The sequence below is a fragment of the Dasypus novemcinctus genome, chromosome 2 (genome assembly GCF_030445035.2).
Source record: "Dasypus novemcinctus isolate mDasNov1 chromosome 2, mDasNov1.1.hap2, whole genome shotgun sequence".
Lineage (NCBI taxonomy): Eukaryota > Metazoa > Chordata > Mammalia > Cingulata > Dasypodidae > Dasypus > Dasypus novemcinctus.
In genome coordinates this window covers 56,808,977-56,938,218 of record NC_080674.1, presented here as the reverse complement: position 1 = coordinate 56,938,218, position 129,242 = coordinate 56,808,977, and the positions used below count along the sequence as shown (strand labels likewise).

At 40.9% G+C, this 129,242-nt stretch overlaps 3 long non-coding RNA genes across 6 annotated transcripts; 2 read left to right on the top strand and 1 right to left on the bottom strand.

Annotated features, from left to right (window-relative positions):
• Positions 1-12,147: 12,147 nt before the first annotated feature.
• On the bottom strand, positions 12,148-15,490 carry LOC139436510 (uncharacterized). The gene is made up of 2 exons (XR_011645770.1): positions 15,386-15,490; positions 12,148-13,253 (listed from the first exon to the last, which is right to left on the bottom strand). It is a non-coding gene; the product is annotated as an uncharacterized lncRNA (long non-coding RNA).
• A 25-nt stretch (positions 15,491-15,515) lies between these two features.
• On the top strand, positions 15,516-69,270 carry LOC131280703 (uncharacterized). Of its 4 annotated transcripts, none has more exons than XR_011645768.1 (5): positions 15,516-15,625; positions 16,208-16,409; positions 60,700-60,816; positions 68,026-68,106; positions 68,486-69,270. It is a non-coding gene; the product is annotated as an uncharacterized lncRNA (long non-coding RNA). The 4 variants fall into 4 exon arrangements; XR_011645769.1 differs by lacking the exon at positions 15,516-15,625 and adding an exon at positions 15,729-15,836; XR_011645767.1 differs by lacking the exon at positions 15,516-15,625 and adding an exon at positions 15,815-15,923.
• Positions 69,271-108,637: 39,367 nt separating this feature from the next.
• Positions 108,638-122,636, top strand: LOC131280702 (uncharacterized). The gene is made up of 3 exons (XR_009188415.1): positions 108,638-108,733; positions 118,907-119,689; positions 122,326-122,636. It is a non-coding gene; the product is annotated as an uncharacterized lncRNA (long non-coding RNA).
• The last annotated feature ends 6,606 nt before the right edge of the window (positions 122,637-129,242 follow it).

The following is a 129,242-nucleotide window of genomic DNA, read 5'->3' as shown; positions in this document are numbered from 1 at the left end:
ATAGAATATCAGTAAGTCCACTCTAATCCATACTCTATTCCTCCATCCTGTAGACCATGGGATGGTTATGTCCACTCCACCTTTCTCGAGAGGGGGCTTAGGGACCTGAATGATATTCCATAGGATTTCTTAGAGAGTTTTCAGCTGGAGGAAGACCTACTTGACCACTGCTCTTTTGCATACTTTTTATTCAGGTTCCCTTACTAGCTACCTGGGATCACTACCCAAATAAACTACTTTCCCACATTCTTGCCTCAGAGGAAGTGCCTCAGGGGGAGTCTAAATAAAGACACTTTCCCATAATTTTCCATGATTATGTTACCCATGAGGTTATGAATCAATAAATAGAATCTGTCTGCTGCCCCTGCTCTTCAAATGAGTGAAGCTGCAGAGGTTAGAAACTAAACAGAGTTCTGTGATTGAGTCCGAAGCTCTGTGGAACTTTTGAACCAGGCAAGATTGGAATTATACATCCTGCCAGGAAAGGGAGCTAATGCTTTGTAGAAAGGCTCAAGGTAAAGAGGTAAAAGTGCAAGCTCAGTAAACAAGGGACTATAGTTATTAATGCAATTATAAAAATGTTCTTTCATGAATTATAACAAATGCACCACACTAATGTGAGTAATAATAGGGTGGTATATGGAACTCTATTTTTTTTTCACAATTTTTCTGTAAACCTACAACTTCTCTAATAAAAAAAAGTGCGAGCTTAGAGCAGTAGGCTGAGAAATACACGGTGGAATAGAACGAGCACGTGTTTCAGACAGACCCAATGAGATAGGGAGGAGGAATGTGCAGTGGGTGAAAGAACACGCTCCCAGACCCAGAGTCACAGAAGTCTTCAGGGGAGAGGTGAGGAAGGAAACACTGATGCCCAGGCACAGGGGAGTCCCAAACCTGGATTGGGGTGGGACAGCTTGACGGTGTCTGGGCAGCGTACTGTCCTGCAGCCTTAGCTTGCAACTCAAGCCCAATATTTAGAACTTGTCTGGTGTTTTGGCTGCTTTATATTCATTTTTCAGTAAAAGTGTGTGTGTGTGTGTATGTGTGTCTGTCTGTCTCAAAGTGTACTCTTTTGCAAATCCATCAACTCAAAGCCTTAGTGCATCCTTAGTGACTGGGTCTGATGGTCTCCCAGAGCCAGGGGGACTGTAATAGAGAGGGGGTGGGGGGGTGGGGGACAGGCTGGTGCACAGACAGAAAAGCATGAGGAGTTACACTGTGAACTCATTCGAGGGCAGAGCCTGGTAGCCCCAGGCTCCTCCCTGCTCCAGGGCCCCTGGGAGGTTTGTTGATTGAAATGGAAGCCCCTCATTGAGCAAGGGTAGTGGTTTGACCACCTTCCCATTACTGGTCATTAAAGATTCTGATGATAACTTATTCTACTTTGTTGCCACCACACTGCCCTGCATAGACTTACACATATATATTTGTTAGTGTGGAGCATTTCATTTCCCAGCAGTCTAGGGCATTCCTAGACACTACTGAATTTGTAGAAATCTTCATTCACATTTGAGCCTATCTTATCTTCAGTACTATGATAACTTTGAGGTGTCCCTTGGAGAGTTTGGACTTTGTGACTGCTCCAGAGATTAGCCAAGCAGACAATTTTAATAGCCTCCTGTGGATGTCATAAATGGGGCATCGTTCGCACTTTTTCACCACTCCTGCTACAGAGATAAGCCACGTCCCTGTCTCAAAGTTCAGCGTTTCTGGAAATGCTCGGCTCACCTTGTTTCATCTTCTGGAATCATCTTCAGCAGGGAATTTATTCTAGGCTCAAATAAGCACTTATGCCAGTCTGGCACCGCAGTTGCTTAAACCAAAAAAAATCTGGAAAACCTCAAGCAGGTGACATTGGATGGTTTTCTCTTTTGTATACATTGAATTTTAATTGTTCTCTAAGGTCAACAGGCATGACATTGAAATACTTCAGTGGATGCTCATTGACCTGAGCTATCCAACTTGTATTCAGCAAGTACAAAATCTATTTCAGATGAGTCTCTGCTCCCATTCTGCCCCGTCAGCAAGGAAGAAAGGGGACAATTATTTGGTGATAATTACTCTGACGGCAGTAATCTCTGGCAGCTGCTGGAGAAGAGACATAATTGCCTCCTACCACCCCCTAACCTTTTAGAATAGAGCTCTGAAAGCTTGATAAGAGGGGTTGAAGATGTGTGAACAGCCTCGAAATAACTTTCTGTCCACTTCCATCACCCAGGCTTTAATTAAATACAATTCATACCTCTTCAGAGACTTGAGACGTGTGTTAAAGAGCCTTATGAAGGAATGGGCCATACAAATGCTATACATTGTTATGCATTATCTCCTTGCTGGTATCCAAGTCAGGAGGCTTTCAAGGCTGCTGCCCTAGGAGTCTGCTTTTTCCTTGGAGTGGGGTGGGGGGTGGAGGGTGGGAGTAGAAGAGTTGGAGAAGAATTGAATTTTCCTTTGGAATTTTGGGGAAAGGATTTTGAAGTGGAAGATATGTGAATAAATATGGAAGATAAAACTCAGAGAAGTACCACTGTTTGGCAAGTAGAAGCCTTAAAATATTGCTCCCCATTTAAATGGACTCCTCAGAAAACAAGAACCACATTGGGATTTTCTGAAAGAAAATTTTCCATCTTTTTCAGCTTTCTGTGACACTTAGCTGCCTTCCTCTCTGGAGGATGCTAATTCAGTGGAATATTGTGATTTTGAGGACCGTTTTCTGAGAGGCAGGGCAAAATGGGGGCAAAGAAGTACAGGTGGAGGCAGGGCAGCAGGCTATTGCTGACAGATTGAGCCAATCCACTTTCACATGATAGATAAATACGCCCATTTTTGTACATTGCACACAGACTTTGGGTACATTTTAAATCATCTGATAAAAGTGCTCTAGTTTGGAAGCTCTGCTCAATTTAAACACTTCCATCAGATATTCTAATCATAATTGTCAGACAGCTGTGGAAATTCAGAATCTTAAGAACACACTTGAATTTATTTAATAAAAGGCAGAGACATGCTTTTGCTGTGAATCCCTCTCCGTTTTTCTCTGTCCCCACCTCAAGCCTGAGTCTTCAGGCCTTTGCTGGTCATGATTCCTGGAGAAGTGGTAAGGCACGCCTCTCACTTCCCTCCTCTTCCCCTGTCCCGTGCCTCTGTTTCACCAACGTCCTACAACCTGTAATCATTGCAATTTCCAGCACATCCATGCTCGTATACGGCTGCTGGTTGAAGCTTCATGAGTGTAGCTGTAGAGAAGAATTAAAAACAAAACACGTTGACCATCTCACAGGACTTGGGAGTCCTAAAGCATAATCATAGACTTCTCATAGGGGTTGGGCAGAGCTGCAGGTAAATTGGGTATGCGTGGATGTTTCCTGCTTCAGAAGTTAACACGGAGGTGGGGACAGCTCATTCTTCTGAGTTGGTGTGCAGGAGGTCTCTGAACAGAGGCACTAGTCAGTAATGCTGCAAAAAAGCACTGCCCCTTTGTAGTTGTATCATGGATGTGACAGAACAAAGCTGCCTCCCCCAGATAGTAACTTGGTGCAGCAATCTCTTTGGTTTCTTGTGTTGTGAAACTCCCCTTCTCAAACTGCCATGTGTGGCTGCCCTGCAGGTTGTTAAAAAGCACATTCTGTTCCAATAGATCTGGAGTGGGCCCTGGGACTCCATGTTGGGAACAAGCGAAGTTTCTGGCCCAATGGTCACAGCTTGAGTAGCTCTACGATATGCAGTTTTGGGTGAGTGTGCTGAATGGGGAAAAGTGGGTGGCTGGGGATCCAGGTTAAGCCTTTCTATGGTCCATCCTTGTTGACAACGAGCCCCAAGTAGATCACTCCATGGTCCTGTTCACCTTTAGTCCACACACCTCTTAGAGTCTGGTTAACCAATGGGTTAAGGGCTGCCCTGTCTGTGTTTCTCTCTTTTCCCTTTAAGGGATAAGTGACTTACAAATGATAATTGTCCTTTCCCCCAAAGATTCAGAGTCTATATCCACATATGACAATTGGCTAGTAGAATCAACTTGTATCAGCTCCAAGTTTAAATATAAGAAAGCAGGTTTACTTATTTACCTCACACCCATGGTTTAAGAGGAAAACATGCTGAATTTTCCTTTCTCTTCACTCTCTCTCAGCAGCAGAGCGTATAGGGCCCAGATCCTAGGTCTGTGGAGGAAGGACTCTCCCAACCAACCCTCTTCCTATTTCCTCCCAGGCAGGCTACCTTCCTTCGACTCTTTCCCCAAGCCTGTTTCAGGTTAGGAGAGGTTCCACAGGACTGCTGTGGGGATGGAGAAGGAAAGTTGGTAAATCTCCAGGCTGCCTCCAGAGCTTGTGGTCTGTGGTAATTGGGAGGGGAAATGCAGGGCGGCTTCAGGGGTTAGGGAGGGAACCTCGGGCTGTGCTTTCATTTCTTGCAAGACTAGGAGGGTGATCACCTCGGTTGGAGGCCAGTGGGGAGGAGAAGGAGAAGTCCTGAACTGAGACCTCTGTGAGTGGGTTTGGGGGAGATCCATAGGGTGGGACACCACTCAGTGAGGGACAGCACAACGGGTGGGGCCATACATTGGCCAGTAGTAGAGTCAATATTTGACCTTATCCCGCCCCTAAAATCCTGCCCTACCCAACCCAGCAGGTACTAGTGGGGTCTATTGAAACTTAAGATAGGGGACCAGGGGTGCAGGCAGCCTGAGGTCCAGGTATCAAAATTGGTTTTGTTTATAGTTTACACGTTGTTTTAAAATCCACCAATTTGGTTAACACACATGCTGGTAGGTGAGAGACTGTTTTTGCAGAAAACAAATTGAATGCTTTTTTAGACTTCCTTTTTCACTCTTTGCAGAATTGAATTTCTAAATGCTACCTGGCCAGTGGCTAGTTACAATAGTACCTTTCAGGTGTGCAAGAAGCCAGTCGTGGTGTTGATGGCATGGCCCTCGAAGCCAGAGCCCAGAGGGTCTCCATAGGATGTTTTAGTAAAGACCATAAAGGGCAGCTCAGCTTCTTTGTGGTCAAACCACAAAATGCTAAGCTTTCTTAAAGTCCGGGAATCTCCGAGGGTGTAGGTCCACCCTGTGAAAGAATGCCGAGCTCTGTAAAATCTTAAAGGGAAGACCCAAATCCCTGTGGGGCGTAGACACATTTATCCACATAAGGAAATGTGGGCGTGATTCCATATAATGAAAACTCCTCAGTGTTTTCATTATATGAAATCAGGGTTTATAGGTGTAGGAGTTATAGATGCCAGGATGTGGCTCAAACTTTACTGTGCACAGGAATTGCCCAAGCCTCTCTAAAATGCAGATTCTGTTTTTGTAGGTCTGGAGAGGGGCCTAAGATTCTGCATCTTTCAAGCTCCCAGGAAATGCTGAGAATGCAGAGGATCCTGGACCAGGCTTTGAGTAGCAAGGATCTGTAGTTGTATGCCTTTTCCCTTCTCCAGGCCTGAGGTCCCTTTCTTTACAATAGTTTTATTTGGGGGGAGGCAGAATGGACAGGAAGAAGGAAACATGAGCAAACTTCTCAAAGAAGATCTCCAGGAGCTTCTACTGCACCATATTTTTGCATGTGAAAAGGTCTGTGAGAATATTAGCAAAGACGTGGCAGTGATTTAGAGTCATATAAGCTTTGAAAGGGTTAGGAACCGAATTGAGAGTTCTGATATAGACCCTCATATTTATAGTCATATGATATTTGACAAGGCCACCAAATCCACTCAACTGGGAGAGAATGGCCTCTTCAACAAATGTTGCCTGGAGAACTGGATATCCACATGTAAAAGAATGAAAGAGGATTACTAACTCATACCTTATACAAAAATCAACTCAAGATGGATAAAAGATCTAAATATAAGAGCCAAGACCATAAAGACCTTGAAAAGCAATTAGGGAAGCATCTACAGGACCTTGTAATCGGAAATGACTTCATGACCTTTACACCAAAAGTAAGAGAAACAAAATAACAAATAGATAAATGGGACTTCCTCAAAATTAAAGTCTTTTGCACCTCAAAGGAGTTTGTCAAGAAAGTGAAAAGACAACCTATCTAATGGGAGAAAATATTTGGTAACCATATATCTGATAGGAGACTAATATCCTGCATATATAAAGAACTCCTATATCTCAAAAATAAAAAGACAACCCATTTAAAAAATGGGAAAGAGATTTAAACAGACACTTCTCCAAAGAAGAAATACAAATGGCTAAAAAGCACATGAAAAAATGCTCAAAATCACTAGCGGTTAGGGAAATGCAAATCAAAACTACAATGAGATACCATCTTACTCCCATGAGACTGGCAGTTATCCAAAAAACAGAAGACTACCAGTGCTAGAGAGGATGTGGAGGAATGAGAACACTTATCCACTGCTGGTGGCAAAGTAGAAGGATCCAACCATTCTGGAGGACAGTTTGGCAGTTCCTCAAAAAACTAGCTATAGATTTGTCATGATATTCAGCAATTCCACTGCTGGGTATATACCCAGTAGAACTGAAACAAGGGTACAAACTGATATATGCACACCGATGTTCATAGCAGCACTATTCACTATTGCCAAAAGTTGGAATCAACCCAAATGCCCATCAGCAGATCAATGGATAAATAAAATGTGGTATAAACATACAATGGAATACTACTCAGCTATAAGAAGGAATACAGTACAAACACATGTGATAACATGGATGAACATTGAAGACCTTATGTTGAGTGAAGCAAGCCAGGCATTGAAGGACAAATACTACATGACCTCACTGATATGAAATAAGAAATAAATCAGAGCTAGAGACTGGATGATAGGCTTAAAGGAAGTTGAGGGGAGAGGAAGATTGTGAATTGACACCTACATGGATGAAATCTATGATAAGCTAGAGGTAAGGTATAAAATGGGGGCATAAGGATAACTTTGGGTGGGACTTTGTGGGCTTGAGCGGGGCTAGGAATGGGAGAACGGGTCAGATGGTCCAAGAAATTGGGGGAAGGGTGGGGGGGGTACATTTGAATATAGGAGATTGTCAGGTAAGTGGTTGAAACTGTAATGCTGAGAAAACTCTTTAGAAAATATAATAAGGAAGGTTACCTGTTTAAGATGCTTAAGGCACAGGGCAGGCTTCTGGGAGCATGTGAGTGCTCATTTTGTAGTAGTGGGTTATATCATTAGATGGAGACCCATACAATGAGTGTGAAGGTATACCCACATCCTGGGGAGGTCTGATGTTCTCAAGCAGAGGGAATTGTGTCTCTCAAGAGAATTGGTGACTCCCAATGGGTTAGGGTAGTTGAGTATGTCAAGCCTTCAATATTGTTGCAAGTATCTGTGAATATGGTCCTTCAAGTAATGAAGATTGATTGTGACGGTGGGCCCTGAGGGGAGGAGGAGAGAGGTATTGAATAGATGGAATCAGTATAACTGTGGGGCAATGGAAGTTTCCATAAGATCATGCAGTGATGGATATAGAATATGTTAAATTACACCAAAAATGTATAAAGGTCTATACACTAAAATGTAATCCATAATGTAAAACCTAAGATAACTAAAAATTTAGAAAATTGTATAGTCTAAAATATAAACCATAATGTAAACCAAAATGGAACCATAATTGAAAGCTATGTTTCAATATCTGTACATCAGCTGCAGCAAATATAATATGAACATGTAAAAAGATCATTGCTGGGGAAGGGACAAAGGGTTTGATGTTGGATATGTGGGAGTACTGTATATTGATATGTGATCTAAAACTTTTGTGAAGACAAACTTAATAATTAGAAAGAAAAAAAGAGAAAGGATGTAGACACTGAGGAAGAAATTAAATAAATTGCCTTGCCAGTGTACATACAGGGCAACAACTATTGCAGTGATGAAAGGCAAAATGTCAAAAACAAAGATTTTTCATTGTTTCATTTTTTGATACACCAGTTTATTTTTACTTTATTTCATTTTTTCTAAATTAGTATGTATTCTATATTTAACCTTTAAACCCATCGCTATATTCCATTTTACTATTAATGGAACTTGGCAATATATTAGGCTTCATTTTTTAATAAGTTTTGGACCACAGAGAGGTTCAGCCATGACAAGGGAGGAACACTGGTGTGGGGTGATGGGGGACACATGGTTGGGAGGGAGTTCTCCAGGGCATGTATACAGAGTACATAAAAATTTTCGGATATTTTCATTGTAGTTACAGTTAAAAACGACAACCGAGGGAGTGCTGAGTTCCCAGCCAGGGGAGTTCTATCACATTTCCCAATGGAACAGCAACATTCCCCACATGCAAGGGCAAAGACCAATAAAGAAGGATGGTCCAACAATGAGCCCTTGCTACTGATGATTATGCTTATGAGCCTATGTGTCTGAAATATGAACTAGGCCTAGAGCTGCAGGGTGCCTAAGAGTTACCTCCTGAGAGCCTCCATGTTGCTCAAATGTGGCCACTCTCTAAGCCAAACTTGGCATGTAAATGCATTACCTTCCCCCTAGCATGGGACATGACTCCCGGGGATGAGCCTCCCTGGGACTAAGGGATTACTACCAAGTACCAGCTGATGATGTAACTAGAAAAAGACTTGAATAAAAGGGTCAACTCAGACTAGCAGAATATCTCAGCCTACATGAATATTAGGTGTTAAAAACTGCTTTTTGACTTTGAATAAAAGGGAGAAATGGAAAGGACAAATGAGTTTATATGGCTATGAGTCTCCAAAAGAGTCGGGAGGTCATCAGAGGAGAATTGCATCCATCATCCATGGGGAATCTAAGTACCCTCTTGATATAGAGGTGGAGTGGACATAATCATCCCAGGGTCTACAGGATGGAGGAATAGAATATGGATTAGAGTGGACTTACTGATATTCTACTATGGAACTATTGTGATTAGTAATGGAAGAAATTGTAGCATTGATGTGGAGAAAGTGGCCCTGGTAGCTGCTGAGGGTAAGGAGAGAGAAGAAGAGATATGATGTGGGGGCATTTTCAGGACTTGGAGTTGTCCTGGGTGGTACTGCAGGGACAGATGCTGGACATCGTATGTCCTGCAATGGTCCACTGGGTGGACTGGGGGAGAGTGTAAACTACAATGTAAACCATTATCCATGTGATGCAGCAGTGCTCCAAAATGTATTCACCAAATGCAATGAATGTGCCATGATGATAAAAGAAGTTGTTGATGAGGGAGGAGTGAGGGGGTATATGGGGACCTCTTATATTTTTTGAATGTAACATTAAAAAAAAATGAAGAGAGAGAGAAAAGCTTAATGGGTTTCTTTAATTCATGATTTCTTAGAGACTTGGCTAATGTGCATTGTGATGCTCACAAGGGAATTTTATCAAGTTTACTCGACCAAAGAATACTTTTTTTGTGAGGACAGTCTTAAGGGAATAATGTTCACTGAGACTGGCAGTTTCAGACATTGACATGGATGGCCTCATGACAGAGGCAACCCTTTCCTAATGTATATGTAAATGTGAAATTGTTCCCATTCTGGATAAAATAAGAGTAATTACGAAATAAGCTGAATTTTAACAATAAATAAATGGAAGATCTGTGCAAATGACTTGGGAGGGAAAGAACTGATGCATATGAATGAGGAAGGAGTTAATAAAATGGAAATGCTTGAGACCAACAGGTTGATATATGGGGCAGGATGGAGCTACCTCAGAAATTCTTGAAAGTAGGGCACAGTTAGGTTGATGGCTTGCTGCTTGAGGCTAGCATGTTTGGGGTGTGAAGAAACTCAGAAAATAGGACGTGGGCAAATTCCAGGATTAGGTGAATAATTGTCATTCCTTTGGATCCAAACTAGTGTCTGAAGCCCTTTGTGATTTGGGGGGATTTCTCCACCTGATGAGGCAGAGCCTTCTTTCAAAGAAGCTGAACATGGCAGACACGTTTGCTCACCTGACTTTGCAGCTAGGTTCCAAATATGTGACCTGGACTTCATCAATTAGAAGTGCCATTCCTAGACTTTGAATCAGAGCAAAAATGGGCACTGGGTAGAGGCCATTCTGGTGACGGTGGAACAGCAGTGACACTATGTTTAGTTTCTAGAGACAATTGGGACTGTAATGCTACTGCCAGCACTCAGTGTCCAAAGCTGACCATGCCTAGTAGCTATGATGACAACTTTGCGGCCTGATTTGGGGATTGCACTTATCAGTAAACCCTCTGAGCCATGTTCTGCATCCTCTCAGGAACTCTGCTCCATACTTTTCTGTTCATAGGAGTGAGAATTGTTTTCTGTTGCTTGCAGCTTAGAATCCTGGCATACGCTGGAGATAAATGGAATCTCCTGACTCAGCCTCAGGTAGCTGGAGAGAGGAATTTCAGTCTGAAATACTAAGATGGGCTTTGAGGTTTAGGAAGGAAAGTCTGTGTGGCCCCAGGATCAAGGTCAAAGGCACTCTGGGAGCCATGGGGAGCCAGTTCAAGTGTCAAGGGAAGTGAAGACATTAATTTTTGCTGAATGAGCACTCAAAGTGGCAGCTAATGTTCTTATCTACGTTTTTTCTCATAATAATCTTATGAAGTAGACAATGTGATATTCATTTATGGAAGGGAAGATGAGTCTCAGGAATTATAGTCAATTCTCTAAAATTGTAAGTGTTGGAGCCAGCATTCCAACCAAGGTCTGTCTGACTCTAACTATCACTATATCAGGCTGTCTCTCAAGACAGGGTCTGATCCAAACTATTTGTTGAGCACCTGCCATGTGTCAGACATGGTGATAATTGTGGGGGACACCTGCCTTCAGGGAGGTTAAAATCTTAGACAGGAGATAAAAACAAATATGTAATTACAAACTATGAAGGTATATAATGAGACAATATAGGGATCTGAGTGTGTGCAGGGGAAATGGTTTCTGAGAAGTGATGTCCTTTGAGCTGAGGTTTGAGGGCTGGATAAGAGTTAATTAGGCTGAATGGGAGACAGGCAGAAGGGCTTTCCTAGCAGGGAGAACTATGTAGAAAAATAGACATATCCCATATATGTGATTTCCCCCTGTGTAGCAAACTTACATTGTGGGGAAGCGGATTTGGCTCAACTGATAGAGCATCCACCTACCACATGGGTCCAGGGTTCAACACCAGGGCCTCCTGACCCATGTGATGAGCTGGCCCATGCCAGTGCTGATGCGCACAAGGAGTGCCGTGCCACGCAGGGGTGTGCCCCTCCACAGCAGCACCGTGCTTTTTGCTGGCTCCTGCAGACAGCAAGGGAAGAGAGGGTGGGGAAGGTGGTCACCCAGTTTTGCATGGGTTTTGGACAGGTAGAGTCAGACGAAACAGGCGGCTGGGTTCTCTTTCTGTGGCCAAAGCCCATTTTTTCTCTTCTAGTCTCTCTCAGTCCCTGTCAAGGGACATGCAGCAGAATGAGACTGGACATAGAGTACTATATATATTTTACATAAAATATTTTTTGGTAAAAATCTAAGCATTACATCCATATGGAAGTTTCTAAAGAGCCCAAACTATCCATCTCTGTCTATTAAAATCCTGTGTGAAATCTCTACTACCTCTACCTGCATATCAGAGGGAGATGGAGACAGAAACCTTCACTATTTACAAAGCCTTTAACCTGCAGATCAAAAGAAACATTTGCTCCTGCAGATTCCAAGAAGCCATAGACTCCCTCAACCCCCTCCCACGACCTCACTCGGACCCTCAACCCCCCTCCCACTAACCATCATTTCCCCACCTAGGAAAGTTCTATATAAATTCAAGTCCTGCCTTTCCAGGAGTGGGCTGAAGTCTCTCTTCGGATCCCCACCATGCTGGTGGGGGAACTGAAGTGTGTTTTTCAGACCCCCTCCATTGGGAGAGCATCTCAATAAATACATTTTCTGCCTGTGGTTAAAAAAAAAATCCTATGTGACTATTAAGGCCCAGCTTAAAAGCCACCTCCTCCAGGAAGTCTTCCCTAAATCATGCTAGACAGAAGTGAGGGCTCATCCCTTTCACTGCCCAATACCCTGCATGATCACCATTCTTATGGCATAGACCATGTTCTGTTCTGTGTGGTAGTTATTTGAGCACACGTTTTATTTTCCCAGCTTCATTGCTCATGGAATGAGTACAGAAACTATGTACCACATGGTGTTGTAATGCCCACAGTGTTTTGTACATAGGAGTTGCCCTCTGAAAGAATTTACAAGCAAAATAATGGCAACTGAAAATCGATTTTTATTGAAAGCCCTCTTTTTTCATCATTTTAAGTGCAGAGCATTTTAAGTGCAGTGCATTTTAAGTGCAGAGCACATTATAGAGGGAGAGAAAAAATAACTGAAAAGACAGGGTTTAGTACCTATGCCTTTGTTCTATGTGAGGAATGGTCAAGGAGCAGAGCACCTTATTCAAGCCTTCAAAGGGACCACTGTGATATAATGTGGAGAAGGAAAGCTGGATTCAATCCTAGTCCTGCCACTTGCTCACTGTGCAATCTTAGGCAAGTCACTCAGCCTCTCTGAACTTTGGATTTCTCATTTGTAACACGTAGGGAATGCCTTCTCTAACTTGGGAGATGGAAGAGAGGGTTAAACAAAATTACGCAGCCGGCGTCCACCTCGTCACCTCCAGGATTACCTCCATGGGATCCCTAAGGGAGTTGGGTGGATGATGCTACGTCCTGTCTCCCAGCGCAGTGCTCCATGCATTCCATCTTCTCGGTGCAGGAGGAGCAGCACCTCTTCCTGAGAGAGGAGACGTCAGCGAGCCGAGGGCTCACGCTCGGTACAGTGCACAGTAGTTTCTAGGCGGAGGTCGCCTTCTTTGCCTCTGGCTCATGATGTCCATTTGTGAGTTAACAGACAGGGCCAATTGTACATTTCCCAGGCACTTCCACAGCAATCAATCGGTGTCATAAATTACTTGCCATCTCAAAGTGGAGCCTTCCCTGCCTGGGATGAGGTGACTAATCCCCTTGAAACGGACTGTACCACAGCCTTAGCGCCTCTGGAGACGGAACTTGTTAGGAAGGGCCACAGTCAGACCCGGTGTGTTTGGGGCACCCTGGTCACCCCTTGGGAAATGCCCGCTTTGCTTGGGTGGCAAATGGTTTCTATGGTGGTTCTGAGAAGGAGCCTCCGGGGAGCTCTCCCCCAGGCAGACAATCTGCTCTAAGCCCTGATCCAGGGTTCTCACCCTCTCCCAGTGGGACTGGGGATCAGGAATCCAGGCATGCCAAGAAGAGTTCAGCTGGCCAGGCTGGGGGCCCAGTTCAGCTCAGGAGGAGGGCTGGGTAGGTCCTTGCTTACGGAGCAGACACATTTAAGCTGTGGGAGAGAAGAGAAGAGCAACCCCAAGGTTTGGCTTTCATTGGTTAGGGTCAGTCTGGCCTCATGGCCTTAAGGGGGTTTCCGCAGCACTGTTGTTTCCATTGCCCTGGCAACCCGAGAAGAAATACACTACACCCAGTGCAGGTGCAGATGTGCAGAGCAGGCCCATTTCCTACAAATACCCAGAGATGAGAGACTTCAGGGCTCTTCTTGGCCAGCTGAAAGTTTCAATAAGTGAGAGCGACATGTGGAAACTCTGCATTCAGGGGCCTTTGACTACAGGGGCTGTGGGCTCCCTGTCAGTGCAGGAAGGGTCGCTGGGATCCCTCGCCTGTCACTGCTCAGCTTTCCTGCCTCTGGCAGCTACAGCCCCAGCTGTTACATCCTGGACTCTGTTGAGGAAGCTCGGCGCTGGCTGGGCCCAGGGCATGCAGCTCCACCCTGAGGAACTGCCGGGGCAGCCAGGGAGGGTGGCAGGGGTCCCGCGCTCTGGTGCCTGGCCTGGCTTAGCTCGTGGGGCCCCTACTCTTCTATGCTCACAGGAGGGGTTCTCTCCTGTAAAGGGCTCGCAATGAAGGGTTCTGAGGGGGTAGATAAAGGTTCCCACTGACAGAGCCTCTTTGGGGTCCTGGATTCCTCATCCATGAAGTCGAGATAGTGATACCTACCTCAAAGACTTGTGAGGAAAAGTTTCTGTGAAAGAGCCTAAGGCAACCTCTGGCACCTAATAAGTACTCAGTAAGTGGTAGCCTTTGCCCCTTTCTTAAGAGCCAGAAGTCAAGTGGCTTCTATTTCTGATGTGGTCACATGTCAACGACCTCTGGGTCTACTCCTTTACCTGAAGTTTCAGGACCAGGGGCATCCAGCAAGCTCAGTCCATCAGTAAATCCTCTAGCTCTCTCTTCTCACCATATCCAGACACCGTCCTCTCCTGCCACCTCCACTGTTACCACCTGATCCCATCACCATCATCTCTCTCCTGGATTTCTGCAGCTGCCTCAGAACTTGGCTCCCTGCTTCTGTCTGTACGCCATTCAACCTCTTATCAACCATCAGCCAAAAAGATCCTTCTAATAGTCTGGCAACTCTCTGCTCTTATTTTTCATTCTTTGACCCCCACTCCCCCCTCACTCATGCTTCTCCAGCCACACTAGCCCCCTTGCTGCTCTTTGTACATGCCTAGTGCACTCCCACCCCAGGACACTTGCACCTGCTTTCTGCCCAGGCGTTCTTCCCTTGGTTCATCCTTTGTTCCCTTTAACTCTTTGCTCAGATGTGTTGAGCACACTACAGGGGCAGTGGCCTAGGTGTAGGGTTTGGGATGAGGCCCATGCAAACTCTTTTAGGAAAGTATAGGGGACTCCTATTGAGGGCTTTTTGTTTTTTTTTGGGGGGGGGCTCTATTTTTATTTGTTGACAATGGGCTGTGGGAGGAAGGGATAAGGACATAGAGGCTATTTGAACAGGCAGGAAGATGGAAAGGGAAATAATTGAAATAATTTCCACCAACAAGCCCCCCACGGGTATGAAAATTGGTAACTGACCTTAGGGAGGTAAATTAAAGGCGCCCGCTGGGAAAGGAAAATGTCTCCAATTAGGACACCATCGCAAGGTTTGGCAGCTTCAGGTTAGATGCCAGTTGCCCACTGGTGAACTCTGGATCCTTTGTCTCCTCCCCCATGTTTTTCTTTAAAGTGTGCTGTAGAAATAAGGCTAAGAGTCCCTTTCAAGTAATGTGAGAAAACTGTGAGGACAGGGAAAAAGGGAGAACTTGGCCAATGGGAAGAAAGTTGCAGATTTTCATCGTCTCCAACTAAGTAGACTCAGCGTTGCATCTGGAATGGTGTGTGCTGAACGGACATAATGTGCAACCCTTCTGAAAAACATCTGACAGGAATCAGCCTCTCCACAAAATGGGAAAAGCAGCCCCCACCCAATTACTAAGAGGCTGCCTAAGAGGAAAGAAAAAGTTTGCACAGCTAACACAACACAGGGCTTGCCAAAATCATCCTGTCCTAATTCTCTTGTCAGCAGAGCCACTTTGCCCAAGAGCCAGGAACTCGTGGCCTGCTCGCTTGACTGTGCCTGCCGCTTCCACTGCGCCCCCAGGACCCCAGCCCAGAGCTCACCCTTCTCTCCATGTTTTCATTTACGGGGTATTCTTCAGGGCTCGAAGCCTCCGGAATTCCGTTAAGAGCACAATGCTGCACACTGAGGATGTGAATGGCCACAAGCGTCAGATTGCTTATCTCGCGCAGTGTAACACCCAGCAGCTGCTGGTGTTTAATGAGGAGGCGGCCCCGGCCTCGAAGAATCGTCCTGTGTGTGCTGTGCTTTGTTTGTGCACTTTGCAGCTGATTTAAGAGCAAGTAAGAAACAAAACCGATCTGATGTCTTTACTCCAGAGATCATCCCACATCCTTCCTAGGGCAGGAAGAGCAGGTGACTGGGCCGCCGGACATTTGGCTTGCTGGAGGCTTTCCTGCGTTGGCTCGCTCACTGGGATTTTCATGAAAAGACAATGACCTTTACAGAAAACAATGACCTTTGCAGAGTTCTCTAAAACCTGGCAACTCAACAGTGAGCTCGGATCCAAAGACTCTCTCTTGCTGTCTCTCAACAGAATTGGACAACTGGAAAGAAAGGAATTTTTTTTTAATCACCCAGGTTTTTGGCAAACCTTAGGGGCCCTTTCCCCCACCCTGTAATTAAGGCAGAAGTAAACAGTTAGAGAATACCAAGTTGCAGCTCGCTGCAGTAATACGTGCCCTGGTGGAGCTGCTCAGCCAGCCCAGACCTGTGCCTTGAGACAGCAGGCTCCCTGGGGAGTACTCTAATGTGTCCCCAGATCTGACACATCAAGATTAAGACTTGAAGATCTGGAACTGACTGACAAGGAAGGGTGAGTCATCACTATTTGAAAAACTAAAAATATTCCTCCTTCTTTGCAGGTCGCCTTCTCCTCCCCAACTTGGAAACCCTTCTTGTTCTTGGAGGGCGGATCCCGGATGGTACTGCCTCACCTGGAGGAGGCCAGCGGGCCCATGAAACCCGAAGGACTCCCTGCTTCCCGCTGAGCACGGCAGTATCGAAAGGGGGCTGGGATTGGGCATCATTCTGTCATGCCTCTGCCACTCTTCAGCCCTAGACAAGGTGCTTACCTTCTCTTTTTTTTAAAAAAATATTTACTTTTTAAATTTTTTCTCTCCCCTTTTCCCCACCCCAGTTGTCTGTTCTCTGTGTCTATTTGCTGCTTGTTCCTCTTTGTCCGCTTCTGTTGTTGTCAGTGACATGAGAATCTGTGTTTCTTTTGGTTGCGTCATCTTGTTGTGTCAGCTCTCCGTGTGGGTGGCACCATTCTTGGGCAGGCTGCACTTTCTTTCGCACTGGGTGGCTCTCCTTACAGGGCGCACTCCTTGCACGTGGGGCTCCCCTACGTGGGGGACACCCCTGTGTGGCACTGCATTCCTTGTGTGCATCAGCACTGTGCATGGGCCAGCTCCACACAGGAAAAGGAGGCCCGGGGTTTGAACCGCAGACCTCCCATGTGGTAGACGGATTCTCTAACCACTGAGCCAAGTCCGCTTCCCCTTACCTTCTCTTAAGCATCCATTTTCTTATCGCTAAAAATAGGAAAGCAGTGGTACCTCATTTATAGGGTGACCTTATGCGGCGTAAATGAAATGATATAAAGTGCTTGGCACAGCCTCGCGCACATAAGAACCACTCAGCTGTTGACAGAAGTGACCATTCCTCAAATACCCAGCTGGCTCCTCACCATAAAACCAGAGGTTCCTGGTGGCCCTGTCATGGGTCCCATAATGCAAAGAACAGAGCTGGCCACCTCCTGATGCTGCTAACAGCCTTCCCCAGTTTAGAAGCCTGCTGTCGCCCTACTGCCCAGAGCTCACTTCTTTCTGACCTGCTTCACCACCGCCTAGCTCCTTTTATGACTCCTGAACAGGTCTCAGCTTTAAACCTGAGCTGCAGGGTTCTTTGGCTTTTCTCCTCTTCCCACCTTCTGCCTCTGATCATCTCAGTTGGCTAGTGGTTGTGGTTTCCTTCCCCATCTCTCCTTCTAGAATCTCCTTCCATGCTGTTCCATCCCCTTTGGGCAGATGACTTGTTTGCATGGCCTGTCTGGTTTTGGTGGTCACTTTCTCCCCAAGCCACAGCCTTTGAGATCTCCCATCACAGTCCTGAGTGCTTGTAGCTAGGCTGAGGACACATCATGCCCAATACCAACACTTTTTGGTGCCACTCCCCAGGCCAGGGCCCTGGGTCCCCATTGTTTAGAGTTTGGCTCTTGGGACTCTTGTCTGTTTGATGTCATATGTTCACACATCGCATGTATGGACATATTTCTGTGCAAGCTTTTCCTAGATGCTTCCTTTGTGTGTGTATCACACCGGAAATTATAAACAGCTTGAGGGCAAAAATGCATATTGGTAGCACACAGTTGGGTCTTAGTAATGCTTGATGAGTAAATCTTCCACCACAGAGCATCTTCATTGACTGTCTTCTGTCTCCCAGAAATGAGGGTTGATATGTCTGGTCCTCCACATGTCACTGACCTTCTGAGTATGGAGAGTCATTCCAGGGCAGAGGCAGCTTCAGACAATGACTGAATCTTTGGAAAAACTTCTTTAATAGATGAGAGAAATTGATTCAACTAGGGGAGACCATTTCCTTTCAAGGAAAATGGGAAGATAAGATGGAGACTAATGTTGATAAAATAATTACAATAAGTCTTCCCATGCATGATTTACTGAATCCTCATTCTGTGAAGTGAGCAGGAGTTATTAACCTAATTTTACAGATGTGGAAATGGATTTTGATGGTTAAGTTCATGTGTCAACTTGGCTAGGTTATGATATCCCGTTGTTTGGTCAAGCAAGCACTGGACTGATTATTACTGTGAAGATATTTCATGGATATTTCAGAGTTCCCAACTTGCAGCCTGCCTTACAAAATTTTGACTTTTCCATCTCCATAGTCACATGAGCCAATTCCTATAATGAATCTCATAATATTTGCATTATATATTATCTGTTGATCTATCTATCATCTATCTTCTTTCTCTCTCTCTCTCTTTTTCTTTCTCTCTCTCGTCAGTTCTGTGTCCTTGGAGAATCCTGACTAAACCTCAGGGTTTAAGAAGGTCACACACAGTAGGAAGCGGCAGAACTGGGATTCATATCTAGGTCTTGTTTCTCAATTTCCGTGTTCTTTTTACTTTACCAAATGCTGTCCCTGATTGAAATTACTTATTATCAGTAATATCTGATAATAAGTGTTCACTAGGACCTCTGGTTCACTCCAGCTCAATGTTTTGCCAAGCCATAAATTCAGGATTAACTTGTTAAAGTCTTAATGCCTTTGCTTTATTTCATGATGCCTCTTCCACACACATGTGCATGCATGCATGGACACACATATACACTGCAATGCCTGGAATTGGTAAGAAATTTATGTTTTGAACAGAGTTATTCAGGTATAACTGACATGCAATAAAATGCACATATTTAAAGTGTAAACTTTTTGGTATATCGATATGCCCATGAAAATATCAGCACAATCAAAATAGTGAGCACATTCATTATCCCAAAATCTTTCCTTATTGCCTTTTGTAATCTCTCCCTCTTCCCTTTGCTTCTCCTCTCTAAGCAACCACTGATATGCTTTCTTTTTCTATGGATTAGATTGTATTTTCTGTAATTTTGTACAAATGAAATCATATAGTATCTATTCATTTTTGTCTAGCTTCTTTCACTCAGCATAATTATTTTGAGACTCATGCATGTTGTGGCATGTAACAATAGTTCCTTTCATTTTATTGCCGAGTATTAGACCATTGTATGATATACTACAATTTCTTTATCCATTCACCTGTTGATGATACACATTTTACCTAATGGATATTTGTGTTACCTCCAGTTTTGGCTATTAAAAAATTTCTATGAACATTTGTGGACAAATCTTATATGGACGTATTTCCCCTTTTCTCTTGGGTAAATCCTTAGGAATAGAATGGATCAAATAGTAGGTGTATGTGTAAATTTTTTTTTATTAGAGAATTATGGGTTGATGTAAACATGTATAAAATACAAGGTTCCCAAATACCACCTTATTATTAACACTGTGTTAGTGTGGTACATTTGTTATAATTGATCACAGTACATACTAAAAATTGTACTATTAACTGCAGTCATGATTTGCTGTGTTCAGGGTTCTCTATGTTGTACAGTCTCATGGATTATTTTAAAATTTTTATTCTAGTAATATGTATCTATATCTATATCTAATATATATATACAACCTACTATTTTCCCTTTAAACATATTCAAGTATATATTTCAGTGCTGTTAATTATGTTCACGGTGTAGTACTATCATCACCACTATATGTTACAAAACATTTCCATCATTCCCAACAGAAAACTCTGTATAATTTAAGCATTAACTCCCTATCCCCTATTCCCACCTGTCCCCTGGTAATCTACATTCTAGATTCAGATGTTCTGGGTTTGCTTATTCTAATTATTTCTTATCAGTAAGATCATGCAATATTTATCCTTTTGTGTGTGGCTGATTTCATGCAACGTAATGTCTTCAAGTCATACATGTTGTTGAATGCATTGGAATGCCATTCCTTTTTACAGCAGAATAGTATTCTATTGTATGTATACCACATTTTGTTTATCATTCACCAGTTGATGCTTACTTCCATATTTTGGGAATTGTGAATAATGCTACTAGGAACTTAGGTGTGCAAATATCTGTTCAAGTCCCTGCTTTCAATCCTTTGGGGGTATATACCTAGAAGTGGGATTGCCAGGTCATATGGTAAGCCTGTACTTAACTATCTGAGGAACTGCCAAACTGTTTTCCACAGTGGCTGCACTATTTTACAGTTCCACCAACAATGAATGAGTGTTCCTACTTCTCCACATCCTGTCCAACACTTGTAATTTTCCATGTTTAAAAAGTAGACATTCTAGAGGGTGTTGGTTTTGATTGGTTTTTCCCTGATGGCTAATGATGTTGAGCATCTTTTCATGTGCATTTTGGCCCTTTGTATGTCTTCTTTGGAGAAATGTCTATTCAAGTCTTTTGCCCATTTTAAAATTGTTTGACTTTTTGTTGTTGAATTATAGGATTTCTTTATAAATGCTGGATATTAAATCCTTATTGAATATGTGGTTTCCAAATATTTTCTCCCATATTGTAGATTGTCATTTTACTTTCATGATAAAATCCTTTGATACACAAAAGTTTTCATTTCGATGAGGTCCCATTTATCAATTTTTTTCTTTTGTTGCTTGGATTTTGGGTGTAAAGCCTAAGAAAGCTCTACTTAACACAAAATTGTTAAGATGCTTCCCTACATTTTCTTCTAGGAGTTTTATAGTTCTGATTCTTATATTTAGGTCTTTGATCCAGTTTGAGTTGATATCTAACGGTAATAGATATCCAGTTTTCCCAGCACCATTTGTTGAAAAGAATATTCTTTTGCAATTCAGTGATCTTCACTCCCTTGCCAAAAAGCAGTTGGCCCATAAAAGTATGGGGTGATTTCTCAACTGTCAATTCAATTCCATTGGTCTATGTATGCCTCCTTATGCCAGTATCATGTCATTTCAATTACTGTGGCTTTGTAATATGTTTTAAGATTGAGAAATTTGAGTCCTTCAACTTCATTCCTTTTCAGGGCCCCTTACCCTTCCATATACATTTTATGATTGGCTTTTTCATTTCTGTAAAAAAAGCATTTAGAAGTTTGATTGGGATGGTGTTGAATCTGTAAATCACTTTGGGTAGAATTGACATCTTAAAAATATTTAGCCTTACAATCCCTAAACACAGAATGTCCTTCTATTTATTTAGGTCTTATTTGATTTTTTTAGCAATGTCTTGTAGTTTTCTGTGTACAAGAACTCTATCTATATTCTTGGTTACATTTATCCTAGATATCTGATTCTTTTAGTTGTTATTGTAAGTGGAATTTTTCTTGATTTATTTGTCAGTTTTTTCATTGCCTATGTATAGAAATGTTACTGATTTTGGGGTGTTGATCTTGTATCCCTCCACTTGGCTAACTCTAGAAGCTTTGTGGATTTTTCAGGATTTTCTGTATATAGAACAATGTCATCTGCAAATAGGGAACATTTTACTACTCCCTTTCCAATTTGCATGTCTTTTATTTCTTTTTCTTACCTAATTACAATGGCTAGAACTTATGGTACCATGTTAAATAACAGTGGTGACAGTAGGCATCCTTGCTTTGTTCCTGATCTTACAAGGAAAGCTTTCAGTCATCCATCAAGTATGATGTTAGCGGATGGTTTTTCATGAATTCTGTTGAGGAATTTACTTCTGTTCCTAGTTGTCTGAGTGTTTTTTTAATCAAGAGGGGGTGCTAATTTTGTCAAATGACTTTTGCACATCAATTAAGATGATTGTGTGCATTTGTCCCCTTAATTCTGTTAATGTGGTGTACACAAATTGATTTTCTTATGTTGGACCAACCTTGCATACCTGGGGTAAATCCTACTTGATCATGGTGTATAATTCTTGTAATGTGCTATTGGATTTGGTTTGCTAATACGGTATTGAAAATTTTTGCATCTATAGTCATAAGAGATATTGGTCTATATTTTTCTTGTGGTATCTTCATGTGGCTTTGGTTTAAGGGTGATGATGGCCTCAGAGAAGTATTCCCTCCTCCTTAATTTTTTGGAGGCGTTTGAGCAGGATTGGTGTTAGTTTTTGGAATGTTTGGTAAAATTCATGAGTGAGGCCATCTGGTCCTGGCTTTTCCTTGCTGTGAGCTTTTTTCCATCTGGTTGCATCACTATCTTTTTGGTGAGCTTCTTCTCCGTATGTGGGACTGCGTGTCTCCATGCTGTGTGGGGGCCTATACCTCACTGTGCATGTCTGGAACACCTATTTTCTTTTTTTATGAGGAGGTCCCAGGGGTCGAACCCAGGTCTTCCATATGGTAAACGGGAGCTCAATTGCTTGAGCTACACCACTTCCATGATTTTTTTAAATAAATTTTTTATTTTTAAAGGAGTTTTAGATTACATAAATGTTACATAAAAAATATAAGGGAGTCCCATATGCCCCTCTCTCTCCCCCTCCCACACATTCCCTCATTACCAATGTCTTCATTAGCGTGATACATTTGTTACAATTGATGAAACCTTATTGAAGCATTGCTACTAATCATCGACTACAGTTTACATTATAGTTTACACTTTGTCCCACACGATTTTGTAAGTTATGACAAAATATACAATGACCTGTATCCATCACTGAAATGTCATGCAGGACAAATCTAATGTCTTGAAAATGCCCCATATTACACCTGTTCTTCCCTCTCCCATCCCTCAGAACCTCTGGTGGCCACAGCCTTTATATCAATGATAAGAGTTCTTCCATTGTTAGAATAGTAGTAAGTCTATAGTAGAATAATAATAAATCTACTTTAGTCCATTGTGCTCTCCCCAATCTTGAGGATTTTGGGATAGTGATGCCCATTCTGCTTCTATTTGAGAGAGGACTTAGATCCCATGGGGCAGATGAATGAAGCTATCTTGCTTGCAGTTGCAGACACTCTCTGTTCCTTGGGATAGGCATTGTCCATCATCTCCTTGTTAGTTGTCCTGTTAGAGTCCAATGAACTAGAGAGTAGGGGTTGGAACTCTGCTCACCTGGCACATGGACAGACCAAAGATTTAAGTCTCTGGGACATATACTTATCAAGTATAGTGCTAATTATGTGTTCAAATAAAAGAGGCAGAAGAACCATGTGTAGAGAACCTATATATGAGTCTAACTTTGTTCTACTGGGAAACATAAATTCCTAAGTAATACCCACTGTCAGGATGCCAAATTCCTGAGCTGTCTGCCCTGCTTATGGTTTCTGTATATCTCTAGAGCCCTCAGGAGTCCTGCTATTTGAGGCACTATTTACTGTGGCCATCAATGCAATCCTGCTGAGGCTTGCATAAGCATATCCTCTAGAATGACTTCCTGACTCACTTTGAAATCTCAGCTATAAAAACTCATTTTTATTTACTATTTTCCCTTTTTGGTCAAGGTTTTTTTTTCCAGATGCATTGCTAGTTGGTGCTTGGAAATAATCCTTCTGTGCCATAGAGGCTCATCCCTGGGAGTCATGTCACATGCTGGGGGGAATGTAGTGTGGTTATATGCTGAGATTAGCTTAGAGAGAGGCCACTTTTGAGCAACATGGAGGCCTTCAGCAGGTAACTCTTAGGCAGTGTATAATACTAGACTAAGTTTCAATTTCACAAGAAATGGTTCATAAGTAAAATCATCAGTGTCAAAAGCCTGGCATAACAGTCTCTCTTCCTTGTCTAGACATTGCCCTTGTACTCAGGTGATTCTTGCTCTCATATTAGAGAATGTAGCAAAACTCCCCAGGATGGGAATTCAATATTCTTTTAGTTATTGTATGGATTTCCACACACTGAGACAATGTCCCATGAACACTTGAACATATTCATATTTTTTAGAAGACTTCCTATGCATCCCCCACATCCCTGACACCCTGCACCACTGATCCTCCCCTGCCACTGCTGTGACCCTACTGTGATCCAAAACCTTTTCAAAGGTGAAGTCAACAAAATAACCAAATAAAATTAATAAGAAAATTAAATAATAATTTTTAAAATATCAATAAAATCTTTTAAAAATAATTTTAAAAATAAAACAAATTTTTAGATATTGTGTCTTTCATTACTGGAAGATCTGTTGTCTTATATGTACAGTGGCATTTTCTTCCATATATTCCTGTGTCTTATTTTTTTCATTTTATCTTCAAAGGAGCTTTCAGATACAGAGAAGTCACATAGATAATACATGATTCCCATATACCCAATGCCCTCTCCACTTTTCCCCTCTCCCTTATTAATAGCATTTTACATGTGGATGGTACATTTGTTAAAATTGATGTATAAATATTGAAACATTGCTACTAACCATGGTCAATGGTTTACATTTTGGATCATACACTTTCATAGGTTTTGACAAATTTTGAAATGGCCTATATCTATTATCACAAGATTGTGCTGATTCAATCTCTTTACCCATTATTGGCTTGTTGAGATCTTCTATGTCTTCTTTTTTTTTTTTTAATAGTTTTTATTGTCCTTTAAAAAAAAAATAGATCACACAAAATGATAAATCAAAAAACACAAGAGGTTCCCATATACCCCATTCCCCACCTCCCACCCCCACTCCTTCCACATCAACATTCCCTTTCATCAGTAAGGCACATTCATTGCATTTGGTGAATACACCCTGGAGCACTGCCACACCACATGGACCATAGTTTACATTGTGGTTCACACTCTCCTCCAGCCCATCCAGTGGGTTATGGCAGGATATACAGTGTCCTGCATCTGTCCCTGCAATATCATTCAGGACAACTCCAAGTCCCGAAAATGCCCCATATCACACCTCTTCCTCCCTCTCCTTGCCCCCAGAATCTCCCGTGCCACTGTCTCCACATCAGTGATACAATTTCTTCCATTGCTAGAGTCACAACAGTTCTGTAGTAGAATACCAGCAAGTCCACTCCAATCCATATTATATTCCTCCATCCTGTTGACCTGGGATAGTGATGTCCACTCCACCTCCTCTAAATCAAGAGGGGGCTTAGATCCCACATGACTTATGGAGGGGATTTTCCTGCTTGCAGTTGTAGACACTCTCAGTTCCCTGGTGTGGTGGTTGACCATTCTCACCTCCCCAACAGCTGACCTGGGTAAGTCCAACGACCTGGAGAGTACATGTTGCAACTCTGCTAAGGCTCAGGGCCGAACTGGCACATGGACAGTCCAGAGAATCAAGTCTCCTGAGCAAGCACAAACCACAGCACCAATCACAGATAAAAAAAAGTGACACAAGAGGCATGTATATTGAGGTCACATCTGAGTCCAACTGCATCACAATCAGGAGTGCAAATTCCAAAGTAGGGCCCACTGGAAAGGCAATGAACTCCAGAGCCACCTGTCCTGACTGTAGAGCCCATGTGTCTCCATAGCCCTCAGGAGCAACAGTACCTGGGGGTTGTATCTACTTTGACTGTCTCTGGGATCCTACTGAGACATGCATAAGTGAGACCACTCTGATGACCTCCTGACTCATTTTGAAGTCTCTTAGCCATATAAACTCATTTGTTTTTACCATTTCCCCTCTTTTATTCAAAGTGTTTTTCTAGTTGCATCACCAGTTGGTGATGGTAGTAATCCCTCAGCACCAGGGAGGCTCATTCCTGGGAGTTACATCTCACACTGGGGGGCAGGTAATGCATTTACATGTTGAGTTTGGCTTAGAGAGTAGCCACATTTGAGCAACATGGAGGCTCTCAAAAGTAACTCTTAGGCACCCTGCAGCTCTAGGCCTAGTTGAGATTTCAAGCACACAGGCTTATAAGCATAGTCATCAGTATCAAGGGCCCATCATTGGACCATCCTTCTTCACTGGTCTTTGTCCTTGCACTTGGGGGATTGGTGCTGTTCCATTGGGGAATGCATCCCCAGAATGGGAATTCAGCCTCCCTCAGTTGTCATGTGTAACATCCAAACATATCTATATACCCTATATGCATGCCCTGGAGAAATCCCTCCCACCCATGCATCCCCCATCAATGACACCCCACACCAGTTCTCCTCCCCTGCCAAAGTTGAACCCCTCTGTGATCCAAAACTTCTTAAAAAATGAAGCCTAATATATTGTCAAATTCAATTAGTAGAAAAATGAAATAGTGTTAAAGGTTTAAAGACTAGAAATAGAATACATAATAATTTAGAAAAACTAAAATAAAGTCAAAATAAATTGTATTAAAAAATGAAAAATTTCATAAAACTTTGATAAAACTTTAGATCACAGTAAAGTCACATATACAATATAGGGGACTCGCATATACCCAATATCAAACCCTTTTCCCCCTTCCCCAGCAATGATCTTTTTACATGTGGATGTTATATTTGCTACAGCTGATGTACAGATATTGAAACATAGCTAACAACCATGGTTCCATTATGGCTTACATTATGGTTTATATTTTAGACTGTATACTTTTCTAAAATTTTGGTTACATTATGGTTTACATTATGGTTTACATTTTAGACTATATATTTTTATAAATTTTTGGTGAAATTTAACATGGCTTATATCCATTGTTGCATGATCTTGTGGAATACTTCCATTGCCCCTCAGTTATCCCCACTTCTATCTATTCTATTCCTCTCTCCCTCTCCCCTCAGGGCCCACAGTGCAAAGCAAGTTTCACTGCTTGAAGGACAAGATTCATAGACATTTACAACAATGCTGAAGGCTTGACACTTTATTCTGTCCTCCCTCATTGGGAGGCACCCATGCTCTCGAGAGACACCCTCTCTTCTGTTTGAGAACATCAGTTCACCCCAGGATGAGGGTACAATACTTTCCCGCTCATTGTGTGTGTCTCTACCCACTGATATAACACAATATGACAATATGAGCACTCGCATACTCCCTAGAAGTCTGCCCCAGGTGTACCCTATGCCAGAAGCCCCCCATCCAAACACCTTAAACAAATAACCCTTCCTTAATATATTTTCTAAAGAGTTTTCTTGACATTATAGTTTCAACCAAGTACCTGACAATTTCCCATGTTCACCTGTTCACCCTAAAGCCTCTCCTCAATTCCATGGACCATCTGACGCATCCTCCCAACCCTAATTCCCCTCATGCCTGCAAAGCCCCACCCAATAGTATTCCTATGCCCCCATCTTATTCTTTCAGTGCATAATTACTTATCTCCACGTTACCACAGATTTCTCTCATGTAGGCATCAGCTCACAACCTTTCTCTCCCTGACTATTTCCTATAAGCCTATCATCCAGTCTCTAGCTCTCTGTGACAGCTTGATTCGCTTATTTCATATCAGAGAGGTCATGTATTATTTTTCCTTCAATGCCTGGCTTGCTTCACTCAACATAAGTTCCTCAAGATTCATCCATGTTAGCCCATGTGTTAGTACTGTATTCCTTCTTACAGCTGAGTAGTATTCCATTTTATGTATGTATCACATTTTACTTATCCATTCTTCTGCTGATGGGCATTTGGGTTGATTCCAACTTTTGGCAGTACTGAAGAATGCTGCTATGAGCACTGGTGTGCATATATCAGTTCATGTCTTTGTTTACAGTTCTTCTGGCATATACCCAGCAGTGGAATTGCTGGGCCATATGACAAATCTATAGTCAGTTTTTTTAAGGAACTGCCAAACTGTCCTCCAGAATGGTTGGATCTTTCTACATTTCCACCAGCAGTGGATGAGGGTTCCCATTTGCTCCACATTCTCTCCAACACGTGTAGTCCTCTTTTTTTAATGTCTGCCAGTCTAATGGGTGTAAAATGGTATTTCATTATAGTTTTGATTTGCTTTTCCCTAATAGCTAGTGATGTTGAGCATCTTTTCATGTTCCTTTTAGCCATTTGTATTTCCTCTTTGGAGAAGCATCCCGTTTAAATCTCTTGCCCATGTTTTGAATGGGTTGTTTGTCTTTTTATTTTTGAGATACAGGATTTCTTTATATATGTTGGATATTAGGCTTCTATCAGATATATGGTTACCAAATATTTTCACCCATTGGGTAGGCTGTCTTTTCATTTTATTGATAAACTTCTTTAATGTGCAAAAGGTTCTAATTTTGAGGATGTCCTATTTATTTATTTTTTCTTTGCTGCTCATGCTTTGGGTGTGAAGTTCATGAAGTCATTTTCTATCACAAGGTCCTGTAGATGCTTCCATACATTGTCTTCCAAGGTCTTTATGGTCTTGGCTCTTATATTTAGATCTTTGATCTGTCTTGAGTTGATTTTTGTATAAGGTGTGAGGTGGTAATCCTCTCTCATTCTTTTGCATATGGATGTCCAGTTCTCTAAGCACCATTTGTTGAAGAGACCATTCTCTCCCAGTTGAGTGGGCTTTGTGGCCTTGTCGAATATCAGATGACCATATATGCAAGGATCTATATCTGAACTCTCAATTCATTTCCATTGGCCAGTGTGTCTGTCCTTGTGCCAATACCATGCTGTTTTCACCACTATAGCTTTGTAGTATGTTTTAAAGTCAGGTAGTGTTATTCCTCCAATTTTCTTTTTCTTTTTCAATATGTCTTTGGCTATTTGGACCTCTTTCTCTTCCAAATAAATTTCATAGTTTTTTTTTTAGTTCAGTAAAAAATGCTGTGTTGATTTTTATTGGGATTGCATTATATCTGTAGATCAGTTTGAGTATGATAGACATCTTAATGATATTTAGTCTTCTTATCCATGAAAAGGGAATATTCTTCCATTTATTTAAGTCTTCTTTGACTTCCTTTAACAGTGCTGTGTAGTTTTCTGTGTATGTCTTTTACATCTTTAGTTAAATTTATTCTTAGGTATTTGATTTTTTAATTTACTATTGTAAATGATATTTTTTTCTTGATTTCCTCCTTGGATTATTCATTATTGGTGTACAGAAATGCTACTGATTTTTGCACATTGATCTTATACCCTGCGACTTTACTGAACTCATTTATAAGTTCAACAAGTTTTGTCATAGATTTCTCAGGGCTTTCTATATACAGGATCATGTCATTTGCCAACAGAGAAATTTTGACTTCTTCTGTTCTAATTTGGATGCTTTTTATTTTTTTTATTTTTTTTTTTATTTTTTAGATATCTATTTTTAAAAATTTACTTCTCTCCCCTTCCCCACCATTGTCTGCTCTCTGTATCCATTCACTGAGTGTTCTTCTGTGTCCACTTGAATTATCCGGCATCACTGGGAAGCTGCATCTCTTTTTTCTTGTGTCATCTTGCTCAGTCAGCTCTTTGTGTGTGTGGTGCCACTCCTGGGTGGGCTGTGCTTTTTTCACACAGGGTGGCTCTCCTTCTGGGGCACACTCCTTGTGTATAGGGCATCCTTACATGGGGGCACCCCTGCATGGAATGGCACTCTTTGCATGCAGCAGCACGGTGCATGGGCCAGTTTACTACATGGGTTAGGAGGCCCTGGGGATTGAACCCTGGACCCTTCATATGGTAGACAGATTCTTTATCAGTTGAACCACATCTGCTTCCCTGGATGCCTTTTTTTCTGTTTCTTGCCTCAGTGCTTGAGCAAGTACTTCTAACACAATGTTAAATAGGAGGGGTGATAGTGGGCATCCTTGTCTCATTCCTCATCTTAGAGGGAAGGATTTTAGGATTTCACCATTGTAAATGATATTAGCTGTGGGTTTTTCATATATACCCTTGATCATGTTCAGAAATTTTCTTCTGTTCTTATCTTTTGCAATGTTTTTATCAGGAAATGGTGCTGTATTTTGTTAAACGCTTTTTCTGCACTATAGATATGATCCTGTGATTTTTTTTTTCTTTCGATCTGTTTATGTGGTGTATTACATTGATTGATTTTCTTATGTTGAACCATCCTTGCATACCAGGGATGAAACCCACTTGGTCATGTTGTATAATTCATTTGATGTGTTGTTGAATATGTTTAGCAAGTATTTTATTGAGAATTTTAGCACCTAGTTTCATTAGAGAGATTGGTCTTTCCTTTCTTGTGGTGTCTTGGTTTGGCTTTGGTATTAGGGTAATGTTGGCATCATAGAATGAGTTAGGCAATGTTCCTTCTATTTCAATTTTTTGGAAGAGTTTAAGCAAGATTGGTGTTAGTTCTTTCTGGGATGTTTTGTAGAATTGACCTGTGAATTCATCTGGCCCAGGGCTCTTCTTAGTTGGGAGGTTTTTAATGACACTTTCTAACTCTTTACTTGTGATTGGTTTGTTGAGATCATCAATTTCTTCTCTCATCAATGTAGGCTGCTTATGTGTTTCTAGGAATTTGTCCATTTCCTCTAAATTGTCCTTCTTGTTGGCATATAGTTCTTCAAAGTATCCTCTTATGATAATCTTTATTTCTGTGGGGTTAGTGGTCATATTCCCTTTCTTGATTCTAATTTTGTGTATTTGCATCTTCTCTCTTTTTTCCTTTGTTAGTCTACCTAAGGGTTTGTCAATTTTACTGATCTTCTCAAAGAACCAGCTCTTGGTTTTGTTTATTTTTTTCTAGTGCTTTCTTATTTTCTGTTTCATTTAATTCTGCTCTGATCTTTGTTATTTCTTTGTTTCTTCTTCCTTTGGTGTTAGTTTGTTGTTGTTTTTTTTTTTACTAATTCCTCCAAGTGTGCAGTTAGGTCTTTGATTTTAGCTCTTTCTTCTGTTTTGATGTATGAATTTATGGCTCTCAATTTTCCTCTCAGTACAGCTTTTTGCTGCATTCCATAAGTTTTGATATGCTGTTTTGTTATTTTCATTAGTATCAAGGTAGTTATTGATTTCTTTGGAGATTTCCTCCTTGACCCATTGTTTGTCTAAGAGTGTGTTGCTTAACTTTCATATCTTGCTGCCTAATCTGGATCTCTGGTCCTTGCAGATTTCCAGTTTCATTCTGCTGTGGTCAGAGAAATCATTCTGTATGATTTCAATCTTTCTGAAATCATTGAGACTTTCTCTGTGGCCTAGCATGTGGTCTATCTTGGAGCAAGATCCATGTGCACTTGAGAAGAATGTATATCCTGCTGTATTTGGGTGTAGTGTTCTGTATATGTCTATTAGGTCCAGATCCTCTAATATATTATTCAAAGCCTTTGTTTCTTTTTTGATTCTCTGTCAAGATGTTCTGTCTAATGGTGATAATAGTGTGTTAAAGTCCCCCACTATAAATGTTGAGGCATTTATTCCTCCATTTAATTTTTTCAGTGTTTCCCTCACATATTTTGTGGAGCCCTGATTAGGTGTATTGTGCTCTCCTGCCCGGCCAGCGGGTGTACGGAGACCACAAGGACAACAGGGTACCCGAGAGAGGGAGTGGGCAGATGGCGGGGAAGAACCACTCACAGCCGCACCACGGTGTGTCGTCTTCTTCCATTTTTTCTTTTTGTACAGTGCAAGCTTATATAGCGTCTTAAGCATTCGTGTTGCAAGGGGATTGGTCAGGGCTGGAACAAGACCTTATATGGCTTGGAAAGGGCTCTGGGGGAAAAAGGGGCGGGGAGAGGGCAGGAAGCAGGGGGAAACAGTGCTGAATCATGCCGCCCACCATTTTTTCTACTGGTGTGGGGCGGTCCGCAAAATGGCGGGCGCGCCCCCAACAGTGCATAAATATTTATGATTGTTCTTTCTTCTTGAAAGACTACTCCTTGTACTAATATGTAATGTCCATCTTTGTCTCTCACAATAGTTTTGCTTTTAAAGTCTATTTTGTCTGATATTAGTACAGCTACTCCTGCCCCTTTTTGGTTATTGTTTGCTGTACAATTGCTTTACAGCCATTCACTTTCAGCCTCCTTGAATCCTGGGTCTAAGGTGGGTTTCTTGTAGACAGCATATAGATGGCATATTTCCTTATCCATTCTGTCAATCTGTGTCTCTTGACAGGTGAGTTTAATCCATTAACATTCAGTGTTGTTACTCTCAAGGAATTACTTACATTAGCCATATTTTCTTTGGATTTGTGTATGTCATATGTTGTTTTTATTCTCTTTTTGTCTTTTTGTTTGTTCTTATACTCTTCTCCAACTCTGTCTCTCCTGTTTTTTTCTTTCCTCCTGCAGAACTCCCTTTAGTATTTCTTGAAGGGCAGGTTTCTTATTGGCATACTCTATTTGTTTCTGTTTATCTGCAAATATTTTGAACTCTTCATCATTTTTTAATGCCAGTTTTGCTGGATAGAATATTCTTGACTGGAAATTTTTTTTTCTTTTAGCACCTCGACTATGTCATACCACTGCCTTCTTGCCTCCATGGTTTCAGATGAGAAATCAACACTTAATCTTATTGAGCTTCCCTTCATGTGATGGTTCCCTTTTCTCTTACTGCCTTCAGTATTTTCTCTTTGTCTTGAACATTGAATAATTTGACAAGTATATGTCTTGGGGGTAAGCCTGTTGGGATTTATACTGTTAGGGATGCACTGCACTTCCTGGACTTGTACATCCATGTCATTCAATAGTTTTGGGAAGTTTTCAGCCGTTATTTCCTCCAACATCCCTTCTGTCCTCTTTCCCTTCTTTTCTCCTTCTGGGATGCCTATAATGCATATATTTGTACATTTTGTGTTGCCATTCAAATTCTTAAGTCCCTGCTGGATTTTTTCTATCTTTTTATCTATCAATTCTGCTATCTGCTTGATTTCAGATGTACTGTCTTCCACATTACTAATTATTTCCTCTGCTACTTCAAATCTGCTGCTATTTGCTGAGAGTGTATTTTTTATTTCTGAATGGTGCCATTCATTACCTTCATATCTGTTATCTTTTTGTGTATGTTTATAATTTCTTCATTACACTCTCCAAGTGTTTTCTTAATATCCTTAATCTATTCCGTCACTTCATTAAGTTGGTCCATTGTATTTGATTGGAGAGCTTTGATTAGTTGTTCAATGTTCTGCTTCTCTTCCTGGTTTTTAATTTATTCATTGGACTGGGCCATGTCTTCCTGATTATTGGTATGGTTTGTATTTTTTTGTTGCTGTCTGGTCATCATTTTATCTTGGTGGGTTCGTTCAGTTGATTAGCTTCTCCCTCTAGTCTCAGGTTTTTTTTAGGTGCTGTTTGTGTGTATGTGTGTATGTTAATTTTCTCTTTGACACTTTGTTCTCCTTATTCTATTACTTTGTTTTTATCTAAGTTATCTTGAAAGAAAAGATTAGGGACAGAGAAAGCAAATGAGGTAAGAAAAGAAAAAGTATAATGGTAGTATTGGTAGTAAATGTTAGCAGAAGAACCATATAAGACGTAGGAGAATAAATATTTTTTCTTTTTGTTCACAGGAGATGATTTTGCATCATTATTTTAATTCTGATTTGTGCATTTACTTTAGAGGTCCCTGGTCTATTTATTCTTTCTGTAAGATTCTATTTTTCCAGATGCTCCTTAAACGAAGATTCATTCCTCGTTCTTGCATCCTGCTTTTCTCCTTGTACTACTGCAGCCTTTCTTCTCTTTCCCTTTCTCTCACAGCTTCATTCTCTACTTCTGATCCTGTACAGGTTGTGCTCTCACATTCTGAGCAGCTCCTGGCCCTGGGAGGAGAGAGCCAGAGACCAGGAAAAGTGAGAGGGCCAGGACGCTGGAGGGCGAGCAGCCGGACATCCTCCCTAGCAGAAGAGGAAAGAGCGAATGGGTCAGGCAGGAACCTGGCCCCAGGAAGGGAGGGGAGGGAGAAAGGGGTCGAGCAAGTGCATGAGGGAGTGAGTGAGGGTAGAGAATAAATATTAAACTCATGTAAGCAGTGTATTGTTATAGGAATAAGAAAGTGGAGTACCTACTATGAAATGGGAAACTGAATATGGAGAAGAATATAGTATGAATTAAAAGGCTAGCATGATCAGGAGAGAGGGAAAGAGAAGAGAAAGGATAAGAAGATAAAGAGTTAATGAAAGATAGAAAATAGAATAGAAATATTAGAAATAAAGTCAGAAAAATTGGGGCTAAACAAAGAGAGGGAATGTAAGAGCAACAACAGAAGGTGGAATGTAGAAAGATGTAGGAAGGGAAAGAGATAGTGTTGGTAGCCAAAATCAGAAAAGAGGAGGTTGAGAATAAGGAAGCACAGCAAACAATAAAAAAGCCAGTAACACCTAATCGAAAAAAGGAAAAAGTAAGAAAAAAAAAGGGTGAGGGGATAAAGAAGGCAAGACAGGATAACAAGAAAAAAACAAAAAACACAGGTCCTCAAGCAAAGAGTCAACCAAACAATAAAAAAACAAAACAAAACCAGACTCCCCTCTTAAGTTATTATTTAGGGAAAATAAGAGACCCAAGGGAAGCTAATACAAGGATGTTACGGGCTAATATCCCAGTTGCTCACTACTCTAAGAAGAGCTGTGAACTGAACCAGAGATCTTGCACATTTAAGATTGAAACTCCTCCACTGAGCCAAACCCTCCTTCAGGGTCAACCTGCCCCTCAAAGAAAGTCCCCTTCCAGAGGCAGGATAGAATCTTTGCAATTGAATAAACTGATTAGGAATCTGCCCTTCCCTCTTTATCCCTTTCTCACTTCCCTCTCTCCCAGGGCAGCAGGAAGTCTGTGTGAGAGCTCCCCTCTGAAATTCACTTTGCCGGGAATCCATATGCTTGTGGAAGCCTACCAAGCACTTCCTACTGTCCCACTCCCTTAGGTGTGTTGCGCAGGATTAGTAATTGCCTGGCTCCACTTTTTCCCAGACATGACCCACAGAGGTTAGGTAAGTCGTGCTGCCTTAGCAGATTTGTCTCTCCCCTCTTCCTGGTTTCTTCTCAAGCTAGCTAGTATGCTCCTCAAAAGGGGAGTCCAGGCAATTGAACCTGCATTCATAGGACCCCTCTTCACCCATCACCAGAACCCTCCCATTCTCAGAATTTTTCTCCTTTGGCTATGTGACTGATGAGATTTGGGGAAAGCCAAGGCTTCTTGTCCTGGGGGATGGGCAGAAATCCATGGTTTTACTTTGAATTATCACTCTTCTTGTCGGCTCTCTCAGGATAGATGTCCAGCAGCCTCCTGCTTTGTGGGTTCCCAAAAAGCTTACTCAGGCAGGATTTGGTCCCCACTCAACCGTTTTTCGTAGGGGTGATGATGTTGGTGCTCTTACTCTGACGTCATCTTGCCCCATGCTCTTCTATGTCTTCTTGAATTAGAGTATGTAGTTCTTTTGTTTCTATTAATTTTTCCATTTCATCTAGCTAATATAATTTGGTTGGCATACAGTTGTTCATATTTGCTCTTCTTTTTCTAGTCCTTCCAATGTGAGGTTTGGTCTCTGATTTGAGATCTTTGTTCTTTATTAATACTGGGATTTAGAACTGTAAATTTCCCCTTCGGCACTGCTTTTGCAGTATCTCATACATTTTGGTATGTTGTGTTTTCATTTTCATTCTCCTCCAGATATTTCCTCATTTCTCTTGTGAATGTCTATTTAACCCATTGCATTTTAAAGAGTACTTTAATTTCCACATATTTGTGGATTTTCTATTTATCTCTTTGTTGTTGATTTTTAGCTTCATTTCATTGTGGTCAGAGAAGATATATTTTTATGATCTCACATATTTTTATTTATTGAGTCATGTTTTTTGACCTAATATATGGTCTATCCTAGAGAATGATCATGTACACTAGAGAAGAATGTGTATTCATTCATTTATTTATTTATTTATTTATTTAAATTACATTATGAAAAATATGAGGTCCCATTCAACCCCACCACCCCCGCCCCCCACTCCCCCCACAGCAACACTCTCTCCCATCATCATGACACATCCATTACACCTGGTAAGTTCATCTCTGAGCATCACTGCACCCCATAGTCAATGGTCCACATCATAGCCCAGACTCTCTCACGTTCCATCCAGTGGGCCCTGGGGGGATCTATAATGTCCCGTAATTGTCCGTGAAGCACTATCCAGGACAACTCCACGTCCCGAAAACGCCTCCACATCTCATCTCTTCCTCCCGTTCCCCACACCCAGCAGCCACCATGGCTACCGTTCCCACACCCATTCCACATTTTCTCTGTGGACATTGGATTGGTTGTGTCCATTGCACATCTATGTCAAGTGAGGGCTTAGATTCCATATGGGTACTGGATGCACTCCTCCCACTTCCAGTTGTAGACACTCTAGGCTCCATGTTGTGGTGGTTGACCTTCTTCAACTCCATATTAGCTGAGTGGAGTAAGTCCAGTAAATCAAAGTGTAGGAGCTGAAGTCTGTTGAGGCTCTGGGCCTGGGTGTCATATTATCAGTCCAGAGATTCAAGTCCCCTACATATATCTTAAACCCAGCACCGACTACAATTCCAATAAAGTAGCATGCAAGTCTTGTGAAAAGAGATCCCCTCTGAGTCCAATTCCATCACGCAGAAACACCAGCTCCAAAGAAGGGCTATCTGTCATGGCAGTGAACCCCTTCTGCCATGACCATAGAACCCGTGGGTCTCTTTATCCCTCAAAAGAACCAATACCTGGGGTTGTATCTACCTTATCTGTCTCTTAGACTCTGTTCAGTTGTACATAGGGGTATTCCTTCTGACAACCTCCAGACTCTTTTTTAGAGACTCACAGCCTTATAATCTCATTTCTCCTTTCCATTTCCCCCTTACATTAGGTCAAACAGCTTCCCGAAGTCATGTCATTATATGTAGACAGGTATATTCTGCTGTTCCGCATTGAATCTTTAATTCAAGGTCATTTTCTAGTTGCTTCTTCAGCTGGTATGTGGTAGTGATCCCTCGGTGCCAGGGAGGCTCATCCCCGGGTGTCATATCCCACGCTGGGGGGAATGCATCGCATCTACACGCTGAGTTTGACTGTGAAAGTGGCCACATTTGAGTAACATGCAGGCTGTCAGGAGGAAACCCCCAGGCACAATGCTACTCTAGGCCTTGTTCTTATTGCAGGTGTATAGGCTCAAAAGTGTAACCATTAGTATCACGAGCCCACTGTTGGGCCCTCCTTCCTTCCTGGTTCTTGCCGTTGCACCTGGAGGATTGCCGCTGCTCTCCCAGGGCCCACAACAGTGACCCCCCGGCCAGGAGCCCAGTACCCCCCCAGCTGTTGTTTTTGTTTCCACTATGAGTATATATAGACATTACCATATACCCTGGGCATATGCCCTGTATAACTCCCTGTCAACCATATATATCCTGTCAATAACATCCCATATCAGTATTCCTCCGCTGCCATTGTTGAACCACTCTGTGATCCAAAACTTCCCGTAAAGTGAATCCCAACATAATGTCAGCTTCAGAAGAGTCTTAGATCACCGAAATTCATATATACAATATACAGTATTTCCCCAGATCCACCATAAAACCTTTTCCCTTGCACAGCAATAATCTTTTAACTTATTCATATCATATTTCCTGAAACTGATGTACAGATTCCAACACTATAGTTTTCAAACAAGGTGACATTTGTGCTTACTCCATATTTTAGGCTGTACAGTTTTCTAAATTTTTTAGTTATCCTATGTTTTGTCTTATGGTTTTCATTATTAGTCTGTCGTCCTCTATATGTTTTTGGTGTAATATTAGGTGTTTTATATTCATCCTCGTGTACTCTCACATAACTCCTCTTTTTCCCCCTTATTTACCTTTTTTCCATCCATTCCACGTCCATTTTCCCCTCCCCTTAGGGCCCACAACGCCTGCCAATCTAATACCCTGGGAGCCGTCCTTTCTCACGAGAGATACAGTTCTCTCTATTCAACGGCATTAGTCTTCCCCAGGATATGGGTCCACCCCACCCAATGGTAGAATCCACCTTGGCAAAATGAACCTTCAGCTATTCCCTCCGGAGTCCGTCACGCATCAGACCATACCCCCTGAGCGTCCTAACCAGGTAACCCTCCTACTTATACTTTGATATGTTTTACTCAACATTTAGTTCTCAACAAACTTCTGACACTCTCCCATATTCGTATGTTGCCCCTCCCTCCCACCTATTTCTTGGACAATATTACCCCTCTTCCCATCCCCAGCCCCCCTCAAACCCAGAAAACCCCACCCGAAGGTAACCCCTTGCCCCCATTTTGTCCCTTCTTTGTGCTCATACTTACCGCCAGCTCATCACAGATTCCACCCCTGCAGACATTAACTCACATCCTTCCTCCACCCCCCGATTTCCTGTAAGCCACTTTTCCAGACTCTAGCTCTCTGAGGCAGTTAACTTATTTCATATCATTGAGGTCATATAGTATTTGTCCTTCAATGCCTGAGTTGCTTCACTCAACATAAGATTCTCAAGGTTCATCCATGTTATCACGTGCGACTGTAGTGTATTAGTTCTTACAGCTGAGTAGTATTCCATTGTGTGTATATACCACATTTTATTGATCCACTCATCTGTTGATGGACATTTGGATTGATTCCAACTTTTGGCGATAGTGAACAATGCTGCTATGAACATTGGTGTACATATATCGGTTTGTGTCCTTGTTTTCAGATCTGATGGGTATATACCCAGCAGTGGTATTGCTGGGTCATATGGCAAATCTATGGATAATTTTTTGAGAAACCACCAAACTGTCCTCCAGAATGGTTGGATCCTTCTGCATTCCCACCAGCAATGGATGAGTGTTCCCCTTTCTTCACATCCTCTCCAGCATTTGTATTCTACTGTTTTTTTCATGGCTGCCAATCTTATGGGAGTAAGATGGTATCTCATTGTAGTTTTGATTTGCATTTCCCTGATTGCTAGAGATTTGGAGCATTTTTTCATGTGCTTTCTAGCCATTTGTATTTCTTCTTTGGAGAAGTGTCTGTTTAAGTCTTTTTCCCATTTTTTAAATGGGTTGTTTATCTTTTTGTTTTCAAGATATATGAGTCCTTTATATATGCAAGTTATAAGTCTCTTATCAGATATATGGTTGCCAAATATGTTCTCCCATTGTGTGGGTTCCCTTTTTACTTTCTTGACAAACTCCTTTGAGGTGCAGAAGGCTTTAATTTTGAGGTAGTCCCATTTATCTATTTGTTCTTTTGCTGCTCGTGCTTTTGGTGTGATATTCATGAAGCCATTTCCTATTACAGGTCCTGTAGATGTTTCCCTACACTGCTTTCTAAGGTCTTTATGGTCTTGGCTCTTATATTTAGGTCTTTGATCCATCTTGAGTTGATCTTTGTATAAGGTGTGAGATGGTAATCCTCTTTCATTCTTCTACATATGGCTATCCAGTTCTCCAGGCACCATTTGTTGAATAGGCCATTCTCTCCCAGTTGAGAGGGTTTGGTGGCTTTATCAAATATTATATGGCTATATACATGAGGTTCTATATCTGAACTTTCAGTTCGATTCCATTGGTCTGTGTGTCTCTCCTTATGCCAGTACCATGCTGTTTTCACTACTGTAGCTTTGTAGTATGTTTTGAAGTCAGGAAGTGTGATTCCTCCTATTTCGTTTTTCTTTTTCAATATGTCTTTGGCTATTCGGGGCCTCTTTCTATTCCAAATAAATTTCATAGTTTTTCTAGTTCCTTAAAGAAGGCTGTGTTGATTTTTATTGGGATTGCATTGAATGTGTAGATCAGTTTTGGTAGGATAGACATCTTAATAATATTCAGTCTTCCTATCCATGAACAGGGAATATTCTTCCATTTATTTAGGTCTTCTTTGATTTCCTTGAACAATCTTGTATAGTTCTCGATGTATAAGTTTTTTACCTCTTTAGTTAAATTTATTCCTAAGTATTTGATTTTTTTATTTACTATTGTGAATGGTATTTGTTTCTTGATTTCCTCCTGATCTTGCTCATTATTGGTGTATAGAAATGCTACTGATTTTTGCGCATTGATCTTATAACTTGCGACTTTACTAAACTCATTTATGAGTTCTAGGAGCTTTGTTGTAGATCTCTCAGGGTTTTCTATATATAGGATCATGTCATCTGCAAATAATGAAATTTTGACTTCTTCCCTTCCAATTTGAATGCCTTTTATATCTGGTTCTTGTCTCAGTGCTCGAGCAAGTACTTCCAAGACAATGTTAAATAGGAGCGGAGACAATGGGCATCCTTGTCTTGTTCCTGAGTTTAGAGGGAAGGATTTCAGGATTTCGCCATTATAAACAATGTTGGCTTTCGGTTTTTCATATATACTCTTTATCATGTTCAAAAAGTTTCCTTGTATTCCGATCTTTTGGAGTGTTTTTATCAGGAAGGGGTGCTGTATTTTGTCAAATGCCTTTTCTGCATCTATAGATATAATCATGTGGTTTTTTTCTCTCAATCTGTTTATATGGTGTATTACATTGATTGATTTTCTTATGTTGAACCATCCTTGCATATCTGGAATAAATCCTACTTGGTCATGGTGTATAATTTGTTTAATGTGTTGTTGAATACGATTAGCAAGTATTTTGTTAAGTATTTTTGCGTCTAGGTTCATTAGAGAAATTGGTCTGTAATTTTCCTTTCTTGTGGTGTCTTTGTTTGGCTTTGGTACTAGGGTAATGTTGGCATCATAGAAGGAATTAGGCAGTGTTCCTTCTGTTTCGATTTTTTGGAATAGTTTCAACAGGATTGGTGTTAGTTCTTTCCGGAATGTTTTGTAGAATTCACCTGTGAAGCCGTCTGGCCCTGGGCTCTTCTTAGTTGGGAGATTTTTAATGACTGATTCTATCTCTTTGCTTGTGATTGGCTTGTTAAGATCATCAATTTCTTCTTTCATCAGTATGGGCTGCTTATGTGTTTCTAGTAATTTGTCCATTTCCTCTAAATTGTCATTTTTGTTGGAATATAGTTTTTCAAAGTATCCTCTTATGATAGTCTTTATTTCTGTGGGGTCAGTGGTGATATCACCTTTCTCATTTCTTATTTTGTGTATTTGCATCTTTTCTCTTTTTTTCTTTGTTAGTCTTGCTAAAGGTTTGTCAATTTTGTTGATCTTCTCAAAAAACCAGTTCTTGGTCTTGTTTATTTTTTCAAGTGCTTTCTTATTTTCTATTTCATTTAGTTCTGCTCTTATCTTTGTTATTTCCTTCCTTCTTCTTCCTGTTGGGTTACTTTGTTGTTGTTTTTCTAATTCCGTCAAAAGTGCAGTTGGTTCTCCAATTTTTGCTCTTTCTTCTTTTTTGATATATGAATTTATGGCTATAAATTTCCCTCTCAGTACCGCTTTTGCTGCATCCCATAAATTTTGGTATGTTGTGTTATCATTATCATTTGTTTCAAGGTAGTCATTGATTTCTTTTGAGATTTTCTCTTTGACCCACTGTTTTTCTAAGAGTGTGCTGTTTAATTTCCAAATTGTCGTGTGGAGTCTGGGTCTCTGTCCCTTGCAAATTTCCAGCTTCACTCCACTGTGGTCAGAGATATTGTTTTGTATGATTTCGATCTTTCTGAATTCATTAAGCCTTTCTTTGTGGCCTAGCTTGTGGTCAATCTTGGAGAATGTTCCATGTGCGCTTGAGAAAAATGTATATCCTGCTGTGTTTGGGTGTAATGATCTATATATGTCTATTAGATCCAGCTCTTCTAATATACTGTTCAAATGTTTTGTTTCTTTAGTGATTCTCTTTTGAGATGTTCTGTCCAGAGTTGATAGTGGTGTATTAAAATCCCCCACTATAATTGTAGATGCATCTATTCTTTCACTTAGTTTTTCCAGCGTTTGCCTCACATATTTAGAGGCGCCCTTGTTAGGAGCATAAATATTTATGATTGTTCAATCTTCTTGACAGATTGTCCCTTTCACTAAAATATAGTATCCTTCTTTGTCTCTCACAATTGTTTCGCATTTAAAGTCTATTTTGTCTGATATTAATATAGCTACTCCTGCCTTTTTTTGGTTGTTGTTTGCTTGTATGATTGTTTTCCAGCCATTCACTTTCAACCTCCATGAGTCTCTGGGTCTAAGATGTGTCTCTTGTAGACAGCATATAGATGGGTCGTATTTCCTTATCCAGTGTCCCAGTCTGAATCTTTTGATAGGTGAGTTTAGTCCGTTGACATTCAGTGTTATTAAGTTTAGAGAGTTATTTATGGTAGCCATATTTTGGTTGGATTTGTGTTTGTTATATTTTGTTTGTATTATTTTATTTTCCCCTTCTCTTTTTGTTTTTCTTGTTGCTTTTACACTCTCCTCCATCTCTGACTGTCCTGTTTTTTCCTTTCTTCCTGCAGAACTCCCTTAAGAATTTCTTGAAGGGGAGGTTTCTTGTTGATATACTCTTTCAGTTTCTGTTTATCTGTGAATATTTTGAACTCTCCATCATTTTTGAATGCTAGTTTAGCTGGATAGAGTATTCTTGGTTGGAAATTTTTTTCCTTTAGTACCTTGACTATATCATACCACTGCCTTCTTGCCTCCATCGTTTCAGATGAGAAATCAGCACTTAATCTTATGGAGTTTCCCTTGTATGTGATGGTTTTGTTTTCTCTTGCTGCTTTTAGAATTTTTTCTTTGTCTTGAGCATTGGATAATTTGACAAGTATATGTCTTGGGGTGGGCCTGTTGGGGTTTATGACCAGTGGAGTGTGCTCTGCTTCTTGGATATGTACATCTGTCTCTTTCAGTAGATTTGGGAAGTTTTCATTCATTATTTCCTGCAACAGTCCTTCTGACCCCTTTCCCTTCTCTTCTCCTTCTGGAATGCCTATAATACGTATGTTTGAGCGTTTTGCGTTATCATTCAGGTCCCTAAGTCCTATCTGGATTTTTTCTACCTTTTTATTGACCACTTCTACTATCTGTTTGATTTCCAATGCACTGTCTTCCACATCACTAATTCTCTGCTCTGCCTCTTCTAGTCTGCTGATATTTGCTGCAAGTGTATTTTTGATTTCTTGAATTGTGGTGTTCATTTCCATCATATCTGTTATTTTTTTGCGCATGTCTGCAATTTCCCCTCCAAGTGTTGTCTTCATGCTGTTAACCTCTTTCATTACTTCATCAAATTTGTCGGTGATAAATGATCTGAGATCTTTCATTGCTTGTGTGAAGTCCTGCCCCCCTTCCTGATTGGATTCAGCCATGTTTTCCTGATTACTGGTTTGGTTTGTAGATTTTTGTTGCTGTCTTGTCAACATTTTTTCTTGACGGGTTTAATCAGTTCCTTAGCTTCTTTGTCTAGTCTTGGAGATTAATTAGCTGTTGTTTTTGCGTAAGTGTTATATCTTCTCTTTGTCACTTTGTTCTTCTTATTCCAATTTCTTATTGCTAGTTAAGCTCACTTTAAAGGAAAGTATTAGTGCTGGGGAAAGGCAATTGTGTAGGGGAGGAAAAAGTGTGAAGTAGTATTGGTGATATATGTTAACAAAGCAACAATATGAGTTCTGGGAGGATGGAGGTTAGATCATGTAAATTGTGTAGAGTTATAGTAGTAGGAAAGTACCTATAATGAGGTAGACGACTGAATATGGGAGGAATGTGGTACGTACTAAGAGGCTATTGTTTCCGTGAGAGAGGGAAAGAGAAAAGAAAGGTAATAGTTTCAGGGACGAATACCAGATGGAAAACTAAACAAAGGTATTAGAAATTAAGAGTTAGATACTTTGCGGATCAAAGAAAGGGAGATGGAATATAGGAGAGATAGCAGATGGTGGAGGATATCAAGTTGTAGGGGAAAGGGGATAGTGTAGATAGGCTAAATCTATTTACAGAAAAATGAGGCAGTGGAGGGTGAGGAAACCCAGCAAATGTGAGGTATTTCCTGTAGGACCTATTGTATTGTTAAGATAAAATAGTATAAGAAGAATATTGGGGACAGGAAAGAGAGGATTAAAAAACAACAACAACAACAACAAAAATAAAATAAAATAAAAAATTAAAAAAAACAAAAAAAAAACAAAAAAAAACAAAAAACAAAGAACAGAAACCCCGCCGCCAGGCTCGGCTGGGCTCGGCTGGGCTCGGCTGGGCTCCGGTCCCCTGCCCTCCGCGGCTCGGCTGGGCTCGGCTTTCCCGCCCGCCGCCCGCCACGGCGCAGCGCGGCTCGGCTCTCCCGCCCAGCGCGGCGCGGCTGGGCTCGGCCAAGCTCGTCTGGGCTCGGCTCCCTCGCCCGCCGCGGCTCGGCTGGGCTCGGCTGGGCCCGGCTGGGCTCGGCTTCCCTGCCCGCCACCCTCCGCGGCGCAGCGCGACTCGGCTCTCCCGCTCGCCGCCCTCCGCGGCACGGCTGGGCTCAACTGAGCTCGGCTGGGCTCGGCCCCCTCGCCCTCGCGGCTCAGCTGGGCTCGGCCCGGCTCGGCTTCCCCGCCCGCCGCCCGCCGCGGCGCGGCTAGGCTCGGGTGGGCTCGGCTCCCTTGCCCGCCGCCCGCCGCGGCACAACGCGGCTCGGCTCTCCCGCCCGCCGCCCGCCGCCCGCCGCAGCTCGGCTGGGCTCGGCTCCCTTGCCCGCCGCCCGCCGCGGCACAGCGCGGCTCGGCTCTCCCGCCCGCCGCCCGCCACCCGCCGCCCGCCGCAGCTCGGCTGGGCTCGGCTCCCTTGCCCGCCGCCCGCCGCGGCACAGCGCGGCTCGGCTCTCCCGCCCGCCACCCACCGCGGCCCAGCTAGGCTGGGCTCGGCTCCCTTGCCCGCCGCCCGCCTCAGCGCAGCGCAGCTCGGCTCTCCCGCCCGCTGCCCACCGTGGCGTGGCTCGGATCCCCCGCCCGCTGCCCACCGCAGCCCAGCTAGGCTACCCTGGCCGCCGCCCGCCGGGGCTCGGCACAGTGCTAGCTGCCTTGGCTCTGCCTACCCAAGGAGGGAATCCTCCACACGTAGCTGGGATCTCCGTGTATTTCACGGATGGATCCTCTCTGTTACCTTCCCCCCAAATCGATGTCTAAACACCTTGGGACCAGGAAAAATCCCGAAACAGCCCCGTCCCAAGGAGTCTCCGACGCCTCCCAGCCGATTCCCTCCAGGAGCTAGTAACCGGGAAGTTCACTCAGCCGCCATCTTGCCTCTGTCAGAATGTGTATTCTGTTGTCGTTGGGTGAAGTGTTCTATATTTGTCTGTTAGGTCTAATTGGTTTAGAGTATTGATCAAGTTTTGTATTTCCTTACTGATCTTCTGTCTAAATGTTCTTTGCATTATTGAAAGTGGTGTGTTAAAGTTTCTTTCTTTTAATGTAGAACTGTCTATTCCTCCCTTCAAATCTGTCAATATTTGCTTCATTAATTTTGGGGCTCTGCTGTTAGGTTCATATATATTTATAATTGTTACATCTTCTTTTTGAATTGATCCCTTTTTTCAGTATATATTGACTATCTTTGCCCCTTAACAGTTTTTAACTTAAAGTTTTCTGATATTACAATAACTACCTCAGCTCTCTTTGGTTACCACTTGCAAGGTATGTACTTTTATCCATTCTTTCACTTTCAGCTTACTTTTGTCTTTGAAATTAATGTGAGTCTCTTTAAAACAGCATATAGGGGTCATGCTTTTTAAAAAAAATCTATTCTGCCAATGTCTTCCTTTTGACTGGAGAGCTAATCTGTTTACATTTAATATAACTACTGATGATGTAGGACTTTCTTCTGCCATTTTGTCTTTGTAAGTCTTATACCTTTTTTGTCCCTCAATTCTTTCATTAATGCCTATTTTCATATTTATTGGATTTTTGTGTGTTTACCATATTGAGTCCTTTCTCATTTCTTTCCATATATTTTTTATATATTCTTTTTTTGTTAAATTTTAAAATCATAGATATATAACAAACATATTTGATTTGATACCAACTTGATTAAATATAACACACATACATTATTCATATACCCATCCATCCCCGCACCTTTTCTATAGTTGTTACAATTTTATCTTTGTGCATTGTAAGTCCAAGACCATAGATATATCATTACTTTTTATGCATTTGTGCTCAAGCACCTGTAGGAAATAAGAAGTGAAGTTACATACAAAAAAACACAATAGTATTGGCATTTATAATTACCCATATGGTTACCTTTATCAGAAGTCTTTATTTCTTTATGCCATTTTAAACCCTGTGTGGTGTTTTTTTCTTTCAGACTGAAGAACTCCTTTTAGCATTGTTTATAGGGTAAGTTTAGTGGTAATTAACTACCTCCATTTTGTTTTCTTTCCCCCATTTTTTAAAGAAAGCTCACCAGATATAAAATTCTTGGTTTACAATTGCACTCTCTCAGCTCTTAAAGTATTTCAATCCATTACCTCCTTTCCTCTATGTCTTCATGGTTTCTGATGAGAAATTCACACTTAATCTAATTGGGACTCCCTTGGACATAACATGTTGCCTTTCTCTTGCAATTTTCAAAACTCTCTCCATGTACTTTGCATTAGACAATTTGACCAGTATATGTCAGGGCATATTTCTCTTCAAGCTTATCCTGTTTGGTCTTCTCTAGGCTTCTTGGATGTGCATATTCATTTCTTCTGCTTTGTTTAGAAGTTTTCTGTCATTCTTTCTTTGAACATTCTTTCTTCCCCTTTCTCTCTTTTCCTTCTGGGACTCCCATAGTATATATATTGGTGCACAGGTCACTTGGGATATTATTGCTTTTGATAATTCTTTTTTCTTTTTGCCTCTTAGCTTGACTCATTTCATGGTTTTGTCTTCGAGTTCACTTATTCTATCTTCTGCCAGTGGCAATCTTGTTGAAACCTGCCAGGGATTTTTTTCATTTTTGGTTACTGAAAGTCTGATCTTTAACACCAGTGGTTCTTTCTGGTTCCTTATAAAATTTCTATCTACTGAGATTCTCATACTGTTAATTCATTGCTTTCCTGATATCCTTTAATTATTTTTCTGTCTTTTACTTCATCTCCTTGAGCATATTGAAGATGATTCTTTTTAAAAATCTTTGTCCGGTGTATCCACAGTCTAATCTTCAGTGATGTTTTCTGGATTTTTATCCTTTTCCTTTGGATGGGCCATCATTTCCAATTTCTTTGTCTTGTAATCTTTTGTTGCACCCTATACATTTTAGTACTTTAAAATGTTAACACTGGGATTTATTTCATGATATGTCTGTTTCTTAAGTTTGTAACTAGCTAGTAATAAGATAGGAGTTGTCTTGAGTGTCAAGAGGTAACAAAACCAAACAAACCTATATGCAAAAACACCTTTAACAGTCTTTGCATATTGATTTTGCATTGGTCAGTACTCTACTTCAGAATTCAGCCCTCCTATGAAGAAGGTCATCCCAAGGCAAATGCAAAATGAGGGTCCTCCCTGCCTTTTCTGGGCCTATTCTTTGTCCTGGGCTTGGTCATGCTAGTAACCTTTTTTTACGGGATTTTGTATGTCTCCTTCTATTCCTCAGGAGACAGACTTTCTCCCTCTCATGGGTGTTGCACTGTAGGACTTAAAGCAGGTACGCCTTTGCTCTAGGCCATCTGACTCAATTGCTTCTTATTCTGCTTTCACTGTCTCAAGTTGCCTTTTCTAGAGGGCAAATTTTGGGAAGGGGGATTGCTAGAGTGTACTTTTCCAAGTTAGTCTTTTCCAGCTAGACAAAAAAGGGAGCCACAAAGGCAAGGCTGCTCCAGATTGCCCTGAGAGGGAGCCAGGAAGAGCACCATGAGCTTCTCCCATGGCTCCCTAAAGCTCTGGTTTCTTGGCTCTATTTGTTGGCACCTAACCATTAAATAGAGCCATTCAACTGTTCTCTGAAGTTATGAGGAAACATACTATCTTTAAGTCTCCTCTTTGTCTGGTGCAGGTTCAAAGAATAGCCATCCTCATAGCTGAACCCCTAGTGATTTGAAGTATCTAATCAAAATCAGTGATCAGCGACTGGACTCTTCACCCCCAGATCTTGGGGATCCTAGATTGTTATGCACCACCCTGGCCCCAGCTCACTGCACCAGTGGCTAGATTTGAGTGCCTCACTGCTGCCAGCTACAAGACTGGGGAGAGGGTGATGGTTGCTGCTGCATGGAGGTGCACTTCACCTGTATTTACCACAGTTTACTAGCTTCTTACTCTTGCTCTTCTCTGGAAGCCGCACAGTGTTCTATTGGGCTCCAGAGTTCTGCAATCATTGAGTCAGGTAGTTCCTGCCTATCGAACAGTTGCTCTGGTAGAGAGACTAATTTCTGGAGTTTCCTATGCTGCCATCTTTGATCAATCTTTGGTATGTATAATATTAAAAGAAATTGCCAAAGTATTTTCCAGATTGGTTGTACCAATTCACAGTCCCACCAGCAGTGTATGAGAGTTCTAATTGCTCTATTCCCTTGCCAACATTTGGTATGGCCAGTCTTTCTAACTTTAGCATACTAATAGGTGTGTATTGGTACATGATTCACATTTATTAGGGGTTGCAGTGAGGATATTTAAGCGAATGTTCTGTGCAGCAATACCATTCATTCCTTGTACAGTCATAGGCCTCAAAGTTCAGATAGTATCTGAAGACAAACTGTCATGAAATTTAATCCTTGGTGCACAATTGGTTTCATCTGGCTCAGAAGATTAAGGATATTTCAAGCAATAGCAGCCTGATGATTTTGTGCAGACCACCTAACTCTCTTTCCATTTCTGCTACTATAGCTAAATAATTCCATGGTTTCATTATTTCGCCTACACAGTGACAATAATGACTCCCAATCAATGTTATATTTAGTTCTTATTTCTCATAAAACAAACATACGGTTGACAACTCTATTAAATTTGCCCCATCTTCATAACAATGAGGATAGTAAAGATGGTACTCACTACCTATAGGATCCTCAAAAGGGGACCCACAGGAGAAATTTGTCTCTGATCTTATTTATAAGAATATATTTGTTTTTCTTGAACAAATAGTTTGTTCTCACCTAGTGGGTGCTGGGAATTATGGTGTTCCTTTCTTCATACTTGTAGTAAAAAACTTAGAGCCAAATTAATTTTCCCCCCATACTGTTTATCATACTCTATGCTATATATTTCGCAAACAAACTCATGCTGGGCTCTAGTTAACTTTCCTATTTTATTTTCTGTTTTCTTTTCTTTCCTTATTAGTTGTAAAAGGATTTCTAAGTTAAATGACTATTTTTTAAAAACTTAGGTGTATACTCAGAATTCAAAAACATAAATGAAATCTTACTCCTGCCTCCAAACTACCTGATTCCCTTCCCCAGGGGCAAATGCTGTTATTGTTTATTATGTGTCTTTCTAGAGATAATGTATGTGAATAAAAGTATATAAATGTGTGTGTGCAGCACATATTTGTAACTGGTTTATAGAATGAGTTGGACTTGGTGGGGTATAAACAGAAGAAAATTTTATTCCTACTCATCACTCAATTCTTTAAATCTACACTGCTGTTTCTTTGCCTGCCCGTGGATGAATTATCTGGCAGAACTGTTAGCTTTTCTAGTCACTTTCAGATATTAACAGGTAGTCTTACTTTCTCTTAAGAAGTCCAGACAAATGTAGAATGAAAATACCAGTCTCTTCCCAATAAAAGCATCTCCCATTATCTAGCTGGGTCTGACTATAGCTCGAGAGCGCAAAAGGGCCCGGTCTGCTTCCTCCCCATCTGCTAGCTTGCTTTTCTGTTTCTCCTCTACACTCACTGTGTTATCACTGGCTCTTCTAGGGTTTGAGGGCTGGTGGGAGGAAGAAAGGAGAGGCAATAGGGAGAAAAGTTCTTATTTTAATGGGAAAATCACACTGCACATTGAGAAAACAGAATACTTAGTGCATGACCCAAACCCTTTGCTTCTGTGCACCCATCTTCCAACTCTTGTGTGCTTAGCTTCAAATTGCTTGCGCCTACATCTTTAGAGAAACTGTTCAGGGGCTGCTGGAGCCTCTTAGCTGATAGGAACAGAGTTCTGGCCATGCCTGAGAGCCTGGGAGTTTATTTATACCCTCACCTCCCCATAGCCAATGTTTGTCAGGACAGGAGAATGAAGCCTTGCTCCCATGCTGCAAAATGGGGCAAACTCGGAGAAGTTGTTTATGCTCCAGAGCTCTCTGCAGGATCAGATCGAGGCTGGAACTTTGCCTGAAACCTCAGTCTGGCTTGGTTTCTTCTCTTCCCTTTACCTCTCTTACCAGAGTCTCTGAGAGAACTTCCTTAATATATATATTTTTTAAAGATTTTATTTTATTTATTTATTCCACCCCCAACTGCCACTTGCACTCGCTGTCTGCTCTCTGTGTCCATTTGCTGTGCATTCTTTTATGTCTGCTTGTATTCTCTTGTTGTCTTCTCTTTAGGAGGCACCAGGAACTGATCCTGGGACCTTCTGATGTGGGAGAGGGGCACTCAATCACTTGAGCCACATCAGCTTCCTGGACTGTTGTGTCTCTCATTGTCTTTCCTCTGTGCTTCTTTTTTGTTACATCATCTTGTGTCAGCTTGCCATGCAAGCCAGCTTGCCACACAGGCCAGCTTGCCTTCCCAGGAGATCCCAGGAACCAAACCCAGGACCTCCCATATGGTAGACAGGAGTCCAATCGCTTAAGTCACATCCACTTTTCAGCCTTTATAAATTACTTGCACATGAATTCTCATCTCAGGATCTTCTTATGGGAAACCTAACATAAGACAGTGAGTGTGCAATACTGACTCTCTTTATGGGCACTGTTAAAGTTCCCCAGAGATCCCTCATTAAGGCCTCCAAAGCCAGTTCTCCTCACATGGTAGGGGCCTCCCAGGATAGGGCTACTTCCAACTCTCCAGCTCCTGGCTTCCAGGGTCCACTTCCATGGACTGTATCTGTTGGGGTCCTGAACTCTAGCTATAAAAGAACTAAACGGCAGTGTACTTACAACATCACACACCTTCCCTTATCCTTCACCTAACAAATTTTTGCTATTTATTTCATGTATATGTGCCCAGGATTATAATATTTTTATTCTGTTAGGTAAATAAAATCTCCATATTTGTTCTAGCTGTTTTCCCTCAGTTAAATGGATTAAATCCATGTCAGCAGTTATTTTGATGAGGCTTTTTGTATTCTTCTCTTGGTAGGATAATACTTGTTTTTAGTAGCTTTCTCAAATTAAAAAATGGTCACTAAGTTCTTATCTTCTGAAATGTTCATCTGAAGATTTAATGTTTCTTTGGTGGGGAATAAAATTCTGGGTCATACTTTCTTTCCTTAAGGACTTTAGTGGCATTACTTCACTTTTTCTAGCTTTTAGTTCCCTCTGCAAGCCCCATAAATGACTGATATTTTTCTCAAGATACTGAAAGGATTCTTTTTTATTTTTTAATCTTTTAAGTATAACAATGCTTCTGTAATATTTTTTCCCTAGGGATAAGCTGTGTCTTTAAACATGTCAATTTAGATCATTTATTTTTTACTGTTTTACATGTATATATAAATATAAAAATGAAAACCCTTGAAGAATCAACATTATTATCCAACATTTTTGGCTCCTTGTTCTTATTTGAGTTCTTTTGTTCAGGGATGTCAATTTCACTCATATTTTCTTTCATTAGTTTCTTACATATTTATAATCTTTTTCTTTAACCTTTGTAGGGTTTTTATTGTTTGAGTACTTTCATTTTTAACATTTTTATTAGAGAAATTGTGAGCTTACAAAACAATCATGCATAATGTGTAGAATTCCCATACATCCTCCTCCTTCAACACTTACATTGTTGTGGAATATTTGTTACAGATTATGAAAAAACATGGTCAGATTATGATCACTAACTATGGTCCATAGTGTATACTTGGTATGTTTTTCATGTATCCTGTTATTAACACTATGTATTAGTATTGTACATTTGTTATAGTTCATGAGAGAACACTTATATTTGTACTGTTTACCACAGTCCATTTTCCACCACATGGTTCACTGTGTTATATAAGCATTGTACATTCTATTCAAAGTATACACTCAGTGGCTCTCACTTTTATTACAGTTGTGCAGTCATCACCTTAGTAAATGTTTGAATGTTTTCCTTAGTTCAAAAGAAAATAATCCCATAGTCCCCCTATTATTGACTCTTAGTGCTGATATAGTAGCATTTTTTAAATTGATGCAAGAATATTATGATATTGCTGCTAACTATAATCCATAAATTACATTAATTGCATTTCCCCCATGCATCACTATATTCTTATCACCTTGTAATAATAATGAACATTTGTTCTACTTCACAGAAGAACATTCTTGCATTTGTGCTATTTACCACAATCCTCACCAACCACTAAATTTATTAAGTTATTCAGTCCTTAGATTATTCTCTACCTTTCTTTCAATTGACATTTAAATCCCTAGACTACCCCTGCCAGCCACAATCCCATTTATAAACCAGTTAGTTATACTCACTATAATGTGTTACCATTAATTCCATCCATTTCCACACACTTATAGTCAATCTAATTGAAAATTCTACATACATTAAGCATCAGTACCCCTTCTTAGTTTTCATCCTACGACCTAGTAACCTATAGTCTAGGTTTTAACTCCCGTGTTTATTCTTCGTATTTAGTTCATATTGGCTAGACCATACAATATTGTCCTTTTGTGTCTGGCTTATTTCACTTCCCATCCATGAACATGGAATGTTCTTTCATTTATTTGGGTCTTCTTTGATTTCTTTTAGCAATGCATTGTAGTTTTCTGAATTCAAGTGTTTTACATCTTTGGCTAAGTTTATTCCTAATTAATCTTGAATCTTGCCACTGTGATTAATTTGTTTATAAGCTCTGGTAGCTTTGTTGTTGATTTTTCAGGACTTTTAGGTATAGGATCATATCATCTGTGAATAGCAAAGTTTTACTTCTTCCTTTCCAATTAGGACAAATTTTATTTCTTTTTTTGCCTGATTGCTCTATCCAGAGCCTCTATCACTATATTGAAAAAAGGTAATGATAGTGGGCAATTTTGTCTTATTCCCATTCTCTAGGGGGAAGCTTTCAATCTTTTAACATTGAATACAATGTTAACTGTGGGTTTTCATATATGCCCTTTACCATGTTGAGAAAGTACCCTTCAATTCCTATTTTTGAAGTATTTTTTATCAGGAAAGGATGCTATATTTTGTTAAATGCCTTTTCTGTATCAATTGATGCAGAAAAGTGAGATGTCATGTGATTTTTCTTCTTTAATTTATAAATGTGATGCTTTATACTGATTGATTTTCTTATGTTGAACCACCCTTGCAAGCTTGGTATAAAACCCACTTGATCATGATGAATAATTCTTTAAATGTGTTGTTGGGTTTGATTAGCAAGTACTTTGTTGAGGATTTTTGCATCTATATTCACTAGGAAAATGGGTGTGTAATTTTCTATTTTCATAGTATCTTTATTTGCCTTTTGTATTAGGGTGATATTGGCTTCATAGAAGGAGTTTGGCAGTGATCCTTCCTGTTCAAATTTTTTCAGAGTTTGAATAAGATTGGTATTATATCTTCTTTGAATGCTTGGTATTAATAAAATTCACCTGTGATGCCATCTGGCCCAGAACTTATCATTCTTGGGAGTTGTTTGAAGATTATTTCAATCTCTTTACTTCTGATTGGTTTGTTGAAGTCTTCTCTTTCTTCTAGGGTTAGTGTAGGTTGTTCATGTGTTTCTAGGAATTTGTCCATTTTATCAAAATTGTCTAGTTTGTTGAAATATAGTTGCTTTATAGATCTTCTTACAATTTCTTTTATTGTTGAGGGTCAGTAGTAATGCCCCTATTTCCATTTCTGATTGTATTTGCATATTCCCTTTTTTTTCCTTTGTGAGTCTAGCTAAGGGTTTGTCAATTTTTTTGATCTAAATGAACCAACTTTTGGTTTTGCTGATTCTCTGTTTTTTTCTTTTGTTGTTATTGTTGTTGTTCTCCATTTCATTTATTTATTCTCTGATCTTTATTATTTCATTCCTTATACTTACTTTGGGAATACTTTGCTGTTCTTTTTCTAGTTCCTCCAGCTGTACAGTTGTATAACTAGCTGTATAGTTAGGTCATTGATTTTAGCTCTTTCTTTTTTTAAATGTAAGTATTGAGTGATATAAATTTCCCTCTCAGCATTGCCTTTGCTGTATCCAACAGATTCTGATATGTTGTGTCCTTGTTTTCATTTGTCTCAAGATATTTACTGATTTCCCTTGCAATTTCTTCTTTGACTCACTGATTATTTAAGAGTGTGTTGTTTAATCTCCATATATTTGTGAATTTTCCCTTTTTCTGCCTGTTGTTGACTTCCATGTTGATCAGAGAATGTGCTTTGTACAATTTTGATATTTTTAAATTTATTGAGAACTTTTTTGTGACCCAACATATGATCTACCCTGAAGAAAGATCCATGAACACTTGAAAAGAATGTATATCCTGCTATTTTTTCTGTTTTTGTTTGTTTGTTTGTTTGTTTGTTTTTTGGGGGGCTATGTTCTGTAGATATCATTTAAGTTCAGTTTATTTATCATCTTATTCAAGCTTTGTTCTTTATTGCTCCTCTGCCCACATGTTGCACCCAGGGATGATAGTGGTGTTTTGAAGTCTCCAACTATTATTGTAGAGACATCTAATTCTCCCTCTTTTGTCAATGTCTGGCTTGCATATTTCTCCATTAAGTTTTGCCAATGTTTGCCTCAGGTTTGCATCCTGGTTAGGTGCATATATATTTATGATTGCTATTTCTTCCTAGTGAATTGCCCCTTTTATTAATATATAATGTCCTTCCTTGTCTCTAATAACAACAGCTTTGCTTTTAAAGTCTATTTCTTCTGATATGAGTATAACTACTCCATTTCTTTTTTTTTTTTTTTTGGTTGCTGTGTGCATGGAATATTTTTGTTCCAGCTTTTCATTTAAAATCTATTTGTATCCTTGAGTCTAAGATGAATCTCTTGTAGGCAGCATATAGGACCCATATTTTCTTATCCATTCCACCAGTCTGTGTCTTTTGATTTGGTAATTTAACACATTAATATTCAATGTTATTACTTAAAGACAATTCTTACTCCATCCATTTTGAGCTTTGGCTTTTATCTGTCATATCTTATTTTCACCATTCTTTTTATACTTTGTAACTGATATTATCTTCATTTCTAGAATCTCATCCAAGTCTCTCTTGACTGTCTTTTCTTTTCAGGCTTTTATGTTTTCTACAAAGCCAGTCTCTTGGTTCTAAACTTTCTCAGTTTCTATGTATCTGTGACTATTCTAATTCTCCCTCATTTTTGAAAGTCAATCTTGCCAGATATAAGATTCTTCACTGGCAGTTTTTCTCTTGCAGTATCTTAAATATATCATACCACTGCCTTCCTGCCTCCATGGTTTCTGATGAGAAATCAGCACTTAATCTTATTGGGCATCACTTGTATGTGATAAATTGCTTTTCTCTTGCTGATTTCAGGATTCTTGATTTATCTTTGGCATTTGACATTCTGATTGGTATGTGTCTCAGAGTAGGTATATTCAGATTTATTCAGATGGGAATATGTTGTGCTTCTTGGACGCAGATATCTATGTCCTTCAATGGGGTTGAGAAATTTTCTACCATTATTTCCTCGAATATTCCTTCTTCCCCTTTCCCCTTCTCTGCTCCTTCTGGGACAGCCATGACATGTATATTTGCACATCTCTGGATGTCATTTAGTTCCCTGAGATGCTGTTCAATTTTCCATTCTTTCTTTATCTGTTCTTTTGTATGCTTGGAAATTATGCCTTCAAGCCCCCTGATCCTTTCTTCTGCCTCTTCAAATCTACTGTCATATGCCTCCAGGTTATTTTTTTATTTCATTTATTGTGACTTTCATTCCCATAAGGTCTCCTATTTTTTTAGTTATACTTTTAAATTCTTCTCTGTGCTCACCCATTGTCTTCTTAATATCCTTAATCTCTTTAGCCATTTTATTGAATTTATTAAGGAGATTTGTTTGAACATCTATTATTTATTGTCTCAACTCCTTTATGACATCTAGAGGTCTAGTTTTTTTCCTTTGATTGGGCCATATCTTCCTGTTTCTTTTTATGGATTGAATTTTTTGTTGATTTCTCAGCATCTGATTTATTTGATGTATTTAACCTGGCCTTAGCTTCTTTCTTTGTCTAGGGCTTTCTATTTGATTGGTTTTGTGCTACATTCCCTGTTTGATACTTGGTACAAATTAATTTGGAACTTTATAGTGGTACCTATTTAGCCAATCTGAATTTTTTCATCAGTTTCTTGAACTTTCTCCCTTGCTGGATGCAGAATGGGAGGCAAGGGTGTGGTTGGTACTGTAAGCCATGGAGGCTGAAGCTGCCTGAGTTGCCCCAGTAACAGATGAAGCTTCTCTCACCTCTCTCCCCTGAAGGGTGCGGGTGGAACTTCAGTCATGTGCAGTAATCCAAGATGTGTAGGCACAGACCTTCTGTAGTTGCCTTTAGAGACTGATGAAGCTCTATCTCCCTCCTCCCTTGCCTGGGATGGGGTGGAGCTGCAGATGTGGACAATAAACTAAGTCATGCAGGTCAAAACTGACAGCAGTTACTGGATAGACTGGCGAAATATCTGCTCCACTCCTCTGCAGTCAGGGTCAGGATGGAGCCACAATGGTGCAACAATCCTGACCGAAAGCAACTGCAATTGCCCAGGAGGTTGAAGGAGTACTGCCCCTCCTCCTCCCTGTCAGGAATGTGGGCAGAATCACAAGTATGCCAAAAATCCACTCCATGCAGACTGTAAGCAACTGCAGTTGCCTGGAGAGAATGAGAGAATACCACCGCCCCTCCTATCCTATTGAAGGGTATGGGGTCAGGGATGGAGCCATATGTGTCCAACAATCTAGTCTGTGCAGGCTGAAAGTGCCTGCAGTAGCCCAGAAATGCTGAGGAAATGCCACCCCCTCAAACATTGTCCTACTGGGAACAGGGATGTAGCCACATAAGTGCCCAATAGTTTAGTCTATGCAGGCAGAAAGCCACTATGGCTGCCCAGTGAGATAGACGCAGGTCTTCTCAGGTTCCTCTTTGCTGGAGGCAGGCTTAGAGCCCAGGCTGTGACAGCAATCTGACTTGGGTGGAAAGAAGCTGGTCCCTACCATCACTGTGATTTTCTACTAGTCCTGCTTCCCCTCATGCTGAGGGCAGAGTTAAAATGGAGGCTACCAGACTCTTTCTGACTTGGACAGGTTCAAACGTTAGCTCTTCTTTGGACTGGACTTTAGCCAGCCAAATTTACTAATCAGTAGCTGAAGTCAGGACTTGACCATGTCTTCCTTCCCTGATTTTGGGAAATGGCGCTTCCCACTCCAGCCAGGGAATAGTTCCTGAGGCTTGTGGTGCCAGCAGGGGATGGGCACCAGCCTCTGCAATCTGGAGTGCTCTACTCCCAAAGTTTCACTGCAGATGGGCAGTCTCCTCCTTCTGTTCTTTGAAGGATGTTACAAGATGCTCTTTTGGTCTCCTGGGCTTCCAAAGCAGGTTATTTACATAGCTCTGGCTGATTACTAACTGCACTGTAGGACAAGTGATTCTTGGAGTACCTTGTTCTGCTGCCATCTTCAGTTGCCTCACTTTTAAAAACAGATAAATAATTACATCACAGTGTTATTGTGGGGATTAAATGGAAAAAAAAATGCAAAGGTCTAGCTAAGAATTTTTCCTCTAGTATCTGCTTAATAAATGTTTCTTTTTCACTTTAGTTTTTACTAATTAAATCGAGGGAGAGGTTTAAACAATTTTACTATAACAACATGTAAGAGACTTTGTCTTAAATACTACTTAATTTAACCATCACATCTAACTAAAACCCCTATCACAGAATGATGTTAGAAAATATTTAAGACTTACTGTATTCTAAATTCACTACATATATTATCTCATTTAATCCTTCAATAACTATATGAGTTACCCATTTTACAGTTGAAATAGAGCCTCAAGTAACTTCTTGTTCAAGGTAAAAAGTGGTAAGTCCATACTTTGGTCCAAAGTCTAACTCCTTTATCCATGTCTTAATCACTAAGGATTATTGTTTATGCAATGTGATCCTTCTTCTTGCTAAGAACTATAGCAGAAGCAAAGAGTGTGAAGCACTACATTTGGCCCTGGGAAGCTCACAAGATACTCACAAAGAACAGTTTCATAAAAACACAAGATTGTTTATCATTCTATGTCCAAATGCCTAGAACTTAAAGTAAGGACTAAGACAGAATGAGATTGGCATATTCAGAGGACAGTTTCTTTCCTGGGAATTAGAGCCTTTAACTAGAATTGTTTATCCTTTTTCCTCTACTCTCAGGTTGCTGTTAAAAGTAACTGAATTCTAAATCACTGATTAATGGGTTTTCTTAGAAGGTAGGTATCAATGTGTGTGTGTGAACTCTGCAAAGAAATGATTGGTGCTTCATGCCCACCTTGGAGGAGGCAGGTGGGGAAGTTGGCAGAAGGGAAAGTTAGACCAAAAATGAGGACTCCAACCAAAGGAGTAGGCCATGCTATGCCATTTATGAAAGTATTTTTTAATTTGGAAATGAGGGCAAGTATTGTCTGGTTGAGTTGTTAAGCAAATTCTTCTAAGTACCCAGAGATTTCATGTTGTACTTCAAAGGAACTACAGAAAAGCACCACACTATTTTAATTCATTGTTTAGCATGAGCAGTCTTAAAAGATTAAATTACTCTAGAAATGAATTTTGTACTTTGACAGTTTTTTGGTGCACATAGCATATACAAACAAAGCCAAAATGAAAAGTGTGGAATCTTAAGAACTGTGTTGTTTGGGTTTCTTCAGACTAAACAAAAAGTTCCAAGTATGGCCAGAGAAAAAAGATTTTCTAACCCTCCCATCCCCTATCCCACCTCCCTATCTGAGAACTAAATTTGCAATAGGGCGGAAGAGTGTTGGATCAAGGACCTGTTTCTATTCATGGTATGTCTCTTGGCTTTGGGCAAAGTGTGAGAACTCAACCATATCATGGAGCAGGTTTGTTGGAATTCAGACAGGGAGTGTTTCCTCTAGATTACGATTGATTCTTTGCACACAAAATATTTTTCTAGGCAAGTAGTTCTATAATTTATTAGCTTCAAGGACCTACAAAGTAAAAGGGAGATGGACTTTCGTTGGGCGAAAGTAAAGAGGAGTTTTTTAGAAGGTTGAGGCCACAGATACTTGGGGAAATTTCACTTGCCATCATCATTCTTCTATCAATGCAGTATTAAACCTCTGTGAACCAGCCCCATTTTGACCCATTCATTTCCACCTCAGAGTCTTTATCTCCTATAAATCATTGCACTAGTGTTAATGTATAATCATAAATGCTGGGTCTTCTTGCCGTTACCACATTTTTTATGTGCGCTTATTTTTCAATTTCAGGACAACTGAGATCCTAGGCTTTAGTTTACTGCTTTTTCTTTAGGCACCCCAGAGAACCAATGAAACTCTTTATTTCAGATGCCCTGACTTCATGGCCATTATGATCCCTTTTCTCATGTAGGTCTAGAAACACCATGCTCTCTGCATGTGAAGACGGCTCCTTGTCTCTGCTGTGGGGGCCAGTTTCCCTCACTGGTCTTGAGTTCCCTTGGCTGTGAGAATCTGCTGCAGTCAAACGCTCTACATTCAGGCTTCCTGGCAATGCCTTTTCTGGTTCACAGCTTGACTTGGCCACAGAATTACTAAATTTATAACAAGCAGGCTGGACAGGGAAGGCTTTGGGGAATATTACCTTTCTGACTGATTTACTCTTACCTCCCTTTCTTATTTCTACTCTTTCTCCTTCTTCTTTGCTTCTTCTCCTCTTCCCTTTTCTTCTATTCTCTTTCTCCTCTAGGTATTAACTAAGCATCTTTGGGTGCTAAGGAAGACCCAAAGATAAATAAGACAAAGTTCCTGCTATCGAGGTGCTTCATATAAAGAAGATGTATAGATGACAAATAATATTACAATATACGCCAAAAATAGAGGTACCATCCATGTGTTCCCTGTTTCTTGTCCCCTACATCCACTTAGCCAGTGTGTCATGTCAGACTTTAAAACTCTCCTATGTACCTGCTCTTTCCCCCTTGTTGCTCTGTTTCCTCTCTTGGAGACAAGATCTAACCTTATGGTTTCAACCATCACCTGTATGCCAGTACCTCCCAAGTCTCCAGCTCCCACTCCCACTCCCCTCTACTTGGCTGCAGGTCCATGGAGTTAGAACCTGGCTCAGTATTGGGACATAGGGGAGGGACATCAATGTGACTGAAGGAAGACCAGAAGATGGTATAAGGAGGTGCCCTTTCAGCTGGTTTTCTTTGGCTTTCTAGTGATGTAATTGTAGGAATTGCAATGTCACGTATCTTTACTGGTTCACAAATATAGTGATTAGTATGCAGACTTGGGATTAGATTCCAGAACTCTGGAAGATACTTTGTCATAAAAGCTTTCTTCCTAATCTATGCCCTCCTTGGTAAACCTCAGTGCCCTCAGGAGGAGCAGATCCCTCTTTTTGTGGAGTGTGGGTGCTGGCAGGATTGCTTGGGCTTTGGCCATGGTCATGGTTATTGGATGGCAGGTCACAGTGCCCCCATTCTGTAGTCCAGAGGGGAAAGCTGTGGCGCCTCCTATTCTGTTTCACTCCTGCCAACTTCCTGGAAAGACAAACAGCCCCACAGCATGCTCCATTCTGTGGTGGAGGCAGCTTTCTGGGCTGGGAAAGACACTACTCCTCAGATGATATGTTAAGAATCCCTAATGCCAAAGCCTTTCATTTGTTTGGAGTGATTACTTGAGGTCTAACACATAGACAGAATGCTGTAACTAGGTTTGTTTGTTTGTTTTTATCCTTCAGTATTCAGTAAATACAAAGACTTAGTTAATGGCCTTTAAAAATTTCCTGAATTTAATTTCTCAAAGAGCTTGGCAATTTCAGGTTCGGTATAATCGTTTTTAAGAGAAAGTATTTAAGTTGCCTTTAATAATGTTACCTAATCTTTCATGGTGGGATTATAGATGGTTATACTTTCTTTATACTCTTCTGTGTTTTCTGAATTTTCTTCAGTTAACATATGTCAATTTATTAACAGGAAATATGCACAAATCATCTTTTGAAAAATAAACAGCGTTCATCCAAAGATTGATAACATAGTTTGTGATATAAATATGCATGAGCACTCAGCAGTACAAGAAGTGACAACAACATGGTGAGATTTGGCGGAGTTCTCTTAATTTTGTATTTGTTTTGTTTTACAAAAAGGTGTTATTATCTCAAATGACTACTGTCTCTTTCAAAAGACTGCTTGTGAGGCTGGTCACTTATTTCTATAATTCTGGTCTTGCTTTCTATTAATTTTCAAAATCATGCCTTTGAACTGCAGATATTGCAAGCCAGGCCAACATCTTTCTTAATTAAAGCAAGTTGTAATTATAAAATAATGAGTTTCATTTTATCTTAGTGCGTTATGTGTTACTGATGAACAAGTTCTGGAGGTAATGTCAAAACAGAGATTTTGTTGGAATAAGTGCCTTCCTAGGTAGTTAATGAAAAGGAAATGATAATCATTTAAAATTGATACATGTTTCATTAATCTCTTTTTTTACAGTCTCTAAGGTTTAATATTTGTATACACTCTTTAAGAGTTTCATATTGTGAGTTCATCAAACAGTTCTTTTCTTATGTTTATTCCTGAAAGCCTTTAATAACAATGTGTGTAATTATAAAAATACCACAAATAAATAATATTTTATAATTGTTACTTTGTGGTGCAAGGTTATACATTTTTCAGGTAAGAGAGGTTATCAGCATCCTCAGAAGTTGAGGATAATGAGGCAATGAATGAGAAACTGTAGAATGGGATCCATCCAAGTTTTATACACAGCATTGCTTCTCAGCTTTGGAGCCCTGAAATTCCTAAAAAAAGAATCTTGGATGTTGTCTTCTTAAGAGCTGGTGAAGGCTGATGAAATGCTGATTATGCCATTGGCACCAGAGCCTGGATCTAATTCTGTTTCGTAGAATAGGAAACTTGGGAAACATTCAGGAGAATTTCTCTGAAGACTATGGTCCCAAGTGCCCACAGACCTTGGGGACACCCTAGACCCCTCCCCACCCCAAGTTCCCATGTGCTTGACCTCTCTCCCTTTATCTACAAAGTTGGCTCTGACCTGACCATCAGTTCCTTGGTATTCATAGGAAGGAAATGAGTCTTATTGACTTATCTCCACAACTTTGAAGGTGGTTTGACAACCTTTTGTCTATCAAAGGAGTCTCCCGCCTGAGCTCCTCACCATGAATTCTTTTAAGCAAGCTCATGAGAAAATGGATAAGGGGGTCAAATGGAAGTGAGGCTCCCCTACCTCCCACTCACTCTCCTGTCTGCATGTGAGGCCCCCTGCCTCACATTCTGGGTGAATCAAAAGTTTGGGTGTATCACTGGGGGTTGACTCTTCACAGGACAATCACAGGGCAGATGTACCACAGGAATAAAGTGGCTGGCTTCCTTCTGTTGTTCCACAAACCCAATTCAGCTCTTTGGAGAACATAGTGGGTGCTCCATAAAGAGCTGTTCAATAAGAAAATTACTCAGTAATTCTCAGAAACAAGGGGAGGATATACTTCCCCAAACAGGACATAGTAGAATGTTGAAGGTTTTTAGGGGTACATTGGAATTGGGGTGGGAGATACAGTATGTATTAGCCAAAGGGGATGCTGATGCAAAATACTAGAAATTTGTTGGGTTTTATAAAGGTATTTCTTTGGAGTAGAAGCTTACAGTTACCAGGCCATAAAGCGTTAAGTTACTTCTCTCACCAAAGTCTGTTGCCTCGTGTTGGAGCAAGATGGCTGCTGACATCTGCAAGGGTTCAGTCTCCCTCTTTGTCTTAAGGCTCCGTGGTCCCAGCTTCTTCCAATATCAGCTGTAGGCTGGAATAAGTCTTATCTCTTTCCTGGGGCTTGTTCCTCTCTGGGCTCAGCTGCTCTGTTCTCTCCACAAGGTCAACTGTAGATTATCAGGCTCTCTCTCCTCTTGGGGCCTCCACTGTGTCTCTGGAGCCATCATCATTCTGTGTTCTCCTGTGTGTTTGCTTCTCAGGGTTCCAGCAGCAAAAAACTCCAATTAACTCCTCTGCTGTGTAGTTTTCTCTGTTCCTCAATGTCCTACTGTTGTGGCCGAATCAAAGCCCTAATCAAAATATAATTAAGTAAAAGTGAAATTTCTGAAGTTAATACAATCTAAAACACCCAGAGGAACAGACCAGTTTATAAACATAATCCAATATCTATTTTTGGAATTCATAAATAATACCAAACTGCTACACTGTATAATTAGAAAAAAGCTTTTCAATACTATTTTTCTATGCTTATTGAAGTGTAATTTACATATCACAAGATGTGCAAATCTTAAGTGTACAGCTCAAAGACTTTCTATGTGTTTATATATCTATGTGGCCTTCACCTAGATCAATATCTAAAACATTTATATCATTCCAGAAGGTTCCCTGGTAACATCCTCCAGTCAATAGCTTCCACCTCCCCAACCTTAGGGTAATCTTTATTCTCCTGTCTATCATCATAGACTAGTTTTGCCTATTCAGGAAAATCATATAAGTTGTACTCTTTAGTGGCTCTCTTTTTCACTCAGCATATACATATATATTTTTATTTTAGTTCTTCTGTGGTGTTGCAGGCTCATGACTCCATTTCCTTTTATTACTGTATTGTATTCCACACATGGTATCTACTATCCCACTGCATATACTATAATTTACCTATTCACCTGTTGCTAGACATCTGTGAGTATTGTGAATACTCACTCTCCTAAATAAACCGTCTTGGCTTATTGTGAATAAAGCTGCCATGAGCATTCTTGTAGTTGTCTTTTGTAGGCATATGTACTTCTTTCTTATACGTAAAAAACTTACAGTGAATTGCATTATCTTGGGGTGGATGATGTTTAACTTGATTAGAAATCACCAAACATTTTCCCAAAGTAGTTGTAATATCTTTAGTCCCATCAGCAAAGTGTGAGAGTTCCAGTCACTCTATGTTCTTGGCAACATTTGGTATTGTCAGTCTTTTTCTTTATTTCTTTTTTTCTTTCATCTTTCTGATGGATGTTTTATGCTAACTTGCAGCTCAGTGATGACTAATGATTTTGCGGATCTTGCCATTAGCTTATTGGCCATTTGGATACTATTTTTCATGAAATGCTTGTTTTGGTATTTTGTCCACTATTTAATTGGGTTCTTTTTATTTATTAATTAAATATTCCAAATAAAATCCTTTGTTAGATATTGTCTTACACATATTTTCTCTTCGTCTAAGGTTTATCCTTTCACTTAGCATTGTCTTTTGATGACACAAAATTGTTAATTTTGAAGAACAATTTATTAATTTTTCTTTTATAATTAATGCCTTTAACACCTCTCTAAGAAAAATAAATATTAGAGAAGTTCTCCATTTACAGAAAAATCATGCATGAAATATAGAGTTCCCATATGCCACCCATTATTAACACCTTGCAACAGTGTGATCCATTTGTTGCAGCTGATGAAAGAACATTTGTGTAACTGCTTGTTTTAATTTCCTAGGCTGCTTAAAGCAGATACTATGAAATGTGTTGGCTTTTACAATGGGAATTTATTAGATTATGGTTTTGAGACTGAGAAAATGTTCAAAGCATCATCAAGGTGATGTTTTCTTCCCAAAGACCAGCTGCTAGAGATCCTTGGTTCTAGCATCCATATTTCTACAGTCTCTTCAAAGCAATCTAGGCCTTGTCTATCAGGCACCACACAATTCTTTCAGCATCTACCCATTAACCAATTCCAAAGCTGTTTCCACATTTTTGATATTTGCAATAGCAGCACCCCACTCTCCTGGTACCAACATCTGTTTTGGTTTCCCTAGGCTGCTTAAAGCAGATATGAAATGGTTAGGCTTGAACAATGGGAATTTATTAGCTTATGGTTTTGAGGTTGAGAAAATATTCAGATCAAAGCATCATCAAGGTGATGCTTTCTTCCCAAAGACTGGCCTTGGTTCCCCTGCCGTATGGTAAGACACACAGTGGTGTCTGCTGGTCTCTCCCTTCTTTTCTGGGTTTTGTTGCTTTCAGCTTCTTCTGTGGCATTCTATCTCTCTGTATTCATGCCATTTATAAAGGACTACAGTAAGATGATTAAAACCCATCCTAAATGAGGTGGGTCATACCTTAAATGTGAAGCAGCCTGATCAAAAGATTCTACTTAGAATGGATCCACACTCACAGGAATGGATTAAATTTAAGAATATATCTTTCTGGGGTACATAAAGTTTCAAATCATCATAGTACTATTAACTACAGTCTATATTTTACAATAAGGTTCACTGTTGCATTGTACCATTCTATGCATTTTTAGAATGTTTATTCTAGTAACATATATACAACCTAAAATTTCCCCCTTTTAACCTTATTTGTATATGTATATATATTTTTCACTTGTGAATTTAATTTACAGCACTGTTATCGTTTATCTTTCATGTTTATAGCTGTCTCAAGTTAATCTTTAGGTGTGGAATGAAGTAGAGGTAAAGGTTTATTGTTTTTCATTGGATATCCAGATGTTCCTACAACCATTTATAAAGAACTTCCTTTCCTCATTGATTTTCATTGGTGCCTCTATTGAAAATCAATGGTCTATATATATGTGGTTCTATTTCTGGTCTCTCTATTCTATTCCACTAATCTTTTAGTCTATCAGAGTGACAACATGACATCGTCTTAACTACAGTGGACTAGTTTACAGTAAGTCCTGAAATCTGGTAGTTTAGATTCTCCAACTTTCAGTTTCTTCTTTAAAGATTATCTTGGCTGTTTTATCTTTGCATTTCCATATATATTTTAACATTTGTTTGTCCATTCATATTTTAAAGATTCCTGCTGGGGTTTTAATTAGCAATGTATTGAACCTAATAGATCAACTGGGGAGAAGGTGGGGTTAATGTTTTCCAGTCCATGAACAGGATACATGTATTTCTATTTAAGTAATCATAAAAGGAAGAAGTATATTTAATATTAAGTTATAATTTGTGTGATGAGAAAGAAGATCACACCATTTTTCAAGCTGGCTTCCCCACTCAAAGGATAGAAGGATGAAATTCCTTTTACATTTCTTTGGTTGTTGCTGTGGTTGTGGCGTTTGTTTGTTTGTTTGTTTTAGTTTTTGTAGTATAAGAAGAGACCCCCAGGCATAATCTGGGAAGAAAATTGGGAGGCCCAGAAAGAGCTAAATTGTTCTCTGGAATCAAGCAAGAGAAAATGTCTCCGGTGCTTTGAGGGATAAAAAAAATAGGACTATTTCCAGCATGGGGTGAATAGTGAAAATAAAACAACAGCCCCAGGACACTTAGGAACAAGAAGACAGTAAGAAGTAGTTGGAGGCATCACTGAACTCTTGAATGTACAACTATTTTTTTGTCCTAAGAGGAAGATGACCCTAAGAGCAAGAGTGGTGTCTAATTCTTTTAAAAGTTGGCTAACAAATATCTCAGAGGACAGTTTGTTGAGTTTTATTTGGAAAACAAACTGTCAATCTTATTGTTTTTATAGAACACCCCTTTTTCCCTTATGTGGGACCTGTCTGTGAACTACCTCATCACCATGTCCACATAGATCTAAAAATTTCAGATAGAATGATCTCTTACTTCAATTGGACACTTTGCAGTTTGTCGGGGTTTACAAAATTCTCCAAGATCCATACAATATAATTCTCAAAAGTTAGTGCTTTCCTGGAAAAATTTGGATAATGATGTGGTTGCTTTTTCTAAAATGGTCCCAAGTGATTCCCACCTCTTTGTACTCACTCCCTTATGGAAACCCTTCCCCTTGTGCATGGGCTGGAACTAGAGACTTGCTTCTCAGGAATAGAATATTGCAAAAGCGATGGACTGTCACTTCTAAGATTTTGTGATTTCCATCTTTTGCCCTCCTGCTCTCTCACTCTGTGGAACCAGCTGCCATGTGGTGAGCTGCCCTGCGGAGACCTGGGGGCAACCCCAGTGAGGTACTGAGGTTCTCAGTCCAACCAGCGCTTGAGTAACCTTGGGAGGGGCTACTTCCTTCGCTGAGTCTGTAACTATGGCTCCAGTTGGCGCCTGAATTGCAGTCTCATGAGAATCTCTGAAACAGAGGTCCCAGCTATGCCACGCCCAGATCCTTGACCTACAGAAACTGAAATTGCACAATAACAGGTAACAATGACAAATGATATTATTAATGACTAGAACACTTGAGGGCTAATTACAGATCACACACTGCATCAAGTGTTTTGCATGTAATTTCTCTTTTAATCTTCACAACAACCCTATAAAGAAGATAGTAATAATGCCAATTTTATAGGTGGGACAACAGAGTGATTTGCCAAAGTTACAGAGCTAGTAAGTAAAATGGTTAGAATTTAAATCCATGAAGTCTTGCTGTAGAATCCATATGCTTAAACTTTGCTCTATCAGATTATCTCTCTAGACCCCAAATACATTTTTTTTAAAAACAGAATTGACTGATTTTTAAAATGGAATTGCATTGCTGTTTTTGAATAAAATAACCCCTGGTCTGGGTCCTCAGTTATCTCACAGAGAGGCAGGCTAAAGCAGAGAAGACACCAACCTTGTGTGAAAAAAACACTCCATGCAATTAGGTTCTTTGGTGTACAGATGAGATTTACCCTAGCAGCAGAAAAACATCTGAAAAGGAAGCAACAATTCTTAGGGAAGGATTGGGGGCTAAAAAAGAATAAGGTATTATTTCAGTTTTTAAATTAACATATCAGACTATGAGGATGAATACAAATCAGTCTCTCCCAGAGAGAATATTGTGTTGGAATAGTCTAGAATGGGTCTCAATCAGTATCTACTAAGATAAAAGGGAGTCATACTTTAAATGTGGTGATGTGAAGTAAGTATTGTGAGAATAGTTATATTTCTTTTTAAAAAATAACTATTTTGTAAACAGCTTTTATCCATTTTAATATAGAAGGAATTAGTACATGCTTTATATAATAAAAATCTTGATAAAAAAATAGAGTGACTATCACCCATAATTCCATCCAACAGCAGTAACCAAGTTAATAATTTTCATTGTCTGGAATACATTTAATCTCTTAGTAATGGATTTTTTTTCATGCTAGTAACTAGGTCTATATCAATTTTGTAATGTTCTACTGTATGTATGTTCCATCATTTACTCAATTAATTCCTTGGATATTTAGCTTATGTCCAAGTTTCCATAATACATAACTCTATGAAGATTTAACTTTGTACATGTATCTTGGATATTTGTCTGATGATTTCTTCAGAATGAATTCCTAGATGTGGATTAGTTGGGCCAGAAGGTTTGCATATTTTAGATTTTTACAGGTATTTCCAAATATAGGTACATCCAGAAAGACTGTACCAAGAATTATTTCCCACCAACAGTTTATGAGAATACCCACTTTCTACATGCTCGCCAACAGTGAGTAGGAGCATCTTTTAAACCTTTGCCAATCTGATAAGTAAAACATAGTGTTGTGCTTTAGTTTTCATTCCTTTAATATCTTGGGAGATTAGGCATTTTCCATATGTTTATTGCTCATTTGCATTTCCTCTCATGAATTATCTTAATGTGCCACTTGAACATTGTATTCCCGTGGGATTATTTACAATTTTCTTAGTAATATATTTTTTAAATTTAAGGAATGTAACACTTTTTCTTTACCATATGCTACACTTTACTCCGTCTGTAATGTTTGAATTGTGCTTATGAGTCTTTATTTTCGCTTTGTTGACATTTACAATTTTTATGTCCTCAAATCTCTCCATCTTTTTTCTGACCTTGCTATTATGCCTTGAAGACCTTTCCTTTTGTCCAGACGATTTTGCCACATCTAAACATACATAAGGAATGAACATTTCGAGGCGGGATTTGGAACATGAAAGGTGATGGACAATGAATTATAAAAATACTCTTGGGAAGCAGAATGACTCAAGCAATTGAGCTCCTGCCTACCATGTGGGAGGTCCTTGGTTTGGTTCCTGGTGCCTTCTAAGGAAGACAATGAGCTTGCATGATGGGCAGGCATGGCAAACTGATGCAACAAGAGACATAAGGAGAAAAAAAAGGAAAAACATTATGAGAGACACAACAAAGCAGGGAGCAGAGGTTCCCAGTGTCTCCTAAAGAGGATGAGCAAGACAGAGAACTGAAAAAAAATAAATAAAATAAAAGACATTTGTAAAAGAAAAAAATGAAAGAATAGAAAGCTGACATGAAGTGCAGGTGCAGCAAGCTGACACAAGATGATACAACAAGAGACACAAGAAGAAAAACACAAATGAGAGACACAATAAAGCAGGGAGTGGAGGTGGCTCAAGCAATTAGGCATCTCCTTCCCACATTGGAGGTTTGGTTCCTCTGGGTTTGGTTCCCAGAGCCTCCTAAAGAAACAAGGAAGATGAACAGACACAGCAAGTGCAAACAACGAGGGGGCAGGGAGAAAAAAAAAATACTCTTAAATTTCATAGCTTCATGTTTCCTCCAGGGACTTTGACATTTGCCATAAGTCTGCTGAATGACATTAAAGAAAACACCTGAACAATTTCCATGTATGTTGATTAAAATACTACACAGGCATAAAGACCAATGATTCTCTGTGGTTGCATTCTTCAGTGATAATAATAAACAGGTTATAAACATATTGTTTTACTGAATATAATTCTTAATAGTAGAAATGTATTATAAAAATGACATTCATATTATGTTCTAAACTTTATAAAATTATTTCACACCACTGCAAGGTAAGTATTATCTCTGTTTTACAGGTGAGGATACTGAGGTACAGACGGGTTAAGTGACTTGCTCAATATTACACAATCAAATCAGGGTAGAGCCAGGACTCAAATCTATACCTTTTGATTTGAAATCCAGAGTTCTTCCTTGTTAAAAAAAAAAAAAAAAAATCGTGGTTTTTTTCAATAGCTGAATGAGATTGATGGAAAGTTCAGAGTTTAGTTGCCTTTCTGGATTTTGGCAACTTTGACACTACACTAGGCTCTTCTTGGATTCTGATCTCCATCTGGCCATGAGGCCCAGTAGATTACAATTTGTTAGGCTGTGCCTACTCTCTTCATCCTGAGGGAAGACTGCTGGCATTTTGGGGCAGCTTGCCTATCTGCCATAATTCACTCAATAGAAACACACTTCCTTTAGTGGATTACTGTCCATCTGTACCCTGTGGAGCTAGTCCTATACCAGTAGAACAGGTTGACAAATATGTCTTCTGTTAATGGTGTAGAAAGTCCTACACTGGTAAAATCAAAGTTGGTTTACAGTTTACAAATGAAGCACCTACTTTTACAGGTGCTTAAGGAAGTCTTGGGGGAAGCGGATGTGGTTCCAGTGATTGGGCTACTGTCTACCATATGGGAAGAGCCAGGTTCGATCCCTGGGGCCTCCTGCAGTGAGCCAGGTGAGCGATGCAGCAAGATGATGATCCAACAAAAGAGAGGTGAAGGGGAGAGTCAAGGTGAGATACAATAGAAACTAGGAACTGAGGTGTCACAAGTGACAGGGGACCTTCCTTCTCATTCAGGGTGATTGACCAATTGGTTGAGGAACTGAAGGTAAAAGTAGGGTCCAAATATGACACTTTTTAGCCCAGAAAACTGTGAGCCCAAGATGAGTGAGAAAATAAGGAATTTGAATTTGTGCATATGATATGCTCGTGGAATGTCGGGAAGTAGAAATTTGAGAAGGAAATTAGGAGAGTTTCAGGCCAGGGATATCTGTAGTAACTTCATCACACAAATATGGTCAGTGAGGCAGAAGAGGGTGGTAAAGCCATTCAGTGAAAGGGCAAAAGAACAAGAAACCCACCATCTCCTTACCCTAAGGATCATCAGCATATGGGAAGCAGGTAGAAAGAATTGAATTGGTAAAGGCCATTCCGAAGGAATCACTGGGGATGTCTGAGAAGATCTCCCAGTGCAGTGGAAGCTTCTGTTTTGTATTGTGGTTTGTCAAAGGGACCATAGCAGGAAGATGGCCAGGACCCACTGTATTCAATCTGAGGTCCTGAGTTAGGAAAGCCTGGGAGCTATGGATTTCCATGTCCATGATTGGAAGTGAGGCTCTTCTCTTTCTCAGCCTTTTCATTGCTCCAGAACTTCCTCAATGGTGCAGAATTCTTTGCCTGTCTGGCTGTTCCTCGGTGGTACCACAAAGCTGCCTGTTTCTTTGTTATAGGGGATAACTTGGGGCCACTCTCAGATCATTACTCACTGGGAGCCCTTTCTGGACTTGCATATCCTTGAAAAGCTTTTGCACAGCTCTAATGAACTTTTCCGCAGTTAGATGTACTTTTTACTGCTTACTCTCATATGTTCTCCACAAAAACAGGGGAATTCAGTGCTTATCATGCTCCATTCGTTGTGCAGATCTGATGCAAGGATGGGTCAGAAGAGCATGGAGTTGGGTAACAGGAGATAACGTACTCCTTCTCCTCCGCTGAGATGCAATTTCAGTTGTTCCCACAGTATGTTTTCATTGTACAGTAGATGCAAGAGCTCCAGCGAGTGTGAGAACCTAGCTGGGATAAGAAAAACACAGTGATGGCACTGTTCCTGCAGAGCTCCCAGGCTATTTTCTCAGCATTAAAACACACACACACACAACAACAATGTCTAACAGTTGACTCTGTGGTGTGTTGGTAGGTTTGCACAATTCCCCAGGGCCATATTAGCATATGCATTTCAAGAGGAAGATCAAGTCAACTTTGGAAAAAGCAACACTTGAGTGTGTTTAAGCTTCAACTTCCAGGGGAGACTAGTTGCTGAAATCTTTTCAGGCAAGTTTTACACTTGTCTGGGTCACAGTGATGGGAGTAGCGCAACTCTCAGTAGCACATGGAAGTTGTTGGTTTTTTTTTTTATTATTATTATATGTATTTTTTACTGTCTTCAAACCTTTGCTTTTGGATATCCCAGAATATGTTTGGAAATACCCCTGGATCCTTAACTGTCTTGCATCAGCTTCTTTCTTGCTCTGGAAAATATTAGTGTGAGGTTGCCCAGTTGTTTGTTGGTAGAGAACCATCATTCCTCTTCAGTTAGGGTGGAGTTCCCTGGTGGCCTTTTCACCCACCTCCCCCAACTATGCAATATTCCCACATCTCCCATCTTATGTTGTAATCTCTTCGGTTACATTAGGTCCGCAGACTTTTCTTAAGTTATTGCTTTTAAAGAGAGTATTTAGAAATTGTTTATAAAGTTATTTTTAGAGTGAGGCTGTGCAAAGAGCTCTAATTGTCACCTTTCCAAAATTCCAGGAGGCTTGAAGGGCATTCTGTTAAAATGCTGGGGAACAGAGCCAGGGCAGCTCTTCTCTGGTTCAGCTCTGCCATCGGCAGCACTGCTGAAGCTGTCGGTCACCACCAAGACTATTGAGCAAGTTCCCTCTACATGCCAAGCCACCTATTGGTTGATGAGCCAAACCAAGGACTAAAAGCTGTATAAGGCAGGAGCCCTGTCTGTCTATCTTGTTCAATGTTGAATACCCAGTACCTAGCACAGTACTTGCCATATAGTAGATGCTCAGTAAATATGTATTGGATGAATGAGTTACCCTCTTAGCTATGAAATGCTCATTTTCACTATTGGTGGAATTGAATTTACCAAATAGCCATTGCTCTTGTTGTATGTGTTTACTTTTATTCTCTTGATTACAAGAATGTGGTCTTCTTATACTGCTTGCCAGGGCTCAGTGACATACTGATTCAAGGTACAGGCTCTGCTAATGTATGGTGCTGGTACTTGGCATAGTGGTTCTCCTTAGCTGAGGGGTGGGGGTGGAGTGAGCAGTGACTGAAAGGGGTCATGAGGGGGCATCTGGGATGTCGGTCATATTCTAGAAATGATATGGGTGTGTTCACTTAGTGAAAATCCAGCAAGCTGTGTACTTTTGACCTGAGAACTGTTCTGTATGCGTGTGATTCTTCACTAAGAAGTTTTTGTTTGTTTGGTTGGTTGTTTTTTACTTATTAAGGTTCTGGAGTTAATTGTCTAACTTCAGAACCTGGTTCGTCTTTTCTAGCCACATGGTTAGGGTAAGTTACTTAACATTTCTGTGACTCACATTCTTCATCTGAAAAACAGGAACAGTAACATACCTATCTCTCAAGATAGTGGTGACGTGTTGAATGAATTAAGCCTGGTATTCTAGGGCACTGTTTTTCAGAAAGTGAGATATTTCAGACTTGGTGCCATTAAAGCCTTGGAAAGTATAATTGAGGGGAGCAGGCTCATTGGATTACTCTGCATCCAGGCAGGACCACTCCCAGTCTCTCAAGACCCATGCTCGTCTTACAGGACTCTGCATTTGCTTTTTTTTTTAGCAAACTTGCTATTGTCTTTTTAAAAAGATACATAGATCATACAAAATGTGACATTAAAAAAATATAAGAGGTTTCCATATACCCCACTCCCTATGACCTCCACTCCTCCCACATCAGCAACCTCTTTCATCAGTGTGGCACATTCTTTGCATTTGGTGAATACATTTTAGAGCACTGCTAACCACATGGATTATAGTTTACATTGTAGTTCACACTCTCCCCCAGTCCATTCAGTGGGTTATGGCAGGATATATAATGTCCTGTATCTGTCCCTGCAGTATCTTTCAGGGCAACTCCAAGTCCCCAAAATGCCCCCATATCACAACTCTTCTTCCCTCTCCCTACCCTCAGCAACTCCTGTGGCCACTGTCTCCACATCAATGATACAATTTCTTCCATTACTAGAGTCACAATAGTTCTATAGTAGTATAACAGTAAATCCACTCTAATCCAGTCTGCATTTGAGTTTAGTTGCCTTCCAAAGTACACAGACCCTAGAGATTGGATTAGCTCTGAGGTCCACTGTAATATTTGTTTTCCCCACGTTTTTTACCTAGAGGGGCTTTGTGAATCACAGAATGTCAAAACCAGAAAAGATTTTAGAAAATACCTGTGCTATCCATGACGGTAGTCACTAGACATACATGGCTATATAAATTTATATCTAAATAAAGGCATTTTTCCTTTAAGTGCTTGCTATTCAATTGAAGAAACTGCGACATAGAAAAGTTATGCCTCTTACGTAGTAGAGTGGGTATTTAAACTGGCAGTCTGGCCTAGAGTCCCTGATCTTACCCACAATTTTATACTGCACTTATTGAGCAGCTGTCCTGTGTAGAACACTATATAAAATATTGGTGAAAGCTGAAGCATGATGACAAAGAATGGGAAGGCAATGTTCTTTCTCTCAAAAGGTTAATAATCCAGGTTGGAGAGAGGAAGGAGTAGCATACTCATGTGCATGATTTATATATACTTTTTTTAGCATTTATAATCACATAGATACTTATGGATTTGGCTTTCTGTATCTTTAAATCCACTCTTTCTTCTCTTCCTCCAAAGTAAAAAACTCCCATGGTAAATGCCCTTCAGATAGTAGCTGAGTATTCCCAGACACTGAGAGGGTCTCCTCTCAAGCCCTTGGATTCACTTAATGAGAAAAGAAGGGAAGCGGAGAGATGGTTTCATGTTTCAATTATAGTTCTGAGCTCTCCACCAGGCACTCCTCATTAAGGCCCTGGAGCTAAGTATGTTTGTGACAAGAAGGAATTTTTTTCACACGGATTCACCAAATATGGACTGAGGCTGTGTGTGTGTGTGTTTTAAAGCGTAGATAGATTTAGATTTAGCCATTGGTTTCATGGTTTGGCAGCAATCATTTTCAGTTAAAAAAAAATATCTTTGCCCACACTTGCTGGTGAAAACACATTGGCACCCAGCTAGTAACAGTGGTGCTTAAACATGCTTGAGGCTGGCATCGTTCAAACAACAGTAGAAAGGGCTTTAGACTCTCAAAGCCTCTGCACTGCTCTTTGCAGTGTCTCTTCCAAGATTTCAAATAGATGAAGGAATAATGTACCAAGTTGCATTTATCTCTGTGAGTCGTCCCAACCACCTGCGGTTACTGAGTTACTAGTTTCATATGATTTTTATTATTCATGTTCCATCAGCTATAGGGCTTGAATTTAAATTGTTTGCACTTAATATTCCAAGAGGTGTTCTGGGTTGTGGGGGAGAAGAGCTGTTTCTGAAGAAGCCACTATCCTGAACTTGCTGCTCTAAGGAATATCAGATTAAGTCGACTTTATAACATAAATCTTGATGTGTTTTCCTTTTTTTAAATTGTTCTTTTCCCCTCCCTTACTACTTTCCTTCTATCCTTCCTTCCTTTTAAAATTTTAGTTCATTGAATAAGAAGGTAAGACTTGTTTGATATTATAAAGCAACTGAGGTTTAGAGAAAAGGCTTTTTCAACTGGTATGCCCATGGGACCAACTAACCAGCTTAACTGATCATTGCCCTTCCTTCTGTGACGAACACTATCTCTTGTCCAGGGTATGCTGAGTCCCTGATGCTAAAAGGCTGTTCTCTGTTCTGCTAGATCTTTGATCTACTAGAAGGCTGAGCAACTGACCAATTGCCAATCGTGCTAAAAAAGAGAAATCCAGCTGTTCTTTAAAAATTCTTATATATATATATATTTTAAGATTTGTTTATTTGTTTATTTATTCCCCCCTTGTGGCTTGTTCTCTTCTTTTGCTGTCTTTTCTCTGTGTCCATTTGCTGCATGTTTTTACTGTATCTGCTTGTCTCCCTTTGTTGCATCATCTTGCTGCCTCAGCTCTCCATGGTGCACGGGCCAGCCTGCCTTCACAAGGAGGTCCTGGGACAGGAACCCAGGGTCTTCCCTATGGTAGATGGGAGCCCAACTGATTTGAGTCACAGTTGCTTCCCTAAAATTCTTATATATATATCTATTTTAACTCCAAATTTCAGATACTAGGACAGGAAGACATCTGTTGGGCCCAGAGGACACTGCTCAGTAAGAGGGTAGTACTGACCCAGGAGAGTCCTAGACACCAGTAAAAGTAAGACAGTTATTATCCCAGCAGTGTGGCTGGGGAAGCAACAGCTTGCTTGTCTAGCTGAGCCAGTGTTGTAGTGGGAAGATAGTGTTGTGCATCAATTCTGAAGAACAGAACGAGCATGAGAACAACAGCAAAGGAAGAAAGAAGGGCAGTTCCAAGAATCCAGAGACAGTGGATTGTAATGGAATAGAAAAATGGGTCAAGGCAGGTGATTTAGAATCTGGCTTAGAATTGGAGTGTATGAGTTGGAATGGCTTTTGCAGGTGATGCCTCAACTGGGAAAGGTGGGACAGTGTGAGCTAGCATGTCATCCTGAAGAACTCACGTCAGGCTGTCAAGTTTTGGTCAAATAGATATTCTTATTATGTGATGTGTGGTTTATGTTGCATGTCCACTTAGGGTATACTGGAAGGATGTCTGCATTGTGCAGGTAAGTAGGCTTGAAGTAGCCAGCTGATGTTTTGGGTTTATGTCCAGTAGATTTGGATTTAGGCCACAGAAAGTACCAGGGTGGGGGGCTAGTGTACAGTCCTACAGATGTTCAAAGGAAAGAGAATCTTCAAGAACATCGAGAACAGGGGTGATTGTTTTCAGAGCAGGAAATAGCGGGCAGGGAAAACTATGATGCAAAGTTTGGTCCCTCATATTTGTTATGCTTTGGCTTTCATAATGAATCAAGAATCCAAACCCATGATGAGGACTTGTCCCAGAAGGGAAATCTGCCCAACTGTCTTGAAAAGGCTTAAGTTCAAATCCCACAGATGAGTCCCGAGGGGAGATAAGAGGACCAGGAATGCCTCTGAAAAGAACATAAAGCAGAGGCCAGAGGAATCTTGCCCAGGAATATTCCCTACCTCTTTTGCCTCCGTAAGTGAGGCAAGGGACAGTAAAAGACTAGAACTACATGGTAATCATAGTTTTCTTATCATCAAAATTCCTCTTGATAACTATAAATTGAGATGGTCATATTAGCTCCATAATTTTGCAGTCCCCTATCATTCTGAAATAGCTGGCTAGGATGGAACTAAATATCAGGGGAATGTTTGGAAGAAAGGAGGAACTGATACCAGTCCAGGATCCCCTTATGATCAAATTCTGTACTCGCCACTCGCTAACTGACAAACTGGTCCTGTGTGTGGTCCTCTAGCTCAATGTTAGCTAAAGTTGAGCATTAGATAATCACACTTTATGAAAATTACTAGCTTCTAAAGAAGTGTTAGTGTGTGGACTTTTACAACTATACCTGAATTCTGCATTTTAGCTTTTAACACAGTTCCTTGAATACGGGAAGAATTCGGTGTGATTTTATTGATGGAATTTCACACTAGATGCGCAGGTTCAAGCAACACTTTTCCAGCTGACACCTATAATAAACTACAATTTAAGTCAATGATCAGCTTTTTCAATGTAAGTAGGAACAAAATTGCTTATTTCTGATCTTATTAACTGTTCTTTGCTTTGGGTGTTAATGGTTCTGATGGTTTTACTAGGAGTATAGAAAACCTGAAAACTCACTTTAGACTTAACCATCAAATGTAATTTAAAAAAACCCAAACCTACCTCTATAGATGATTTTTGCCCTTGCCTGAGTTTTTCTGCACGTTTAGTTAACAGCTATATTGTTTTGCACACTGCATCCTTCTACTTCCTTACCACCTTATTTCATATCCCACCAAAGGGCAGCCCAGGAGCCTGTGAGGGATTCTTCTTTTACCTTCCAGTCCTTGGTTGGGATAATGGAATTCTTCTAGGGGAGAAAACCACAGAGGAAAGCAAGCATCTATATTTCTCAAGAGAATAAAAAGTAGGTCTCCAGGCATGCAAATGTGACTTACTAGAAAACAGCAGTCTAATGTAGAGTGAAAACAGGGGAAACAGGAGGGGGGAATCAAACTGCCCGGAGAAGAAATGGAAGTTCTCCCCTTGCTTAGATGGCAGGGTGTGATGAAGGAGAACTGCAGAGCTGCAGGTGAAGAAAGAAGGCACTGGAGTGGGGTCCTGGGTGGGACGTGGTGATCTAGAAAAGATCTAGAAATACAACAATTGCAGATACTGATGCTGATGTCTTGATGGGAAGGAAAACCCCTGATCCTCTTTAATCTGAAGTGAGCCTCAAGTGTGACTGTTTTTGTTCGCACAGTCCAGGCTTCATGTTTGTTCACTGAGATTTTCTGACCATTCAACCTTCTTCCTTAACCTGGTTTAGCTCTTGGGCTGGACAGGTATCACTGCTTTGGTGGATGAAGCCCCAGCTTAAAAAAAAAAAATTCGGGTAGGGTTGTAGGTAAGAGTAGCTTCAGGTTCTGTGGTGTGGTGGTTTTCTGAGAACTGTGGCTTCATCAAATATTCCACTAATTTCTTTTGAGTCTTTCACATGACCTTTCTAAGGGCGTGCTTTTAACTAAACATGAGACTAAAATTAATTGGACAGTTTTAAAGTAATTACTCAGCAGTATCAGGATGGTTTATCTGGTGATTATGTAGTTCATAGCACATGGCTGGCAAGCAATTGCTCAGAGCCCTGAGAAACAGAAGAGGGACCTTGTCTTTCCAGAGGCCACTTGACAATCCCAGACCACCCAGTCGGTCACGCACACAATTAAAATACTTAGGGCAGATTTTGACATAATGAACCATGTTCAAGTATCACAATCTTACTTGTGTTTATACTGACCAAAGATCTCCTTTTTACTACATTTCTCCCCTATTTCCTAAAATGCATCATTAACATGACAGAACTTGGCATCACTTGAAACCAGGCTAGACCTTTAGAATCTTTTATTTTGAATGAAACTTGAATAAAGCATTTTTCACTTCCACTTAATATAAACATGGTGTTTTGCCTCTGCTCAAATCCAGCTCTTTCTTCTTTTTCAAATGTCTTTATGGACTAACTCTCACTAGCCTTGTCTATAAATACTGAACACTTGGGTATCTCAGAACACCATGTCCTGTTGTACTTGTGGATACAGATTTATAAGCCTTCATTATACTAACTCAGATTTGTCTTATTAGAATGTCAGCTCCTTAAGAGGCTGCAGTCATTTCTTTCCTTTGTGTCTACCCCCCAAATTGTCTTAATGGGGAAGGATGAGGAAAATGGGAAAAGAAGCTGCTCTAGGTCTCGTCAGCTTTTATTATTCTTCCCCTGACTTCTAGAAAGATAAAAATGAGCTTCCTTGAGATGTTTCTCTTTCTGCTCTTTCCAAGTCCAGAGAAACAGGAAGAGTCAGAGTTTCAAGATGGGGGACAGGGGTTGGCTAGAATAGCTTCTGGTTCTTTCCCACCGACACCCACCCTTGTGTTGTTTTTTTGTTTGTTTGTTTTTCTTAAATCAAAATGCAGAAGTTGTTTAATGAATTTTGTAGGCTAATTGCCTACTTAATTGCCTACTTAATTGCCTTGACTTAAGTGTTAAAACACACCTGGGCTCAAATCCTAACACAGAGAATGTTGCTTTCTCCACTTTTCAGACAGCAATGAGGTGAAATGGCTCAACAGAGGCCCAGGTTGTCTTCTTATCCTTGACCTTCATGTGGTGATAATAGGACAGGTTCCCACCCTTATTAATAGCTCTATATTAAAGATATATGTGAAATAATTAAGGGAAGTACTCTCAGAACCTAGAAGATGTTATAGATAAATCAGAAGAACACTGGAAAAGCAAAATATTCTTAAGACTGCTGGTGCAGAATACTCAGTTCTATGGATTGGACAAAAAAAGTTCCCTGAATAAAGTGGCTTGTTTTCATCTAGGTATATAGGCACGGACAAGACCACCACTATCTACGAGTGTCTAAATTCTTCTCTTACTTTGCTGCATTCCCACATCATTTCCCCAGTACCTCTACTATAGCCCTTAGCACACCTGTGTTGAATTATGTTACCGATGTAGGTCTGTCCCACCTATAGAATCGCATCCTTCTCCAGGGCTGGAATCATATTTACTCATCCTTGTAGTCACAACAGCAGCCAGTCTGGCCTTATGTATGCACAGTAACTGCTCATCAATGTTTAATGAACCGAAGCAATAACTTCCCTGATAATGCTGTGTCTTGTTAGCTCCGATAGACAGCATGGTCTAATCTCAGCACCGGATAATCCAATTTGCTACTCCAGGCATGTTGGTAGTTGTCGTCACTACATGAACGGTGACTTTTTCACTAATATCTTCTTTGATTCTTTGTAATACCTCAGAGATAGTTTCAAATGGATTCTGAAAATCAAGCGCCAAGATTGTCCTTCCCTCATATATTCATTTATCTAATCAATAAAATAAAGTCAGAATCCAGAGGAGGCTTTAGCATTTGCAAACTTTAATCATTCACCAGGGTTTACTCTTTTGCTTGATTTTTTAAGCTAAAGTAATTTTTTTGTATGTAAAAATACCACACTGTAATGGTAGAATATTTAGTAAATGTGTAAATACATAAAGAAAGAAAGATGAAAGGGATCCTACCACACAGAGATAAATACTTTTTACACTTTGTTCTATTTTCTTCAAGTCTTTTTATATGAACATGCTCTGTTTGAACATGTATATATATACACACACTTATATAAACACATGTATGCCCATATATGCACATACACATATACATTTTTGTATATATATACACATACACACATGCATAGTACACACATTTATGCATCTATATATGCACACATACATATATGCATGTTTGCATCCTGTTCTTTTTACCCAATGTTTTATCATAAACATTTTCACATGTCATTATAAAGCTTACAATATGATACTTAATAATGGCCATTGAGTGTTTGTACCATAATTTACTAACATTCCCCCATCAATGGACATTGAGTTTGTTTCTATTTTTAGCCACTATATATAATGCTGTTGTGAATAACTTCATGCTTAAAACTTTGTTGTTTTCCTTAATTTCCTAAGAATGGATTCCTAGAGGTGGAATTCTGAATCAGGTTGCAAGGATATTTTAGGGCTATTGATACATATTTCCAAATTACATTCTAAAATGTTTGTGTCAATTTATACCGCTGCTAACTGGAATGTATTTTAAAACTACCATCATACTTAGAGGTTTGAAAAAATTACACTGACTTTCATTCTAGAACTAGAGAGTGCTATTCAGAACTCTGTCCTGAATTCTCCAATAAGGGTCTGGTCCTGGGGTCCATTAGTTAGCTAAGTAGTTAAACAGTCTATTCCCCCCCTACCTGTTGTACTGAGTTTCAAAAGGCAGAATTTTCTAGGATGGTTGCTAGGCATACCAAACACTTGATTTTATAAGAAAAGTAAATATTTTAGTGAAGTTGTGTTTGGTCAGCTTTATAATGTTAGGCATATAGTAGGCATGTTTGTTTTCTCCTCTCCAATTGTTGTAGAGATACTGTTAGCTCTCAAATTAAAATGTGGGAGAAAGTTCTCTCCTGATAACATTCTACTTCAAGATCCTTGGAAGAATAATCCATCCATACAAATAATGGTTTTTATTTAATTTTGTTATGAACCACCAGTGAAGTCTTGAAACCATCTCTCAGGGCTTGGAAGAAGGCTTACAATTTTTTCATCCACATGTTTTTGCCAAGCTAGGTAAGTCTATCAAGAGTGAATAGCCGGGAAGCAGACTTGACCCAGTGGTTAGGGCGTCCGTCTACCACATGGGAGGTCCGAGATTCAATCCCCGGGCCTCCTTGACCCGTGTGGAGCTGGCCCACGCACAGTGCTGATGCGTGCAAGGAGTGCTGTGCCAGGCAGGGGTGTCCCCCGTGTAGGGGAGCCCCACGCGCAAGGAGTGCGCCCTCTAATGAAAGCCACCCAGCGTGAAAGAAAGTGCAGCCTGCCCAAGAATGGTGCTGCACACACGGAGAGCTGACACAACATAAAGAAACACAGATTCCCGTGCTGCTGACAACAGAAGTGAACAAAGAAGAAGACACAGCAAATAGACCCAGAGAACAGACAACCAGGGTGGGGGGAAGGGGAGAGAAATAAATAAATAAATCTTTAAAATAAAAAGAGTGAATAGCCATTTCTAAGCCCTCTTACCAGAAACTTTATTTAAATTCCTTTTGGAAAGACTGCAGCACTTCATTGTTCTCCTCTCTAAGATGAGTTTGGTGGACCAGCTGAATGTTTACATTGCCCTCAACTATAATGTTCAGGTATTTGATCATTTTCCTGAAGAGGATGTTTCTGGAGGTTTCAGATTTGCAGCTTAGACATATGGTGTTTGAGAGAGGATAATGCAATCTAAGGCTTGAAAATGTTTGGCTTAAACAGCATCTTACTGTTGAGAACAATTGCATCTGGGCCCTGAGCTGGGGGCCAAGTATTCAAAGAGGGAGAAAAACTAGATTATCTTTTCATGATTTGGGAAGATGGGTTTCTCTCAACAAGCCAAATGATGCTCCAAGGTGTCATATGGTTAGTGGAACTTGAATAGGATTGTAATATTTATTTCAGCAAACTCCAACATTTATTTCTATGCAAGGTAAAGAGGCAGGTGAGAATATTTTGAGGGCCCACGGAAGGAGCTAGGTGTCAATAGCATCAACAACGTTGCTGAATAAAAATTAACCCTTGAACCCAAAATGTCAGTCAGGAAAGTTCACACATTGGGAAACCTGGTGAAAGAAGAAAGTCTATAACTTCTGAAGGATTCATGCAGTGTGTACACACCTTCACCAAGGCATTCTTTTGAAACCTGAAAGAGAATAAAATAGAAGGAGAGCTTAGGAACTTTAAGGAGAAATGAAGATACTGTGAATTTATAGCTCTCTCCTGGAGAACATCCTTAAGGTCATCCCACTCTCCCCCCTTCCCCCACCCCCCCACTTCTCCACCCATGCTTTCATCCCCTTGTGGTACCATTAGAGACAGCACTTGCTTATAAAGATCAAGAGTCTTACCCAAAAAGGTAGGCTTTTTTTTTTTTAAAACTACACACAATAGAATAAGTGACTAATATTGATGTAATCTGTGGAAGGAAAACACAAGGAGGGTTGTAAATTCAAAACACAGCAAAATTAAACCTAAGTAAAAGCATTGATGAACACTTAAAATCTCCTATTTAAAGAGTTTGTTAGCAGATACAAAACACTTTGCATTTTCTTGAGGTAATGAAAAGTCCAGTAGCTGAAAGAACAAGGTATCTAATTCCAGATGCAACTTTCTTATCTAACAAAAAATACCACTGTGCTAGGAGAACATATTTTGAGAGAAAATCCCTATCTTCCCACCCCTGTAGGAACTGACTAGGCTGGGAGCAGGTCTATCTTAGAGTACTCAAGACCACTACACAAGCTGATCTTTCACCAGATGATTCTAAGTAGCTCCAAACTGGCTTAGTTCTGGTGAGTGTGCTGTAATTGAATGCCAAGGCATAAAGTTCACATGTGACAGATTGATTCAGGAGTCAATGCCAGCTTCAGTGGGTGTGTTGTGGATCTTACCAACATGAATGGATTCATGCTGCAAAATTTGACAGCCCTGGCGCCAGAAGATAAACAAAATTACAAGCTCATTCGTGAAAAGTGGTCTTGCAGGAAAAACAGAAGAACAAGTGGCTTTCAAGATGGGGCATGTCCTGACAGTGGCTTCATCAAGGATGTATATGCCCTCCAAAGCTTTGGCAGCCATGCCGAATCACAGCAGCAGTTAGATGCCAGCCAGGTCTGTGGTCCTACACTTGATTTTCAGGTGCCTTCAAGCATAGTTCACCATGGTTCACCAGCAAGGCAGCACTCCTGAGAAAATGACATCAGTAAGGAAGGTAACAACTTACTACCCATTCATTCCTCAAGAGAAGGGAATGTTAGAAGTGAATTAGTTTGAGAAATTAAGTTAGCTAATAGCAGGAAATGTGTCAAACTAAGACTCACTTAAGATAGGCACAGATTGCCAAAGGAGCCTATTCTGGTACTACCTGAGGTAGATTTAAATTTGACCGAATTTCTTAATGAAATGATGTAAGTATTTGAGGCTTAAGGAAAGAAACCTTCCTTTTCTTTTGGATAATCTATACAGCTGTTGTTTTTTCAGGTTTTGGAAGTTATTTATTTCACATTTTCACCTAGTAATTTGGGCTTTTTTTCCCCTTTTCTTGCTATCAGTGGTAAAAAAAGACTAATAATATGTATGTTGGCATCATGAATATCTTTTCCTGGTTAATTTGAGAAGACTGGACTTTGAAAACCATTATTTTCTACCTAGATTTGATTATATGGAAAGAGGAGGGCCCCAATTTCTGAAAACTTGGATTCTTTGGTTTTCTTGCCAGTAGTTGGTCAATTCACTGCATGCTTACAGTTGTCACGAAGCCAGGGTCCCACGGTCAGACCATTCTTCCTGGAATCCCAGTGACCAGCTGAATGGTCCTTAACCTGCTTGGCATGTACAGAGGAAATCATGGCCCCAGGAGGCCAAACTGAAACAACTTATGAAGCATCTTAGGCAAACTTGCACTTGGCTACCTTATCTACCGTCTTCACCATCCCACTTCGGGAAAGAGCGTCTTGACTTTTCCCAGCACTGCATACCAGTCTGTAGACTCTTCCCCTACTCACTTTGTAAAGTCTAAAGTGTGAGGATGAGGAGCCAGCAACTAGGGCACAAGTTCTAGCCCAGCCCCTAGTCGATTGTGTGACCATAAGCACAACAATTCTTGGCTTGGAGTCTTAGTTCACTTGCCTGTGAAATTAGGAGGTTTGACTGCGTACTCTCTAGTGACTTCAAATGTAGACATTTTAAGATTGTATGATTCCAAGTTCGTCTGTGTTCATGGGCTGCAACCTGCTTCCTCTTCCTGCCCTTGCACTGTTGTAAAGTTGACAACCTCAAAGGTGGAATTGCAGAGGTACCAAAAAAAAGGTAAGGACCTCTGTTGATGTGCTAAAGATGACTGGAAATGTTGACATTTGATAAATGTTTCCTTTTATTCCTGAAACTCAGAAACCTCTCCCCTGTCACATATATGACTTTGGCTTCCATGTTGTGACTTCCTTTCCCCTTTAAATCCTCCCTAAATACTCATTCTAATTTGTATAAGAATGCTGAGAGAAGGCCAGGTTCACACCAGGATGTGAGCCAGGCCTTGAACCCTGCCCAAAGATGACCCGTATTTCTGCCTAGGCTTGTGAGAAAATGCAAGAATATTATGCATAATCTCCATTCTCAGGGGCTTACAATCAAGTTGGGGAGATTAGACAGGTGCACATGAAGCAGAAAAATTGAGATATTATGCAAATAATAATATCCATCAGGTATCGAGCAATTACTCTGTGTCAGATATTTTATGTATGTGTTTATACTTAATCTTCGGAGCAATTTTATAACTGATATTATTGTTTCCCATTACAGATGAGGAATCTTAGGCTCAGAGGCTTTAAATAACTTTCCTAAGTTTCAAATGCTGGTGAATTGCACAGACATGTCCAAATAAACTGCAAGAGACTCCTGATAGAAGTCAGGCACACAGCCACCTATGGAGTGGGCCACTGTCCTTCTATTCGCCTTTCATCCTGTTGAGTATGAAATGCTACTTACGTGTATTCATGCAAAATGTCTAATGAGCCAAAGCTATCTTATCTGTGTAAAAATTAAACAGGAAGAGAATGTTGTTTTAGAATAAGACAAGAGGTAAATATCAATTTTACCTTTATGTTTTGAATTAAGTTGTGGATAGTGAAGTCTAATTTTTTCAGGTAGATGGAAAAAAAAAAAAAGTCCATAGCAACCCTGGGTAGACCCCTTGCAGTTCCCACCACCTGCTGCTGCCCAGGTGGATTTATTCCTGACTGTGGTTCAGAAGAAATAAGTAAGCACTGGAGTGAGTTTTAAGGATGATAAGCAATTCTGACTTTAGGTACTTTTGCTTTTCTTCTGGAAAAAACCTACTTCTTTCACTTAGTAAACATTAGGGTGTACTATGTGCAAGGCACTATTTTGGACCTGAGTTACAAAATCTTTACAGGCAGACACAGACGTTCAATTTGGGCCATTCTTATAGTTGATGTGAATTTGGGCAAGTTATCCATATTCCTAATCTTTAGACTTCTCCTCTTCACAGTAGGGCATAATGGGATCTCCCATAAATGTTGTGAGGATTAAATGAAAGAATATCTATCTATCTATCTATCTATCTATCTATCTATCTATCTATCTATCTATCTATCTATCTATAGTGATACTTGGTAGGTATTCAATAAATGGCAGCTATTGTTAAGACACAGTTCCTGGCTTCTAGGGAGCCCAGGGTATAGTGGTGGAGACAGACATACAAAGTTATAATCTTATGGAAATCTGGGTCTGTTGGCAGTGGCATCTCAATGGCTGTGTTTGGTGCCAAGTGAACATCGGCCTTCTTGCTTTTCCCTCTCTTTCATGTCAGGGGTCAACACTATTGTTGTTTACTGCCTGTGGACCTTTGTGAAAGGCTGGCCAATGTCCACAGCAGGGTGCGGTAGCCCTTTCATCATCTTCCTGTATAACTGCCAGCAGGAAGAAGAGATGGAAAAGGATTTTTTCCCCTGATGTGGAATTCTTTCTTATGGGCTCATTTTAAGCAACTATTTCAAGTAATTGTTTTCTTGCAGGAACTCACAAGCTTAACTGATGGGCAAGATAAGAGAAAATAGCACCTTATCTGCCCAATGAACTTCCCCAGTGCACTGCTGCACCTACTGTCACTGTCCTTCTGCCCATGAAAATGTCACTCTGCAAAGGATTGGAGTGACATGAAAAGGGATGGGCCTGGCATGACCTATTGAGTTTTAGCCCAAATGATTTATGTGTAGTATATCATTGAATCTCTTCTGTTATTGCAGTATCCAGTGTGCAGACAAGTAAAATGAGATATGGAAAGGTTAAGTAATATGTCCATGGTCACACAGTTTAGAAGTTAGAGAAGTCAAGATTTAACTTTGCATCTAACTCAGTCAATTTTCACCCCTGGCTTCATATTAGACTCAGCAGGAAGCTTAGAACACTTAAATACCTGCATATAAAAATAAATAACTGCATCCTACATATGCCTGTCCCCTAGCCCCAGAGATTCTGATTTATTTGGTAGCCTAAGGCAGGGCCCTGTCATCAACATTTTCAGCAGTTTCTTATATGTTTCTAAAATGCCACTGATGTAAGAACCATTGGCCAACTCCAAAGTCACCCTAAGCCACATTACTACACAAATAACAGATTTTCCCAGTTAAAGTACCAGGAAGGACTTCCCAAATGACATTTTAGAAACAGGAGCTTTCTGGATATGTTCGACTTGGCATATTTTTAGTTAGTTCCCTTACTCTTTTCAGTGTACAAGAATTTCTATGCTTCTGCAGCCCACAGAGCTCTGAGAGAATAGTTAGTACAAATTCCAAGAGAAGAAAGAGATCTTTAAAGATCTTTCTAGATCCTCACTTTTTATATTCATCAGTTGGAAATCTTCCCTGACTGCCATCATTTCTAGAGGAAAGTCCCCTCTCCCTCCCTCTCTGTGTGGCAATTTCCTCTTGAGTTACCTGAACTTTGGTTGAATTTCTGCAGCCTATGAGGTTACCACAAGGAGCAGTTCATGGACCTTAGAGGGCCCAGCCTGTGTCCTGATGGTCTTTTGACTGAGGGCTCCTTGCCTGTGGAAACAGATCGAGTCATTGCCACCTTCCCATATAGTGTGGGCCACTCTGCTTCCACAGATCCTGTAAAATTCAGTTCCATCAAAAATCCTCCATCAGGATGGCCAGGCGCTGGCTCTCTTAGGAACTGGCCCTTAACATGTGCTGGGGAAGCCTATGTCAGTTATTTATATCCTTTGACATTTCTAGCACATTGTTTTCTGCATTTAAAAGGAGGATTTTCAAAACCCAAATGTTTTCAGCTGGAAGGCAGTATTTCCAAATCTTTGGAAGATTATTAAGAGAAATACACTCTCGGGGATTAGAGGTAATTTCCAACTGGGTTGTCAAGTTACTGTGGGCATCAACATATCTCTTAGGAAATATAATGGCATTGAAAAACAAATGCAGAGTATTTTCCATTTGTTTTTTAAAAATTGACATAAGAATACACAAGAAATCATTAATAAGATTTTGTCACTGGGGAATAGTATAGGAAAGTGTGGGATATATTTATTTTCACTTTATATTTTCCTCTAATAATAATAATACAGCTGTGATGGTAAGGCTATTTATCATTATGGTTAGGTAATTGTGCCCTGTTGTTTGGCTGAGCAAGCACTGGGCTAATTGTAATACAAGGGCATTTATGGACTTCAGTCACCATTGACTTTACTGCAGTGGTAAATCATAGATAGCTGGTTATAATTACATTGATCAGGGAGATTGCCATCAACAATGAGTGACACTTAACCCTATCAGTTGAATGCCTTAAAAGGGGAAGTGATTCCAGCATTAAGAGAGAATTTCCCAGCTCATCTTTGGACAGCCAACATCTCCCAGAACTCATCAAGAACTTTCACTGGACTTTCACTGCAGCCCCGGGTTGTGGCCTGCCTGCGGAATCTGGACTTGTGCATCCCCACAGCTGCATGAGAGACTCTTATAGAATTGCATACTATTGACAGATATCTCTTTTTGATTCTCTTTACCTAGAGAACCCTTACTAATACAGCTTGGTACTGGGAGTGGTTCTTGAGGAACAGAGTCTTAAACATGGGGTGTCTGAGGTGATGCTGGGAGTTTTGCAATTGTCTGTGTACCCTAATTGGACTCAAGGGTACTGATGACTCCCATTCCAATAATGAAGAGGCTGTTAACAGTCCATGGCGGTGTGTTGGCAATTGAGATATGCAAAATAGCATCACTGGATTCCCCTACTGACATACTTATATGAAGCAAGGATCTGAGTGAGAGTGCTTTCACCACCTTAACAGAGTTTTATGGAGTCAAATGGTGTAATGATGTTGGCTGGCTCCTCCTAGATATTCTAGACACTCTTACCAAAGAAAGAGATGAGTTAAGGCTTCGAATTTGAAATTTAACCACCAAATGGATGATGCGAACCTTTCTATGTGTGCTCTGAAAGAAAATCTTATCTCCTGTAGACACAGGCTCAAAATATCTGAGAACCAAACTCAGACTCTCATTGTACATGTAGCAGAGTTACAAAGGAAACTAAAATCTCAACCCTGCAGGGTTTCTGCAGTTAGTGAAGGCATTGATTGGAAAAGAATGGAATCCAGAGAATTGGGATGGAGACATATAGGATGATGATGATATTGATGGAGACATTAGAACCCTGAATTCTGCTGAGATTTTACCAGATAAGCCTGCCACAGGCTTCCCTGTCTAGACTATACCTTGTCAACCTTGTATCATCCAGGCTCCAGCCTGCCCCAGGGAGTCTGAAATAACTTCCAGCCCTGAGGTGGGTACCAGCCAAACTGAAGCCTGCCCTGCCCAGCCTCTGGCCTGCCCCAGGGAGTCTGGACCTCATCCCAGCCCTGAGACTCATACCAGTCAAACTCCAGCATGCACTGCAGAGCCTCCAGTCTGCCCTGAGGAAACTGCCTTCCAACCCCTTCCTGAGGAGATTAATCATTTCTCATCAGAAGAAAATGCTAGGGAATGTCCTGAGGTCAGTAGCTTGCAAGGCATTTCTAATCCTTCTCCTTTCCCACCCCACCACCTCTCTTGTTTTTGAGACCTATTACTAGACTAAAATCACAACTAGCCCCCAAAGGTGAAATACAAAGTGTGACCCCTGAGGAAGTAAGGTATACTCAGAAGGAACTGCATGAGTTTTCCAACTTATATAGACAGAAATCAGGGGAATATGTGTGGGAATGGATACTAAGGGTATGGGATAATGGTGGAAGGAATATAAAGTTGGATAAGGCTGAATTGATTGATATGGGCCCTCTAAGCAGAAATTCTGGATTCAGTGCTGTAGCTCAAGGGGTTAGAAAGGGCTCTAACAGTTTGTTTTGGTGGCTGATAGAAACATGGGCCAAAAGATGGCCTAGCATGTTTGAGAATGAGATGCCCAATTTGCCCGGCTACACAGTAGAAGAGGGAATTCAAAGGTTTAGGGAAATTGGAATGCTAGAATGATTTACCATTTGAGAGCTGCCCACCCACCCCAGCAATGTCCAGAGGACACACCTTTAACCAGGACTGTGAGGAATACATTTGTAAGACTAACTATATCTTCCCTGAAGAGCTCTCTGGTTGCTCTTCTCTGTAGTCCAGATATTACTGTAGGGAGGCCTGTGATGAAATTAGAACCCTTAAACATTATGGGGATGATTGGATGTCGGTCTGGTAAAAGTCAAGTATCGGCAGTTAATCGCCAAAGTCAAGGTGGTTGTGGCTACCACAATGAAAGGCAGATTCAAAAAAAGCACTCAAAATAGTCTGAGTCATGTAGAGTTATGGCATTGACTTATATATCATGGGGTACCTAGCAGTGAAATAGACAGGCAGTCTAATAAATTTCTTCAGGATCTGTATAAACAAGAGTTCTAGATCAAGTGAATGAAGCCCTAACTCAAATTACAGATGTAGAGAATCACAGCTCCTAAATAAATTCCCAGACTTCAGACAGTTACAGACCCAGAGCCCCTTGAATGAAGAGGAGGCCAAGTCTCCTTGGGGAAGGATCCTGTTAAACTGCCCAAAATTTATACTGTTAATCTTCCTCCCACCTTTCCCCAAGTAGATCCATGACCCTTTATCAGAGTAACTGTGCACTGGGGAAAAGGAAGTGATCAGACATTTTAGGGCTTATTAGACACTGGCTCAGAAATGACAATTCCAGGAGACCCAAAATGTCACTGTGGTCCACCAGTCAGAGTAGGGGCTTATGGTGGTCAGGTGATTAATGGAGTTTTAGCTCAGGTCCATCTCACAGTTGGTCCAGTGGGTCCATTCTGTGGTTATTTTTCCCAGTTCCAGAATGCATAATTGGAATAGACATACACAGTAACTGGCAGAATCCCTATATTGGATCCCTGACTTGTGGAGTGAGGGCTATTATGGTTGGAAATGCCAAGTGGAAGTCACTAGAACTGCCCCTACCTAGCAAAATAGTAAATGAAAAACAATACCAGATTCCTGGAGGGATTGTAGAAATTAGTGCCACCATCAAGGATTTGAAGGATGCAGGGGTCGTGATTCCCACCACATCCCCATTAAACTCTATTTGGCCTGTACAGAAAACAGATGGATCTTGGAGGATGACAGTAGTTTATCCAGAAGATCCAATAGTGCTGGGAGTTTCTGTGGCAAATAGAAATGCTGTCTGGAGCTTTTGGTAGGCCCCTATAGGAGAATCAGAATGCAGATCCTTAGGGTATTAGAGCAAAGCCCTGCCATCCTCTGCAGATAACTACTTCCCTTTTGAGAAACAGCTTTTGGCCTGCTACTGGGCCTTAGTAGAGACTGAACGCTTAACCATGGGCCATCAATTTACCATGAGACCTAAGTTGCCTATCATGAGCTGGGTATTGTCTGAGCCACCAAACCATAAAGTTGGGCGGGACAGCAGCACTCCTTAATAAAGTGGAAGTGATAGATATATGAAATAGGGCTCGAGTGGATCCCAAAAGCATGAGTAAATTACATGAGGAAGTAGCCCAAATACCCATGGTCACCACCCCTGCCATATTACCTTCTCTTTCCCAGCCTGCAGCTTTGGCCTCTTGGGGAGTTCCTTACAATCAGTTGATGGAGGAAGAAAAAACTCGGGTCTGGTTTACAGATGGTTCTGCATGATATGCAGGTACCACCTGAAAGTGGACAGCTGCAGCACTGCAGCCCCTTCTGGGATATCTCCAAAGGACAGTGGTGAGGGCAAATCCTCCCAGGGGGCAGAACTTTGAACAGTGCACCTGGTTGTTCATTTTGCTTGGAAGAAGAAATGGCCAGAGGTGTGTTTGTACACTGATTCATGAGCTGTTGCCAATGGTTTGGCTGGATGGTCAAGGAATCAGAAGGAACATGATTGGAAAATTGGTGACAAAGAGATCTGGAAAGAGATATGTGGCTTGACTTTTCGAGTGGGCAAAAAACATGGAAATTTTTGTGTCCCACATGAGTGCTCACCAGAGGGTAACATCAGCAGAGGAAGATTTTAATAATCAAGTGGATAAGATGACCCGCTCTGTGGTAAAAGCTCAGCTTCTTTCCCCAGCCACTCTTGTCATTGCCCAGTGGGCTCATGAACAAAGTGGCCATGGAAGTAGGAATGGAGGTTCTGCATGGGTTCAGCAACACAGACTTCCCCCTACCAAGGCTGACTTGGCTACAGCCACTCCTGAGTGCCCAACCTGCCAGCAGCAGAAACCCACACTCAGCCTCCAATATGGCACCATTCCTCTAGGTGACCAGCCTGCTACCTGGTGGCAGGTTGACTACATTGGACCACTTCCATCATGGAAGGGGGAGTGATTTGCTTTAACTGGAGTAGACACATACCCTGGATATGGGTTTGCATTTCCTGCATGCAATGCTTCTTCCAAAACTACCATCCTTGCACTTACCAAATGTCTTATCCACCACCATGGCATTCCATACAGCATTGCTTCCAATCAAGGAATCCGTTTCACAGTAAATGAAGTGTGGGAATGGGCACACGCCCAGTGGAATTCACTGCTTTTACCATGTTCCCCAACACCCTGAAGCAGCTGGATTGATAAAACATTGGAAGGGTCTTTTGAAGACTCAATTATGGCACCAACTAGGTGGCAATACCTTGCCGGGCTGGGGCAATGTCCTCCAGGAGGCTGTGTATGCTCTAAATCAGTGTCTACTCTATGGTGCTGTTTCTTCCATAATCAGGATCCATGGGTCCAGGAATCAAGGGGTGGAAATGGGAATGGCACCACTCACTATTACCCCTAGTGACCCACTAGAAAAATTTTTGCTTCTTGTCCCTGCAACCTCAAACTCTGCTGGTCTACAAGTTTTAGTCCCAAAAGGAGGAGGGCTGTCATCAGGGAACACAACAAAGATTCCATTGAACTGGACTTTAAAACTGCCACCTGGCCACTTTGAGCTCCTCTTAGCTCTGAATCAACAGTAAAAGGAGAGAATTACTGTACTGGCTGGAGTGATTGATCCTGACTATCAAGGGGAAATAGGACTGAATCTACATAATGGGGGTAAAGAAGAGTTTGCCTGGAATACAGGAGAGCCTCTAGGGTGTCTCCAGTACTGCTATGTCCTATGATTAAAGTCAATAGAAAATTGCAACAACCCCATCCAAGCAGGACTAACAATGGTCCAGAATCATCAGGAATGTAAGTTTCGGTCACCCCACCAGGCAAAAAACCACGGCCCGCTGAATTGCTTGCTGAGGGTAATGGAAACATGGAATGGGTAGTGGAAGAAGGTAGTGATAAATATGAACTTCGACCACGTGACCAGTTACAGAAACAAGGACTATAATGGTTATGAATCTTTCTTCCTTGTTTCATTATGATGATGATTGTATATGTACACAAAACGAATTTTTTTGTCTTCTTCCCCAAACTTAGCCCCTTAACATATGACAAGTTGTATCAGTTTTATGTCATAATATTTGAGGATGTCAAGTTTGAGGGTGTGTATTACCCAAGAACTTGCGCCCTATTCTGTATGGAATTAATGCGTTTCCAGTTGTATGCAGGAGAGTTGAATATTGTTAGGCAGAAATACATATATATGCATGTCTGTTATTGTTTTTATTTAGAGACTAAGTATGGTTTAAGGTAATGTGTATGGTTGCTGAGTTGACAAGGGGTGGACTGTGATGGTTAGGCTATTTTGTCAACTCGGCCAGGTAATTGTGCCCAGTTGTTTGGCCAAGCAAGCACTGGGCTAATTGTAATACAAGGGCATTTATGGACTTCAGTCACCATTGACTTTACTGCAGTGGTAAATCATAGATAGCTGGTTATAATTACATCAATCAGGGAGATTGCCATCAGCAATGAGTGACACTTAACCCAATCAGTTGAATGCCTTAAAAGGGGAAGTGATTCCAGCATTAAGAGAAAATTTCCCTGCTTATCTTTGGACAGCCAACATCTCCCAGAACTCATCAAGAACTGTCATTGGACTTTCATTGCAGCCCGGGTTGTAGCCTGCCTGCAGAATCTGGACTTTTGTATCCCCACAGCTGCATGAGAGACTCTTATAGAATTGCATACTATTGACAGATATCTCCTTTTGATTCTCTTTCCCTAGAGAACCCTGACTAATATAGCAGCAAATTCGCAGCTAATAATTATTAAACTTTTTTCTTTGCTGGACATATACTATTTCTCTTTCTGAATTTATCATTTACCATTCACAATAACTTTGTGTTTTAGTTTACTAAAGGCTGCCAATGCAATACACAAGAAATGGGTTGGCTTTTACAATGGGGATTTATTAATTTATAAGCTTACATTTCTGAGGCTGAGAAAAATGTCCAAATCAAGGCATTAGGCAAACTGTCTCCCCATAGGCAGGCTGCTGGCAATCCTAGACTTCTGTGTGCCAGGGACAATGGTGGCTCTGTCATTCCCTGCCTTCTCCTCCAGGCTGCGTTGCCTTCAGCTTCTGGCTTTTTTTCTCTCAGTTTCCGGGGACTTCTCTCTATGCCTCCATGTTCTGCTGATTACAGCTTCTGGCCTCCAGGACCCTCTCTCATTTCTGGGGGTTTCTTTCTGTCTCTGAAGCCTTTTTCTGTATCTGCAGCTTTTTATTCCTCCATTTATAAAGGACTCCAGTAAAAGGATTAAAACCCACCCTTAAATTACTGTCGTAATTTAATCAATCCATGTATCCCACCTACAATAGATTTAAGAGTAGGATTTTCTGGGGGCCACAAAAGCTTCAAACTGCCACACGTTTTATGGTTAGTACAACTGTGACAATTTGGATATATTCAGCTACAACAGAAAATTAGCTTAAACAACAAGGTTAATTGCCTTACATTTTAAGAAATTCCACAATAGGGTGCCTCCAGGAGCAAGAAATTCAGGGGCATCAGGATCTGATCTTTTTGCTCTGCTATCATCAGTATGGCCCCAAATAGGCTGTTGTATCACATTTACACATAACAATATCCAGTCTCTTCTCTAATATTTTTCTTGTTACAAGCCTTTCCCAGAAGTAACCCCCACTCCTCAAGACAATCCATGTAATTGTTCATGTGCCGATATCTAAACGAACCATTGCAAGGAGACCTGGTTGGCTTCCAGGTCAATCAAGTTTTTCAGCATTTCTCCTGAAGTATGGGGAGGAATTAGGGTTATGAAATCAGATTGAGCCAGAGGAAAAACATTTTCAATCCCCAACCAGTCAGAGCTATCAACTAAAAGTCATTATAAGGAGTTTGCTTTGACATACATCATAGTTGTCCCAGGTTCCCCTTAAGTACCCTAGGCTGGGTAATTTGTCCCCTCACCCTTGTCAGTAGGATCAAAGTTCTGGTAAAAATAGGAAAGGGGAGAGTTAGATTGCCAAATGTCTTCTATAGTATTATTTCCAATTTTTTTTTTTTTTTTTTTTTTTACAAATGAGGAAACTGAGGCAAAGGAGGAATTGGTAAATTACACAGGCATTGTGATTAATACTTGGTAGAGCTGACACTTGAAATGAAGTCTGCTTACCCCAAAGCTTTTAATGCTTTTAATCACTATGAAAAGCTGCTTCTCTTGTATGCTATTATAATCTTTCTTTTTCTACCTATCTATTAAACAACAAACATATATTCCTTTTCTAATTATTTTTTTTTAAGAATTGTATTTGCAAGATTGAATTACTTCTAACCACAGCTCTTCTACTCTGGGAGCCTTTTTGGATTTTTAATTTTCTTTAAAATGAGAGGGATCAACTTGTAAGTAAAGATCTTTCGAGCACTAAAATTCCCTAAGTGCATGATTCCCAAATGAAAAATCAGGGGAGATAAAATCAAACAAATAAACAAACAAAAAGCTTGAGTTATATCAGTAATAATGTCCTCTAAGCAAATCAGGTAGAAGTGTTAGAAACAAATGCTACTCTTTCAATAAAATTCACCTACTTATTCACCACCAGTGCAGATGGTAGTGTGAAGCTTTCACCATTGGAGGTTTGGCCCTGATATCCTAGGATGGTTTTTCTTATCTCCTTTCTCTGCCATGATACTATCTGTTCCAAAGACACAGCTCACTCAGGCACAAATATGCCAAAGGCCCATTTGCCAATGGGTGTGAGCTGACAGCTGCTCCATAATACCCGCCGGTAACCTTGGCTTCCATATTGTACATGGAAGGACAACATGAGTGAGAAGATGTGGTAACTTCTAGGAAATCAGCACTCTAGAACAACCATGTACCATTCACCTCCCTGCAGCCTCCAGCTGGGACCAACCTTCTCAAAGAAGCTTCCAAGGATTCAGAATATGATGAGAGAAAAGGCAAAAAACCCAGCACTGATGAGAAGAGTAAAAGCATAAGCAGTCATCCAACATTGAGTGGGAGAGGAGGAGACATGAAGGAAAGAGGGAAAGGAGGACTGTTTCAGTAAGAGGAGAAAAGGCTTCACAGTTTTTTTAGCCCAACATGAGAATTTGAGACTGAAATGCTAGGCATTGCAATGCGATGTTAGCTTTTGCTAGAAAACTTTCAAGTTGAATTATCTGCAAATTTTACCAATGGACAGATGTAACATTGTCCAACCACTTTCCTCAAGTTCTGGAAATGCTGAAGCATATAAATTGATAGTAAAGATGCCTTCAGAATATCCATTTACTCCAGAGCTAGGTACACATTACCTCTGCACCAAAACTGTCACAAATTAGTTAATAGCTGATAACAACAGTCTTGGGCTAAACTCTATTGAATTTATTTGCTTCCCTTGTGTTAGAGCTGATAGGAGACAGATGCCTATCCTAAAGTTAAATGAACAAGTTATCCACATTCATTCATTTGAACTGATAATACATGCATCTGAATAGATTCGCGAATGAGTCATTCCAGGGAAGTAAAGCAAACCTGTGTTTTGGGATTAAATTATCTGGATAACTGCTTTCATTTATGCTTTTCTTCCTAATACAAATTAAAGACAAAATTCTTTAGGTAATAGAAGAATAAGATATGCACCAAATTATCACCAAATCCTACCCCAGTATAAGATCTGTCCGCATTCTCATAAACTGGTCAAGACTTTGGATTCTGGTCGTCTTTGAAAGCTCTACACCATGACACATGTAAAGTCCTCTTTCAGTCAAACCAGGGTGGTCTTTCAAAGACTTTGAGAAGGCAGCTGCCATCCAGAAGGCTCTTTTGGATTGCAGAATTCCCGGCACTGACACCTCTCTTAATACAGCAACAAAGACAGCTTGGCTGTCTCACAGCCTCCAATGTGCTGGTACAGCTGTGAAGGAGCTAACTTTGGCAGCCATAGATCATGGAGGTTTTGTCTGAGCTTCTCTCAGAATAACTTTCCATCAGGAGACTCTTAATATTACTCAAAACAAACTTAGAAGGGAAGCAAAATGGTTGCTTTAAAGAAATATGTTATTTTGAATCTCTGCATTTTGATATATGGGTATAGTGTGTGGAAGAGATTGTTTCTCACTTATGATCAGTTCAATGTAGTAGAAAGAACAGTGGATTTGAATTGGAGTGATTTGTATTCTAGTTCCAGCTTTGTTCACAGCTAGCAAGCCTCTTAGCTTCTTTGACCTTGATTTCCTCACCTGTAAAATGAGAGGACTTGGCCAGATGAACTTTGACCCAATGATTCTATGAAAAGTGAATGTTGGACACACATGTTCACCTTCTCCAGTTACCAGCTGTGAGTGCGTGACTGGGCCAAGTGGTGTGGTATGAACTGTTGGAAAGTTTTAGGACAGGGGTTTTTAACAAGGGGTCCATGAGCTTGAAATGAAATTCAAAAGAAACATTATTCTTGTGGGGATGTGTTGGTTTGGGTGCAATATGTGTATTCAATAATACACAGTATAGTGTGGACTTGGTAAGGTCCATGGTTTTCACCTATTGGCAAAGAGGTCTGGGGAACACAAAAGGTTAAGAACCCCCATTTTAGGCTGAAGGGGAAAGATTCTGAAATGGGACATGGGTGTCTTATATTGAAACATGGAGTGGGTCAATTCTCCAAGCCCAGAACAATCTTTGCTTCTGCCTTCTGACCCCTCCCCACCCCCTAATTTGTTTAGCCATATCAGGAGTCCACCAAAGGACAAAAAATCTAAAATCATAATGTTTCAATAGGTAGTTTCATGAACAGTTATAAATCAGATGTTTGCAAACCAAATTTAACTTTGCTTTCTATGACTGATCTCAACTGATCTCTGTAGCTCACTTTCTCAAAAATAACCCCATCTTTCCAGTTTACAAATGTCTCTTTTTGGTACATATTGGGTTAAATCAAAGTTCAAACTCCCTATCAGGAATGTATCTCTCTCCTCAAGGAAACTCTTCTACCTAACCTTCCTTCCCCTAAATGGCTTCTGGATATGAGGGGCAAGCTCTTCTTGACCATGGTGTTTGGAAGGAGGTCCTTGGTCTGAGCTGTCCTTGGGATCATCTTGGATCTCTACTGAGATATGCCTTATATCTGGCCACTGGGCAAACTGCAATGGTTTTCACCAAATGTGACTGATTCCACCTGGACTTTTAGGCATTTTGCCATTGATTTTGGATTTCAGGTCTCGGAACTTTGTGAATTCCTTTGTTCGGGCTCCAGCCCTTGCTTAGTCCACCAACATTTTAGTACATATCCCACAGCTGGGGCAGGTAGGAAACCCTGAATATCCTACGTACTACCCAGACCTTGGGGAATCAGAAGGTATTTATTAGGCTTTTGCTCTCTGCCAGATTCTACCACATTATGACGTCTAGTCTACTTCTGCTCTTCCTGTCCAACTCTGTGTTCACCCAGTACGACTGTCTCCTCCCAGAAACTTCAAAGCAAGAAGATTGGTCCAAGGCCCCTATCAGACTGGGTCATTTTGAAAGATTACTTAGTGATGCCTGGCATGGATAAGGAAGATGGAAGTGGTTACAATCATGCCCCATATTTACCATCCTAACTTTTGCCTTCACAAGACAGTTGCTCTTTTCTCAAGTGAAGTTGTTCTGTATAATGGGACTTAGTTTAAAGCATTGGCTCTCAAACATTACTATGCAAAGAATCACCTGGAGGACTCATTAAAACACAAACTGCTGTGTCTTACCAGCAGTTTCTGGTTCTGTAGGTTTGAGGGGGAGCCTGAGAAATCTGTATTTTTAGCCACTTCTCAGGTGATACTCTTGTTGCCCATCCTGGGACCACACTGAGCTAGACTCTCCAGGCTTGGGTGCTGTATACTGATTGTGGCCAACACAACATAATTTCTGTACACATTTTTGTCTTGGAAACCTGAAGATATGTAGTTTTTCAATCTGAGAGATTTTACTTGGGTCTGAATAGTGAAAAATGAAAAAAATTAATGGATGAGCTACCTATTTATATTACATTATATATTTGTTCATGGTTCTATCTCTTTCCCTGATGCGTTTCCTGGTTACTAACCAAGATCAACCCTGCAGGGAAGGTAGTTAAACCTAAGGTGTGATTTTAAGGTCACCATAAGGCCTTTCTCTAGCTGCATATGCATCTAAGATGCCAAGGGTAGCTCTAAGTTCACATCCTAGCTCATCCGGCCTCTCTACTTTCAGGAGGAGGAAGCAAGGGAGAGGAATGGCAAGCCTATCTATGGCACAGTATAACATACTAGTTTTTCTTGAATTATTTCCTGTCCAATATCTTCTATGTTTCAAATACAAACTTCTATTCAGTCTTTTTAGAAAATAAACAGCTTTATCTATATAAATCCCATAAAATCCACCCATTTAGGAGTCCAACTCAATTATTTTTAGTGTTTTTACAATATTGTGCACTCATCTCCACAATCTAATCTTAGAACACTTTTATCACCCCCAAAAAATGCCCATTTTACAGTCACTCCTCATTTCCACTCCCTGACCTAGGCAATCACTTATCCACTTTCTGTCTTTATAGAGATCCACCTTTGCTGGACATTTCATATAAATGGAATCATAGACTTTTGGGTCTGGCTTTTTTTTGCTGAACAGAATGTTTATGAAATTCCTCCATGTGGTAGCATGCATCAGTATTTCATCAACACTAGCTTCCACTGATTTTGAAGTGTATACTTCTTCCCCTCCATTTCTGCTGCAACTCTTTCTGTCCAGAAAACTCAGAGCTTTCTAAATCAGCTTCTCCTCTACCTACAGAAGCTACTCATCCTCAACACTCCAACATAAACCTTTTTTTAAACAAATCAATTTAATGATATATATTAATAAAGGAGAAATCCATCCAAGGTTTATAATTAGTGATATTTTGTATAATCACATTGTTGTGCATTCATCACTTCAATCATTATTAGAGCATTATCGTTATTCCAATAAATAGTAATAAACAAAAGCAGACAAACAAAAAAACTCATTACCTTTCAATCCGTCTATGCTTCCCCGGCCACGCACAGCTGCTATTCTGTTTCTGTTTTTCTAGTTTATTTGTGTTTATGTTTTGTAAAAACAGTCTTATATATGCCATATTACCCATATTCGTATTTCATATAACATAAACTTTTGGTTCCTCACACCACCCTCACCGCCAAGAATTTTACTGTGTTATTCTTCCCACCATCTACCTGAAGTCTCCCCACTCTCCTAGGAACAGTTTGGGCACCATCTCCTCCCTGCCCCACCCCACTTAAAATCTATTGGTTCGCATTGAACTTCACTTCTCTAAACATAAGAGTACTTAGTAAATACCTAATCCCATGATTAGTCTTCTGCCTCTTACAGTAATAATAACAATAATAACTATAATAATGATACCAAAGATTAGAATATCAACTTATGATTTAAGTACTTGAACTTGTATTATACCATTTGCTTACATATTCTACATTTTAAAAAGTTGTATTGTGGTAGCATATATATATAAAACATGAAAGTTGCTGTTTTAACCATTTTTGAGTGTACAATTCAATGGCATGGATTACATTTACAATGTTATGCTACCGTTACAACCATCCATTACCAAAACATTTTTACCAAACCTAAATAGAAAAATCTGTACCCATTAAGCAATAACTCTTCATTCCTCCCTCCCCCAAGCCCCTGGTAATCTGTAAACTACTTTCTGTCTCTATGAATTTTCTTACTCTAGATATTTCATATAAGTAGAATTATGTAATGTTTAGCCTCTTGTCTCTGGCTTATTTCACTCAGCATAATGTTTTCCAGGCTCACCCATGCTGTAGTAGATATCAAGACTGCACTTTTTATGGCTGAATAATATTTCATTGTATACATATATGATATCTTGTTTATCTATTCATCTATTAATGGATCCTCAAGTTGTCTCCATATTTTGGCTATTGTGAATAATGCTGCTATCAATATTTCTATGTATCTTTTTAATTAAAAAATAAACACCCCTGGAGTATTAGGGATATTTCTTATAGGTTAATGATTTCAGTTACTAGGAGAACCCTGGCTATATATATACAGGCATATCTTAGAGATATTGAGGGTTCAATTCCAGACCATGGCAATTATGCAAATATTGCAATAAACTGAATCACATGAATTTTTGGGTTTCCCAATGCATATAAAAGTTATGTTTACACTATACTATAGTCTATTAAGTGTACAATAGCATTATGTCTAAACATCAATGTACATTCCTTAATTTAAAAATTCTTTATTGCTAAAAAATTCTAACCATCATGTGAGTCCTCAGCAAGTCATAATCTTCTTGCTGACTGAGGGTCTTGCCTCGATGTTGATGGCTGCTGACTTATCAGAGTTGTGGCTGCCGAGGGTTGGGTAGCTGAGGTAATTTCTTAAATAAGACAACAATGGGCAAATGGATATGGCCCAACTGGTAGAGCATCTGCCAACCATATAGGAGGTCCAGGGTTCAGTACCCAAGTCCTCCTGGCCCATGCACAGTGATGCCACGCAGGGGAGCCCCCCACACAAGGAGTGTACCCTACAAGGAGAACTGCCTGGCACGAATATAGTGCAGTCCACCTAGGAGTGGCACCACACATTCGGAGAGCTGACTCAGCAAGATGATGCAACAAAAACAGACACAGATTCCCAGTGCTGCCTGACAAGAATGCAAGCAGACACAGAAGAACACACAGCACATGGACACAGAAAGCAGACGACAGGGGAGAAGGGGATGGGGAGAGAAATAAATAAAATAAATCTTTAAAAAAAAAAAGACAACAATGAAGTTGCCACATCAGTTGACTCCTCCTTTTACAAAAGAGTTCTCTGTAGCATACAAGGCTATTTGACAGCATTTTACTCATAGTAGAATTTCTTTCAAGATTGGAGTAAATCCTCTCAAACCCTGCCATAGCTTTATCAACTCAATTTTTGTTATAGTCTAAATTCTTTGTTGTAATTTTAACAATGTTCACAGCATCTTCACCAGGAGTAGTTTCCATCTCAAGAAACTACTTTTTTTTTCGCTCTTACATAAGAAACATTTCAGCCATTAAAGTTTTATCATGAGTACAGCAATTCAGTGATATCTTCAGGTTCCACTTCTATTTCTAGCACATATGCAGTTACTTCCTCCACTGATGAAGTTTTGAACCCCTGAAAGTCATCCTTGAGGGCTGGAATTGACTTTTCCCAACCTCCTGTTAATGTTGTTATTTTGACCTCCTCCCATGAATCAAGAATGTTCTTAATAGCACTAAGAATGGTGAATCCTTTCCAGAAGGTTTTCAATTTATTTTGCCCAGTTCCATCATAGGATTCACTGTTCATGGCAGTTATAGCCTTACAAAATGTATTTCTTAAATAATAAGACTTGAAATTTGAAATGAGTCCTTGATCCATGGGCTGCAGAATGGATGTTGTATTAGCAGGCATGAAAACAACATTCATCTTGTTCTAGCTCTTCATCAGAGCACTTGGGTGACTAGGTGCATTGTCAATGAGCAGTAATATTTTGAAAGGAATTTTTTTCTGAGGAATAGGTCACAACAGGGGGCATAAAATATTTAGTAAACCATGTTGTAAATAAAGTTTTGTCATATGGACTTTGTTGTTCCATTTATATGACATAGGCAGAGTAAATCTAGCTAGTTCTTAAGGACCCTGAGATTTTCAGAATGGTAAATGAGCATTGGCTTCACCTTAAAGTCACCAGCTGCATTAGCCCCTAACAAGTAAATCAGTCTGGCCTTTGAAGTTTTGAAGCCATGCATTGACTTCTCTCTAGCTGCAAAAGTCCTTCATGGCATCTTCTTCTAGTAGAAGTCCGTTTTATCTACATCTAACATAGCGTAGCTACTTTCATCAATTATCTTAGCTAGATTTTCTGGATAACTTGCTCCAGCATCTATATTGGTATTTGCTGCTTCACCTCGTGTTTTTATGTTTTGAGATTGCTTCTTTCCTTAAATCTCATGAACCAACTTCTGCTTGCTTCAAACTTTTTTCCTGTAGCTTCCTTCACTTCTCTCAGAATAGAGTTAGGGCCTTGCTCTGAATTAGGCTTTGTCTTAAGGAAATGTTGTGGATGGTTTGATCTTCTATCCAGGCCACTAAAACTTTTTCCATATCAGCAATAAGGCTATTTCTTATCATTCGTGTGTTCACTGAAGTAGCACTTTTCATTTCCTCCAACTTTGCATTCACAACTTGGCCAGCTGGTGCAAGAGACATAGTTTTTGTCCTATCTCAGCTTTTGACATGCCTTCCTCACTAAGCTTAATCATTTCTGGCTTTTGATTTAAGATGAGAGACATGCAACTCTTCCTTTCACTTGAACACTTAGAGACCATGATTGGATTATTAATTGGCCTAATTTCAATATTGTTCTGTCTCAGGGGGTAGGGAGACCTGAGGAGAAGAGAGAGATGGGAGAATGACTGGTTGGTAGAGCAGTCAGAACACACAAAACATCTATTTAGCTAGTTATTTAGTTATTTATTCTTAAACTTTATTTTTAGAGAAGTTTTAGATTTACATTTGCAGAAAAATTACACCAAAAGTATAAGGAATTCCCATATAACTCCATACCCACCCACCCACATAGTTATTCCTATTATTGACACCTTATATTAGTGCACATACAACACTTATTAAGTTCACCATCTTATGTGGGCATGGTTTGTGGCACCTCAAAACAATTATAATAGTAACATCATGGATTACAGATCACCATACCAGATATAATAATAATTTTAAAAGTTTGAAATATTGCAAGAATTACCAAAATGTGACACAGAGACATGAAGTGAACACATGCTGTTGGAAAAATGGTATCAATACACTTGCTTGATGCAGGGTAGCCACAAACCTTCAATTTGTAAAAATCACAATATCTGCAAAGCACAAAAAAATGAAGCACAATAAAACAATCTATGCCTATAGTCATCACTCTGTAAATTCTGCAGTTGTGAGCATCAAGTCAGCAGGTGGGATGATGAGGTTTCCCCAGAAGAAAAGAACTGATTCCAATAATAATTACGTATGGAAACTATTAAGGGGAAAAATGATAATAAATATATGATGACTACGACCACTATTACTGACATTTGTTGAATGCTGTATGAGACATTTTACGTGGGCTATCTTTTGCAATTCTCAGAAGAACTCTATGAGGTAGTCACTATTATTCATCCCTATGGATGAGAAAACCGAGGCTCAGAGAAGTTGAACAAACTACCCAAGACACACGAGACCAAGTGGCAGAGCTAAGATTCAAACCCAAATTTCTCTGACTCCAACTCTCAAATCGAGAAAGTAATTTCACTGACTGAGAATTGAAACACGACTGGGATAACTAGGGACTTGGAGGTCGTTGCTATTTTTCTGAGTTATGAAATGTTTCCACAGACAAACCCCTGTTTTCATGGGAAAGTTGGTAAGATTTGTAGTTACCCATGGATTTCCTCCATTGCATCAGAGAACACTCAAAGGAAACACTCCAACAGATGGATACAAATGGACTCTACCAGCTTCCTGGGCCAAGTTCTTCACATTCTTTAGTCATTGTGAGCAGACTAAGCAGGCTGACTGCTCCCTCTGAATGTGTTATCTCCACTGAAATGGGAGTTTTGGGGAGCAGTACCACTTGCCACTTCATCTTGGAATGATGAGAAAAAAGGAGACTCCGAGATTCTCAAGTCAGAGTTATAGATGAAAGGCAAACTTACCTCCTCTGGTCAGCTGCCTCTCTATGTATGACATGTACTTTGGTTCTACTGATTTCAGTAAGTTTTTAATATCACTGGAGAACCCATCCTTGAAAAATATTCATTTTCCTGCTCCTTGTTTACAAAGTTATTGCTTAGCAATTCCCACTTCCTTCTAATGGTCCCCACATCACTAGTTAAAAAGAGCATAAAGACTTCTTGCAGCTTACAGCTTCAAGTGTGATTTCCATAAATCTGATCTCAAAATGAAGTAAAATGGCATAATGTAGAAACTTGGAGCCAGGTGAGATGGCAGAGGCAACCCAGTTCTTTCTCCAAAGGGCTTCTCAGAACATTGCATTTTTGTGGAGGTCCTTGCCAGCATCACAGGGTGTGGGGAGTGTATTGGTTTTCTATTGCTGCACAACAAATTAGCAGCTTAAAACAGCATCTATTAGCCCGTAATTCTGAAGGTCAGAAGTATGGTTGTTGCAATGTTGGATTCTCTGCTGAGAGTACAATAAGGCTGAAACTGGGGTGTTGGCCAGTCTAAGGTCTCATTTAGAGACTCTAGGGAAAATCTTCCCAGTTCTGCAGCTGTAGATCTGAGGTCCCTGTTTTCTTGCTAGCTCTCAGCCAGGGACCACTCTCAGCTTCTAGAGACTGCCCATATTCCTTGCCGTGTGGCCCACTTGGTCTTTAAGGCAGCAGTGGTATGTTGAATCCTGCTTGTGCTTCAGATCTCTGGCTTCCTCTTTTGTCACCAGTCAGAGAAAACGCTCTAAGGGTTAATGTGATTAAGTCATGCTTGCCTGGATAATTTCTTCATCTTTGGTTCAACCAAATTGGGACCTTAATCACAATCTCCATAGATCCTTCTCAGCAGTACCTAGATTAGTGCTCGGTTGAATAACTGGGAAGTGTGTGTGCACTGGGGCTGGGAGTCCTGGGGCCTGACTTGGAATTCTGCCTACTGTGAATGGAATGTCAGTGGGACCTAGACTCTCATTTTGCTTCAGTTAGAGTTGCCTCATTTTGATGGGTTTTCTGTTTTGTACCTTTCAAAGTTTTCTTTTTCTTTTTTTTTAGATTTATTTTATTTATTTCTCTCCCCTTCCCCTCTGTCATCTGCTCTCTGTGTCCATTCACTGTGTGTTCTTCTGCATCTGCTTACATTATCCAGTGGAACTTGGAAAATGCACCTCTTTTTCGTTGTGTCATCTTGCCACTCTCTGTGTGTGTGGTGTCACTCCTGGGTGGGCTGCACTTTTTTCATGTGGGGCGGCTCTACTTGTGGAGCGCACTCCTTGCACATGGGACGCCTCTACGCAGGGGCGCCCCTCCATGGCACGCACTCCTTTTGCGCGGCGGCACTGCGTGTGGGCCAGCTTACCACACAGGTCAGGAGGCCCTGGGGATTGAACCCTGGACCTTCCATATGGTAGACGGACGCTCTATCAGTTGAGCCATGTCTGCTTCCCCTTGCAAAGTTTTCAATTAACAAACAGTTCTTTGGTTTAAAAAATAAGAGGCTATACCTCATCTCCCCTTTCCCCATGGCTTACACTAACTTCCACATATTCCTGATGAAGAGGCTGAAGCCCTGAGACATTATGGTGTGCCAGGTTGGCCCAGCGAGTTAGTGGTGAAGCTCAAACTACACTCCAAGCTTCTAACTCCTGGCCTTTACTCTTTCTACAATGTCTCGATATCACCTCAAGAAGGTGCCCTTCATAAGTTCTCTCTGCTTTCCTTTAGGCTTTGTCTAATTCAGACCAGCATGAGTTCTGACCTCTAAGGTGGGGTACCAAGATGAATAATTATTGACGTTACCAGGTCATTTATTCCCTGCAAGGGGGAGTAAGCACAGGGTGTGTGCTTGTTTCTTTGTTCCCCATGGAGTAACTTTTGCTGCTCTGAGTCTCTCCTGTGCAGAGTGAGCCCTCCCCAGAAGCTCAGGAAATGCCAGGAACTGAGTTGGAGACATAGTTTGCAGAGCAAAGAATGTATGAGGACACCTAATTCTGTGATCTTTCTCTGAATCAACCTTTGCCATATGCACGGTCAGTGGCAGCACCAGCAAAGAGCCACTGCTATATTCCCACTGACCTAAACTCCCCAGGCATCAACCACCCTACTTCACTGGTTAAAATGTATCATTAATTTTGCAGCCTGAGGAAATGGTGGCACAATCCAGGCAAGCAGCTTGGAACATCTGGGTTCTCATAGTCACTCTCGGTGTTGATATTTTCCTTCTGTTAAAATACACAGTCTCGAAGAGTAATGAAAATGGACAGTTAATAGTAATGATTGCTCTTTAAATAGTAGGTAAAGGCTACAAAGCCTCATATAAAGAACAGTGTCTTTCAAAATTTTTGAATTATACCAGAGAATAGGAAATAAATGGTACATTAAAATTAGTATAGTATGTGCATGCAATGGCATAATTGCACATAAATAAATAAAATAGAATGAAAGTTTGAGATTATACTTGCTTTTACTACTGGTATTACTTAGGCTACTTTTTAAAATGCTGTTTGAAACCTATTAATGGTTGTGACCTGAGCCGGAAAAGGGGTCCTGGATCCTCTGAAGCTTAGTGATTGCCTTCTGCTAAAGCACAGTCCCCATGCCACCTCAGACATTATTCATGGGTCCTGAAGATTAAATTTGTCTGTGAGAAGGGACAGTAGAATGCCAGGACTTGTGTTCTAGACCTTTGGCTCATGTGTGCCGTACAGATGTAATGATATACCTTGGTTTTTATGTATCATTCATTCAGTTGTTAAATTCTAAGGAATATTACTATATTCAAGATGGTGGGCTGGGTAAACTTAACGAAACGGTAGTTTATTGAGAAACTACTCTGAATTACAGATTATGTAACTACTACTCTTTAGGATCCCTTAAAGGTAGGGTTTATTCCAGTTATATAGATGAGTAAACTCAGGCCCAGGAAGGTTAAGTGACCTACCCAAGATGGCAGATGGTTAGAGGGGTCAGTCAGAGAGCACAGCCCTGCTTCCCTCTGTGATCTGGCACCTTGGCAAAAAGCAAATGCACAAACAGAAAGCGTATCTGCATAACAGTAGGTTGTTGCCTGAGGGTTTAAAAGTTTAACATTCTGACCTCTCTGTAAATGGTTTTAGAAGACTTGCCCCATCACAAATCCTAGAGGAAGCCCTGTTCCTGACCTCCAGTCTCTGGTATGGATAGGGTTAATCAATCACAAGGAAAGAGCTAAGAGGGAGGGATGGGGCACAGAGAAAAGGTGGCACCTAGCCCCCCCACCCCGGCACTGGCCTTAGCTGCTGTCTGGAGGCCAGAATGTGGAGTTGGGGGGAGGGGAGCTGCAGGGAAATTGCAGGGAAAGGGATGAGAGGTGCAAGGGACATAGAGACAGACAGTGTAAGTCAAGTAGACTGGGATACCTGGAAATTCTCACCCTCTGATTTTTAGCTCCTTTAGCTAGACTGAGTGCTGCAGGGTCAGATTTTTATTGCTGTTGTTTTGGACTGTGCCCAGTTAGCATCCAATTGAGAGCAGCTAACCTATGCTGCTTATCACTTCACAGACTTCTTGGTTTGCTTTCTCCTTTTATAACGCACCTTATCAGTTTGTCTTCAAGCCCCTTGTGGACAGCACATAGAGAGAAGTACTCTCTTTTGAGTCAGAAGAACTGGTTCCTAGTCTTGGGACTATCTAAAAGTTGTTTGGTTTTTCTTTATCTAAGATTGCCCATTTGTAAGGTGGAGAAAGATTAACCACCTTCCCCACCACAAAGCATTTTAGTTTAGTTTCATGGTTTAGTCATTAGTTTAGTTTCAGGCGTGTGTGTGTGTGTGAGAAAGAGAGAGAGAAATTTCTTAGCAGGCTTGGTTGCTAAGACAATCTTCCTGTTTTCAAAGAAGGACTTTGCATTCTGGAAACCACGACCCTAAAATGAATTGACTACTTAAGCTACTGAAGGTATGTCTTATTAGCAAGCAGTGTGAGAAGAACAAAGGCTAGTTCTGCTAAAATCCTGACTGTTTCCTTTTGTCAACCTTGACGGAGGGGCTAGAACACAATAGAAGAGGAAGGTAGTGGCATGAGCCGCAGTAGGATAGGTGGGCAGGAGGCTCGTCATGTGAGGGAAACTGGACACTTTCCAGGCACAGAGGGGTGCTCTATAGTTAAAGAAAATACGTGCATCTTTTCCTGGCATGAGTGTCTGTGTGTGTGTGTGTGTGAAGGGACAGTCTGGAGGGAGTGAAGAGCTCCTCTGTGAGGTCTTCTCTAGGTTGACAAAGCTGCTCAGGCCACCAGTTGCTTGATGACACAGACCTCTTACTCTGCTGCCACCCAGCCCTTCGCGGGGAGTGTGCAGGGCTGAAGAGGGCCTTTGGGTGCAAGTGTCCACAGCCTCTGTGCTGGGAGTCTTTGTTCTCTGAGGCCTCATGGTCGCTGGGATCTCTGCAGACCTGTTTCCCATACTAAGGGAAGAGGCAGGAGGTGGAGTGGAAGAGCAGAGGTGGAGTGGAAGAGCAGAGGTGGAGTGGAAGCCCAAACTTATTTTCAACAACTACTCCTAGCTCTCAAGGTAAACAAGAAACGACCTGTGGAAGCCTGGAAAGCCGCCTCCCAAAGATGTCCACACCCTAATCCAGCCATCCGTGAAGGTGTTACATTAGATATAGCAAAAGGGACTGTGCAGATGTGATTAAGTTCAGGATCTTGAAATGGGGAGATTATCCTGGATTATCCAGATGGACCCCAATTCACAGGGTTCTTTTTTTTTAGCTGATAAAAAGACCTTTATTGTAAAATTGTAAAATAAATAGAAAAGTAGATTGAAAGAAATTACAAATTTTTTTAACCTTTTAAAAAAATTTTTATTATCTTTTAAAAAAAATACATAAATCTCACGAAATGTTACATTAAAAAATATAATAAAAGGTTCCCATATACCCCACTACCCACACCCCCCATTCCTCCCACATTGGCAACTTCTTTCATTAATGTGGTACATTCATTGCATTTGATAAGAACATTTTGGAGCACTGCTACACAGCATTGTTCTTTTAAGAGGGAGGCAAGAAAGTCAAAGGAAGTAGGAGATGTGATACCTGAAGCAAGAGGTTGCAGTGTTGCATGGCAGGAGTCCTGGACCAAGGAATTCAGGTGACCTCCAGAAGCTGGGAAAAGATTCTTTCCTTAAAGGCTCTGGAAGGAACCCGCCCAGCTGACGCCTTTACTTTAGTAAATGAAAAGGACTTTTCAGACTTCTGGCCTCCAGAACCATAAGAGAATAAAATTGTGTTGTTTTAAGCCAGCAAGTTTGTGGTAATTTGTTATAGCAGCAATAGGAAAATACATCCCCTTTCTTTATCCTTTCTTTATCCTTCCCAATAGCCGGGACTTAAAATTGTTAACTTTTGGAAGAACTCCAGTTTTTTTTGGAACCAGGGCATAGGCATTGAAGACTTGAGGAACTGGTTCTAGTCCCAGCAAAGCCACTTAGCTGTGTGGGTAGCCTTGGGCAAGTCATTGACCCTCACTCCCGCAACTATAAAGTAAGGAGATAATGAAAACTACCCTGCAGGGTGGTTGCAAGGCTCAGAGACAAGGCGTGTAAAGCATTTAACTCAGCAGCTGGCACATAACTGGCACACAGAGTATTGAAAAACTCCAGGTTCAGGCAGGCAGGGTTAACAGTCTCTATTGCCAGGGGTCTGGACATCTTGGACTTGAGATTGAGTTAGGCTGGTATCATTTAAGGTGGGGGATGAGGGGGCTGATGGCCTATGCAGGGGTTCTTAACATGGAGGTCCACGAGCTTGAACTGAAATTAAAAAAAAATCCTTGTGGGGACATGTTGGTGCAGGTGTGTTATATTTATTAAATAATACACAATATAGTGTGGACTTAGTAAGGGATCTGTGGTTTTCCTCTGACTGGAAAAGGGGTCCATGGAACAAAAAAGGTTAAGAACCCTTGGTCCTATGCTTGGTTGGTGAGCAGAGTGAGCTACCTTCTCTGAGAAGTGCTGTGTTGACCGCAATTATCCTTGATAGACCAGCTTGGAAAAGTCAAGTCTTTAGGCATTGCAGCAGTGCACGTGCCATGAGAAGAGGGAAAAGCAGGAGGGCAGACTGTGTGTAAGACTTCCATGTTTCCATATCATCTTGGCATGGGTGGAATTCTAAGCCATTAGCTACGGTAGGGCTAAGCTGTCTGCACCCCTGCCCGCATGGTGTCCTCTATTTGTGGGAGGGGGAAAGACTCTGTGCTTCCAGCTTTGGGCCCTGGATCTGCTGGTAGGGGCTGTGGGACCTGGACATGTCTAGAAAGACATGTTCCAGTGAGGAGGCTGTTACCTCTTGAGATGGTACTTTGCAAAATGAAACAAAACAAACATTCTCTGCATGCCACCTGAAGAATTGACTTAAAACAAGCTTCATGTCCAGGAACACATCACCTGCCAGAAAAACAAGTGCCGTATAAGGAGCTGCATGAACCAGACAGGGCAGGCTGGCGCCTAGACACGCCTTTTCCTCCAGATGACTCATCCCCAGGCAGACCTCAATCAGAAACAAGCCTGGCTTGTTTTGTTCTACCTAGCCTAAGGCTCCGGAAGGGGGAATGCCCCTCTTCCCTAGACCCTCCCCATTTCTCCAGGAACAATCTTGCTAATCTTTCTCCAAATGCAGCTTCCCCATGGGCCTGTGGTTGGTTGGAAAAACCTTAGAGTTGGGAATGTCCTTTGAGTCCATATACTAACATAATTTTACATGTGAGTGAATTGTGCCCCTTTGGGTGACTTGCCCACGGTTACACAGCCAGTTAGTGGCAGATCAAGGCTAGCGCTAAGCTCTGCTAAATCTGGCCTGTGCTCTTGCCCAGGAGCAGACTATGCGTGGCTTTGAACTCTAGGCATCAATGCTACAATGCAATGGTTCAGACCCAAGAGCTGAACATATATTTTGAGTCTGGGGAAGGGCTTGGGAGGGGAGAATTGCTGCAGGAGTGAAGGGCCAGGTGCAACTTTAGTGCAGCCAGAGCCTGCAAATGCCAAGGCCAACTTCTCTTTGCCCAAGTTGTATCCCTAGCTTGTTGGTGGCTGACCTTCTGTGGTCTTTATTCTCAGGCCATTTCCTATTCTAATCACTAGGAAACCAGCCATCTTCTAGAGCTTCAAAGTGAAACAGACATAGATTCTAGACCTCCCAAAATTTTTGGAGAAGGAAAGAACATTTGGTACCACCTAGCCCAAATGCCTAATTCTTCACAGATGAGCAATTTGAGGCTCCAAAGAGGGTACATGCTTTGTCTACAGCAGTGTTTGTCCAGTAGATTTGTCTGCAGTGTTGGAAATGTTCTACATCTGCACTGTCCAGTATTGCAGCCACTGGACCCACATAGTGACTGAGCACTTAAAAGGTGGCTAGTGCTATTGAGAAATTTACATTTTCTATTTCATTTAATTTTAGTTCATATTTAAATAGCCACATGTGGTTAGTCACTACCATATTGGACAGCATAGGTCTATGCTGGGATGCAACAGTAGTTCCCTTTGATTTTAAATCCTTTCCGCTTTCCACTGTCCCCAGTCAAAGTGGACTTTTTCTGCAATAGTCACAAAACAAGGCTTGTTCTTGTCAGTGAAGCTGAAATCATTAAAGAGAGATAGAATACCAACCTCTGCTTACCGCAGAGGTTCTTAAAGTCCGCCAGGAAGGCCTAGTAGAAAGCAAGCATCCCTTTTGGATATAAAGACTAGGGCAGAAGCCACTAGTAGGACGGTCCATTTTCTGGTTGAGTGGCTGGCTTTTGGGGCTTGTAGCTGACGGTAAGAGCTTCAGGCTTGGGAGAGAGATTAGGAAAGCCACAGGCCTGGGTTATCCAGCTAGGGAACAGACTGTTTGATCCCAACTGTCACTTCACACAGTGTGCTTGACTCTTGGGTGTTGACAATTGCACTGCAATTTTAATTATACCAGACAGCATTTCACAATACCTTCTGTCAACCTATATTTTGTAAAAGGCCATGGACTTTTAATAGTTGGTTATTTCAACAGAGAACTCTTAGTTTTTAAACTCTAGCTGAGGAAGGCAGTGTGAGATTTGGGTTATAGTTGCAAGAGTTCAGAAGTGCCAGAGAATACTATAAATGCCAAATAAAAAAGAAACTCACTAACACCCAGTGCCTGCTCAGGGAAAACTGCTGATTCAACCCCGCATGTGCTGCCCTGGGTCTTTGACTCTATAGGGGACACAGGGCAGGAAACAAGTCCCTAGTTGAGAACCAAAATTTTCCTCCGTTTTCCCTCCTCTGAGGCCCAAGCTTGTCTGCTGGGGGTTCTGAGTGGATTTCTAGGGAAAAACCAGTGGAAACAGAAGGTAGAAGACCCAGCCCCAGTGCCCTGGCCCACCTGGAGCAGTGTTCCTCAAGGCTTCACTGTCATCGCCCAGGGCTTTGAGTAACAACTGTGTCCTGGCCCGTCCTTATATCAAACACGTCAGGATCTTCAGAAAAAAAAAAAAAAATCTGTGTTAGGCTGAATAATATCCCCTCTCCCCCCCCCCCCCCCCCCCGCACACAATATCATGTCCCAAATGCTGGAACCTGCAAATGTTACCTAATGCAGCAAAAGGTAACTTGGCAGTTGTGATTAAGGTAAGGATCTTGAGATGGTGTCATCATGTTGGATTGTCTGGGTGAGCCCAGTGGAATCACCAGGGTCTTTACAAGAGAAGGACTAAGAGGCAGAGGGAATGCCATATGATGACAGAAGCAGAGATTACAGTGGTGTGCTTTGAAGATGATGGAAGGGGCCACAAGTGAAAAAATGTGTGTGGTCTCTAGACACTAGAGAAGGAAGAGAAACAGATTTTCCTCTAGAGGCTCCAGAAAGAACTGGCCCTGTCAACCCCTTAACTGTAGCCCAATGAAACTGATTTCAGACTGCTGACCTCCAGAACTGCCAAAGTGTAAATTTGTGTTCTTGTAATTTGTAATAGAAGCCTTAGCTAAGTTTGTGATTATTTGTTACACTAAGCCCTGGGAAACCAATGCAACCTCCATAGATGAGTCTAACGATTCAAGTTAAGACTCCATGATAAAGAACCTTGTGATCAAAGATCAACAGTATCTGCATCACCAGGGAGCTTATAAATGCAGAGTTTCAGGCTTCACCCAAAACCTACTGAATCAAAATCCATTTTAGCAAGGTTCCCAGGTGACTTGAATACATGTTTAAGTTCAAGAAGTGCCAAATTCTAGAACCATGGTTTCCACCCTGGCTTTACTTTAGAATCTCCCAGGAAACTTTAAAAATACAAATTCTCAGGCCAAGGCATGCTATATTTAGAAACCCTTCCAAAAAGTGATTTTAATGTGAAACCTGGGGAAAGAACTCATAATCTAGAATGAAAGGTTTTCAGATTAATCACCAAGAGAGGTTGTTCAGGAGGATTGCTGGGCTCTACCCCAGAGTTTCTGATTTGGAAATCTGGGGTGGGGTCTGGGAGGATGCATTTCAACAAGTGCCCAAGGGGACTTAAATCACAGAAATGACTATTGGACTGGCTGTCCCCGAGTCCTCAGTGGCGGTATGCATCTGTGCTAGAGATTGCCTTCCTCCCCTGCAAGCTGCCCACAGTGTTTGTCCAACTTTTAGGCCTTGTCATTACCCACTTTCAGAGCAGGAAAGACTGTGATAGGCCCTTGGACCCGAGGAGGTGGCTGGGTAGTAGCCAGGAAGTGCTTCCCTGGAAGGTAACATCATTCTTGCTTAGATTATTCACTGGGGCCCTGAGAAATGGGCAGAGGGGGTGGATCAGGGATGTCGCCAGGAACAATGGAGCAGCTGGGAGTAGAGGGATATGCAAGCAAGGCCCACCTTGCCTAGCCCTGCACAGGCTTCTGCTATTCCAGACCCCATGATTGGGTCTGATAGGCCACTTCCCCTTACAGCAGAATGCCAGGGGGCCTGTCCAGTAGGGCAGTGCTCACCCCATGCTTCCCCCTCAGTTCTAATTTGGGTTCTGCAAACAATCCTTCACCCAGTGGACTAATTTTAATGTAGGAATTTATAGGCGCTGTGGCAAAAAGCTTTCAAATCATGTTTGTCACAAACAGCCTATTCTTGTCCAGCATTATCATCACACATTTGTTCATTAAGTATTTATTGTGTTTGTAGTACTATTATTGGGTTTGAACTCTGGCTCTGCCCCCAGTTGATTTTCTTTGGGCAAGTCACCTAATGATAATTACGTTAAGGGCTGCTGTGAAGTTTGAGAGAGATAATGTGCCAAAAACGTATAGCCTACTGCCTCCATGAAGAACAGATATTATCGATGTAGATGATCTTATCTGGGAATGAAATCCAATCTGGTAACCTTCCTAGAGAAAGGTTCAGATCCTGAAGTAGTAGAGGTAAAGGTGTGTGTGTGCGGAGCGCGGAGTGCGGTAATCTCCTTCCTCAGGATCATTTTCTAGGGGTTGAGTGTATAATCAGAGGAATTGTCTGAAACTTGAAAATAGAGAAAAGAGATTATCAGATGCTTTTCTAGGGTAGGGCTTTACTCACTATCATCTAGGCTATTATACAACTCTAGAGAAGTAGATGCTACCTTGTAGATTTTTATCTAGTACAGATGCGAATAACATCTATCCAATAGTATAGATAGCCCAAACGCTCAGTTTATGGCCTTGTTAGACATGAATCAGTTTTGTATTTAACCCAGCAATCTTTTTCTTCCTTAAAAAATTATTGAAGTATATCATTCATATGTGAACATACATAAACAATAAATGTCTAGTAAAAGCTGTGAATGTACAAAACAACCATGCATATCATCTATACAGGACTCCCATATATCACCCACCACCGGCACCATGCATTGTTGTGAAACATTGGTTACAAACTATGAAAGAACTTCATCAAATAATACTACTAACTGTAACCCATATCTTACATTTGGTGAACTTTCCCCCAACCCATGCAATTATTAACACCTTGTATTAGTATTATATATTTGTAATCGTTCATGAGAGAACATTCTCATATTTGTTCTGTTAAACACAGTTCATCTTCCACCACAGAATTCACTGTGTTATATACAGCCCCATGTTTTACATAATCCATTCAAAGTGCACATGCAGTGGCTCTCATTTTTGTCACAGAATTGTGCTGCCATCACCTCAGTCAATTTGAGAATGTTTACATTACTCCAAAAGGAAAAATCCCATGCCCTCTTATACACTCCCATTGTTGTCCTTTAGAATTGATATATCTTCTTTGCCATCACTGCAAAAACATTACAATATTACTATGTCCATAAGTTATTAATACATTAGTTATAATTTTCCCATGTATCACCACATTCTTAACACTTTATAGAAGAACATTCTTATATTTACACTTTTAACCACAATCTTCATCTGCCACCAAAATCACTGTTACATAGTCCCTAATAATTGACTTGTACATCCACGCACTACCCCTTTCAACTGCAATCACGTTTATGAATCATCAGCATTAGTGATACTCATTAGCTGTTACAATCAACTCTATTCATTTCCACATTTTCACAATAAACCTTATTAAAAATTCTACATACATTAAGCATCAGCTTCCATTCTCAACCCACATTCTATCTCCTAGTAACCTATACTTTAGAGTTTGCCTCTCTGAGTTTACTCATCGTATTTAATTCATATTAGTGAGACCACACAATATTTGTCCTTTTGTGTCTAGCTTATTTCACTCAACATAATGTCCTCAAGCTTCATCCATGTTGTATGCATCCAGATTTCATTTCTTCTTTGGGCTGCATAGTGTTCCATTGTATTATAAACCACTTTTTGTTTATCCATTCATCGGTTGATGGACACTTGTAACCCAGCAATCTCATCTTAACATTACCTATTAATTCCTAGCTTCTCAAATGTTCTATGAATCAGTGTTAATTGAATAAAATGTTTGACACATGTTCATGTTATGCTTACATGAGAGTCATGCTGTTACCTTTGTAAAAATTATACTTTAGCAATAATGAAAGGTTCTGTTTATATTGCCGAAAGTTTGAGCCCTTGAATCTCTCAATTCAAGGAAGGTGATATCTGGGTACCAGGCTATAAGTCTGTTTTTCATCTTGGGGCATGTATGGGGGTGGCAGGAGGAGACTGATCTAGAGAGGAGAATATTTATACATTGACTGTAAGCTGTAATTTAATTTCTCACTCTTCTTTGACTTGCAAGGGACAATTCATATTGGAACATAGAAATCATCATGTAAATTACAGTTAGATTTTTATGTGTCTGCCTCTTCTATTAGATGGTGAGCTCTTTGAAGAAAGATGATTATATCTCGTGTATCTTTGTATTCCTAGCACCTAGCACAGAATTAGGCAAAAAATATTCCATTGAAATGAACACACTTCTCTAGGTCCTTGCTACTCAAAATCTGGTGCATGGACCAGAAGCACTGCCATCAGCTGAGAGCAGTCAGAGCGCAGAATCTCAGGCCCCACGCAACACCCACTGAATTGGAACTGGCATTCTAATAAGCTCCCCTGGTGATTCTGTCCACTAATCCAGGCTATTACCTGTTCTGGGTGGTGACTCTGCTCTAAGTGATGAAAGAGATTTGGGCAAATACAGTTGAGATGCTTGTCACCAATTTTGCAGCAGTTCAGCAAAGAGAGCAAGTTTGAAATCATTGCCTCAAGTGTACAGTTTCTGAGACCAAAGTGAGGTAGATTGTGCCTCTCAGGGTGAAATTTCAAATGGATCAATAAAATCTGTACATTTGGAGGGCAGAGCCATTACTCTCAGCTTGGCAGGAAGTGCACTCAGCTCTCTGCCTACAGCCTTTCCAACAGAAGGCCTCTCTGACCTGCTCAGTTCTAGCTAGAGCCCATAGCCTAAACTCAAGAAGAGGGTCTCACTCAAATTCTTTTGCCTCGAAGCCCAAACCAGCTGAAAGCTCAGTGTATCTCTTTGTGGGATCATGATGGTTTAATCATAAAATTTAAATCTCTATTGATCACATCCAGGGCTTAAATCGTCAGGGGTGTTTGCCAAATATCTTTAATGAGAGCGTCAAAGATGAAGGAAGAAGGACAAGCAGAAACTTTGGGGAGAGTTTCAGATATACAACTTTGAATAAGGAGAGCGGTATTTGCCTGTCTGAAATATGCACTACCTTGCAGATAAGCATCTAGAGTTACAGAACGGGGATCTTCGAAAATATTTGTGAAGAGACTTAATTTCAGTTTCCTATCAGAAATTAATGATTTCTTTTTTGTCTGAGCCACGCTTCAATTGTTTCGAATAAATCCATAAGCCTGTAGAAGTATGTAGGTTTTATTTACTCCCCTGACAAAGAGATTGAACAGTGCAGCCAATCAGCAAGAATCAGAACAGCAGATCCCTCGTGTAGCTAGAGGAAGCCCTCTGGACCCTCTCGCTCAGGCTCTGCAAACCCAGATGCTTTCAGGGGCCCAGCAAGTGAAACGAATGTGAGCAGCCAGTCCGCTGGAGGATGCTCGGGTGGTTCCGACTGTGGGAACTGGAACGCAAACGCTCAGAAAAGTCATTCACATTCACATATTTTAAAAGCACCATCGGCCAAATAAAACACATCTGTGGTCTTAATTAGGCTGACTTCTTGATATTTCAGAAATCTGAGACCCAGAGAAACTAAATTTTCTGCTCATCATCACACAACTCTAACTTTGCCATCAAAACAAATATTCCAACTGCAACAGCTCCTCCCGTTTACCCAAGGAGGGGACATTCAGATTGCATTCACATATGCAGCTGGTGTCTATGTGTGTGTGTTTGTGTGTGGGTGTAATAAATCAAACAGGTTCAATTCCAATAACTGGTTATTTGGAAAAGAGCTAGTTGCTAACAACTGAAAGCACTGATGTGTGTATCCCAGTAAGAGTAAAACAAATGAAACCAGCAGTCTTTTGCATTCATCTGGCACAGATTTTTTTTTCCCAGAATTTATTTGATGATTTATATTACTTTACTATTATTATTTATTTCATTTATTTCTTTCCCCTTCCTCCCCCCGCCCCTTTGTCTGCTCTCTGTGTCCATTTTCTGTGTGCTCTTCTGTGTCCACTTGTATTCTTGTCAGCAGCACTGGGAATCTGTGTCTCTTTTTGTTGCGCCATCAGCTTTCTGTGTATGCAGTGCCACACCTGGCCGAGCTGCCCTTTTATCACATGGAGTGGCTCTCCTTATGGGGCACACTCCTATGCAGGGGACACCCCTGTGTGGCACAGCACTCCTTGTGCTCATCAGCACTGCACGTGGGCCAGCTCACCACACGGGGCAGGAGGCCCTGGGTTTGAACCCTGGACCTCCTGTATTGTAGGTGGATGCTCTATCAGTTGAGCCAAATCTGCTTTGCTGGCACACATTTTTAAAAGGCTATAAATACTTGTATTTTTAGGTCTTAGAATTTTTTTGAAATAGTAATATAAATCTGTATGTTTTAAGAAAAAGACCCCTGTGTTTAAAATTTAATTGGCAGATTACTTAGAAAAAGACAGCATGTTCTTCTGAGGAGGTAACAATTAGTGGCTGGAGCTATTGTCTTGGTGCGCTCTGCCCTAATCAAAACCAGAGTCCAGCCTGACGTTCCTCACACTTGAGTTTAGCAGAATGCACAGAGGTAGCTGTTTGTAGTATCCTGTTCAGTTTTGTCAGGAGTCTTCTTCCTATGCTAACTTCCTTCAAGCCCTGTCCTTCAGTAGTAACAGTTCTTCTGGGAGAAGGTGGAGAAAGAAGGTAGCAACAAAACCAATGAGAGCTCTGTGGAGTCTGCTTCACATAGTACCACAGTCCTTCGGCCAACAGAGGAGTCTTCTGTCTAACATTTTGCATCTACACAGCAAGACTATTACTTTCCACCTGCCAGGTATTTTACGTGCATTTTTTTTTCCATTTAATCCTCACATTTGTATAATTGACATCCCCATTTCACAGATGAGGAAACTGAGGCCTAGGAAGTTTTAGTAACTTGCTCAGATAGTGGGTGTGGGATTTAAACCCAGACCTGACACTCTGTATACCCTAAGGGTTTGGCCTCTAAGCCTTACTCACTACTTTTGGCCAAGTGTCCAGAGGCCAGTGCCTCATGTGGTCCTTCTCGTTTGTTTGCCTTTACACTTCCTGTCGATGGGCCACTCTCTGTGGATGAATTGGAACAACAGTCTTCAACCAGGACTTGGTGTTCCAAACACAGACGGTACTGACCTTAGTTCCAGTTGTAGGGGAGAGTTTGGGAGCATTGTTTACCAAGGACTCACTGTTTTTAAAAAAAAAAAATCAAAACTTTAGAAGCTTCACTAGTGAGCCATTTAAACAGGTGCATTCAGCAATGGTACCTGAATAGCAAATCCTTTAGTTTTACTGACTTCAGTTATAAATCAGGGCCCCATTCCCACAGAATGGAACTGAAAAGTCCAGTCCTCAGTTCGCTGGGTTGGACATTTTTGGCAGGTACTGGCCAGGTGACCTCGTCTGTCCCAGTGAGGGTATAACTGGGAAAGTTACGCAGTCCTTTCTTGACTCTGAAATCTCCTTCCCAAGGCAATTCTCTTTTTGTTCTTCCCCTTTCTCTTGCCTGCCACCAAACTTTTAAGGATCTCTGACTAAACTTTAGTAGCACTGAGCTCTGCTTCCCAGGATTCCCTCTGGACGAGCTCTTTATAAAGTTTCAGAGTTTGACTATCTCACATTCACACGGGGGTAGTCACTTAATGCAGGTATATTCTGTAGGGAAAGTTCCAGACTCCAGACTGAATGCTTTGTTTAATGAATTCTGTAATTTCAAACACCTATGTATCAAAGTTGCCTGAAATAGGATTTGTTTGGGAAGAAAATGGAGAAATTTGAATGATGAATTAAAAACCTTCATTTTATTAAATGCATTCTGAGATCATTTTCCGGAAGAAAAACTTTCCTGAAGTTTTTTCAGATTAAACTTAAGTGTGTTTGGGGTCCCAGAAAATTCAATAATAATCAAGTAATAAGATAATAAAACCCCAAAGATTTGGGGTTCCTCCATAATCTTTGTCACACTTATAGGGCAAAGTGGGCCTGGTTATTTTTTCTCTTTCACCCTACTCATAGGAGAGTTATATGGTGGGCTGGCTCAAGGCCATGCATGATGGTGAAATAAAGGGGCTGAGGAGAATTTCCTTTAAATGGCAATACACTATCAAATGCCAAAAGAAATGTGTTCACTCTCTCTAATGCAAGCCCATGGATTCTCACAACAATGAACATGACTAAAGAACATTTCAACATTCAATGTACTTTTTAAAAGCAGAAAGAATTTGTTATCCCTATTGCCAGTCTCTGGGGAGTTGTTGGCATTCTGACACTGAAACCCCTCATAAGTGCATGATTCTGAGGGCCACTGAAAGCTCTGGGCCTGAGCAGAGGCAGAGGAAGCCCTTCAAGTGCCAAAGCAGAAGCCAGCCAGGGCTGCTGAGCGTGGCCTTGCTCATCTCAGAGTTGGCACCACTTATACGGAGGACAAATGGTGGTTACCAAGAGTGGGTGGATGGGGAGTTAGAAACCAATGCCAAGGGTTTCTAAAACCCCAAACAATTGCCAAATAAGAATGACAACCACTGCAAAGTGCAGCTGCCTCCTCTCCTACCCACATACAGTGCTGGTACCCTGTCAAGCAGAGCTCTCTCGCTACAGCAGCCAGGAGCTGCTCTTTGCCTTGGGCATTCTAAGGAGTGGAACACTTCTTCTTTCTCTCTTTTGGTGACGGGATGCTTCTGGGTGAACCACAACAGACTGAGCTGACTAGAACAAGCTAAAATTAGGAAAAACATGTCTACAGCTGAAGGCAACATAGCCACAGCCCATGGTGGATATAATGGGATGAAGAAGGAAATTTCTTTACAGGTCTCAATTTTGCTTCTCCCAAAGAAATGACCAATGCTCTTCGGTTTTGTGTTGAGTGGTCACACATCCAATTAACTTTTATTGTGTCCATTCAGTCTAAAAAGAGTAATGATTTGGATGACAAATTACATGATCACCTTAGTTATAGGTCATAAGCGATGGGTTTATATTCCTTTGCTGATTGGTTTGGAGATGGAAATAAGCTGGAAATAGGCAGAACTTGGAATTAGGAGTTAGGACAACCTTTTAAGTAAACAAAAACCAAAGTATTATACCCAAGGATGCAGTGAGCTCAGTTGCATTGGTGTCACTGTGAGCCTCCAAGGAGGGGTTGATGTGCGGGTGGAGTAGGGTGGTAGCAGGGTCTGGCTCATCAGCGGGCAAAAGGTAGCATTGTGATTTCAAGGGATCCCCTGAGTTTAGAGTAGGACATCAGACAATGCTGGGGTTTTGGGGAGCAGGGTCTCCCTTGGAGTGAAGACTGTTGATGGGAAAGCATACCAATATATGCATTATGAAGTCCCAGAAGGAGAAGAAAGAGGGAGAAAAGAAAGAATATTAGAAGAAATAATAGCTGAAGACCTTGTTGGTTCCCTGCTTTAAATCCCTTTTTTTTCTTTTTTTCAGGATAAAGTACAAACTCTTTGGCAAGCGACACAAGGCCTTTCATGACAACACCAACTACCTTTCTAGCACCCTCTCACTGTGCTCCCACTCACTCAGCCACCCATGAGTCCTTGTATACGCGCTGTTTACTTCACTTTCAATCGCTTCTTCAAGCTTGGCAAACTTATGCTCAAGCTTCAAATTTCAGTTCAAATGTCATCCCATGTGGGAAGGCTTCCCATGTTACCTCACAGAGCTTACTCTTGTTCCTTACTGTTCACACAATTCTGTAAGCATGTTTTTATTAAAATGGCCTTCATCTAGTTTCACAATGGTTTCCTTTCTTGTCTGTTCCTGAGTGCCAGTGGTTCTTCTTGAGGGCACTGATTATGTCCAGTTCATCTTTGATTTCCCATCATTTACCTTGGTACTTGGCATCTATTAGATGTTCCATAATCAGCACCCTTTCCCCAGCATTTGTGGGTCTGGGGGAAAAAGTTCAATTAGAGGCATCTGGGTCCACAGATCACCCCTGTTCTATCCCAGCCCAACAGACCAGCTCCATCAAACCCCACAAGGAATTTTGTACACATGCATGTGGACAGTCCAGCCCATATATCCAACCTCCATGTACACCTTTCCCCCATGAAAAGAGCCACCGCTTGTCCACCTCAGACTTAGGGGTGTGCACTCCACTGATGGGGTCTCCTTGAGAGAGGATAGACATAGGGATAAGGACTGCACAGGCTCTGGAAGTTTTGGGCCATTTGGACAGGAAATCTGTAGTCTTGGGTACAGAGATATGACTAGAAATAGAGTGTGTGGGTCTTGGTGGCAATGTCTCTTTGATCCCACGGACTTCTTGCCTCATAATTAGGGAATTGACCCGAGAAAGGATGGCGCAGAGCCCTGTAAGTGTGGAGTCCAGGTTGCTCAGGTCCAAGGGTTGTCTATGAAATAGGTGAAAGGCAAAGATCTGAACTAAAATAATAAGATGGGAGAGATAAGGTTACCCTTGAGAATCCACTGTTAAAGAGGAAGAAGCCACAGACCCTGGTGAATGGTTGGCTGTGTGGGGAGTGGGGCTGGTGCTAGAGAAAAGTTGAGGACAATCATCAGCTCGGTTGGTTGGAAGAATGGGAGGGTGCCATGAGCCCAGAAAGGAGGAACATTTGTGGCAATAGGATGGAGGTGTGTGAGATCAGCGTTAGGCAAGGCAGGAGGAAGTTATAATAGTTGGAAATATAGACCTTAGAGCCCAGGGCCCAGGACAGAGCTTGAAGTTAGAAATATGGATTTGGGAATCATGAGCACCAAAAGAATTGGCATGGCCAAATTGCCCTAAAAGAGAGTGTAGAATGAGAAGTCTTTCATAGCTAACAAAAGGAGTCCATCAAGAAGACTGAAAAGGTATAACCAGAGAGATTCATGGAAATCCAGGCAAAGAGGATCTTGGAGGCTGTTGAATTAGGGCAACAATTTCAAAAAGAAAGGAGAAAAATCACACTGTCAGCTGCCAAGTACATATGGGAAGGGCTGAAGAGTGCCCATAGAATTCTTATAAATATGAAGTCACTCATAATGGAACTTCAGTGACTGATGGTGGCTGAAGCCAGATCGTATTGTATTAAGGAGTGAGTGGAAGGCAAAGTGGAGACAATGTCAACTTAGTCTGTCAAGAAGTTTGGATGTGTGTGTAGGGGAGGAAAATAGCCATAATGTGAGATGACAACAAATTTAGAAAAGGTTATTCTGGCTTTTGGTTGTGTTACTTTTAAACATTAGCACTACTAATATGTGCTGAGAGGAAAGATAGGAACATAAAGGGAAGGTTAAAGGTGGAGAAAAGGAGAGGAAATTCATGGAGCAAGGTCCCTGGTACAGGTGGGGTTTCCTGGGAAGAAGTCAGGGATTCACAGGCAGATTTATTAGGTGGTGCTCTTGGAATCAAAGCCTAGGGAAGGGAAGGGAAGGGAAGGAAGGTGGATGGGGTGAAGGGAAAAGTTGGGCTATGAAGGCTTCAGCTAAGCTCATGGGGAGCTCTAAATCTGAAGTGGCACTTGAGAGTTATTCAGATTTGTAGTGAGGGCACCAGACCTTTATATACCCACATCAACCAGTCATTGGATACAGGCTGCCCTGGGAAGAGATCATGGCCTTGGACAGGATAATATTTTTCAGTCACAGCAAATCCTTCCATCCTGAAGAATCCTGGTTGCATATCTGTGTCAGTCAGGGTTCAACCAGAGAAGCAGAATCAGCAGAAGATGTATATTAAGAGATGCATTATAAGGAATTAGCTTCTGAGATTGTGGGGTCTGGCTAGGCAAGTCCAAAATCCATAGGGCAACTGTTGGGAAGGGAAGGTTGGAATTCTCAGGAACAAGCTGAAACTATTACCCACAAATAGAAGTTCTTCTTCATCAGGGAAGTCTCAACTCTGCTCTTAAGGCCTTTCAATTGATTGAATCAGGCCCACCCAAATTATCTAGGATAATAGTTGTACTATGGACTTTAATCACATCTATCAAGTGCCTTCACAGCAACACCCATATTCCTGTGTGATTGACTATAGCCTAGCAACATCCAAAGTTTACACAAGTCAAAAGACCATCACAACATCACAGCATCCATTACACTACCATTTTCCAAAGGCAGAAGGGTATAAATATAATTTCTCTTATACATGTAACTGCTGCTTCATGAGACTCACTAATTTGTTCTGATGTTTCTATATGAAAAAAATTTCTATATGTAACTGTTGACCTCCAATGACCAATTATTCATTGAATGGCCAAAAATACTAGCCAGACATCTTGATTTTTATAACACTCTCAGGGGGAGGCTATTGAAAATATTTAACTACAAGTGCTGTTATGACCAATCAGAACAGATGCCAGACATAAATAATTCCTGAAGCCGCTCTAGTATTTAATGGTACTCCCAACCACCTGGGAGCCAGTGCTGTCTGAATCCTTATTTCAGTGGGGTCAGTCAACCCAAGGTGGTTAATATGTAATGCCAGAAAGGCAGCCAGACTTGGGTTCAAGTCCTTTCACACACAGATTGAATTCAAGCTGGGTTAGCAGTTTCTCAAACATCTGCTTGCTGGAATACTTAAAGCTGTGTTTATCAAAATTTTCATTCAAAGACTGAACACCAATTTTAGGAAATATGTTTTAAAGTTTCATTAATTTTTTTTTAAAGATTAATTTGTTTATTTCTCCCTGACCCCCCACCTCTTGCGTTCACCTGTCTGCTCTCTGTATTCATTAGCTGTGCGTACTTCTGTGTCTGCTTGTCTTTTCTTCTTGTCTTCTCTTTAGGACATACCAAGAACTGATCCCGGGACCTTTGGACATGGGAGAGAGGCACCCAATTGCCTGAGCCTCCTCAGCTTTCTGGTTTGTTGTGTCTCTCACTGTCTCTCCTCCATGTCCCTTTTTGTTGCATCATCTTGTTGTGCCAACACTCTGTTCTGTGTGGGCCAGCTTGTTTTTCACCAGAAGGCCCCGGGAAATGATCCCAGGACCCTCCATATGGCAGACGGGAGCCTAATTGCTTGAGCCACATTCGCTTCCCAAAGATCCATTAATTTTTAAATCCTATAATTGTCTCAGCAAGAAGGGTGTTATGATCTGCAGTCTTTCGGGTCACTTTCAACATGTAGACGGGCTCATCGTGGCATCCTCAAGCCTGCATGTGCCATGCTGGTATTTACTCAAGAAGCAAAGGCCAAGACTTGTTCTTCAGTGTTTTCTTCTCAGGAGCAGAGGAGGCAGCTATTTGCCCTCATTCTCCCTCCTCTGAATCCTCTTAACTTCCCTGCCTCCACCTACTCCCTAGGCTTCCCCTGCCCCACCCCCTACTCTTTTTTTCTTCCCCCTCCCCCCAAGGCCCTTTACCCACCCCGACTCCTCAGGAGGACCAAGGGGCCCAATTTCCCCAAATAAAACCGCTGCCTATATGACTCCAGGCCCATTTCCTTCCGCCCTCAGCCCTCCCTCAGAGCCTCCCAGAGGAGGTAAGAGAAGAGATGCTGACCAGCAGTTCCGCCTCAGCCGGGAATCACCAACGACTGAGCTGCAGCCTGAACCCAGCTTTCACTGAAGACTTGTGAGGGATAGAGCATTATTAGTTGTTACCTCTGAGGCAAATGTAATTAAGAGCTTATTGAATTTCTGTTTCAGACTTCATTTTAAGAGGTTTAAAATTTGTTAAATGTGCTCTGCCGCAGGCTGGGATTTGGGGTATAAACAAGGTCGCTGTGTAAAGAAGCTCTTGCTGCTGCTGTTGTTTAATCACATATTTTGAGGTCAATCCATTTCGCTCCTTTTAGATCAGAAAGGAGGTCTCTGGTATTGCATGATTAAGAGGAAAAGTATCCCCTCATCCTCAAAATGATTAGAAAGACAAGCGAGTTAGATTGTGCATTACTTGGTTACTTTGGGCAGTTTTCCAAGATCAAAAGTAAAATTGCTGAGGTGCCAAACTCCTAGTGTCATCATCTTTATAAGCCACTTCCCATACAGATGAGTATTCTGCATGTAGGAGCAAGTTGGTATCATACATGCTATTACCGGCTGAATTTATTTTTGGCAGCTTGATGGAATGGGTCCCCTCCTCCCCTTTCCCTGACCTGTCTCTTGACTCTTCCTCTGTCTAAGAGAAAACTACCTCAAGCCCCAAAGTGTACAGAAAAGGGTAATGAAAAATTAGCTCTCATGGATTAAGGATCAAGATTTGGAAAGCAAAGAGTGAAACTAAATCTTGGTCAACTCTAGTTTAACAATGGTTTTAAAATGTTGTCTCCTTAGAAAGCCAAGTTCCCCAAAGTAGTTTAGCAGTTTAATTTTTCTCCTGACCTTGGATTTTCCTGAAGTCACCTATTAACAGGACTTCAAAGCCACTCTTTTCACAGCTGAATTATAATGGGTGCAATGAGAAAAGAAGCAGTAGGATGGAATGAGTCCAGAATCCAGAGGTTATGTGGACAGGAAAAAGAGTAATCGTTAACGTGGTTTGGATCACTTCATCTTTTGAACATGTGTTCTCGTCTACAAGTGTTTTTCCTTGGAGTAATTGTGATTTTTCTCCAGTTAAAGAACAAGCTTGCCTACCTTTTTTCTCCATCTCCTTACTCCCACACTCATTTTCCCCTTTCTCTGTAGATTAGTTCATCTGGGGTAGATAAGATTTAAGATAAGCATGGAACCTGAGAAGGTGATTGTTCCCTGTTTAATCTGCCAATTTGGCTGTGTTTGAAGTTAACTCGTCTTACACTGTCAAGGGCACAAACGACTTAACTAATATGGTCTCAGAGGCAGCCTGCCCCTGCTGGAGTGGCATGTGGGGCAGGACCTCCAAAGCATAAACCCAAGGGCTGGAGGTGACGGCACAGCTAGCCATCTGATTGGAGCTCAGGCTTCTGAGTAAGACACTTCCAGAAAAGGGATGAGTCCTTGGTATCTTAGCTGTTACCAGAGCCAGGAAAGAATGGGCTGAAAGGCCTGATCCTGTCCTGAACAGCTTCAGTAATTACCTAATTATACCCCTGCCTACACCTCTCTGTCTCTCAATCTCAGTTCCTTTAAAGGCACCAGTATGGAGGCACTTCAGCCTGGTGTGTTTGGAACATTGCTCCAGCCAGGCCAGGGTGAAGGGGAATCTGGAGATATGGGCCATCTCTGCCTCAGTTCCCTCTGACCAGTTGTGTGACCTGGATTAGGTTATTGACCTATTCTGAGCCTCAGTTTCCTAACAGTGAAATAGGCTGTGTGATAAGCTATAAATGAAATAACATGTGCCCAACACCTAGCGTTCCTCTTCCCCTATTATTTTGCTCTCCAAAATGGCCCTGGGACTCATAGAGCTCGGGGACAGAAGGGTATTGCAGAAATCACAGAGGAGGGCATCCCTGTGAGGACATCCCACAGAGGAAAGACAGGCAAAGAGCCAGTGACACCCATATCCTACCACACCCTCCAAACCTTAGTCATGGTTACGCTGAGACAGTCTTACTCTATATTCTTTCACATACAAAGAGTAACAAGCTGTTAAAAACTTATGCACAAAAGCACATCAGAACCAATGTCACCAAATGAGGGTTGGAAATGCAGTTTCCTTTGCTAGTGAATTTTTCAAAACCACTTCAGAACCTTATTTTTGGAATTGTCTCCAGAGCTGGTTTGCCAGCCACCTAAGGGCATTAATCACACCTTATTTTTAGCCCCAAGCATTAATACCCAGTTGGGTTATTCACCTTGACAAAAAAATGACTTTTGAAAACTTCTCGTAACCTATTTTTCAAAAGAAGTTTTTACAGTGCTGCACAAATTCTAAACAAGGTCATCAAGCTTTGAAGGAAATTCCCAAGAGGAATTCTGAGTCATGGCAGCAGCTTGCCAGGGGAAGAAAAGCACGGCATTGAGGGGATGGGGGCCAGAAGGACCTGGGTTTGAATTTCATCTCCCCATTTTCGGCACTCGGATATGTTTCTTCACCTCTTTGAGCATCAGATTCAGAGTAATAACACTGAGCTCAAGGTCAAGGTAAGGATTTAATGAAGTCGCATATATACAGCACCTGACACACAAAACATGTACACAATAAATTTTTCCTCTTTTTATTGATCCTTTGAATACAATTGTACTCATTTAAATGTATAAAATGTACAAAAATAATATAATAAAATATTAGCCAATATTATTGAACACCATGTGTCTGGATCTGTTTTAAGTGCATTAAATGTATTAATTTATTTAATCTTTAAGACAACTCTAAAAGAGATTAAGTAATGTGCTTACGTACAAGTAAGCTGTAGAACCAGGATTTCCAAACTTGGCAATTTAGCTCTAGAAACTCTTGGTACAACATTATTCTGCACTTGCTAGAACATTAGTCATCACTTAATTATTGCTCTTATACATCTTTCGGGG